Source organism: Mchenga conophoros, linkage group LG14, assembly GCF_057382185.1.
Source record: "Mchenga conophoros isolate Kocher_MC1m ecotype Shallow Benthic linkage group LG14, M_conophoros_male_GT1.1, whole genome shotgun sequence".
In the NCBI taxonomy this organism is placed as follows: domain Eukaryota; kingdom Metazoa; phylum Chordata; class Actinopteri; order Cichliformes; family Cichlidae; genus Mchenga; species Mchenga conophoros.
Window position 1 is genome coordinate 26,304,542 of NC_140539.1, and position 141,669 is coordinate 26,446,210.

A 141,669-nucleotide genomic window follows, 5' to 3' on the forward strand; every position below is an offset into this window, starting at 1 on the left:
ACAGAGTTTCTCAGAACTATAGATGATCAGGGGTATGGCAAACTGCCAAATTCTGCATCTACATTGTTGAACAATTTAAGAATAATATTCTTCAACATTAAGTTTTGTGGAATTTGAATATGTCACCCATAATATATGGTCAATGTATGCAATATAATCAAATGTTTTCTCAGAGAACATAGTTTCCCATATCATCTACAAATGTGAGTTAAAGCTCTATCTTGCAAGAAGAAACTATATGTTAGCATGATTCAAAAAGGCCACTCTCTCCTGTGGGCCAAAGACAAGTTAAAATCCCAGCAACTGGTCTCCTCAGTTCCCAGACCTTTACACATTGCTGTTGGAAGAAGAGGGGATGCTACACAGTGGTAAACATGGGCCTGTCCCAATTTATTTGGGATGGGTTGCTTCCATCAAAAATTAGTTGATATATATAACAGTGCATTTTCTCAATTTAAAAAATTGTTATGTTTTTCTGTGTTATACTGGGAATAAAACAGAGATTGGCAAATTATTGCATTTTGTTTATTTACACTTTACACAAGATCCCAACTTTTTCTGGATTTGGTTTGGATTATTAGATTAGATTATTAGAACAGGGAATATAGTGTAGTAGACTGTAGAAGAAAACAAACACACACACACATATATATATATATATATATATATATATATATATATATATATATATATATATATATATATATATATATATATATTTTTTTTTTTTTTTTTTTTTTTTTTTTTTAAAAAGAAAAGAAAAGAAAATGCTATATTAGCGTTAAAGAAATTTGATAATATGTTGGGGGGAGACAACATTGTCTGTGGGAGGACTTGTAAAAGTAGAGCGTCTCTTCATTGCCCACCTGGCTGGGTCTTCAGAGTTCCTGCCCTGGTCTGTGTGATTCTGGTTCCCGAAACCTGCTGAACATCTTCTACACCAGTGATTCCAAAGTGTTCTTGGTCTTCTGATCAGGCCACTTAATGAAAAAGACGACTGATTCGAAAACTTAATGGTTTTCTTTCTTGGTACTGGCAGAGAGATCTGCCCCCTTTGTAGCACCCCATCACAACCCAGTAAAGCAGGGGTAGCTCCAATCTGGCCACACAAATAGCTATGGAAAACTGTTATTTAATAAATTTTACAACATGTCACGCTGATAAAGACTTCACCCATTCATGCTAGAGTAATAAAGTAATAGATGAATAATTAGATGACTGAAAAGAACAAATTTTTTTTACTTTGTACAATATATATGTACAAAGTAAAATAAATAATAAAAATAGTACATTTTCTATGAATTAACAAAAACATTCTACTTCATAATTACAGGGCAGTCTGGGGAATACACTACCAGAATTGTCTGTCAGTTTTTTCATTTATTTCTTACAGTTTAAGCAAAAAGATTGGTGCTGACAGGTTTCTTTCATTTACTAAAACATTGTTAATTTATTATATAGAAAAACTGAGACCTGCTGTTGAACGTAATCCTCTTTTAGTTATAATGTGATATCTCATTAAATGTGTAGGTACCTGGCCAATGTTCCCTCTAAGCTGCACGCGTGCACAGTTGCGCACTGCTGGCATGGTCTCTGCTCACAGAAAATCTGCATTGCGCACAGAAAAAAATCTAACCTGAATTGAAATTAAAATTAAAACCAACACCAGTGTTTTAGTTAGCAAAGCGGCGTGGCTAATGTGGAGTGAAGCCACGTTAATGACAACGTGCACAACCATTGGAGATGTGAGCAGGACAGACGGAACAATTGACGGAAAAAGTGTGGACTTTATACCAGTTTTTAAATTGTGTTGATGGGCCATGTAAAACCAGAGTTATGTTAACAAAAATCAAAAAAATGATATGGCAACATGGCATTTAGTTGTTTAGGAGGGGGGGGAAGTTTTAGGAGTGAAGGGGGTGCTTTGAGATGTGAGAGATTTGCGACGTTTAGTGCAAATCTTATGTACTTAGTGTGTTGTCTTCTGTAGCTAGTGTGTAGGGTAGTCAATAGTTTTGTTGTGTGTGTCAGAACAATGAGGCGACTGCTGAATGTTACAGGTGTTACAGGAGTGATACATCTCCTGTTGTCAGGGCTGCAGATATCAGGCTTGTGATGTTCTCCTTTATCTCATAGTGGAAAGAAATTATTTTTTGGAGTAAATAATTTATGTGGCATCAAATTTCATGCAGAGCACCTGATTGTTTTGTAAATAGTTTGAAAGGTTTGTTTAAAACAATGCCTTGGCTGCATTTTTTGGTAAACATCTGCAAAAAACTTTGTTGTTTGCATAACTCAACATTGGATATTATATACTGTATTTTGCAGACAGAGAGTTACCGGACTCTCTCCCAAACCACAGACTTATACTCATAATACAAGTCACAGCTTTATAAAAAAGAAAGAAAGAAAGTTGTGTGTATAAATTGGAGTTCAAGTTATTTTTTACTTCCAATAGCGTTAACATACTACACAGGTCATGAACAAGATCTTTTTTTTTAAATTTTCATTGTAAGTGGGCTAAAACAGTTAATTAAAAGTAGTCTAACATAAATGTAAATGCTTGTGATGCCTTAAAGGCATTTATGCCATTTATCTTTAATGTTTGCTTTATAACAATTCATTTGTATGTATTTAAGTTAAAAAGAACAGTAAAAAGAGTTAAAAATGTTAAGAAGATTTAATTTTGAAGGTGAACTTGCTAATAACCTCCCTTACATACACGTAAGTGTATATATGTCATGATGAAGGTGTTAAAAAAAGCATAAATAGAGGTGTTTTTTAAAAACTATATTTTATTTGTCGTTCATGAGGGTTGATATGTATATGTTAAAAAAGGCATTCATTTTGATGATCATTACTGTTGCTCAAGCTAACACAAAGATGTAAAGTCATATTTTGAGTTATTTCGTGATACAATATTTATGTAAACACAATCATTTTTTCTATTCTGTATTTCTTTTCAACCACAGCTTGTCAAATGAAAATTGTGAGTAAAAAGTCAACTCTACTCAGACTCGTGTATTCATTGACAGAGGTTTAGCTTGGTGTTTAATCAGAGTTGCTACACTCTGCAACAGAACACTACAATGCTGTAATTTGATTATTTTAATAAACCATGTGACTTGGATGGATTCGATGCTGGCGTGACCACAGTACACACGTCTGCTGTCGCTCACAGTGGTCCAAGGGACCGCTCAGGGAGTTTGTGTGTTCGCTCAGACACATGAAAAATTAGAGGGAACATTGTAACTGGCCCACTTATTGTATGTAAGCCAGTATGTTATTGTATATATTCATATATATTAATATGCTATCCTTCCAAATCTGAAGACTATGGGACAAAGAAATAAACATGCTCATATGTGTAGGCTAACTATAGTTAGTATCAGCCAGTATCAGTATCAAATATTTTTGTGATGGTAAACTGTGCTTTTTATTAGAGAAGTCATTGGCCTTTATAAACTGTGGTGCAGTTTCAAATGGCAACTAATTGTAGTTTCTTCAGTAGCTGGTCAGTAGCTTACAATACAAGAAGTAAGTTGGGTAATTAAAATATTTTTAAAGATGCACTGTGTAACAACCCTTATTGTGTTATAGCACTACTAGGGGGGAGGTTGTCCTACTATGGTAGTATTTGGGGGGAGTCTCCTAGGGGGTTTCCAAATTCATAGGCTGCATCCTCCTGAGGCTGCATTTGTAAGACGATTACGTCAACGGCAATGTGACGAAGGCTGTCCAAATTCACAGACTCTTCCAAATACAGCCGACAAATGCGTCCTTATTTTCCCCAGATTTGAAGGATGGGTCAGGTGTTCCCTTCGTGGCCCACCATATCCCAGAAGTCATAGCGCAACCCAGCCAATTCCAGTTTCCAACAATGACAGCAGCTACTTAGTTTTAATATTACTCATATTACTCTTTCTGGATCACAAAATAAACTTTTAAGATATTTTCAGGCGAGAATGTAATTGTGTAAACTTCAAATATCAAGACATCACATATTTGCAAAAGTGCTCCGACGTTTTCAGAGACATCTGTTACCCATCAGCCTGATAGCTAACTGGAAAGTTGAGGCTCACTAGAGCCGGCGAGAACACTGGACTCCCAGCACATTGTTTTCAGACCCCGTGTGGTCTTTCGCCAGTCAGGTTAAACATTATATATAAGTCACTTAGAATAAACGTCAAACAGAAAACTTATTAAACAGTAGTGTGAGATGATCGAGAATTTACGCCACTGTCCTGTTATATTTTAGATAGCAAGGAGCAGACGGCTGAGTTTATTAAACTCCAACGAGACAGCTGGTGATGCAAATTTGAAGGCTAGACCGTCCAATTCCTCAGCCACTCACTTCCGGCCTACCTGGCCCTCGGAGGACCCGGCCCGCGTAGACAGGCAGAGTCCTCAGGAGTATGCAGCCTATGAATTTGGATACGGCTCTAGTTTGTGTGTGAGTATAGTGGCAGCTGTTACATGTTGCTCGCGTGGCTGTCCAGAGAGAGACCTCATCATTGTAACGGACTGGCGCTGGCGACTACCGATCCCCACACATCTATGTACAGAAAGAGTAGAGCCGTGGAGACCTGGCTTGTATGGTTTTATGTTGCTAAAAAGGAATAAAGGTCTGTTGTTCGATTTAACTGACTGGCTTCGAGTTATCCGGCTAACCTCCACACCACATGCCCGCTGGACCTGGTAGGCGCTCCTTTGTTGCCAGACTGCCGTTACAACTGTTAAGTGATGTACTAATCCACCTGTGCGTGATAAAAACATAAGCTTAAAAAATAAATCAACAAAACAAAGATCTCTTATTTAGTATTTTGTTTTATTCTCTTTTAACTGAGATGACATAACATGTTTACTCTGAAAAACATATGTTATATAGATGTTCATCTACAACATTTTCTGGTCATACCTTTTTTAATATTTTTCTCAGGGTGCAGTAAAATGATATAGCATTTGGGCACAAAAATACAGAGCAACAACCCATAACTAGATGCTAAGATAGCAAATATTTCCACTGCCACAGAAAAGTTTCCAGGAGAACTGACATAAGCTGGAATGAAAGAAATCCACACAGCCCAGAAAATCAGCATGCTGAAGGTGATGAACTTTGCTTCATTGAACCTGTCTGGTAGTTTGCGTCCAAGGAATGCCAGGAGAAGACAGGCAAAGGCCAGTAGGCCAATGTAGCCAAGCAGCAGGTAAAACCCTGGAGGCCATTGCTCTTTACACTCCACAACGATCTAAAGATGTCCAGAAATGTGTTAGTATGGATTTTGAGAGATGGTACATTTTATGTGATTATACTTATTTTATGATAATGTTCAACATTTTTTAATATTAGTACAGAGAGATAATTTGTGTTATATTTTAACAACTGATTACTCACTTACTACATTGAACTATGTTCTAATCCTGAAGTCCTGAACTATAAGGATTAGAACATTTAAGACTATGGTTATGGCTGATGGTAATATCAAAATAAAGAAATAAAGTACAGTCTTGGTGCTTTACTCACTTTTCCAGTTGAAGCTTGGTAGTTTGGATTTCTGAATGGAAAGGGAGGTGCGCCCAAGACCCAACCAGTACAGAGGCAGATCTGGGGGAAGGATTGGATGATAGAAGAATACAAGAAGTACCAAACATGTGCAATATTCAAAAACCATTACATTTAGACAGTTTCATATTCTTCCAACCTGAGGAGCTGTAGTGCACAAGATCAGAATCCTCTGCTGAGATGTTCCAAACAGCATCTGACCCCTGGAACCTGGTACGTTCGCCCGGAAAGCCAGGAGGACCACAATAGTCTTAACAAGGAGGCAGGACAAACACAGGACAAAGCTGATCCCAAATGCTGCCTGGCGGAGCCTACATGTCCACCAAGAGGGCTGACCAATGAACACCAGAGAACACAGGAAACAGAGCTTGAGTGACAGGAGAAGCAAGAAACTTATTTCTGCATTGTTGGCCTTGACGATGGGTGTAAAGCGGAAACGATGAAAAACAATGGTGATGATGGTGGTCAGTATGAAACCCAGCAAGGTAATTGCTACCAGGATGATTCCCATTTTGTCATAGAAAGACAGGAATTCTTCTACTCCTGCAACACATTTCACTTTTTCTTTGTCTGACCAGAAGTATTCTGGACATTTAATACATTCAGTGGAACCTTTGAAAACACAGAGCACAGAAATATGCATGTAAACAGTCAGAAACTATTCATTACATATCTGTCATTTTAAATAACTTTAATAGCATTTTGAAAAAAACAAAAAACATATATGGGCTACCGGTCTGGTTGCTGATCTCTCCATCTGCACAGGGCAAACAATCAAAGCAGCATTTGGGCTCTCCTTGGCGTGTGGCCTGCCTGCTGCCAGGGGGACATGGAGCACTACATTGAGATAAAGGAACCTGAACAAGGAACAGGAAAATGATATAATAATGTGAATCAAGAGATTGTTTTAGAGAATTTGACACAGTTTATCAAATAATTTTCAACAGCTTAAAAATGTTTAGTTTTAAGTGGCATAGGGAGTTTGGGGTAACAATGACCTACCCGTGACTGTCCTTTTGTCCATACAGTCATGTCCTTCACTATGTGCAGTTGCTGTCTTTGAGGAGCTGAACCATCATAGCTTCCAACTTTGATAAATCTGGCATAAAAAAAATTCCCAATAAATTATTTAAAATTGCAATCAGGCCAAATAATAGCAATAGAGTAAAATGAATATAAATAAAGCTTCTTGTTTATGAATACTCACACTTCAATTGCATCATTAACTATTATGTTTTACCTAATTTCATCTGTGCTGTCCTTCTGCCAATTAATGATATCATAGAGAGGGACTGGCTCCCCATTGGAGTCAAAATATACATTTTCATGAAACTGGTTGGTAAAATTCACAATTTTCAGATGTTGAAGAAACTGCATGAAATAGAATAAAAAAAAATCAACACTGACAAACAAAACAGATGATTTCAAAAGAACGTTCACAAACCTTGTGTAACATATTTTGTCATAATTTCAATTACCTGACCATTTGAAAATGAGCTGTGCTTCTCACATAATCCCCTGCTAGGTCCCACAGAATCACAGTTCAAAAAAGTGTGCAGCGCATGGGCAATAGCATATACAGCTTTATACACATTATAGGATATTCTGACCTTAGTTACATCACTATAACTGCTGTAAACATATGTGAGATCCTCTAAACCTGTGCATAAAGGCTTTTCAACCACACCTGCATAATCTATATAATCCGGCACATTAAATACATATTTTTGTCCCACAATAAGTCCGGCCCTGTAACCTGAACTATTTTGAGGGTCTATTTGATAAGTATTTGGATCTTTAAAGTTATCCTGAGTATCCTGTTCATATTTGTTGGTTCTGTCTCTTTGAAACTCTAGCTTACAACCAAACTGCTCTTCCCAGAACATATTGACAAATTCCATTCCTGGTTTGGGAGAAGGTCGGACATTTAAAAGAAACTCTTTCAAGCCAGGGATGCTGACTCCAGGGAAGGAGAAGCCCAGTGTTCCCTCCAGAAGAGAGTGGAAATTTGGTGAAGCCAGTCGGCTAGCAGTCACCCAGGCTTCACTGGCTATCCACTGTATCCCTGTTACATTTCTCCTGGCAAGCTGTAGAGGCACAAACAAAGGAAAAGCAAACAAACAAAAAATATTTTATGATCAGTTTCATTTGATTTTTGTATTTTATTATGGAAGTACTGCAAAATATTTCATGCTATATGCCTAATCACACACTGGCAGACTTAACAGCTGAGATACTTACTTCTGAGAACAAATCTACCAGCTGGCCTTCTGTGGCAAAGACCACCACAACCCGAGCAGTTGAACTCTGTAATTTGTCTGCTATTTTTTGTATCTCAGCCACTGTGGATGATTTTGAGATAGTGAGATGAAATTCTACACACCCACCTTGTTGTCCAAATAGATCAGAGAATGCTTGGATCCCATAAAGACTATAGTCATCCTGAAATATATATACATAAATGACTTTAAGATAATGTTGTTATTTAAAAGAAACTAATTTTATATTTCCAAAAAGTCTTTATCTCACCGTGGTCCCTATTGTGCCTACCCAGAACCAGCCAAAGAAAGTGACAAGCTGTACAAGGCCTCTAACTTGAAAGAGATCACTTGGCACAGTTCTCAAGAATGATGGGTACAATTGCTTATCAGTAAGACAGGTACAAGTGGCAAAATAACTCACCTATAGAGAGATGGGTTATTTTATAAAACTGACTTAAAACAAACTCTAACCATAAAACATTATTAAATGTGATTAAGCAATTTATTACCAGTGGTATGTTGAAAGGGCCAAGTGTTTGAGCTACAGCTCTTGTAGGGGAAGAGGATGCAAAACCAATCACAGCAGGCACCGGAGAATAATACAGACATGTGGAAGACTCTCTTGTCTTTATTTCTTCTGTTGTGTTTTCCTTTATATATTTTTCTGTATTTTTAAGGCTGTTATGCATTATGGTTTTAACTTTAGTACCTCTATTTTTCATTTGTTTTGTTGTTACTCCTACAGTTGTTAATGTCTTCATTTCAGTACCTCTGTTTTCAGTTTCAAGTATTTCTTTAACCTGACTTTTCACTGCTTCAGAGTGACTGACTAAGGAAAAAAGAACTTTCAGACTGGTGTGGACATGGTCACAACTGTCCATAATCTGGTAGCCTAGTTTAACACCTGGTAATAGACTTGAATTACGGTTAATTTCCTCCACTGCAAACACCATGGTCATCATCCAGCGAAAGGCTCTGAGGTCAAAGCTGTCGAGAAATAAGGTGAGTATTCTTTAGCAATAAAGCAATCACATTAACACAAACACACAATGTAAATTATCTCTCTGAACCATAGACAGTGGGGGAAGAAAAACAAAAATGAAGACTCAAAAGATATAAACTGTACACTTATACTCACCCGCTGCAAGATGTAGTTTCTGGTTTAGTTTTGTAGCTATACTGTGGATCACTGGCAACATAATGCAGAGGGAAAAACCCTCCAATCACAACATCGCCATCCAAGTGCAAGGCTAGAAGCTCACTTCTTTCCAGTTTTACACATTGAGGTAAACTAGAACCACTTCTCACATCCCCTATCTTTAAACCAGGTTCTTTAAACCAGGTCCTTTGGAGCTGTCTTTCAGCTACAGAAGCATCAAAGAACATAATACAAGCAAGTTTAAAGACACAAAAAAGCAGCCAAAGATAATTACAAACGGTTGAATTCATAATGCATAATCCACTGTAGCCCTATAGAAATTGTGCTGACAACAATGCATCTCCAACATAATCTCTAAGAGTCTAATGCAGTGCATTAAAAACTATGATGGTTATGTTATTGCACTTATTCATATGAGTCATCATGAGATCACCCAATCAGAGTGAAATGCAAAAGGAGAGTGAATATTATTGTTCAAAGTTATGAAATGTCTTAAACCATCTTAATAAAATTATAATAATAATGAAAAAGAAAGAAACTGACACATATTTCATTTAAAAAACACAACATAAGTAATGACAATGATTCTATTTGCCGCTGAGTTTGAATTGATTTTCTCAATATAATGTTTGTTTCAATAGCAAAGTTATGTGGAAATATCCATAACCATGTTCCACAAATAGTGATGCTCATACCATATTTCTACCACGTAAATATTAATCTTTTCATTATATTATATTATATTATATTATATTATATTATATTATATTATATTACAGTGGGGCAAAAAAGTATTTAGTCAGCCACCGATTGTGCAAGTTCCCCCACTTAAAATGATGACAGAGGTCAGTAATTTGCACCAGAGGTACACTTCAACTGTGAGAGACAGAATGTGAAAAAAAAATCCATGAATTCACATGGTAGGATTTGTAAAGAATTTATTCGTAAATCAGGGTGGAAAATAAGTATTTGGTCACCTCAAACATGGAAAATCTCTGGCCCTCACAGACCTGTAACGTCTTCTGTAAGAAGCTTTTCTGTCCCCCGCTCGTTACCTGTATGAATGGCACCTGTTTGAACTCATCATCTGTATAAAAGACACCTGTCCACAGCCTCAAACAGTCAGACTCCAAACTCCGCCATGGCCAAGACCAAAGAGCTTTCGAAGGACACCAGGAAAAGTATTGTAGACCTGCACCAGACTGGGAAGAGTGAATCTACAATAGGCAAGCAGCTTGGTGTGAAAAAATCAACTGTGGGAGCAATCATCAGAAAATGGAAGTCATACAAGACCACTGATAATCTCCCTCGATCTGGGGCTCCACGCAAGATCTCATCCCGTGGGGTCAAAATGATCATGAGAACGGTGAGCAAAGATCCCAGAACCACACGGGGGGGACCTGGTGAATGACCTGCAGAGAGCTGGGACCAAAGTAACAAAGGTCACCATCAGTAACACACTACAACGGCAGGGAATCAAATCCCGCAGTGCCAGACGTGTTCCGCTGCTGAAGCCAGTGCATGTCCAGGCCCGTCTGAAGTTTGCCAGAGAGCACATGTGTGATACAGCAGAGGATTGGGAGAATGTCATGTGGTCAGATGAAACCAAAGTAGAACTTTTTGGTATAAACTCAACTCGTCGTGTTTGGAGGAAGAAGAATACTGAGTTGCATCCCAAGAACACCATACCTACTGTGAAGCATGGGGGTGGAAACATCATGCTATGGGGCTGTTTTTCTGCCAAGGGGACAGGACGACAGATCCGCGTTAAGGACAGAATGAATGGGGCCATGTATCGTGAGATTTTGAGCCAAAACCTCCTTCCATCAGTGAGAACTTTGAAGATGAAACGAGGCTGGGTCTTCCAACATGACAATGATCCAAAACACACCGCCCGGGCAACAAAGGAGTGGCTCCGTAAGAAGCATTTGAAAGTCCTGGAGTGGCCTAGCCAGTCTCCAGACCTCAACCCCATAGAAAATCTGTGGCGGGAGTTGAAAGTCCGTGTTGCTCGGCGACAGCCCCAAAACATCACTGCTCTCGAGAAGATCTGCATGGAGGAATGGGCCAAAATACCAGCTACTGTGTGTGCAAACCTAGTAAAGACCTATAGTAAACGTTTGACCTCTGTTATTGCCAACAAAGGTTATGTTACAAAGTATTGAGTTGTATTTTTGTTATTGACCAAATACTTATTTTCCACCCTGATTTACGAATAAATTCTTTACAAATCCTACCATGTGGATTCATGGATTTTTTTTTCACATTCTGTCTCTCACAGTTGAAGTGTACCTCTGGTGCAAATTACTGACCTCTGTCATCATTTTAGGTGGGGGAACTTGCACAATCGGTGGCTGACTAAATACTTTTTTGCCCCACTGTATATTATATTATATTATATTATATTTGTCAGAAAACCCAAGTAAAGTAAATGGACTGGTTCTTATATATCTCTATTCCACTTTTCTAGTGCACTCAAAGCACTTTAAACAACAACTTCAAGAAACACAGTTTTTCTATGCCTAAGTATATCTAACATTCACATAACACATCAGAGAGCAATTTAGGGTTCAGTATCGAGCCCAAGAAGACTCTGGCTTATGGAGGCCAGTGATTAAACCCCCAACATACTGTTTTAGTAGATGACCTTCATGAGCTACAGCCACCCCAAAAAGTCACAGTTGGCAACAACTTGGGTCGTTATTGATACTTGTGGCACAGCTATGGGTGAGTGGGCCACACTAAAGCTGATATGATGAAGTTAGTCTAACACTGACTATATCAAATTTTCTGAGCTCAAATGTGACCCAAATCTCACAGCACAGCTGCCACCTAACTATAAGATTATAAGTTTAGACAGCTCGACTCACTATCAGTGAAGGCCAAATGTGCCCCACGTTAACTGGCTGGCCAAAAACATCTATTGCAGTTTAGAGGTGTGTCAGGCAGATAGTATACTGCAAGTAAACAAAAGAAAATTTTGAAGATTTAGCACCAGTTAAGATGATTCCTCTGAAGATGGGAGAGTCTCAACCAGTAAGATGACAAACTGTATTAGGTTTGTGTCAAGTCTTAATTGCACAGACCTTGCATGTGCCAAGGAAATGAAACAAAAACACATACCTTGATTAACTGTATTCAGCTATAAATTCAGAAAATATATACAAGATAAGAGCAGCAAAATGAAGAAAAATACAAGAATAAAATAAGATAAAATAGAAAAAACATACTATACAAAACAGAATTTAAAAAAAGTACTACGTTGCATCAGAAGAGATGCACTTAGTAATATTGCACATAAGGGCACATAAGTGAAGGTTACCATGGTGTATTGGATGTGTGTGTGTGTGTGTGTGTGTGTGTGTGTGTGTGTGTCTGAACATGTGTGGTCTTGTCACGAGTTGCTACGGCAGGTATCTCCACATGTTTGATTTGCTAGAGGTTTATGCTGGATACCCTTACTGGGATTAATGTCTCCTGCTTGAATTGACCCAACAACCTTTTTCTTTCTACACCCAGACTTAATAATAATAATGAGCATGCCAGATAAGCAATTATTTACTTAACAGCAATTAATCAATTGCTAATTGGGCTACATTTCTGTATTATCAACAGACTTCCCAAATTAAATGATTTCCAAAATGATTTCATGAATGAATTTTCTCATCTGCTTTTAAGTGCTGTTGTTAAATTTGAAAAAAAAAAAAAAACCCAAAAAACCCCCCAAAAAACCCCCAACATTTTGGCAGGTGACTTTAATTTACATACTGATGAACCCTACTGTATTTTTAAATATTTTTTTAACATTGCCAAAGCAAATATGGGCGTAAATTAAACTAAAACCTAAACTGGAAAAACTACACTATGATAACTGTGACAAAAAGGACATGAACAAGATTCAAGACCAGAGCATGCGAGGAATGTGGAAAAAACATGAACATGTAACATGAGCATGACCTGAGCCGAATCATGAAGTACCTGAGCTTGACGTGACATGATGGAAGGAAAACATTGTACCCCTTGAATTAAAGATCCCGTGAGATTCCCAACTGTGTGTGTATTTCATGCCCCTGGAGGATGGACATAATAAATGTGTGCTTTCCACATTTCTGAATAGATGGTTTTATTATCCCTGCATCAACTAGAGCAACCTGCTGTTGTCTTTTCAGGGTAAACCTTGCAGGTTCAGGAGCAGCTCAACTGTTGCAAAAGGCTCAGGACAGTCACTGCTGTGTGCAGGAAATGTCAAGTGTCCTTTCCAGACACACTTCTGGTTCCAAAAGGACCAAGTCATCTGCATCTCAACCAGCAACTAATGTCCCAACATTGGGATTGGGAGACCTCAGCTGGCCTTTTGCCAATAAAGAAGAGGAGGAGGACAAACTTAAGGTTTGGAGGTGCCCAAGCATCCCCCACCTCCTGACTGGTGGTTACCCATTGGTGGCGCTGTCACTTGGTGTTCGCTCGCTCTGTGGTAGAGTATCACTTCCTGTTCCTGCTCAAACACAGTGGTGTTTCTGAGTAGCTTATTTGCTTAGCGATTTAATTAACAACTTTTAAATACATTCTTCTTTCATAGTATAATCTTCACGTGCTTCCTCCGAAGCACACTTTCTGTGTACTCACTACCTAATTTATAGCCAAAGTATTCACTCACTGTCTCTGTACTGTCTCGCTAGCCTAGCTTAGCTCGTAGCCGACTCATTAGCACCATGGCTACTTCACCTGTCCCTCCTGCACTTTCTTGCTCATTGTGTCAGATGTTTAGTTACTCCTCGGCCTCCTTTAGCAGTAATGATATCTGTAACAAATGTAGCATATTTGCAGCGCTGGAGGCCAGGATTACTGAATTGGAGACTCGGCTTCGCACCCTTCATTCACCCGCAGCTAGCCAGGCCCCTGTAGCTGGTGCAGCCGAAAATAGCGTAGGCCCCGCTAGCTGTTCCCCGGCAGGTCCCAAGCAGCTGGGGAATCAGGGCGGCTGGGTCACGGTGAGGAGGAAGCATAGTCCTAAACAGAAGCCCCAGGTACACCACCAACCCGTTCATGTGTCTAACCGTTTTTCCCCACTCGGCGACACACCCGCCGGGGGTCAAACTCTGGTAATTGGCGATTCTGTTCTCAGACATGTGAAGCTAGAGACACCGGCAACCATAGTCAATTGTCTTCCAGGGGCCAGAGCAGGCGACATTGAAGGAAATTTAAAACTGCTGGCTAAGGGTAAACGTAAATTCAGTAAAATCATAATTCACGTCGGCAGTAATGACACCCGGTTACGCCAATCGGAGGTCACTAAAATCAATATTGAATCGGTGTGCAACTTTGCCAAAACAATGTCGGACTCTGTAGTTTTCTCTGGTCCCCTCCCCAATCAGACCAGGAGTGACATGTTTAGCCGCATGTTCTCCTTAAATTGCTGGCTGTCTGAGTGGTGTCCCAGAAACGATGTGGGCTTCATAGATAATTGGCAAACCTTCTGGAGGAAACCTGGTCTTGTTAGGAGAGAGGGCATCCATCCCACTTTGGATGGAGCAGCTCTCATTTCTAGAAATATGGACAAATTTATTAAACCCCCCAAAATATGACTATCCAGAGTTGGGACCAGGAAGCAGAGTTGCAGTCTTACACGCTTCTCTGCAGCTTCTCTCCTCCTGCTACCCCCCCAAAAACCCATCTCCATAGAGACTGTGTCAGCTTCCATAAAGACAAAAAACAAACTAAAAACCAGCAACAAACAACTTAAACATAAACAATCACAAAGAAAGAACAATACAGTATCCACATCTGAACCAAAGAGTAAAACAGTGAAATGTGGATTATTAAATATTAGGTCTCTCTCCTCCAAGTCTCTGTTAGTACATGACTTAATAATTGATCAACAAATTGATTTACTCTGCCTTACAGAAACCTGGTTGCAGCAGGATGATTATGTTAGTTTAAATGAATCAACACCCCCGAGTCATTCTAACTACCAGAAATCTCGAAGCACAGGCCGAGGGGGCGGTGTGGCAGCAATTTTTCACACCAGCCTATTAATTAATGAAAGACCAAGACAGACTTTTAATTCATTTGAAAGCCTGATGCTTAACATTGTCCACCCCAGCTGTGAAACTCAGAAACCAGTCTTACTTGTTATCATCTATCGTCCACCTGGGCCTTACACAGAGTTTCTGTCTGATTTCTCAGACTTTATATCTAATTTAGTTCTGAGCTCAGATAAAATAATTATTGTGGGTGATTTTAACATCCATGTAGATGCTAAAAATGACAGCCTCAACATGGCATTTAATCTGTTATTAGACTCAATTGGTTTCTCTCAAAATGTAAAAGAACCCACCCACCACTTTAATCACACTCTAGATCTTGTTTTAACATATGGCATCGAACCTGAACATTTAACAGTGTTTCCTGAAAACCCTCTCCTGTCTGATCATTTCCTGATAACATTTACTTTTACAATAATTGATTACACAGCGGTGAAGAGTAGACTTTATCAAAGTAGATGTCTTTCTGAAAGCACTGTAACTAAGTTTAAGAATATAATCCACCCACTGTTATCATCTCCAATGCCCTGTACCAACACAGAGCAAAGCAGCTATCTGAACGCTACCCCAACAGAGGTCGATTATCTTGTTAATAATTTCACCTCCTCACTACGTACGACTCTGGATACTGTAGCTCCTGTGAAAACTAAGGCCTCAAATCAGAAGTACCTGACTCCGTGGTATAATTCTGAAACACGTACCCTAAAGCAGATGACTCGTAATCTGGAGAGGAAATGGCGTGTCACAAATCTAGAGGATCATCATTTAGCCTGGAGAAATAGTTTGCTGCTTTATAAGAAAGCCCTCCGCAAAGCCAGAACATCTTACTATTCATCACTGATTGAAGAAAATAAGAACAACCCTAGGTTTCTCTTCAGCACTGTAGCCAGGCTGACAAAAAGTCAGAGCTCTTTTGAGCCAACCATCCCTTTAACGTTAACTAGTAATGACTTCATGAACTTCTTCACAAATAAAATTTTTATCATTAGAGAAAAAATTACCAATAATCATCCCACAGATGTAATATTATCTACAGCTACTCTTAGTACCATTGATATTAAGTTAGACTCTTTTTCTCCAATTGATCTTTCTGAGTTAACTTCAATAATTACTTCCTCCAAACCATCAACGTGTCTTTTAGACCCCATTCCTACAAAACTGCTCAAAGAAGTCCTGCCATTAATTAATTCTTCGATCTTAAATATGATCAACCTATCTCTAATAATCGGCTATGTACCACAGGCCTTCAAGCTGGCTGTAGTTAAACCTTTACTCAAAAAGCCATCTCTAGACCCAGCAGTCTTAGCTAATTATAGGCCAATCTCCAACCTTCCTTTCATATCAAAAATCCTTGAAAGAGTAGTTGTCAAACAGCTAACAGATCATCTGCAGAGGAATGGTTTATTTGAAGAGTTTCAGTCAGGTTTCAGAGCTCAGCACAGCACAGAAACAGCTTTAGTGAAGGTTACAAATGATCTTCTTATGGCCTCTGACAGTGGACTCATCTCTGTGCTTGTCCTGCTAGACCTCAGTGCAGCGTTCGATACTGTTGATCATAATATCCTATTAGAGCGATTAGAACATGCTGTAGGTATTACAAGTACTGCGCTGCAGTGGTTTGTATCATATCTATCTAATAGACTCCAATTCGTGCATGTAAATGGAGAGTCCTCTTCACACACTGAGGTTAATTATGGAGTTCCACAGGGTTCAGTGCTAGGACCAATTCTGTTTACATTATACATGCTTCCCTTAGGCAGTATCATTAGAAGACATAGCATACAGTTTCACTGCTATGCAGATGACACCCAGCTCTATCTGTCCATGAAGCCAGATAACACACACCAATTAGTTAAACTGCAGGAATGTCTTAAAGACATAAAGACCTGGATGGCCGCTAACTTTCTGCTTCTTAATTCAGATAAAACTGAGGTTATTGTACTCGGCCCTGAAAATCTTAGAAATATGGTATCTAATCAGATTCTTACTCTGGATGGCATTACCTTGGCCTCCAGTAACGCGGTGAGGAACCTTGGAGTCATTTTTGACCAGGACATGTCCTTCAACGCACATATTAAACAAATATGTAAGACTGCTTTCTTCCATTTGCGCAACATCTCTAAAATTAGAAATATCCTGTCTCAGAGTGACGCTGAAAAACTAGTTCATGCATTTATTACTTCCAGGCTGGACTACTGTAATTCATTATTATCAGGATGTCCAAAAAACTCACTGAAAAGCCTTCAGCTAATCCAAAATGCTGCAGCAAGAGTCCTGACAGGGACTAGAAAGAGAGAGCATATTTCTCCTGTTTTGGCTTCCCTTCATTGGCTTCCTGTTAAATCCAGAATTGAATTCAAAATCCTGCTCCTCACATACAAGGTCTTAAATAATCAGGCCCCATCTTATCTTAATGACCTTGTAGTACCATATCACCCTATTAGAGCGCTCCGCTCTCGCTCTGCAGGCCTACTTGTTGTTCCTAGAGTATTTAAAAGTAGAATGGGAGGGAGAGCCTTCAGTTTTCAGGCCCCTCTTCTGTGGAACCAGCTTCCAGTTTGGATTCGGGAGACAGACACTATCTCTACTTTTAAGATTAGGCTTAAAACTTTCCTTTTTTCTAAAGCATATAGTTAGGGCTGGACCAGGTGACCCTGAATCCTCCCTTTGTTATGCTGCAATAGATGTAGGCTGCCGGGGGATTCCCATGATGCATTGAGTTTTTCCTTTCCAGTCACCTTTCTCACTCACTATGTATTAATAGACCTCTCTGCATTGAATCATATCTGTTATTAACCTCTGTCTCTCTTCCACAGCATGTCTTTATCCTGTCTTCCTTCTCTCACCCCAACCGGTCGCAGCAGATGGCCGCCCCTCCCTGAGCCTGGTTCTGCCGGAGGTTTCTTCCTGTTAAAAGGGAGTTTTTCCTTCCCACTGTCGCCAAAGTGCTTGCTCATAGGGGGTCATATGATTGTTGGGTTTTTCTCTGTATCTATGAAGCGCCTTGAGGCGACTTTTGTTGTGATTTGGCGCTATATAAATAAAATTGAATTGAATTGAATTGAATTGAATTGACTATTCCTGAACCCAGGTTGGCCAGCCCCCTCATCTGTCAACTCAGCACAGGGCAGCAAAATTGTCAATAGGAGCGGTCCCAAAGGTGCTGTCCACCATGACCCATGGCTACCACCTATTGTTCTCACGCAGAACCCCTGTAACAACTACTCCCACCTTTACTCCACCCTAGCATGCTCAAATACTGCAGGAAGAACTCGCCAACTTCCCAGGCAAAAGTAACATAAAGGATGTGGAGGCCAGACATTTCCAGGCTTCCCGCTATTTTTTTTTTTACATTTATTTTTACATTTTACAATTTATTTATTTTTTGGGTGGTGGATTTTGACCAATTCTGGACCTCAGGGACCTCAACAGTGATCTCTGGCCCTTGAAATGCAAGATATTGATGGTCCCTGAGGTCCAGAATGGGTCTCTCTTTCTAAGAGCATATTTTTCCTGTATTGGTTTTCCTTCACTGGCTCCCTGTTAAATCCAAACCCAAATTTAGAATCCTGCTGCTCAAATATAAGATCTTGAATAATCAGGCCCATCTTATCTCAATGACCTTATACTAGAGTATCACCCCATTAGAGCACTTCACTCTCAGACTGCAGGTTTACTTGTGGTTCCTAAAGTATTTAATAGCAAAATGGGAGGCAGAGGCTTCAGCTTTCAGGCCCCGCTTCTGTGGAACAAAGTTCCAGTTTGGATTCGGAAGACAGAAAGCCTCTCTACTTTTAACATTAGGCTTAAAATGTTCCTTTTTGATAAAGTATATAGTTAGAGTTGGATCCTCCCTTAGTTAAACTGCAATAGATGTAGGCTGCTGGGGGATTTCCATGATGCATTGAGTGTTTCTTCTTTAATCACCTTTCTTTAGTGTATCTACTCTGCCCTAATCTCTACCTGTCTATTTATACTGTTCTGTTCTTTGTTGCATCTTCTTTCTTGCTGTGTGCCCTGTGTTCTCTGCACAGGACACAGACACCTGTTTTAAAACAGTTTTAAAATCCTGTTATTAACATATAAAGGTCTACACGAAGAGGCCTCTGCTTATATATCAGAGCTACTGAAACATTATCATTGCAGCTGACTTCTCAGATTGTCTTAGCAAGATAAATGGTAATTGTCTCACTCTGTTACTTTAAAACCACATGCAGTCAACTTTTGAGGTTGTAGCACACAACCTCTCATACAGTCTTCATCACCCTGTTAGTTTGGCTAAATCTGTGATTTGTTTCAATGGACTGCTAAAATTACATTTTTATAGGTTAGCTTTAACATAATCTTTTCCTCAATATTTTGTGCCTTAGTTTATATCTTTATTGCATATATGAAGTTGTATGTGTTGGAACATGTATACTTATCTTTAATATGTGGCTTTTATTCAAACTGTAAAGACCTATGTTACTCTGTTCTGAAAAGTGATATACAAATAAAGTTATTATTTATGTAGAGTGTTTAATAAATTTTTTGGACCACCACCTAATGTAAGTTTTTGCCACAGCTGTCCTGAATTAACAGGACGGTTTCCTGTGCAAGCTATTAATTAAAATTGTTATCCATGAATCCGTTTCAAATTTACTGTTTAACAAAAAAGCAGACGCAACAGTAAAGCACATAGTTATTTTTTATTATTATTGAGATGCCAAATTATAGTTAATTACTTGCATTCCTGAGCAAAAGGTTGAAGGTTATGATAGATTGATTTCTGACTTCTCAGAGAACTCTAATGTGCTGTCCCAAATTTGGATGTAGAAATGTAGTTAAGTTTGTTATTTGCCTAATAAACAACAATATCATTTTTAGCTTTAAAAAGGTTTTTGACAGATTTCTACAGATTGTATAATTGTGAAATATTTTTAAGCACTGTATGTATGTATTGATTAATTAATTGGCTCCACAGTGTTACATATTCAATTCAATTTAGTTAAGTTCAGTTTTCACAGTGGGTAAAGGTAAAGATCTGACAATGCATTTGCCTAACAAGGAGAAGGTTCTAGACTGGCAGTAGACACAGCAGGAGGGTTGTGTTAGGAACGTGTAAACAAGTCCTGAATCAAATATGTGGCTCCATCCACTGTTGCAACCCAAGGGACCTGAAAGAATCTTCCTTCCTTCCTTCCTTCCTACCTTCCTTCCTTCCTTCCTTCCTTCCTTCCTTCCTTCCTTCCTTCCTTCCTTCCTTCCAGAGGGAGCAAAGCTTCCATACATGGCTGATGGGAGTAAGGCTGTGGAACTTAAAACAAGACACTAGGCAAAGTTTCTCATGTGATAGGGGAATCAGGAAAATTTTGAATGTGAAAGTAATATGAATTTTCAAAACCCATGCACCATCAACTTGAGACATTATTGAATGAAAAAGAGGGAAGATTTGAGGGATATTTACAAGTTTCCTTAATGCTGTTGTTGAGGTTATCGAACATTTATAAAATGCCCCCTAAAGGACAGAGTACATTAAAGTCCACATTACATTACAGAGAAGGTATAAGCTTTTTGCGACTGAAGTCACAAGTAATTGAATAATATAAGTATTGGGGGGGGGGACACATCTCATGTGGTATGGTATGTGGTATCATGTGGCATAATACAATTATAAATTATTAACTCTGAGAAAGAATGCAAAATATAAACGTTCATCTTGGATTTTTTCCAGTCATGCCTTTCTTAATATTCCTTTCAGGGTGCAGTAAAATGATGTAACATTTGGGCACAAAAATACAAAGTAACAACCCAAAACTGGATGCTAAGATAGCAAATATTTCCACTGCTACAGAAAATTTCCCAGGAGAACTGACATAAGCTGGAATGAAAGAAATCCACACAGCCCAGAAAATCAGCATGCTGAAGGAGATGAACTTTGCTTCGTTGAATGTGTCCGGTAGCTTTCGTCCAAAGAATGCCAGGAGAAGACAGGCAAAGGCCAGTAGGCCAATGTAACCAAGGAGCAGGTAAAACCCAGGAGGCCATGGCTCTTTACACTCCACAACAATCTAAAGATGTCCAGAAATTTGTTAGAATGGATTTTGAGAGATGGTACATTTTATGTGATTATAATTATTTACTCTTTTGTGTCTACTTTACCCATTAAAGTCCCCGTGTGTAAGATTTTATTATGTTGATGGTTAACGACAATATGAAAATAAATACAAAACTAATTCCCAAAAAGTTGATTATGTAAAATGTAAATAAGGGTAGATGAAAGAATTTAATTTATGAATCTTATAGATTAAAAAGTACAAACACTTTATTCACAGTAGAACATATAGAATTATTTAGAAAATATATTGAATCTTTAAACTGATCACATGTACCATTTTAGCTTATTTTAAATTTAATGACATAAATGCATTTCACAAAATTTGGGACAGGCCTACTTATAGTGGCTATGACATCGTCAGTGTATTCAGATGTATATCTGAAATTGCAAGAAATGTTGTTCCTCCCATCCCAATGTTTTTCAGATACAAAATTAGCAAAATGTTTTTTTGGTTGTTTTTTCTTTGATTAAAAATATATATTTGAAAAATATTTCCCATGTCCGTTTACAATATTTTGGGCAGGCTGTGTAAGAAAATACAGAAACAGTTTTCTTACTCACTTTTCCAGTTATAACTTGGTAGTTTGAATTCCTAAATGGAAAGGGAGGTGCACCCAACACCCAGCCAGTAGAGAGACAAATCTAAAGGTTGGGGTAAAACAACAGAAGAACACAATCTAACACTATACAATGTAAACAAACTGATGTGAAAGTTGCAGACATTTTTTCTCCCTTTCACCTGAGGAGCTGTAGTGCACAAGATCAAAATCCTCTGCTGGAATGTACCAAACAGCATACGACCCCTGGAAACAGGTACATTAGTCTGGAAAGCCAGGAGGACCACAATAGTCTTAACAAGGAGGCAGGACAAACACAGGACAAAGCTGATCCCAAATGCTGCCTGGCGGAGCCTACATGTCCACCAAGACGGCTGACCAATGAACACCAGACAACACAGGAAACAGAGCTTGAGTGACAGGAGAAGCAAGAAACTTATTTCTGAATTGTTGGCCTTGACGATGGGTGTAAAGCGGAAACTGTGAAACACAATGGTGATGATGGTGGTCAGTATGAAACCCAGCAAGGTAATTGCTACCAGGATGATTCCCATCGTGTCACTGAAAGACAGGAATTCTTCTTCGCCTGCAACACATTTCACTTTTTCTTTGTCTGACCAGAAGTACTCAGGACATTTAATACATTCAGTGGAACCTTTGAAAACACAGAGCACAGAAATATGCATGTAAACAGTCAGAAACTATTCATTACATATCTGTAATTTTAAATAACTTTAATAGCATTTTGGAAAAAAAAATATATGGGCTACCGGTCTGGTTGCTGATCTCTCCATCTGCACAGGGCAAACAATCAAAGCAGCATTTGGGCTCTCCTTGGCGTGTGGCCTGCCTGCTGCCAGGGGGACATGGAGCACTACACTGAGATACAGGAACCTGAACAAGAAACAGAAAAACGATATAATAATGTGAATCAATAGGTTGTTTGACATGGTTACCAAAGACTTTTCACCATTTAAAGTAACATAAATAATAGGTTTGGGATAACTACGACCTGCCTGTGACTGTCTTGTTGTCCATACTATAGTGTTCTTCAGTATCTGCAGCTGTTGTCCTTGCTGAGCTGAACCATCATAATTTCCTACCTTGACAAAACTAGTAGAAAAAAGAAGAGATAATTTCAATGCAATGCAGTCAGTCAAAACAATAAATGTAAAAACATTACATTAAAAAACAATATTGGTATCCTTAAATGTATACAACAAGTGTAGTTCTTGACTTATGATCATCTTCACAAAAAGTTAAAAAGTTAGCTTGAAGTATGGCATTTCACCTAATTTCATTCTTGCTGTCCTTCTGCCAGTTAATGATGTCATAGAGAGGGACTGGCTCTCCATTGGAGTCAAAATATACTTTCTCATCAAACTGGTTGGTGAAATTCACCATTTTCAGATATTGAAGAAACTACATAAAAAAGATTTTTAAAAAAATGTTAATAATAAACCTGATACAAATAAATCATGAAATAAAAAAAAAACCCAAACATGTGAAGCTTGATTAACATATTTAACATTATTTGACATACAAATGAACTTATTCAGCTACCTGACCGTTTGTAAATGAGTTGTGCATCTCACACAATCCCCCGGTAGGTCCTGTTGAGTTACAGTTTAAGAAAGTGTGCAGAGCATGGGCAACGGCATACACAGCTTTATACACATTATAGGATATTCGGGCCTGAGATACATCACTATAACTGCTATCTGTGTAACTCAGATCCTCTAAACCTGTGCATACAGTTTTTTTCAGAGCGCCTTCATTACTTTTATCAACAGACATATTAAATGAACTTTGCCCAACAGTAAGCCCGACCATGAAACCAGAATTGTTTTGAGAGCCTAGTTTGTAGTTTTTCAAAGTATTAGTTTCATATTCTTCACTTTTGTCTCTTTCAAACTCTAGCTTACAACCAAAATATTCTTCCCAGAACACATTGACCAACTCCATTCCTGGTTTGGGAGATGGTCGGACATTCAGAAGAAACTCTTTCAAGCCTGGGATGCTGACTCCAGGGAAGGAGAAACCCAGTGTTCCCTCTAGAAGATTATGGAAGTCAGGAGTGGTCAGCTGAGTAGCGGTCATCCAGGCTTCGCTGACTACCCATTGTATCCCTGTCATATTTCTCTGAGTAAGCTGGATGAAACAGAAAGAAATGATGATTAATGTGAAAACAATTAATTTGAAATACCTATCTTTTCATAATATAGCTTAAAACACTACAAAATGTGTCACAATATAGGGAAAGCCACAGAAAACTGAGATACTTACTTCTGAAAACAAATCTAGCAAATTTACTTCTTTGGCAAATACCACCACAACCCGAGCTGTTGACCTCTGGAGTTTGTCTGCCATTTTTTGTATCTCAGCGACTGTGGGTGATGTCGGGATCGTGAGATGAAATGCCACACACCCACCTTGTTGTCCAAACTGAATAGAGAATGCTTGGATACCATAAAGACTGTAATCATCCTGAAATGTATCCCCAAAAAGAACTTGTAAGTCATGTCTGTGTATATTAACGATTCTTTTTGTGCCCTGTATATGACTGATTAGCTGGAGATTTATTAAAGTCTTTATCTCACCATAGCTCCTATTGTGCCCACCCAGAACCAGCCAAAGAAAGTAACAAGCTTTACGAGACCTCTAACTTGAAAGAGATCACTTGGCACAGTTCTCAAGAATGATGGGTACAAATGCTTGTCAGTAAGACAGCTACAAGTGGCAAAATAACTCACCTATAAGGAGAAAGGTTATTTTATGATATTGAATTAAAACAAACTCTAAACATAAATTATTATTAAACGTGATTAAGCAATTTATTACCAGAGGTATGTTGAAAGGGCCAAGCGTGTGAGCTACAGCTCTTGTAGGGGTAGATGATGCAAGACCAATCACAGCAGGCACCGGAGAATAATTCAGACAGGGGGAATACTCCCTTGTCTTCATTTCTACTGTTAATTTTTCTTTCATGTAATTTTCTGCATCTTTAAGAGTCCTAGGCTTTGACATGTTAACTTCAGCATGTCTTTTTTCTACAGAGAAAAGGATCCCAGGCTTCCTTTTTATCCCTGCCATGTTTAATCCCTCCATTTGAATTCTGCTGTTTTCAGTTTCTGCTGTTTGTTTCACAGTTTTGGAGTAACTGATTAAGGAAAAAAGTCCTTGCAGACTGGTGTGGACATGGTCACAGCTGTCCATAATTCTGTAGCCTAGTTTAACACCTGGTAATAGGCTTGAATTACGATTAATTTCATCCACAGTGAAAACCATGGTCATCATCCAGTGAAACACGGTGTGGTAAAGGCTGATAAACAATAAATTTAAATAAATAAATTATCTAAAGTGATACACAAATCACAGGAATATTATCAAAACCCCAAATCTTGTTTTCTCTTTCTCTTTTGTTTTTAAACATTGAGACATTAAAAGAAAAAAATAAGATAGAAATATTAACACTCACCCACTGCAAGATGTAACTTGAGGTTTACTGTTGTAACTGTACTCTGGCTTAGATGCAACATAATGCAGAGGGAAAAATCCTCCAATCACAACGTCACCATCTGAGTGCAAGGCTACGGGCTTGCTGCTGGCCAGTTTTGTACACTCAGGTAAACTGAAATCCTCACTTTTCACTTCCCCTTTCCGTAAACCACTCAGTGGTTCTCTCACAGCCTCTTCTTTCCTCATAACATCTCCCTCCATCCTTTTTGGTTTTCTTTCAACTACAGTTTGAGGAATATCAGAGAACATGATACAAACAGGATTTAAAAAGAGATAAAAAAGCAGCCAAAGACAATTACTAAAAAGGATTGAATGCATCTTCTGTTGTATAAAAACTTTGTGTGCTGAAAACAGTTTCCTGGCTTTGGTTTTCTAACATACTCCGTAAAAGACTAATGAGGAGAGTTAAAAACTCAATGCATTTGTCAGTACATTTTTTCATATGAGTCATCATGAGATTAACCAATCAGAGTGACACAGACACATGGGAGAGAGGATAGCTCAACATGTACTCAGCAAAAGTTAATGTCTTCATCTCATTATATTTTTTAGAAAACCCAAGTGAAGTCACACTCCACAAGTGCCATAATGTTTTGTTAATGTTTGCTCAGCTATGGTTCTATGGCCAGATGCACAGCAGAAATCATGCAGTGAGCTAAACACTAGGTACAGAAAGTGTTATGGTAGCTAAATGCGGTCCAAATGTTACAGGACACCTGACACCTCATACTATAATGTGGTAATATTATAACTGTAGCAACAGGTGTTTTTTTTTTTTTTATTTATTTTTTCTTTTTGTCCCATTTGGATCTTTAGCCATCAGAATTGTTGTCTTAAGGCCAAGAAAGATGCCAAGTGGATCATCATGGCCTTTCTATATTGGTCCATTTGATTGACCTTTATTATAATTATGTATTTATTTTATTTTATTTTCGGTTGCTACAAACGGGACAGACATGACTGGGGGACAGGACAGGGAGAGAGAATGAAATAAAGAGAGGGAGAGAAAGAAAAACAGAGGGGAGACGAGACGGTGAGAAAGGGGGGAAGAAAGAAAGAAACACAAACAAAACACCTGGATCACCTGTATGGAGAGAGAGAAAAAACAGAAGAGAAAACAAACAAAAAAGAGCAACATAATAAATACAGCACCATCACAATAAACTAGCTAGCAGAAAATAACAGTAGATACTAAATATTAAACGCTATTGTGCAGCACGCAAGATAGACAGCACACAATGTGCTTTGAGGTAGCAGCCACGAAAGGTGTAGTCCGTGTCTGTGAACACCCGTGTGTACACCTGTGTGCACACCTGTGTGGATCAGCATGCTTGTATTCCAAAGGTTTCTGCATGTAACGATCTGCTAGGGAGTGTGGGGAGCCATAGCCCTGTCCACCAGGGTATGAAGCAGGTATGGAGGAGATCCAGGCCCCAGACATCCAGAGGCCCCAGAGTACGAGGACTCGAGGAGGACCACCAAAGGGGGGGAACCGTGCCACCCTCCTGGGAAGAGCTGAGGAGAGCCCCAAAGGAGAGGTCACCCAGCAGCTACGGAGCAGAGGCCAGAGGGGGTTGCCCAGCCAGGCCACAGGCACCAGGCCCTGCCAATCGGCCATCAGGAGTGAGCCGGTACATACGTGAGCACCCAGCCCCAGTCGACAAGAACCACCAACACACCAACGTCTGAGGGCATCAGCCACCGGCAGGGAGTGTGGTGAGGGGAGATAGGCATCCGTACTTTGGAAGGGATGAGATGTACCCAGAGAGGTTGAGTCTAAGACCCAACCTGACATATAGACACAGACGAACAGGCGCACACGGACACAAACGTGCATTCCCACCACCATATACACAACCAAATACTCAGCACTCACCCAACATGTAGACAGACACAAATAGACACTGCACAGACAGTCACACTCCCCAAACATACTCTATATCCCAGGTCAAGGTAAACCCCGCCCCCAGAGGGGGCGGGGTTTACCCGCATCCCAGACTCCAATCTGACGGCCAGCACCTCCTCCTAGCCCCCCAGCCCTGACGGCTAACAGAACCGGGGTGAGTGAAGACCCCAAACCTCCCTCCCCCATATGTAGTGTTGCTGTGTGCAGTTCTAAAGTGCATTTAAAACACAGGAGAGCATGGTTCCTGCTTCCTATCAGAGAGCAGCACGGCTCCTCCCGAAAACCCTCAGTGTCTATATGCATTTAAAAATGAGGGTAGGGCACCAGCGCCAGAGGTGGGTTGGAATACACCTACTATCCTCTGGATGCTGTAAAATGTGCCCACCCCCAAGGCCCTATATGTATGTGTTATGTGAGAGTGTGAGTAATGTGGATGTCTAGGTTGCAGAATAAAATTGAGGCACAGGCGGCCAGAAGGGGACAGAGGGGGAGTGCCTCCCCTGCACCCTGGTGACATACCTGCACCCCAAACCCTGCGTGTGTGGGTGGGTGTGGTAGAGCGGGAATAGGGAGGCAGCTGAGGATGGGGAGGGAAGAAAGGGAGGGGCAAGTGGCCCTAAAATTGTCAGGGCTCTGTGTGCGGGCAGGCGGAGAGGAGGATCCAAGCATAGGACTCGAACACAGAATTGTGAATCAGAACCTTAGCTTTATTGCTGACATGAAAACCAAACGTGAAGTGACCACTGAAACCGGAGACCAGGAACACACAGGCATAATCTGAGGGTACAACACGACACTGAGCACAGGAAAACACAGGGCTAATATACACAGGGTGGCAATCAGGGAATGGGCAACAGGAGGGAGACAGCTGGGAGAGATCAGGGTAACGAGACGGGGGGGGGGGGGGGGGGGAACCAAGCTGCACACACTAACATAAGACAAAGACTTTCACAATAAAACAGGAAACATGAATTACTAAACAAGCACGCAGACTTGACACTGAGAGACAGACAGACAGAATGACACATGGAACGTGAACGTGAACTAAACTAAACGTGAGATATAACCGAGAACAAATCCTTAAGCAGGGATAAACAGAAACAAGAAACTAATAATAATCATCATCATTACTACGAGAATAAGAAAACAATCCATGAAGCAGAATTAAACCGAAATAGAATAAACTCAACATACTGGGTCCAACGGACCCAGAACCGTAACAAAAATATTCTAGAGTCAAATGTGAGGCCATGTGTCCAATAGCTAAAGTTTGATGGAACCTCCTGATCAGGCTTTCCAGTCTGCCTTACCTCTTGGTCAGTCTCTAAAATGCATTTGCTGTCATTAAAATAACTGTCTTTTAATGTTAAGGGTTTCTTCATCAGTTCTAATATATTTTGGATTTGAATGAACTGTGACAGTTGTATACAACTGGTATTATAGTAAGTGTATTAAAGTGTACAACAAAATAAATATGTATAATCAGCTAAAACGTATCCATATTTGGAGGTAACATAGAAATTCAACACTCTGGTTACGTTTTTGAGAAAAGCCTTTCTTTAATTGCTAAATAACCTGCAACCTCGATTTGATGTCAACAACTGTAAAAACTAGACAAAACTCAAAATTTGGGGTAAATATTGACTCATTTATTCAATAAGCTGTATTTGAAAATCCCTCTGTGCTGAATGTTCTAACAGCAGGTAGAGCTGTGTACTGTGAACCAAATTAAACAGCTCATTGCTTACATTTTAAAAATGCTTTTTACAAAGGATCTTTTTTATCCAGTAATAGTTGAAGTAATATATATAGTATATATATATTGAAAAATAAATTGATTGTTACAGCCAATCAGTGCAATGAATAAATGGTCATAAACTGTGGCATTAAAAAAACAATCTTAAGAATTTTAACTTTAACAACATAGTTCCAGGTGTTTAGACATCCTTTTAGACAATCAAACCCAAAATCATTATTTGCAACTCAGAAGAACAACCTAAGAACCAGTCAGGTTGCCTAAAAATCATGTTTTTGACATATATAACAAAGAAACAGTTTTTCCCACACACAGATTTTAAGATTTAGGTATAAATGGCTAGAACTGGAACTTTTTATATCCACTTTTCACAGCTGGCTTGCCTGTATTGTTGCAGTGCTCTAAATCACTCAACCGCTTCCCATGTTACACATTTGGGCTGCAGTTAGAGCTTGTTCCACTCATGAGATCTGAAAGGAGCTGCAGGCTCCCTCTTACCAGAATCTGCAGATATCTCACACACACAAACACACACCGACACAGACACACACAGACACACACATACCAACACCAAGAACAGTCCAACATGCTAACCATGTTAGTGTTTAACACAGTGTTTGCCTCACTAGGCAGGGCTTTTGTTTTATCTAAGACGTGTGTGGACAGTACAGAGACTGTTGGTGGTTTAATCACTTTGGGGCTGACTGAATCCATGTGTAAGCAGGATCGTGTTGCACACAGTTGGGCTGTAGATGAGGTAGAAAATAATAGCTTTTAACAAATAATTTTAGTTAAAACAAGTAACAGAACTAACAAGAGAAGAAAAACATCCAGAATCACTGAAACATGTTTCAGATGATATTTTATTTACTTTCACATTCAAACATTATAAGTGATTACTACAGTATTAAACTTAAACACAACTGGGTTTTCCAACACAATAAACACAAAGTTTTTCTTTTTTTCACATTAAAATATAAGAATTTTTTTTTTTTACTCTGAAATAGAAATAAAAAATTCATCTTGAATATTTTCCAGTCATGCCTTTCTTGATATTTCTCTCAGGTCGTAGTAAAATAATGTAACATTTGGGGATGAAAATACATAGTAACAATCCAAAACTGGATGATAATATAGCAAATATTTCCACTGCCACAGAGAACTTTCCAGGAGAGCTGACATAAGCTGGAATGAAAGAAATCCACACAGCCCAGAAAATTAGCATGCTGAAGGTGATGAGCTTTGCTTCGTTGAACGTGTCTGGTAGTTTTCGTCCAAGAAATGCCAGGAGAAGACAGGCAAAGGCGAGCAGGCCAATGTAACCAAGGAGCAGGTAGAATCCAGGAGGCCATGGCTCTTTACACTCCACCACAATCTAATATAATCTAACAATTAGTATGTATACAGAGAAATGGTTCATTTTATATGATTTATTTGTTTCTGCTCTGATGTCTACACTAATCACTGAAGTCCCCTTCTATAGGATTTGAAGACATCTTACTGTATAACTTAGTGATATTAACGTCCAAGAATAGAAATTGCAACAATTAGTGTTTTAGTACTTCCTACTCACTCTTCCAGTTGAAGCTTGGTAGTTTGGATTCCTGAATGGGAACGGAGGTGCGGCTAGCACCCAGCCAGCACAGAGACAAATCTGGAGCAGCATAAAATAATAGTTACAGAAAGTGGCTACAAAAACTGACATTATAATTTTCTGACAGTTTGATATCTTTCCCACCTGAGGAGCTGTGGTACAGATGATCAGAATCCTCTGCTGAGCTGTACCAAACAGCATCCGACCCCTGGAACCAGGTACATTAGTCCGGAAAGCCAGGAGAACCACAATGGTCTTAAAAAGGACGCAGGACAAACACAGGGCAAAGCTGATCCCAAATGCTGCCTGGCGGAGCCTACATGTCCACCAAGACGGCTGACCAATGAACACCAGAGAACACAGGAAACAGAGCTTGAGTGACAGGAGAAGCAAGAAACTTATTTCTGAATTGTTGGCCTTGACGATGGGTGTAAAGCGGAAACTGTGAAACACAATGGTGATGATGGATGTCAAGATGAATCCCAGCAGGGTGAGTGCAACCAGGATAATACCCATGGCATCATAGAAAGAGAGGAACTCTTCTTCCCCTGCAACACATTTCACCTTGTCTTTGTCTGACAAGTAGTATTCAGGACATTTTATGCAATCAGTGGAACCTTTGGGAGCAGAGAACACAAGACAACAAGACATATGTGGATTAAAATTCAGGAACTAATCAATATTTTTTCAATACTTTTTAACAGTGCAACATTTTCATTCTTTAATATGATATGGGCTACCAGTCTGGTTGCTGATCTCTCCATCTGCACAGGGCAAACAATCAAAGCAGCATTTGGGCTCTCCTCGACGTGTGGCCTGCCTGCTGCCAGGGGGACATGGAGCACTACACTGAGATACAGGAACCTGAACAAGGAACAGAAAAAAGATATAATAATGTGAATCAATAGGTTGTAATATTTTCTTACTGAGTATTTGACATAGTTGATCAAATAATTTTCAACAGCTTAAAAATGTTTAATTTTAAAGTGGCATAAGAAATACATTTACAATAACTATAACCTACCTGCCTCTCTCCTTTTGTCCATACAATAGTGTTCTTCATTATCTGCAACTGTTGGCCATGGGGAGCTGAACCATCATAGTTTCCAACTTTGATAAATCTAGCTTGAAATATTTCAGAATAAAACCAAACCAAAGTTTTGGGTTATAAAGTAAATACCCATAACTTCTTGTTCATGGTTGTTGTAACAGACAGATCTTTCAAAGGGACATAAAAGACTTTGTCCACAGAAACCTATTCTAACAAAGTGTCACAGATTTAAAATTGTCCATGAATTCACAGTACACAGTGCATTAGTTACACCCTTTTGAACACCCTCTACAGTGACAATAACAAATACATTTTAAAGATTAGAGTAAAAATCAATCATATATCTATATATGTATCTATATATGATTTTGATATGATATGATTGATTTTTACTGAAAAATGGCAAAATAGCTTGTGATAATGAAACACCCTGTGAAGTTGAGGCACACAACGATGTGTCCCGCTGGTAAAGTTTCCAGGCTGCCTTTCCTCATAGTAGCCATCCCTCAAGACTTTCTCCATTTGAAGAAATGCATTATCAGGGATTGTAACATCTAGTCCTTTTATTGAATTAAAAGATACAATGAGTGAAAGTGAAATGACAGTCTTTCCATGTTTGTAACATTATATTCGTTGCTGAAGCCTAAAGTGACCTCCCCAAAACTGTTTTTTGGTTTAGTTTCCTTCTTAACATTGAGCTGTTGGTTCTGTCACAAGTTAACCAACATAAACTATCATTGAACTATTAGCAGCAACCAATCTAGTTATGGACATTAAATTCTGTACCCGGAATGATTACACTACCTGCGCTATAAAAACTGTAATTTAAAACACCTATTTATTCACTCCAGCTTAATGGACAGTTAAATCTACGACAATTTTTAGAGTAGGTGTTTATAGTTCAAATTAGGATTAATACATACAGTATTTCACATGTAATGTTCACTTAAAAGTTATACTAAACCTCATTTTGTCTTTGCTGTCCTTCTGCCAGTTAATGATGTCATAGAGAGGGACTGGCTCTCCATTGGAGTCGAAATATACTTTCTCATTGAACTGGTTGGTGAAATTGACCATCTTCAGATGTTGAAGAAACTACATCAGAAGAGAATTATAAAAAATAAAATATTAAACGAAACAAATAAAAAATATATTTTTTAAAAATTACAAAATCGAAAGAAAAAAAATCACATGAATTATGATTTGGATATTTTGTGATTGTTTCAATTACCTGACCATTCGAAAATGATCTGTGTTTCTCACACAACCCCTTATTATGTCCCACAGAGTCACAGTTTAAGAAAGTGTGCAGAGCATGGGCAACAGCATACACAGCTTTATACACATTATAGGATATTCTGACCGGAGATACATCGCTATAACTGCTGTCAGTCTGTCTCAGATCCTCTGAACCTGTGCATACAGGTTTTGCCAAAGAACCTGCATAATTTCTATCAGCTGACATATTAAACAACCTTTTTGGTCCAACGGTAAGCCCAACCATATAGCTAGAATTGTTTTGAGAGCTTAGTTTGTAATTCAAAGTATCCATATAATTCAATCTTTCCAGAGTATTCACTTCATATTCTTTGGCTCTGTCTCTTTCAAACTCCAGCTTACACCCAAACTGCTCTTCCCAGAACATATTGATGAATTCCATTCCTGGTTTGGGAGAGGGTCGGACATTCAAAAGAAACTCTTTCAAGCCAGGAATGCTGACTCCAGGGAAGGAGAAGCCCAGTGTTCCCTCCAGGAGAAAGTGGAAGTCAGGTGAGGCCAGCCGGCTCGAGGTCACCCAGGCTTCACTTGCTATCCACTGTATCCCTGTTACATTCCTTTGAGCTAGCTGGAAAGGCAAACATAAACAACTGTGAAGACTATTCACGTATATACTTAAAAATACCCAAAATAGGATTTGTTACATTATTAATTAAGATGTTATTATTTACAAAATACATCAATCAAGATACTAACTTCTGAGAACAGATGCAATACATCTACTTCTGCAGTAATGACCACGACAACCCGAGCAGTTGAGCTCTCCAGCTTATCTGCCATTTCTAGTATTTCAACCGTTGTGGGTGATGCTGGGATAGAGAGATGAAATGCCACACATCCACCTTGCCTTCTAAACTGATTAGAGAATGCTTGGATGCCATAAAGGCTGTAGTCATCCTGAAATGTATATACAGAAAGCATTTATAAACCATGTTGCTGTCTAAAAGTGTCCCATTGTAGCATTTAAAAATGTTTTGGACTCACCGTAGCTCCTATTGTGCCCACCCAGAACCAGCCGAAGTAAGTGACAAGATTTACGAGACCTCTAACTTGAAAGAGATCACTTGGCACAGTTCTCAAGAATGATGGGTACAAATGCTTATCACTAAGACAGGTACAAGTGGCAAAATAACTCACCTAGAAGGAGAGCAAGTTCTTTCTATATTATTGAGACACAAACCAAACACATAACATTATTAAACAAAGTTGTACAGATAATTACCAGTGGTATATTGAAAGGTCCAAGTGTTTGAGCTACAGCTCTTGTAGGGGACGAGGATGCAAGACCAATCACAGCAGGCACAGGAGAATAATACAGACATGTGGAAGATTGTCTTGCCTTTATCTCTTCTGTTGCATTTACTTTTATGTCATTTTCAGTGTTTCCAAGATTGTGCTGAATTGCTGTCTTAACTTCAGCACTTCTCTCTTTCAGTATGGTTAGTATTTTTGACTTGGCTGTTATTGCCACAGTCTTTGATTGCTTTGTTTCAATACCACTGTTTTCAGTTTCTGCTGTTTTTTCTCCCTCACTGCTAGCTTTTGAGTGAGTGAGCAAAGAATACAGAGCCTGCAGGCTGTTATGGATATAGTTGCAGCTGTCCATAATCCTGTAGCCTAGTTTAACACCTGGTAACAGACTTGAATTATGGTTAATTTCCTCCACTGCAAACACCATTGTCATCATCCATCGAAAGGATCTTTCATGAAAGCTGCAGACATTTTTTTTAAAAAGTATTTAAATTTTTAGTATAAAGAAATTAAATTAATTTTAAAAATTATGATAAAAAATTATGTAATATAAATATAATTTACATTTTTTCATCAGTCACAGTGCCACAATTCCATGTAAACATAGCATAGCAACATAGCAACTGATATAGTTTTTTATAAAATACTGATATTTCATTCATTCATATCTAAGGGAGAAAAAAACCCAAAATGAAGATCCAGCATAGATTAATAATACCCTTACACTCACCCGCTGCAAGGTGGAATTTGGGGTTCACTGTTATAGCTTTGCTGTGGTTTTGGCACAACATAATGCAGAGTGAAAAATCCTCCAATCACAATATCACCGTCAGAGTGCAGGGCTAAGGGCTCACTGCCTGCCAGTTTTACACAATCGGGTAAACTAGATTTAGAACTTCTCACATCCCCAATCTTTAAACTATGCTGTGTCTCTCTCATAACCTCTTCTTTTCTAATCGAGTGTCCCTCCACTCTTAGTGGTTTTCCTTCATCTACAGTGTGAGAAACGTCAGAGAACACAATGTAAACAGGATTACAAAACAGATAAAGCATTAAAAGACATTTACCAGCAAGGGCTGAATACATAATTGACCGTAACCCCATAAAAAACTGTATGCTGAAAACAATGGCCCTCCAACAGCGTCTGTGACAAGCCAATGAAGTGAGTTAAAAGCTCAGATGTTTGTGTCACTGCATTGTTCCAGATGAGTCATTATGACATTACCCAATCAGAGATAGGTTGACATGATTCTCATGAACCTTAAGTTACAAAACTCAAACACTGTCTTCCTAGAGGTGACAAGAATAAAAGACAAAGTCACAAATATTTTATTTTAAAGCTATGGGAAGTTAATAACAAAATATTTATTCTATTCATGGCTTCTGAGTATATATTTACTTTAGAAAATAGGTTGCTATTTAATCAAGTTTAAAGAAATGCTTGGCTCATGTTAGAAGTGAATTTTTATCTTTAATACAGGTGTACATCATTATTTATATATTTCACAAATACCTCAAAATTTTAAACACACATTTTTACACATTCTACTATAGAAATAGGTGTTGTAGAATAAAGCTACGAAAGATAAGGCCACACCCACCCAATACCAAATGGAAATTTGGTTCACTGTGTAAAGAGCAGGGGGTTCTGCTCTTATTACTGAAAGATGACCTGAGGGATGGACCCCGGCACGTTTTGCTGTGATACTGGATTGTTGGTGGGCTCTTTTAAAACTATCTGTGCTCCCAAATGTCTCTCTCCAGAACCCAGAAAGATCACCAACCTCCTACAACCTCAAAGTTTTCAACTTCAGTTATAGAGTCAGCACCAGCTATTGCAGAGTCGGAACAGACTCCATTTCCCCAGTGTCAGTCTGAGCTTTCCCAGTTGGAGAGGAGGACACCTGCCTCTGTTATCAATTTCCAGAAAAGTTTTATTGCCAGTCTCTTGGTAAAATCACCACTTTGCTTTGCCTCCTGGTGATCCTCCGAAATACCGCTGTCAGTCTCCAGTTAGTTATTCAGTGTTGAGTGTTTCTTGACTAATTCAAATACATTATTATATAATAATATTTTAGCTTTGTATTGACTAAGCTGTAGGTAAATTATATTATAATAACTGGAGTACAGTGTACAAGTAGATAAAGTGCATAAATATGTATTATAACAAGAGGCTTATTTTATATTTTGAAGACATATAGCTGTTCCGCAGTGAATGTCTAGAAAAGAATATTAGTGGTATAGACTTAATAACTGGGTTAATTTATTTAAAAATTCGTCTGTGCTGACCGAAAAGAAAAGACACATCATGAGGAAAATCCATCCATCCATTCATCCATTCACGTCCACTTATCCTTTTCAGGGTCGCTGGGGGTGCTGGAACCTATCCCAGCTGTCATAAGGAAAACGTCCAAGGTTATTTAATGTATAACATTTCTTATAATTCTTTATTTGTATATAGGAAAAAACACATTGTGAAAATCTTGAGAGGTGTTGTCAACAGACATCATATTTAGTCTTTTATTTTAGAGAAGTAAATGGTTTCTGTGTTTAAACTTCAATAAATTTTAAAATAGAGCAAAAATGTTTGTGCAGTATCAACATCAATTGGGAGTTCATAATACAATAACTAAATTAGACAATTAACCTGTTTCCAAATGTTTAAAAAAAACAAAAAAAAAAACAAAAAAAAAAAACGCTTCTCTATGGTGGCTTAACCCTCCTGTTCAGATTGTCTAACATTTAAACAATGCTCCCTAAAGGACAGAGTAAATGCTGAAATCAAGGTTACATTGGAAAGTAAAAGCTTTTAACAATAAGGTAATGATCATATGGCATTTTATTTTTTCCACATTAAAATATTATAACTGTACTCTCACAAACACTGAGAATATAAATGTTCATCTTTGATATTTCCCAGTCATGCCTTTCTTAATATTCCTTTCAGGGTGCAGTAAAATGATGTAACATTTGGGCACAAAAATACAAAGTAACAACCCAAAACTGGATGCTAAGATAGCAAATATTTCCACTGCTACAGAAAATTTCCCAGGAGAACTGACATAAGCTGGAATGAAAGAAATCCACACAGCCCAGAAAATCAGCATGCTGAAGGAGATGAACTTTGCTTCGTTGAATGTGTCCGGTAGCTTTCGTCCAAGAAATGCCAGGAGAAGACAGGCAAAGGCGAGCAGGCCAATGTAACCAAGGAGCAGGTAAAACCCAGGAGGCCATGGCTCTTTACACTCCACAACAATCTAAAGATGTCCAGAAATTTGTTAGAATGGATTTTGAGAGATGGTACATTTTAGGTGATTATAATTATTTACTCTTTTGTGTCTACTTTACCCATTAAAGTGCCACTGTATATGATTTTATTATGTTGATGGTTAACGACAATATGAAAAGAAATACAAAACCAATTCCCAAAGAGTTGATTATAAAAAAATGTAAATAAGGGTAGATGAAAGAATTTAATTCATGAATCTTATAGATTAAAACATACTAACACTTTATTCACAGTAGAACATATAGAATTATTTAGAAAATATATTGAATCTTTAAACTGATCACATGTACCATTTTAGCTTATTTTAAATTTAATGACATAAATGCATTTCACAAAATTTGGGACAGGCCTACTTATAGTGGCTATGACATCGTCAGTGTATTCAGATGTATATCTGAAATTGCAAGAAATGTTGTTCCTCCCATCCCAATGTTTTTCAGATACAAAATTAGCAAAATGTTTTTTTGGTTGTTTTTTCTTTGATTAAAAATATATATTTGAAAAATATTTCCCATGTCCGTTTACAATATTTTGGGCAGGCTGTGTAAGAAAATACAGAAACAGTTTTCTTACTCACTTTTCCAGTTATAACTTGGTAGTTTGAATTCCTAAATGGAAAGGGAGGTGCACCCAACACCCAGCCAGTAGAGAGACAAATCTAAAGGTTGGGGTAAAACAACAGAAGAACACAATCTAACACTATACAATGTAAACAAACTGATGTGAAAGTTGCAGACATTTTTTCTCCCTTTCACCTGAGGAGCTGTAGTGCACAAGATCAAAATCCTCTGCTGGAATGTACCAAACAGCATACGACCCCTGGAAACAGGTACATTAGTCTGGAAAGCCAGGAGGACCACAATAGTCTTAACAAGGAGGCAGGACAAACACAGGACAAAGCTGATCCCAAATGCTGCCTGGCGGAGCCTACATGTCCACCAAGACGGCTGACCAATGAACACCAGACAACACAGGAAACAGAGCTTGAGTGACAGGAGAAGCAAGAAACTTATTTCTGAATTGTTGGCCTTGACGATGGGTGTAAAGCGGAAACTGTGAAACACAATGGTGATGATGGTGGTCAGTATGAAACCCAGCAAGGTAATTGCTACCAGGATGATTCCCATCGTGTCACTGAAAGACAGGAATTCTTCTTCACCTGCAACACATTTCACTTTTTCTTTGTCTGACCAGAAGTACTCAGGACATTTAATACATTCAGTGGAACCTTTGAAAACACAAAACACAGAAATATGCATGTAAACAGTCAGAAACTATTCATTACATATCTGTAATTTTAAATAACTTTAATAGCATTTTGGAAAAAAAAAAATTATATGGGCTACCGGTCTGGTTGCTGATCTCTCCATCTGCACAGGGCAAACAATCAAAGCAGCATTTGGGCTCTCCTTGGCGTGTGGCCTGCCTGCTGCCAGGGGGACATGGAGCACTACACTGAGATACAGGAACCTGAACAAGAAACAGAAAAAAGATATAATAATGTGAATCAATAGGTTGTTTGACATGGTTACCAAAGACTTTTCACCATGTAAAGTAACATAAATAATAGGTTTGGGATAACTATGACCTGCCTGTGACTGTCTTGTTGTCCATACTATAGTGTTCTTCAGTATCTGCAGCTGTTGTCCTTGCTGAGCTGAACCATCATAATTTCCTACCTTGACAAAACTAGTAGAAAAAAAAAGAGATAATTTCAATGCAATGCAGTCAGTCAAAACAATAAATGTAAAAACATTACATTAGAAAACAATATTGGTATCCTTAAATGTATACAACAAGTGTAGTTCTTGACTTATGATCATCTTCACAAAAAGTTAAAAAGTTAGCTTGAAGTATGGCATTTCACCTAATTTCATTCTTGCTGTCCTTCTGCCAGTTAATGATGTCATAGAGAGGGACTGGCTCTCCATTGGAGTCAAAATATACTTTCTCATCAAACTGGTTGGTGAAATTCACCATTTTCAGATATTGAAGAAACTACATAAAAAAGATTTTTAAAAAAATGTTAATAAAAACTGACACAAATTCATCATGAAATAAAAAAAAAAAACCCAAACATGTGAAGCTTGATTAACATATTTAACATTATTTGACATACAAATGAACCTATTCAGCTACCTGACCGTTGTGTTGTGAGTTGTGCATCTCACACAATCCCCCGGTAGGTCCTGTTGAGTTACAGTTTAAGAAAGTGTGCAGAGCATGGGCAACGGCATACACAGCTTTATACACATTATAGGATATTCGGGCCTGAGATACATCACTATAACTGCTATCTGTGTAACTCAGATCCTCTAAACCTGTGCATACAGTTTTTTTCAGAGCGCCTTCATTACTTTTATCAACAGACATATTAAATGAACTTTGCCCAACAGTAAGCCCGACCATGAAACCAGAATTGTTTTGAGAGCCTAGTTTGTAGTTTTTCAAAGCATTAGTTTCATATTCTTCACTTTTGTCTCTTTCAAACTCTAGCTTACAACCAAAATATTCTTCCCAGAACACATTGACCAACTCCATTCCTGGTTTGGGAGATGGTCGGACATTCAGAAGAAACTCTTTCAAGCCTGGGATGCTGACTCCAGGGAAGGAGAAACCCAGTGTTCCCTCTAGAAGATTATGGAAGTCAGGAGTGGTCAGCTGAGTAGCGGTCATCCAGGCTTCGCTGACTACCCATTGTATCCCTGTCATATTTCTCTGAGTAAGCTGGATGAAACAGAAAGAAATGATGATTAATGTGAAAACAATTAATTTGAAATACCTATCTTTTCATAATATAGCTTAAAACACTACAAAATGTGTCACAATATAGGGAAAGCCACAGAAAACTGAGATACTTACTTCTGAAAACAAATCTAGCAAATTTACTTCTTTGGCAAATACCACCACAACCCGAGCTGTTGACCTCTGGAGTTTGTCTGCCATTTTTTGTATCTCAGCGACTGTGGGTGATGTCGGGATCGTGAGATGAAATGCCACACACCCACCTTGTTGTCCAAACTGAATAGAGAATGCTTGGATACCATAAAGACTGTAATCATCCTGAAATGTATCCCCAAAAAGAACTTGTAAGTCATGTCTGTGTATATTAACGATTCTTTTTGTGCCCTGTATATGACTGATTAGCTGGAGATTTATCAAAGTCTTTATCTCACCGTAGCTCCTATTGTGCCCACCCAGAACCAGCCAAAGAAAGTAACAAGCTTTACGAGACCTCTAACTTGAAAGAGATCACTTGGCACAGTTCTCAAGAATGATGGGTACAAATGCTTGTCAGTAAGACAGCTACAAGTGGCAAAATAACTCACCTATAAGGAGACAGTTTATTTTATGATATTGAATTAAAACAAACTCTAAACATAAATTATTATTAAACGTGATTAAGCAATTTATTACCAGAGGTATGTTGAAAGGGCCAAGCGTGTGAGCTACAGCTCTTGTAGGGGTAGATGATGCAAGACCAATCACAGCAGGCACCGGAGAATAATTCAGACAGGGGGAATACTCCCTTGTCTTCATTTCTACTGTTAATTTTTCTTTCATGTAATTTTCTGCGTCTTTAAGAGTCCTAGGCTTTGACATGTTAACTTCAGCATGTCTTTTTTCTACAGAGAAAAGGATCCCAGGCTTCCTTTTTATCCCTGCCATGTTTAATCCCTTCATTTGAATTCTGCTGTTTTCAGTTTCTGCTGTTTGTTTCACAGTTTTGGAGTAACTGATTAAGGAAAAAAGTGCTTGCAGACTGGTGTGGACATGGTCACAGCTGTCCATAATTCTGTAGCCTAGTTTAACACCTGGTAATAGGCTTGAATTACGATTAATTTCATCCACAGTGAAAACCATGGTCATCATCCAGCGAAACGCTATATGGTCAAAGCTGACAAAATATAAAGAATTAAAATGAATAAATGATCTAAAGTGATACAGAAATCACAGGAATATTATCAAAAACCCACATCTTTTTTCTCTTTCTTTTTTGTTTCTAAACATTGAAACTTTGAAAGAAAAAAATAAGATAGAAATATTAACACTCACCCACTGCAAGATGTAACTTGAGGTTTACTGTTGTAACTGTACTCTGGCTTAGATGCAACATAATGCAGAGGGAAAAATCCTCCAATCACAACGTCACCATCTGAGTGCAAGGCTACGGGCTTGCTGCTGGCCAGTTTTGTACACTCAGGTAAACTGAAATCCTCACTTTTCACTTCCCCTTCCCGTAAACCACTCAGTGGTTCTCTCACAGCCTCTTCTTTCCTCATAACATCTCCCTCCATCCTTTTTGGTTTTCTTTCAACTACAGTTTGAGGAACATCAGAGAACATGATACAAACAGGATTTAAAAAGAGATAAAAAAGCAGCCAAAGACAATTACTAAAAAGGATTGAATGCATCTTCTGTTGTATAAAAACTTTGTGTGCTGAAAACAGTTTCCTGGCTTTGGTTTTCTAACATACTCCGTAAAAGACTAATGAGGAGAGTTAAAAACTCAATGCATTTGTCAGTACATTTTTTCATATGAGTCATCATGAGATTTAACCAATCAGAGTGACACAGACACATGGGAGAGAGGATAGCTCAACATGTACGCAGCAAAAGTTAATGTCTTCATCTCATTATATTTTTTAGAAAACCCAAGTGAAGTCACACTCCACAAGTGCCATAATGTTTTGTTAATGTTTGCTCAGCTATGGTTCTATGGCCAGATGCACAGCAGAAATCATGCAGTGAGCTAAACACTAGGTACAGAAAGTGTTATGGTAGCTAAATGCGGTCCAAATGTTACAGGACACCTGACACCTCATACTATAATGTGGTAATATTATAACTGTAGCAACAGGTGTTTGTTTTTTTTTGTTTTTTTATTTATTTATTTATTTTTTCTTTTTGTTCCATTTGGATCTTTAGCCATCAGAATTGTTGTCTTAAGGCCAAGAAAGATGTCAAGCGGATTTATTTTACCAAGTGGATCATCATGGCCTTTCTATATTGGTCCATTTGATTGACCTTTATTATAATTATGTATTTATTTTATTTTATTTTCGGTTGCTACAAACGGGACAGACATGACTGGGGGACAGGACAGGGAGAAAGAATGAAATAAAGAGAGGGAGAGAAAGAAAACCAAAGGGGAGAAGAGACGGTGAGAAGGGGGGGGAAGAAAGAAAGAAAAACAAACAAAACACCTGGATCACCTGTATGGAGAGAGAGAAAAAACAGAAGAGAAAACAAACAAAAAAAAGCAACATAATAAATACAGCACCATCACAATAAACTAGCTAGCAGAAAATAACAGTAGATACTAAATATTAAACGCTATTGTGCAGCACGCAAGATAGACAGCGCACAATGTGCTTTGAGGCAGCAGCCACGAAAGGTGTAGTCCGTGTCTGTGAACACCCGTGTGTACACCTGTGTGCACACCTGTGTGGATCAGCATGCTTGTATTCCAAAGGTTTCTGCATGTAACGATCTGCTAGGGAGTGTGGGGAGCCATAGCCCTGTCCCCCAGGGCATGAAGCAGGTATGGAGGAGATCCAGGCTCCAGACATCCAGAGGCCTCAGAGTACGAGGACCCGAGGAGGACCATCAAAGGGGGAGGAACCGTGCCACCCTCCTGGGAAGAGCTGAGTAGAACCCCAAAGGAGAGGTCACCCAGCAGCTACGGAGCAGAGGCCAGAGGGGGTTGCAGTGGCGTGCCTGCGGGCTCTGCCGGCAGCCAGCTGTGCCAGAGAGGACCGAGCTTCAGGCCCAGAGGCCTGAGGGCACCCCACCCCCTGGAAGGGGCCCAGCCAGGCCACAGGCACCAGGCCCTGCCAATCGGCCACCAGGAGTGAGCCGGTACATACGTGAGCACCCAGCCCCAGTCGACAAGAACCACCAACACACCAACGTCTGAGGGCATCAGCCACCGGCAGGGAGTGTGGTGAGGGGAGATAGGCATCCGTACTTTGGAAGGGATGAGATGTACCCAGAGAGGTTGAGTCTAAGACCCAACCTGACATATAGACACAGACGAACAGGCGCACGCGGACACAAACGTGCATTCCCACCACCATATACACAACCAAATACTCAGCACTCACCCAACGTGTAGACAGACACAAATAACATCTTTTAACATCTGCAGGAAGCTCCTGAGGATGTTTTACCAGTCGGTGGTTGCTGGAGTACTTTTGTATGCTGTGGTGTGCTGGGGGAGCAGCACAGCAAAGAGGGACTCATCCAGGCTGGAGAAACTGATCAGGAAGGCTAGCTCTGTGGTCGGCATGAAGCTGGACACTCTGGTGACAGTGGCAGAGAAAAGGACATTAAAGAAACTGATGGACATTATGAACAATGCTGGGTATCCTCTGCACACGGCCATAAACAATCAGAAGAGTCTGTTCAGTGACAGGTTGCTTCTCCCCAAGACAAGAACTAACAGACTTAAAAACTCCTTTGTCCCACACGCCATCAAACTGTTTAACTCCTCTCTGGAGGGGAGAGGGAGGGGAAACAGGAGGACAAAGGAGGGGGGAACAACTAAGCTGTAGTGCCTCTTCACCTCACTGTACAATACCTTGTGCAATACTTTTTGTAAATAGTCAACAGTGCAATAGACTCAATACTTGAAATGTGCAATGCACTTGTATTTTTATTTTTTATTCCTATTTATTCTATTTATCCCCTTTGTATATTTTATTTATATTTGTCTCTGTATTTATATGTGTGTGTGTGTGTGTGTGTGTATATATATATATATATATATATATATATATAACAATTCTGTAACTGTAACTTCGGTCGTTGCTGTGCTTTTTGGAAGTCGAATTTCCCAGAGGAACCCACCCGAGGGATTAATAAAGTTCTATCTTATCTCTTATCTTATCTTAAATAGACACTGCACAGACAGTCACACTCCCCAAACATACTCCCCAAACAGGTCTAGGTACCCCCGCCCTCAGAGGGGCACCTAGACCCAGGAGATGTAACCCTTCTCTCTGGGGTGGAGGCAAGCGGACCACCTCCCTATCTGCAGTAGCAGGGAGGCCCCGCATCCCAGACCCCAGTCTGACGGCTAGCACCTCCTCCCAGCCCCCCAGCCCTGACAGCTAACAGAACCGGGGTGAGTGAAGACCTCAAACCTCCCTACGCCCGCTCATATGTAGTGTTGCTGTGTGCTGTTCTAAAGTGCATTTAAAACTCAGGAGAGCATGGTACTAGCTTCCTCTCAGAGAGCAGCACGGCTCTTCCCGAAAGCCCTTAGTTTCTAAATCCATTTAAAATTGAGGGTAGGGTAGATAGATCGAATTTCACCATTGGGACTGTTCTGATTTACTGTCAGTGATAAATGCTAACTTGATTGGTTAAATGCATCAAATAAGAGAGGTCTGAAATTTGTTTTGACTTTTAATAGTATAAACATCTGTTCATGTTTTAGGTGCTGTTGGAGACATGAATATGTGTAATGGAACTGAAGATATAAAGAATCTCCAAAGCCAATACACTGACACATCTCAGCTCAGAATTACTAACATGGTGTACAAGGCTGTGTATGCAATAGCACATGCCATCCATAATGCAGTGTGCCATGGAAAAAATGTCACAGCTCAGTGTAGAAAACTAACCAAGTTAGAGTCTAAACAGGTCAGTTGAAATGAACAAGTCCGTTTAATGTTTTTTGTTATCTCTAATGTACATTGAATGAACTCAAATGTGAATTAATTTTTGCTGTTGTTCTTTCTTTCTTTCCCCTCCCTTTTTGTGTTTTTACAATTTCACAGGTTTTGACTCAGATGAAGAAAGTAAATTTTCCCGAAACAGATATGATGTGTCATTTAACGCTAATGGGGATCCTGTGGCTATTTATGAGTTAGTTAACTGGCGGAAAAGTGAGACTGGCATAACTGAGATAGTAACTGTAGGGTTGTATGATGCATCACTGCCAGCAGGCCAGGAGTTCCAGATTAACAGAAGCATAAACTGGATGGAGGGTAGCACAAAAGTAACGAGTAAAAGGACAAGAGTTTGGCAAATAAGACTTTGGTTAACATAATGATAGCAAAAATTTGCAGTTATTATGTAGCCTCTATGTCTTGACAGGTGCCAGTGTCAGTGTGCAGTGGCAGTTGTCCTCCAGGAACTCGTAAAGTGCTGCAGAAAGGAAAACCCATCTGCTGCTATGACTGTATACCGTGTCCTGAGGGAGAGATAAATAATATTACAGGTAAAATACAATTTTTGCCCATGCATGTAAAATGTGATAGGGTGGATATCTACAATAATATGAATGATTAAAATATTACAATTCTTATAATTCTTGTTTTTAATTTATGTATTTATTTCAATCAGATTCAGCTGATTGTTTACCATGTCACAAGGAATTCTGACCTAATAGAAAGAGAGACACTTGTATCCCTAAGCCTGTAGAATTTCTTTCATTTCAAGACCTCCTAGGAATTATCCTGGCTACACTCTCAGTTCTGGGTGCCTGTCTGGCCATTATGACTGGGGCTGTATTCTTTCATCACAGGACATCTCCAATTGTCCGAGCCAACAACTCTGAGCTGAGCTTCCTGCTGCTCATCTCACTGACTCTGTGTTTCTTATGTTCATTAACTTTCATTGGAGCACCATCAGAGTGGTCCTGCATGCTGCATCACACTGCATTTGGGATCACCTTTGTACTCTGTATCTCCTGTGTACTTGGGGAAACTATAGTGGTTTTAATGGCTTTTAAAGCGACACTTCCAGGTAGCAATGTCATGAAATGGTTTGGTCCTCCACAACAAAGAATGACCGTTGTGTCTTTCACCTTTATTCAAGTTTTAATATGTACTGTATGGTTGGTACTTAGCCCTCCATTCCCAATTAAAAATCTAACCACATACAAGGAGAAGATCATCCTGGAATGTGCATTAGGCTCCCCTGTTGGCTTCTGGGCTGTTCTCGGCTACATAGGCCTACTGGCTGCCTTTTGTTTTGTTTTAGCTGTCTTAGCCCGCAAATTACCTGACAATTTTAATGAAGCCAAGCTTATCACCTTCAGCATGTTGATATTCTGTGCAGTGTGGATCACCTTTATCCCAGCATATGTCAGTTCTCCTGTGAAATTCACTGTAGTTGTGGAGATTTTTGCCATTCTGGCCTCCAGCTTTGGACTAATGCTGTGTATATTTGCTCCAAACAGAACACCAAGAAATATGTCATGACTAATGAAAGAAATCTCCGTCCCGGATCATCCGTGGATCGGGTTTCCTCCGAGGCGTGGGCACGTCTCTGTGGTATTTTCGACCTTGGGGTACCAGCCTGTGAGTCTTACACATCAATTCTTGGGTCACAGAGAAAGAGAAAAACAACTAGTAAATGGGCCTTATTGAGTAACAGTTTTCCTGTATAATATCACTATAAAACAATATCCTGTAAATGCTACCATGGTATCAAAATATCACAACAACTAAGGATAGGATTTAGAGGTTTCACACTTAAAATGGCAACAGTAGTTTCAAAATATACACCTTCAACACAATCAGCAAATCACTTGATTTTCAGTTTTAAGTGAAATCAAATATTTACGTTAAGATTTTCAAAATGTCAATTTTTGAAACATTTACTATTTTTCAATGCAATTGATTAAGGTCAATTTTTTTTCAAGGCACAAAAATAAAAGTCACATTTCATGATAACAGTATCTTGTTCTGAGTCCTTTTTTTTTAAGTTGTTTGATATTGTTTGAACCATCCCTCTGCAGATGATCAGTTAGCTGTTTTGCAACTACTCTTTTAAGAATTTTTTCGATAAAACGGAGGTTAGCCCATAATTAGCTAAGACAGCTGGATCAAGTGAACATCATATCAAGCAAGCCCTGAGTAAATGTGATTATACCATCTGTACATTTGTCAAATCTGGGAAGGCACCTAAAGAATGCTCCAGGCAATAAAGGAGAGAAGAAGGACAACTGCTACCTAAGTGAAAACCCCTAAGTGCCAGGAGATTTGCCATGATTTATACATCGGGGAAATCAGACATCCTCTGGTTAAGCGGATGGCACAAAATAGAAGAGCTACTTTTAATGATGAGAATTTTCACATCCTGGATAGGGAAGAACGCTGTTGGAGCGAGGAGTCAAGGAGGCCATTTATGCAAAAAGGGAAAGAACATCTCTGAATTGAGGAGGAGGCCCAAGGTTACATTTTTCACCATCTTACAATGCTGCGATTGCAACCATTCCCCAACTCATTAGTGGGGAGTGGTCATTACCATTTGCATATTAATGATCAAGAAACTGATGTCACAGTCCTTAGCTTCGGTAACATCTGCCTCTCTCTCAGGTGGAGGAAGATCTCAGCCTGGGTGTTTATTGTCTTATGTAGTCTGGAAGATGAGTGGATGGTGGGGTGGGTGCAGTTTTCTCTGTGGTGGGGTTGGGTGGACTGTCCCGGGCTCTGTGGGGCCGGGCGGCGCTGCTGCACTGGGCCCCGGCCTGGATGGGCCTGGGCCCCCTTTCCCTGGCGGGTCGCGGAGTGTGGGGGTGCCTACTGGGGTCAGCGGGGGAGCTGGCCCCAGGGAGGGGTCACTTGCCCCTCCCTTCCTTCCCTCCCCATCTCCAGCTGCCTCCCTCTTCCCGCTCCACCACAACCACCCACACATGCAGTTCCTTGGAGTAGGGGTATGTCACCAGGGTGCAGAGGAGGCTACCCCCCCCCCCCCCCTCTGTCCCCCTCTGGCTGCCTCTGCCTCAATTTTATCTCACAACTTAGACATTCACATTACTCACACTCTTATTACACATACATATAGGATTTTGGGGGTGGGCACGATACACGGAGTCCAAAGTACCATCAGGGTGTACACCCCACCCCTGGCATCGTTGCCCACCTCTCAATTTTAAATACACATAGACATTGAGGGCTAGCAGGAGGGACCATGCGCTTACCTGCTGCTCTCTGGCAGGTAGCTCCAAGCCCTCCTGGGTTTTAAATGCACCTTAAAACACACATGCATCAACACTACAATGAGCGAGTGGAGGGAGGTTTGGAGTCTTCTCTCACCCCCGTTCTCTGCGGCCTGCTGGAGCAGGGGGGCTAGGAGGAGGAGTTGGCCGTCCGACTGCGGTCTGGAGTGTGGAGCCTTCCTGCTGCTGCGGAGTCGGGGCGGTCTGCCTCCCCCCACCGCAGGGAAAAGGGAAACACCACCTGGGTCTGGGTGCAGTTCCCCCCTCCAGGGGCGGGGGCACCTAGACCCGGTTTGTAGAGTACGCTTGGGGAGTGTGATCGTGTGTACAACGTCTCTTTATGTCTGTCTCCACGTTGGTTGAGTGTGGAGTAAGTGCATATGAGAGCATGAGGGTGGGAATGGATGTTTGTATCTGTGTGTGCCTGTATGTCTGTGTCTATATGTCAGGTTGGGTGTCAGGCGCCACCTCTCTGGGGACATCTCAGGCCCTCCAAGGTTTGGAGGCCTATCTCCCCCTACCACCACTTCCCCTGCCAGTGGCGGACCCCCTCAGACATCGGTGCGTTGGTGGTTCTTTGTGTCCAGGGATGGGCGTCCAGGTACACACCGGCTCACTCCTTGGCGGCTGCTTATCGGGGCCTGGAGCCTGGGGCTCGCTCGGGCCACTTCGGAGGTGGGGTGCCCCCGGCCTCTCGGCCTGGGGCTCGGTCACTCAGGCGCAGCTGGCTGCCGGCGGAGCTCACGGGCGCGTCACTGCAACTCCCCCTGGCTTCTGCTCCGCGGCTGCTGAGTGAGCCCTCATCTGGGACTCTCCTCAGCTCTTTCCGGGACAGTGGCGCAGCTGCCCCTCTGTTGGTCTTCCTTGGTCTCTTGTGTTCTGGGGGCCTCTGGATGTCTGGAGTTTTGATCTCCTCCACACCTGCTTCATGCCCTGGAGGACGGGGCTGTGGCCCCCCCACACCCTCTAGCAGATTATTACATGAAGGAACCTTTTAAAAAACAAAAAACAAGCGCGTCCATGCTCACAGGTGTACACACGGGTGATCACACCCACAAACTACACCCTTTTTGGCTCCTACCTCAAAGCACACTGTGTTCTGTTGATCTTATGTGCTGCACAATAATGTTTAACATTTAGTATTTACTGTCATATTCCCATATATCATTGTGATGTTGTTTATTCTATTACTCTTGTTCTCTTCTGCTTGCTTTCTTTTTTCTTTCTCAGCAGGTGACCCAGGTGATTGATATATGCATTTTTTTTTCTCTGCCCGTTCTGTTGGTTTTTGTCTTTTGCCCTTCTCCCCCGTCCCTCTTCTCAGCTGTTTTTCTTTCCCTCTTTCTTTCTCCCCTTCTTTCCCCCAGTCAAGTCTGTCCCGTATTCAGTAAGTGAAAATAAAATAAACAATAAAAGGTGAATCAAATGGACCATTACGGCAAGGCTGGGATGGTCAGTTTGGTAAAGTAAATCCGTTGGGCATCTTTCTTTGCCTTTAGACAACAATTCTGAGGGCAAAAGAGCCAAAAGGGACAGGCCAAAAAAACAACAAAAACAAAAAAAAAAAACAACAACATCTGCCTCTCTGACATCAAGTTAAGGGAGTCCAGCTCTATCCCCACAACAGTACTGGCCTTTTGGATCAGTTTATTGAGTCTGTTGGCATCTGCGATTCCTCAACCTGCTGCCCCAGCATGCAACAGCATGGCACTGGCCACAACAAACTCATAAAACATGCTGAGCATTGCCAACACATGTTAAAATTGAGGGTAGGGCACCAGTGCCAGAGGTGGGTTGGAGTACACCGACCATCCTCTGGATGCTGTAAAATGTGCCCACCCCCAAGGCCCTATATGTATGTGTTATGTGAGAGTGTGAGTAATGTGGATGTCTCGGTTGCAGAATAAAATTGAGGCACAGGCGGCCAGAAGGGGACAGAGGAGGAGTGCCTCCCCTGCACCCTGGTGACATACCTGCATCCCAAACCCTGCGTGTGTGGGTGGGTGTGGTAGAGCGGGAATAGGGAGGCAGCTGAGGATGGGGAGGGAAGAAAGGGACGGGCAAGTGGCCCTAAAATTGTCAGGGCTCTGTGTGCGGGCAGGCGGAGAGGAGGATCCAAGCGTAGGACTCGAACACAGAATTGTGAATCAGAACCTTAGCTTTATTGCTGACATGAAAACCAAACGTGAAGTGACCACTGAAACCGGAGACCAGGAACACACAGGCATAATCTGAGGGTACAACACGACACTGAGCACAGGAAAACACAGGGCTAATATACACAGGGTGGCAATCAGGGAATGGGCAACAGGAGGGAGACACAGCTGGGAGAGATCAGGGTAACGAGACGGGGGGGGGGGGGGGGGGGGGGGGGGGGAACAAAGCTGCACACACTAACATAAGACAAAGACTTTCACAATAAAACAGGAAACATGAATTACTAAACAAGCACGCAGACTTGACACTGTGAGACAGACAGAAAATATTCTAGAGTCAAATGTGAGGCCAAATAGCTAAAGTTTGATCTAACCTCCTGATCAGGCTTTCCAGTCTGCCTTACCTCTTGGTCAATCTCTAAAATGCATTTGCTGTCATTAAAATAACTAGACAGTTATTTTAATGTTAAGGGTTTCTTCATCAGTTCTAATATATTTTGGATTTGAATGAACTGTGACAGTTGTATACAACTGATATTATAGTAAGTGTATTAAAGTGTACAACAAAATAAATATGTATAATCAGCTAAAAGGTATCCATATTTGGAGGTAATATAGAAATTCAACACTAAATATTCCTTTTAATTTCTCTGGTTACGTTTTTGAGAAAAGCCTTTCTTTAATTGCTAAATAACCTGCAACCTCGATTTGATGTCAACAACTGTAAAAACTAGACAAAACTCAACATTTGGGGTAAATATTGACTCATTTATTCAATAAGCTGTATTTGAAAATACCTCTGTGCTGAATGTTCTAACAGCAGGTAGAGCTGTGTACTGTGAACCAAATTAAACAGCTCATTGCTTACATTTTAAAAATGCTTTTTATAAAGCATCTTTTTTTATCCAGTAATAGTTGAAGTAATATATATAGTATATTGCCTGTATTGTTGCAGTGCTCTAAATCACTCAACTGCTTCCCATGTTACACATTTGGGCTGCAGTTAGAGCTCTTTCCACTCATGAGATCTGAAAGGAGCTGCAGGCTCCCTCTTACCAGAATCTGCAGATATCTCACACACACAAACACACACCGACACAGACACACACAGACACACACATACCAACACCAAGAACAGTCCAACATGCTAACCATGTTAGTGTTTAACACAGTGTTTGCCTCACTAGGCAGGGCTTTTGTTTTATCTAAGACGTGTGTGGAAAGTACAGAGACTGTTGGTGGTTTAATCACTTTGGGGCTGACTGAATCCATGTGTAAGCAGGATCGTGTTGCACACAGTTGGGCTGTAGATGAGGTAGAAAATAATAGCTTTTAACAAATAATTTTAGTTAAAACAAGTAACAGAACTAACAAGAGAAGAAAAACATCCAGAATCACTGAAACATGTTTCAGATGATATTTTATTTACTTTCACATTCAAACATTATAAGTGATTACTACAGTATTAAACTTAAACACAACTGGGTTTTCCAACACAATAAACACAAAGTTTTTCTTTTTTTCACATTAAAATATAAGAATTTTTTTTTTTTACTCTGAAATAGAAATAAAAAATTCATCTTGAATATTTTCCAGTCATGCCTTTCTTGATATTTCTCTCAGGTCGTAGTAAAATAATGTAACATTTGGGGATGAAAATACATAGTAACAATCCAAAACTGGATGATAATATAGCAAATATTTCCACTGCCACAGAGAACTTTCCAGGAGAGCTGACATAAGCTGGAATGAAAGAAATCCACACAGCCCAGAAAATTAGCATGCTGAAGGTGATGAGCTTTGCTTCGTTGAACGTGTCTGGTAGTTTTCGTCCAAGAAATGCCAGGAGAAGACAGGCAAAGGCGAGCAGGCCAATGTAACCAAGGAGCAGGTAGAATCCAGGAGGCCATGGCTCTTTACACTCCACCACAATCTAATATAATCTAACAATTAGTATGTATACAGAGAAATGGTTCATTTTATATGATTTATTTGTTTCTGCTCTGATGTCTACACTAATCACTGAAGTCCCCTTCTATAGGATTGGAAGACATCTTACTGTATAACTTAGTGATATTAACGTCCAAGAATAGAAATTGCAACAATTAGTGTTTTAGTACTTCCTACTCACTCTTCCAGTTGAAGCTTGGTAGTTTGGATTCCTGAATGGGAACGGAGGTGCGGCTAGCACCCAGCCAGCACAGAGACAAATCTGGAGCAGCATAAAATAATAGTTACAGAAAGTGGCTACAAAAACTGACATTATAATTTTCTGACAGTTTGATATCTTTCCCACCTGAGGAGCTGTGGTACAGATGATCAGAATCCTCTGCTGAGCTGTACCAAACAGCATCCGACCCCTGGAACCAGGTACATTAGTCCGGAAAGCCAGGAGAACCACAATGGTCTTAAAAAGGACGCAGGACAAACACAGGGCAAAGCTGATCCCAAATGCTGCCTGGCGGAGCCTACATGTCCACCAAGACGGCTGACCAATGAACACCAGAGAACACAGGAAACAGAGCTTGAGTGACAGGAGAAGCAAGAAACTTATTTCTGAATTGTTGGCCTTGACAATGGGTGTAAAGCGGAAACTGTGAAACACAATGGTGATGATGGATGTCAAGATGAATCCCAGCAGGGTGAGTGCAACCAGGATAATACCCATGGCATCATAGAAAGAGAGGAACTCTTCTTCCCCTGCAACACATTTCACCTTGTATTTGTCTGACAAGTAGTATTCAGGACATTTTATGCAATCAGTGGAACCTTTGGGAGCAGAGAACACAAGACAACAAGACATATGTGGATTAAAATTCAGGAACTAATCAATATTTTTTCAATACTTTTTAACAGTGCAACATTTTCATTCTTTAATATGATATGGGCTACCAGTCTGGTTTCTGATCTCTCCATCTGCACAGGGCAAACAATCAAAGCAGCATTTGGGCTCTCCTCGGCGTGTGGCCTGCCTGCTGCCAGGGGGACATGGAGCACTACACTGAGATACAGGAACCTGAACAAGGAACAGAAAAAAGATATAATAATGTGAATCAATAGGTTGTAATATTTTCTTACTGAGTATTTGACATAGTTGATCAAATAATTTTCAACAGCTTAAAAATGTTTAATTTTAAAGTGGCATAAGAAATACATTTACAATAATTATAACCTACCTGCCTCTCTCCTTTTGTCCATACAATAGTGTTCTTCATTATCTGCAACTGTTGGCCATGGGGAGCTGAACCATCATAGCTTCCAACTTCTATAAATCTAGCTTAAAATATTTCAGAATAAAACCAAACCAAAGTTTTGGGTTATTAAGTAAATACCCATAACTTCTTGTTCATGGTTGTTGTAACAGACAGATCTTTCAAAGGGACATAAAAGACTTTGTCCACAGAAACCTATTCTAACAAAGTGTCACAGATTTAAAATTGTCCATGAATTCACAGTACACAGTGCATTAGTTACACCCTTTTGAACACCCTCTACAGTGACAATAACAAATACATTTTAAAGATTAGAGTAAAAATCAATCATATATCTATATATGTATCTATATATGATTTTGATATGATATGATTGATTTTTATTGAAAAATGGCAAAATAGCTTGTGATAATGAAACACCCTGTGAAGTTGAGGCACACAACGATGTGTCCCGCTGGTAAAGTTTCCAGGCTGCCTTTCCTCATAGTAGCCATCCCTCAAGACTTTCTCCATTTGAAGAAATGCATTATCAGGGATTGTAACATCTAGTCCTTTTATTGAATTAAAAGATACAATGAGTGAAAGTGAAATGACAGTCTTTCCATGTTTGTAACATTATATTCGTTGCTGAAGCCTAAAGTGACCTCCCCAAAACTGTTTTTTGGTTTAGTTTCCTTCTTAACATTGAGCTGTTGGTTCGGTCACAAGTTAACCAACATAAACTATCATTGAACTATTAGTGTCAGGGTCCTGGGACTGGGCGACCCAGGACCCCGGGGCAGTCATGGACCTGTGTTATTATTATGTATTGTTGGTGTTGCTTCCCCTTCTCTGTGCTTGTACATATGTGTGTGTGTGGGTGGCTGTGTGTCTAAGTACTTGTTTATAGGCGCCGTCAGGCCTGGGGGGTGTGGCCCTGCTAGGGGACTGGCCACACCCGAAGCCACACACCTGCTGCTGATCAGGCCTCGTCGGGGGAGCTACTTAAGAGAGTCTTGGAGCTCCCACCGACGCGGGATCATTGCATGAGACTCCACGTTAGTCACCCTGTCTAAGTTTAGTCAGAAAGTGTATGCCTGCCATTTCTGAGTGTCCTGACAGCTGCGCTATTGTTTCCCGCAGGAAGAGCGTGGAAGGCACGGAGAGCAGCGAGCACCGGGGGGTGCTGACACGGGAGCAGAGAGCACACGGACTATTCACGGGAGACACGACACGGGAGTCTGGGAGAACACGGGGATTTATTGTTACGTTGTTTTCACTCTGTAAATAAACACTGTTTGTACATAGAGCACCGCGCCTGGGTCCTCCTTCCCCACTCCTTCCACGGTGTGCCATGCCATACCGTGACAATTAGCAGCAACCAATCTAGTTATGGACATTAAATTCTGTACCCGGAATGATTACACTACCTGCGCTATAAAAACTGTAATTTAAAACACCTATTTATTCACTCCAGCTTAATGGACAGTTAAATCTACGACAATTTTTAGAGTAGGTGTTTATAGTTCAAATTAGGATTAATACATACAGTATTTCACATGTAATGTTCACTTAAAAGTTATACTAAACCTCATTTTGTCTTTGCTGTCCTTCTGCCAGTTAATGATGTCATAGAGAGGGACTGGCTCTCCATTGGAGTCGAAATATACTTTCTCATTGAACTGGTTGGTGAAATTGACCATCTTCAGATGTTGAAGAAACTACATCAGAAGAGAATTATAAAAAATAAAATATTAAACGAAACAAACAAAAAATATTTTTTTTAAAAATTACAAAATCGAAAGAAAAAAAAATCACATGAATTATGATTTGGATATTTTGTGATTGTTTCAATTACCTGACCATTCGAAAATGATCTGTGTTTCTCACACAACCCCTTATTATGTCCCACAGAGTCACAGTTTAAGAAAGTGTGCAGAGCATGGGCAACAGCGTACACAGCTTTATACACATTATAGGATATTCTGACCGGAGATACATCGCTATAACTGCTGTCAGTCTGTCTCAGATCCTCTGAACCTGTGCATACAGGTTTTGCCAAAGAACCTGCATAATTTCTATCAGCTGACATATTAAACAATCTTTTTGGTCCAACGGTAAGCCCAACCATATAGCTAGAATTGTTTTGAGAGCTTAGTTTGTAATTCAAAGTATCCATATAATTCAATCTTTCCAGAGTATTCACTTCATATTCTTTGGCTCTGTCTCTTTCAAACTCCAGCTTACACCCAAACTGCTCTTCCCAGAACATATTGATGAATTCCATTCCTGGTTTGGGAGAGGGTCGGACATTCAAAGGAAACTCTTTCAAGCCAGGAATGCTGACTCCAGGGAAGGAGAAGCCCAGTGTTCCCTCCAGGAGAAAGTGGAAGTCAGGTGAGGCCAGCCGGCTCGAGGTCACCCAGGCTTCACTTGCTATCCACTGTATCCCTGTTACATTCCTTTGAGCTAGCTGGAAAGGCAAACATAAACAACTGTGAAGACTATTCACGTATATACTTAAAAATACCCAAAATAGGATTTGTTACATTATTAATTAAGATGTTATTATTTACAAAATACATCAATCAAGATACTAACTTCTGAGAACAGATGCAATACATCTACTTCTGCAGTAATGACCACGACAACCCGAGCAGTTGAGCTCTCCAGCTTATCTGCCATTTCTAGTATTTCAGCCGTTGTGGGTGATGCTGGGATAGAGAGATGAAATGCCACACATCCACCTTGCCTTCTAAACTGATTAGAGAATGCTTGGATGCCATAAAGGCTGTAGTCATCCTGAAATGTATATACAGAAAGCATTTATAAACCATGTTGCTGTCTAAAAGTGTCCCATTGTAGCATTTAAAAATGTTTTGGACTCACCGTAGCTCCTATTGTGCCCACCCAGAACCAGCCGAAGTAAGTGACAAGATTTACGAGACCTCTAACTTGAAAGAGATCACTTGGCACAGTTCTCAAGAATGATGGGTACTGTTAAGGTTCAAAATTGAGGAGGGAGAGTACAAACCACCCTTGGTCCAGAAGCTCTTGGTCCAACAATGATTTTAATGAACACACGTGTGGGAAGACACTCTGTACGCAGACAGCCAGTAGTCCTCGACTTAATCAAAGCATAAACAGATATTTTATAGCATCAGGGTTTGATTTACTGACGCCCCTTCATGCGTCACAGATACATTTTATACATAGATCAGATCAACACCACAATGACTTTTCACCCAGAAAATCATCTTCTATTTTCATGGCTGGTACTTTCCGTTCTTGTCTTAAAGTGAATTGTTCCTCTTTCTTGTCGAGACATAACTAATCTCTCCTCTAAATAAATCTAACTAATGTGTGTGTATGTGTTGACCTCACATGCTCTTTGTGTCACCTCTTCACCTACAACCTGCTGTGTCTCGTCCTCAAATGCTCTTTCTCAATTCACCTGTTGCACTTCTGACCTTTCACTATACCAGAAGCTTACTGAGACTATGTGTATGTCTTCTACTAAATAAATGTTTTAACCAAGAACCTCTACTAAAACCTTAATATAAAATGATCTGATATATAAGTGTTTTGTAAGCATGTACTGCAATTCCTTCTATGCTCCAAGTCACTTGCACAATAGATTGTCCGAACATCGCGCCAAACAAAGCTTCCGACCCCCAATTAATTGACCGAGCTCCAACTCTTTAATAAGCACAGATATGCATTGTGTATAAAATAGTCATAACTGCTTAAGGCCTTCTTAAAGCTATCTGTTACATTGTTAAAGCCTCGTCTTAGCCTGCTGCTCAAAATAACTTCCACTTCTGCAAAACTCTCCAAGCCTGTTTCCTGTCCTGTTACTTTTAGCCTTTCTGAAAGACACACTGTTTAACCCCTGAATGCAATATAAACTCCAGATTATATTTATTATTTAACAATAGCAGTAAAATAATTTCCCTGCTCCACAGTACAAATGCTTATCACTAAGACAGGTACAAGTAGCAAAATAACTCACCTAGAAGGAGAGCAAGTTCTTTCTATATTATTGAGACACAAACCAAACACATAACATTATTAAACAAAGTTGTACAGATAATTACCAGTGGTATATTGAAAGGTCCAAGTGTTTGAGCTACAGCTCTTGTAGGGGACGAGGATGCAAGACCAATCACAGCAGGCACAGGAGAATAATACAGACATGTGGAAGATTGTCTTGCCTTTATCTCTTCTGTTGCATTTACTTTTATGTCATTTTCAGTGTTTCCAAGATTGTGCTGAATTGCTGTCTTAACTTCAGCACTTCTCTCTTTCAGTATGGTTAGTATTTTTGACTTGGCTGTTATTGCCACAGTCTTTGATTGCTTAGTTTCAATACCACTGTTTTCAATTTCTGCTGTTTTTTCTCCCTCACTGCTAACAGCTTTTGAGTGAGTGAGCAAAGAATACAGAGCCTGCAGGCTGTTATGGATGTAGTTGCAGCTGTCCATAATCCTGTAGCCTAGTTTAACACCCGGTAACAGACTTGTTAGGGGGCAGGGTTTAATAAGAATATTTTCTTCTTCCTGCTCCTTTTCACACATGGTTGTTGTGTTTTGTTGACAGAAGATGTGGTTGTTTTGTTTGATTTGTAGTACCAAGTGTGAAATAAATAAAAATGAAATGAAATGAAATGAATTATGGTTAATTTCCTCCACTGCAAACACCATTGTCATCATCCATCGAAAGGGTCTTTCATGAAAGCTGCAGACATTTTTTTTTAAAAAAGTATTTAAATTTCTAGGCGCAGCCAAGTGGCGGAGGGCTTTCGCTTTGGTGGCCTCAGAATCTCATCTCTGATTTTTGCAGATTATGTGGTTCTGTTGGCTTCATCGGGTGAAGGCCTCCAGCTTGCACTGGAACGGTTCGCAGCCGAGTGTGAAGCAGCGGGAATGAGGATCAGCACCTCCAAATCTGAGGCCATGGTTCTCAGCCGGAAAAGCTTGGAGTGCCCACTCCGGGTCGGGGATGAGTTCCTGCCACAAGTGGAGGAGTTCAAGTATCTCGGGGTCTTGTTCGCGAGTGATGGGAGAAGGGAGCCGGAGATCGACAGACGGATTGGGGCTGCAGCTGCAGTAATGCAGACGCTGCACCGGTCCGTCGTGGTGAAGAGGGAGCTGAGTGTAAAAGCGAAGCTCTCAATTTACCGGTCGATCTACGTCCCTACCCTCACCTATGGCCACGAGCTGTGGGTAGTGACCGAAAGAACGAGATCGCGGATACATGCGGCAGAAATGAGCTTCCTCCGAAGGGTGGCTGGCCTCTCCCTTAGAGATAGGGTGAGAAGTTCGGCCATCCGGGAGGGGCTCAGAGTAGAGCAGCTGCTGCTCCACATCGAAAGGAGCCAGCTGAGGTGGTTCGGTATCTGACAAGGATGCCCCCTGGGCGCCTCCTGGGTGAGGTGTTCCAGGCATGTCCCACCGGGAGGAGGCCCCGGGGCAGACCCAGGACACGCTGGAGAGATTATATCTCTCGGCTGGCCAGGGAACGCCTTGGTATTCCCCCGGATAAGCTGGAGGAGGTGGCTGGGGAGAGGGAGGTCTGGGCCTCTTTGCTTAGGCTGCTGCCCCCGCGACCCGGCCCCGGACAAAGCGGATGAAGATGAATGGAAGTATTTAAATTTTTAGTATAAAGAAATTAAATTAATTAAAAAAATTATGATAAAAAAATATGTAATATAAATATAATTTACATTTGTTCATCAGTCACAGTGCCACAATTCCATGTAAACATAGCATAGCAGCATAGCAACTGATATAGTTTTTTATAAAATACTGATATTTCATTCATTCATATCTAAGGGAGAAAAAAACCAAAATGAAGATCCAGCATAGATTAATAATACCCTTACACTCACCCGCTGCAAGGTGGAATTTGGGGTTCACTGTTATAGCTTTGCTGTGGTTTTGGCACAACATAATGCAGAGGGAAAAATCCTCCAATCACAATATCACCGTCAGAGTGCAGGGCTAAGGGCTCACTGCCTGCCAGTTTTACACAATCGGGTAAACTAGATTTAGAACTTCTCACATCCCCAATCTTTAAACTATGCTGTGTCTCTCTCATAACCTCTTCTTTTCTAATCGAGTGTCCCTCCACTCTTAGTGGTTTTCCTTCATCTACAGTGTGAGAAACGTCAGAGAACACAATGTAAACAGGATTACAAAACAGATAAAGCATTAAAAGACATTTACCAGCAAGGGCTGAATACATAATTGACCGTAACCCCATAAAAAACTGTATGCTGAAAACAATGGCCCTCCAACAGCGTCTGTGACAAGCCAATGAAGTGAGTTAAAAGCTCAGATGTTTGAGTCACTGCATTGTTCCAGATGAGTCATTATGACATTACCCAATCAGAGATAGGTTGACATGATTCTCATGAACCTTAAGTTACAAAACTCAAACACTGTCTTCCTAGAGGTGACAAGAATAAAAGACAAAGTCACAAATATTTTATTTTAAAGCTATGGGAAGTTAATAACAAAATATTTATTCTATTCATGGCTTCTGAGTATATATTTACTTCATTTAACTGTAACAAAAATAGTAAATTAATATGTAACTGCATATTCACACAGTAATGAACAATTCTGCTCACACATGTGCAGTAAATGTTAATATATTGATTATGTCATATTTTTCAGAAAGGCAAAGACACAGAGCAAGTCCCAAAAAGTCTGGATTATTTTTTGCTTATTTTATTGTTGTGTGGGCGAGACATAGAGCAGAGTTCCATAAGTCAGCTTGACACTGGCTACAAGTGCTGTGTGATTTAAATGAGACCCAAATGTTGCATCGCATAGCTGACTAACTTATACGACAAGTTGTATCTGTAGCTGAATTGATCTATACTGTCAGTGAAAACTAAACTCCTGATATGAGGCACATTTGCTGCAATTATTTTTCTTTTGTGTGGCATGTGTTAAGTAGTCAGCATTAGCTTTTATTTGTTGGATGGATGGCTTGCTTCCTGTATTACTTGCTCTTAATAGTAACCATTAATGCTGTTCATTAATGCATTAAAAAGACAAACATAACAAAAATGAAGGGGGGGAAATCACAATTGACTGACAAAGACAAAAATAAAAGTTAGAGCATTAAAAAAATTTACTTTAGAAAATAGGTTGCTATTTAATCAAGTTTAAAGAAATGCTTGGCTCATGTTAGAAGTGAATTTTTATCTTTAATACAGGTGTACATCATTATTTATATATTTCACAAATACCTCATAATTTTAAACACACATTTTTACACATTCTACTATAGAAATAGGTGTTGTAGAATAAAGCTACGGAAGATAAGGCCACACCCACCCAATACCAAATGGAAATTTGGTTCACTGTGTAAAGAGCAGGGGGTTCTGCTCTTATTACTGAAAGATGACCTGAGGGATGGACCCCGGCATGTTTATTACACGTTTTGCTGTGATACTGGATTGTTGGTGGGCTCTTTTAAAACTATCTATGCTCCCAAATGTCTCTCTCCAGAACCCAGAAAGATCACCAACCTCCTACAACCTCAAAGTTTTCAACTTCAGTTATAGAGTCAGCACCAGCTATTGCAGAGTCTGAACAGACTCCATTTCCCCAGTGTCAGTCTGAGCTTTCCCAGTTGGAGAGGAGGACACCTACCTCTGTTATCAATTTCCAGAAAAGTTTTATTGCCAGTCTCCTGGTAAGATCACCACTTTGCTTTGCCTCCTGGTGATCCTCCGAAACACCGCTGTCAGTCTCCAGTTAGTTATTCAGTGTTGAGTGTTTCTTGACTAATTCAAATACATTATTATATAATAATATTTTAGCTTTGTATTGACTAAGCTGTAGGTAAATTATGTTATAATAACTGGAGTACAGTGTACAAGTAGATAAAGTGCATAAATATGTATTATAACAAGAAGCTTATTTTATATTTTGAAGACATATAGCTGTTCCGCAGTGAATGTCTAGAAAAGAATATTAGTGGTATAGACTTAATAACTGGGTTAATTTATTTAAAAATTCGTCTGTGCTGACCGAAAAGAAAAGACACATCATGAGGAAAATCCATCCATCCATTCATCCATTCACGTCCACTTATCCTTTTCAGGGTCGCTGGGGGTGCTGGAACCTATCCCAGCTGTCATAAGGAAAACGTCCAAGGTTATTTAATGTATAACATTTCTTATAATTCTTTATTTGTATATAGGAAAAAACACATTGTGAAAATCTTGAGAGGTGTTGTCAACAGACATCATATCTAGTCTTTTATTTTAGAGAAGTAAATGGTTTCTGTGTTTGAAAGACTTCAGTAAATTTTAAAATAGTTAAAGAAAAATGTTTGTGCAGTATCAATACCAGTTGTGAGTTCATATAACAATAACTAAATTAGAAAATTGGCCTGGTTTCAAATGTTTTTTTTTTTTTTAAAAAGGTTTCTCTATGGTGGCTTAACCCCCCTTTTCATTATGTCTAACATTTAAACAATGCTCCCTGAAGGACAGAGTAAATGCTGAAATCAAGGTTGGAAAGTAAAAGCTTTTAACAATAGTGTAATGCTAATATGACATTTAATTTTTTTTCACATTAAAATATGATAACTGTATAAATTGTTTACTCTCACAAACACTGAGAATATAAATGTTCATCTTTGATATTTCCCAGTCATGCCTTTCTTAATATTCCTTTCAGGGTGCAGTAAAATAATGTAACATTTGGGGACAAATATACATAGTAACAATCCAAAACTGGATGCTAAGATAGCAAATATTTCCACTGCCACAGAAAATTTCCCAGGAGAGCTGACATAAGCTGGAATAAAAGAAATCCACACAGCCCAGAAAATCAGCATGCTGAAGGAGATGAACTTTGCTTCGTTGAATGTGTCCGGTAGCTTTCGTCCAAAGAATGCCAGGAGAAGACAGACAAAGGCCAGTAGGCCAATGTAACCGAGGACCAGATAGAACCCAGGAGGCCATGGCTCTTTACACTCCACCACAATCTAAAGATGTTAAACAAGTATAAAAACAGGGATATTTTTATGAATATTTTTTATTTGTCTCTTACCACATATATAAATATAGATACAGATATGGATAATTCCGTCTTTTTGGATGGTTCATGGCAATATCAACTAAATCAAGAAAATAAATTACAAGACTAAGGATTTCAAACAAGAATGAATACACTGAGATTTTAAATCATTATGTTTGGTTCCTCTATGTTACTGTGTGTTACTGGCTTTTGTGATGGTTGATGGCAATATGAAAACATAAATTACAGAATTCAGATTTTCAGTTCTTCATACTCACTTTTCCAGTTAAAGCTTGGTAGTTTGGGTTCCTGAATGGAAAGGGAGGTGCTCCCAACACCCAGCCAGAACAGAGACAAATCTGAGGGGAGGATAGGATGATAGAAGAATACCAGAAACACACAAACTGATCTTTAAATGACAGTGACTGTTCGTCCTACCTGAGGAGCTGTCGCACAGATGATCAGAATCCTCTGCTGGGATGTACCAAACAGCTTCCGACCCCTGGAACCAGGTACATTAGTCCGGAAAGCCAGGAGGACCACAATGGTCTTAACAAGGAGGCAGGACAAACACAGGACAAAGCTGATCCCAAATGCTGCCTGGCGGAGCCTACATGTCCACCAAGACGGCTGACCAATGAACACCAGAGAACACAGGAAACAGAGCTTGAGTGACAGGAGAAGCAAGAAACTTATTTCTGAGTTATTGGCCTTGACAATGGGTGTAAAGCGGAAACTGTGAAAGACAATGGTGATGATGGTAGTCAGTAAGAATCCCAACAGGGTGAGTGCAACCAGGATGATTCCCATGGTGTCACTGAAAGACAGGAATTCTTCTTCCCCTGCAACACATTTCACTTTTTCTTTGTCTGACCAGAAGTACTCAGGACATTTTGTGCACTCACTGGAACCTTTGGGAACAAATAAAACAGATATATGATCACGTTTTCATAATTTTTCCACTCTGCAACATTTCTGTTACTGTAATGACCTTCTTGATTGCACTACATAATGCTAAAGGAGGATATTGTTTGTTTGTGTGTTTGAACTTATATAGGCTACCAGTCTGGTTGCTGATCTCTCCATCTGCACAGGGCAAACAATCAAAGCAGCATTTGGGCTCTCCTTGGCGCGTGGCCTGCCTGCTGCCAGGGGGACATGGAGCACTACACTGAGATACAGGAACCTGAACAAGGAACACAGAAAGGTTTAATAACGGGCATTGATATGCAGTTTCTAACAAACTGACATGGTGTATCAAAGACTTTTCCCCATTTAAAGTAGAAAAAAAAAAACAAATGAAGAAATGAGTATTGTTTTTGTTTTTTTTGTTTTGTTTTGTCTGTTTTGTCCTTAAGAGTTGACATAATGAAATATCTTGATGTATGCTCAATCATCCAGGTATGTAAATTCCAAAAAGTTGACATGGATGTAACGTTTTCAGTGGGAGAAAAGTTTTGTCACTCAGTCTCAGCTGACTGCAGGGTTCCTTACCTTGTAAACAGTACCTTTGCACAATGACTGAAACTAGCCCACTGAATGAACAACGGGCTGTGAGGTCAGTTTCTTGATCATCAATATGTGGTTGTTCACAATTGATCAACAACCACTGATCAAATAATTGTCTATCATTGATCAATGGCCATGAATACTATTCGCAGAGTTGGGGAATGGCTGCAATCACAGCATTGTAAAATGGTGAAAGATGTAAGGAAACCTGCAGTCAGGTGGGACTGAAGAAGTCAGTTGGATGAGTGATGAAACATTTCTCCCACTAAAAACACTATGTCCAGATTAACAGAACCAACTTTTTGGCATGATTGGAAATCCTAGATTGGATTGGAAACTTCATTATTTCACATAGTGGAATTATGAGATTGTTGTCCAGAGTAAAAGAAAAATAATTTAAAGGCACAAAAATAAATATTTTGAGGTTAACTCTGACGTACCTGAGATTGCTTTTTTGTCCAAACAATAGTGTTTTTCACTATCTTCAACTGCTGTCCTTGTGGAACTGAACCATCATAGCTTCCAACTTTGATAAAGCTATGATAAAAAACGGTAAATTATTTCAAAATGCATTCTAACCAAATAATACATGCAATAGAACTGCATCATGAAATAGAAATATTGCATATTTTTGGTGATTACGTTCACTGTTCAATTATATGCGGAAGTATTACATTCCACCTGATTTTATCCTTGCTGCTCTCCTGCCAGTTAACAATGTCATAAAGCGGGACTGGCTCTCCATTCGAGTCAAAGTATATTTTCTCATCAAACTGGTTAGTGAAATTCACCATTTTCAGATCTTGAAGAAACTACAAGAAAAGATCATTAGAAAATATTTTAAAAACCTACAAAAACACATGAGATCACATTAACACTGCTTCCCTGAGTGAATGTGTTAAATGCAGAGAGGAATTTCCCTACGGGGATCAATAAAGTATAAAGTATACATTATCCTCATGGTATATTTTGTTATAATTTCACTTACCTGACCATTTGCAAATGAGTTGTGCATCTCACATAATCCCTCATTTAGTCCTGTTGAGTCACACTTCAAAAATTTGTGAAGAGCATGAGCAATGGTGTACACAGCTTTATACACATTATAGGAAATTCTAACCTGAGATACATCACTATAACTGCTGTCAGTGTATCGCAAATCCTCTGAACCTGTGCACACGGGTTTTTCCTCCACTCTCCCATTAAATAAACAATCATCTCCGTTCCTGTTGTAGTGAAAACTATACATATCAGTGAAGTTATCAACAATATTTGCTTCATAGTCTTTGGGTCTTTGGCTTTCAAATTCTAGCTTGCAACCAAAATGTTCTTCCCAGAACATATTGAAAAATTCCATTCCTGGTTTGGGAGAGGGTCGGACAGTCAAAAGAAACTCTTGAAAGCCTGGGATGTTGACTCCGGGGAAAGAGAACCCCAGTGTTCCCACTAGGAGAGGGTGGAATTCAGGTGAGGCTAGCCGGCTAGAGGTAACCCAAGCTTCACTTGCTATCCACTGTATCCCAGTCACATTCCTCCTAGCAAGCTGGATAATATTATGTAATCATGAAAACAGACACAATTTATGTTGCAGTTTCTGTCTTATAATCGTTTTATAAAATCAAAAATGTGAAAAAAATGTGAGTATAAAGTTTTATTTTAAATCACATAATAAATCAACAAACATACTTACTTCTAAAAGCAGATCTAGCAGTTCCACTTCTGTAGCAAACACCACCACAACCCGAGCAGTTGAACTCTGCAGCTTGTCTGCTATTTCTTTTATCTCAGCCACTGTGGGTGATGTTGGGATAGTGCGGTGATATGCCACACACCCACCTTCTTTTCTAAATTGAATAGAGAATGCTTGTATGCCATAAAGGCTGTAGTCATCCTGAAAAAATAAATAAATAAATAAATACACACACACACACACACACACACACACACACACACATATATATATATATATATATATATATATATATATGAAAGATTTATAAGTCATGTCATAGCACTTAAAAAAGATTTTGATCTCACCGTTGTGCCTAGTGTGCCCACCCAGAACCAACCAAAGTAAGTGACAAGATTTACAAGACCTCTAACTTGAAAGACATCACTTGGCACAGTTCTCAAGAATGATGGATACAAGCGCTTGTCAGTAAGACAGGTACAAGTGGCAAAATAACTCACCTAGATGGAAAGTGAGTTCATTTTTATCATTGAGAGAAAACACAAATCAAGTATATAACATTAAAAAACAAAGCTGTGTGGTGTATTACCAGTGGTATGTTAAAAGGTCCAAGTGTTTGAGCTATAGCTCTTGTGGGGGAAGAGGATGCAAGACCAATCACAGCAGGCACAGGAGAATAATACAGACATGTGGATGACTGGTTTGCTTTTGTCTCTTCTGTTGCATTTACTTTTATGTCATTTACAGTTTTTTTAAGACTATTCAGCATTGTGGTATTAGCTTTAATACAGCCCTTTTTTTGTGTTAGCATTCTTTCCTTTTGTGTTGTTTCACCAGTCTTTAATGCTTCCATTTCAATACCACTGTCAGTTTCTGCTGTGTTTTCTACCACACTGCTGATAGCTTTAGAGTGACCGAGTAAGGACAGAAGAGCCTGCAGGCTGTTATGGATGTGGTTACAGCTGTCCATAATCCAGTAGCCTAGTTTAACACCTGGTAACAGACTTGAATTACAGTTAATTTCCTCCACTGCAAATATCATAGCCATCATCCAACGAAAGCCCCGTTGATAAAAGCTTTAAAAAAATGAATGAATTAATTAAAAGTGGAAAAAGTATTTATTTTATCATACAGAAATCAACCTCATAGGAACATGGAAATAGTATCAAAATCAGCAGATATTAACAGTACCTTTGCACTCACCGGCTGCAAGGTGTAGTTTGGGGTTTGCTGTTGTAGCTGTACTGTGGATTAGATGCAACATGCAGTGGAAAAAAACCCCCAATGACAACATCGCCATCAGAGTGCAAGGCTAAGAGCTCGCTGCCTCCCAGCTTTACACACTGAGGTAAATTAGAACTAACGTTTCTCACTTCTCTGATCCTTAAACCAGGCTGTGTCACAGCATCTCCCTCCACACTCAGTAGTTTTCTTTCACCTACAGTCTGAGGAACATCAGCGCAAACAATACAAAGACAAGTAAAGATACAAAAAAGCAGCCAAACACAATTATCAAAAAGGGTGCAATGCATAATCCACTGTAACCCCATAAAAACTATGTGTGCTGAGAAAAATACTCCTCCAACAGAGTCTGTGACAGGCTCATGAGGTGCATTAAAAACTGCCATGTTTTTTGACATTACATCATTTCGTGTGAGTCATCACAAGATGACCCAATCACAGCAAACTGCATGCAACACAGTTCACCTGAACCTTGAGTTATTAAACTGAAACACTGTCATCCTAGGGGTAACAAAAATAAAATATGTCATACATATTAAAACAAAAACACAGGAAATTAATAAGAATGATTCCGTTTGTTCTATCCATTTCTCTGAGTTTTACAATCATCATGGTAAGATGAAGCAATTTAGAGCAATTAAAGAATAGTTTATTGGTAGTGGTAAAATGATTAAAAGAAGAAATATACATGTTTGTTGTTAAGAATTTATGCTTAAGTAGTCGGGGAGTCGGATAAGCTAGAAGCAACACAGTTTTTTGACCGTGTGTTGCCATTTTAATCTTTTCTGGAACAAAAGTACCTGGTCTTGTATGGGCAGAAATCTGTGCCATCAGAAACTGAATTTGAATAAGTTAAATTTGAATTTGAATTGCTCAGACTGAATCTGAATTGTAACTTGAATAAATGCTTTTGAAAACTGAATTTGAATTAGTCTAATTTGAAATTCAATTTATGGTTTGAAAGTGATCATTACTAAATTGAAATTGAATTTTATATTTTGAAAATGAATTAATTTGCTTTGAAACTGCATTTTATCCTTTAAAAATTCAGCTCTCGAATAATTTCAGTTTCACTTCTCACCATTCAGTTTCAGTTCTACAATTCAATTTCAGTTCCAAAATTCAGTTTTTTTGGAACTTACATCCGGTTCCGGTTCAAGCGCAGATTAATAGAACTACGTTTTACTAGCGGGAATCTACAGCGTCTTGAGCTGAATTAAGACTTCAGAAGTCATTAGTCATGTCGAATGACCAGCAGATAAACTCTCAGGTTGGTAATAAATGTATTACATGTATAAGAACAAGCGTCATGTTAACAAATGATAGCCGTACAGTAACTTTTATGCTTATTCTAATTTTTGCCTCATAACTTTTGCACTGTCCACTTCCTGCTGTGACAAAACAAATTTCCCACGTGTGGGACTAATAAAGGTTATCTTATCTTATTGTAGCTGTTAGCTAAAAACGCTAATTTAGCGTAGTTTGCCCTGGATTCAGCTTTGACAAACAAATATGATCGACTGTTTCTAGCAGAATTCCAAAGTTGTCATCTTCTACCCTCTCAGAGTACCCCCTCTGTATGCTTGCAGATAAACTGGGTGTTTTGCATGTTTCCCTACTGTAGGGAAACATGCAAAACGGTGTCCAAACCTTTGTGTTTTAGCTTTATTTATGTCTTACACAGCATCCCAACTCTTTAGCTAACTTAATAACTTTAGCTAAAGTGTAATTCATTAGTGCAGCATTACTGGATCACCTCTGTTTGAAGTGATATAATATGATATACAACTATAACTGAAACAGTAAACTTTGTAAATAAGCAAACAACACTTCTCATTCTCTAAACGTTTGGCCACAGCTATAGATTACACTGTCAGCGCTTGTTCACTCTTGACAATAATTACATTTCTAAATTCTCTTTGTGCATTTACAGGTAAACAATATCTAATATTTTATCTAAATGACTGCTTTGTCTTTGAAAAGGGTGAAGAGCCTGAGGCCGGTGACAGTCCAGTTCTACTCTAAGAACATCCTTACAGTGGCTCACAGGACAAGGCCACATTACTGTCCTGCCAGAAGAGAACAGAAACTTCAGAGTCTTCATGCAGCTCAACCACACCTGTCATATTCCATATGACAGGGGTCTCAAACTCCAGTCCTCAAGGGCCAGTGTCATGCAACTTTTCCATGCCCTCGAGGACTGGAGTTTGAGACCCCTGCCGTATGGTGTTCATGCTGTTTTCTACCACACAGTTACAGCATGTCTGACTGCCTGTTCAGCATATGCAAAAATATATGATGAGTTTAAGCATGTGATGACTAAGGCCTTCCATTATGGTGTTTGTCATCACATGTCACAGACATCTGGATGATCATTTGGAATAAACAAGAAACTAAAAACTTGTTACTTCATCTTTTATCTTTATTATTATTATTATTATTATTATTGTTGTTGTTCTTATTTTACATTTTTCATTGTTAGGCATTAGGTTTATTTGTTGTAGTCCTTTCCAACTTCTTTCCCTCTTCCATGTTACTGTGGCAGCTTGTCAGCATCTATTTGGGTTTGGAAGTGGAACAGAAAGTAAGGAAATCCAAAGTGCCATTAAAACCAGAAGAGGTTCTTATATTTAAGAAGAAGGGATTAATTCAAAAGAAATGGCTTCAATGCCATATTTTATTTAGGAACCCTAGAGAGCACTTTGCAAAATAACACATTCTTATAATTTCACCCTCAGATGAGCCAAGCTACAACTGTCAGGGAAGGTGATGTAGGTACAGAGCATATGACAGTGGTTAAGTTAATGTCTCTTGTCTAGATGAAGGCACAAGAGGGATCAATGGCAAGGCGTAGAGATTCAGTATCTTCAGTCTTCAGTGGACACTCCATTTCTGGCACAAAACACCTGTAAAAGATGGTCGATTTAGGAGGTGACCCGACAACTTCAGCCTGTCAAACATAGTAATGGAGCAGTATGCTTTAAAAAAAAAAAAATCTAATTAAGCATGCACTCAGTACTCTAAGAATTATTATGGTAGTTAAACAGTGATAGTTGTATATCATATTATATCACTTCAAACAGAGGTGATCCAGTAATGCTGCACTAATGAATTATACTAACTATTCACTTTAGCTAATGTTATTAAGTTAGCTAAAGAGTTGGGATGCTGTGTAAGACATAAATAAAGCTAAAACACAAAGGTTTGGACACCGTTTTGCATGTTTCCCTACTTTAGGGGTCTCTGCAAGCATACAGAGGGGGTACTCTGAGAGGGTAGAAGATGACAACTTTGGAATTCTACTAGAAACAGTCGATCATATTTGTTTGTCAAAGCTGAATCCAGGGCAAACTACGCTAAATTAGCGTTTTTAGCTAACAGCTACAATAAGCATAAAAGTTACTGTACGGCTATCATTTGTTAACATGACGCTTGTTCTTATACATGTAATACATTTATTACCAACCTGAGTGAAAGAAATCTCCGTCCCGGGTTTCTCCATGGATCGGGTTTCCTCCAAGGCGTGAGCACCGATAAGCAGAGTTCTGTATAAAATTAATTATTCAAAGTAAGCTCAGGTATGCCGTTCAGCAGGTTAGTTACAGCGCCGGGAGTAGCTTGGGAGAACAAAATGACACAGAAACTGCTTCAGGTTGCTCTTCCAAAATCAACTCAAAGGTTTATTCAGTATACAACAGTTTATATAGAGGAAAAAAAAGGTTCGTGTGTCAGCAGATTCTCAGTTCAAACCGGTACAGACCAAATAAGGAAACGTCTTCCTGCCTTCTGAGCAAAGAAGTATCCTTTGTGTAGTTTATCAGTTCAGCTACAATTTATGATCATTCCAGCAAAATACACTCCTAGACATAGAATACAGAGTTCTTTCATTAGTGAATTCTGAAACAAACCACCTGGCCTTTAACAAGCTCTTTTCTAGGAGATAAAGAAGGGAGGATGGGAGTAAGGAAGTGGTCTCGTCTCTGTGGTATTTTCGACCTTGGGGTACCAGCCTGTGAGTCTTACACATCAATTCTTGGGTCACAGAGAAAGAGAAAAACAACTAGTAAATGGGCCTTATTGAGTAACAGTTTTCCTGTATAATATCACTATAAAACAATATCCATTTGTTAACATGACGCTTGTTCTTATACATGTAATACATTTATTACCAACCTGAGAGTTTATCCGCTGGTCATTCGACATGACGAATGACTTCTGAAGTCTTAATTCTGCTCAAGACGCTATAGATTCCCGTCAGTAACACTTTCGGTCCGCTAGTAAAACGTAGTTCTATTAATCTGCGCTTGAACCGGAACCGGATGTAAGTTCCAAAAAACTGAATTTTGGAACTGAAATTGAATTGTAGAACTGAAACTGAATGGTGAGAAGTGAAACTGAAATTATTCGAGAGCTGAATTTTTAAAGGATAAAATGCCGTTTCAAAGCAAATGAATTCATTTTTCAAAATATAAAATTGAATTTCAATTTAGTAATGATCATTTTCAAACCATAAATTGAATTTCAAATTAGACTAATTCAAATTCAGTTTTCAAAAGCATTTATTCAAGTTACAATTCAGATTCAGTCTGAGCAATTCAAATTCAAATTTAACTTATTCAAATTCAGTTTCTGATGGCACAGATTTCTGCCCATAGTCTTGCTCGCGTTTCAAATACCTGTTTCTGGACTGACTCCTAAAGGTGGTACAGAAGAGTGAAACAGAGCCAGAGTGCCGCAATTACAATGATCATAGTGTATGAACGTGTATGTATGTATAAAATACCTTCCATAACGGGTGGGCCATCTGATCCAAACTTTGCATAAACGTGGTTACACATAAAGCATTTGTTAACATCTATAAGTTAAAAAAATATATAAATCTCAATTCATCTGATTTTCATATATATAATGTTCATTTCATCATCATCATCCGCAAATGTGACCTTATGTTCTCTGTTTGTTTTATTCACATCTCAACTACAATGCACATTGTTCATTTGTAACTTAATTTGCATCTGTGAAGTCACCCACTTTGTTAGAGTCAACCTTAAATATGGAATGAAGACTTTGAAAAAGCACTGCAGCACTGGCAAAAACTGCCTGTAGGCTGAGGTTTTGCTAGTCAATATAATGGTAGCAGTCATGGTAGCAGTCATAGTAAAGTTAAATAAAAATTTAGAAACTACATATTCACACAACAATAAACAATGCTGCCCACACATGTACGTTTATTCTATTTTCTTGGCAGCAGTGGAGTGAATCTGCGGAATCTTCGGCCAGTAACACAGGTTCCTTGGGTGGCTGTCACCAGCCTGATGGACCCTGCTTGGATTGCCCTGGTTAACACAAATAAAACTTTCATACTGAAGGATTTTTTCACTTATCATAATCTGGATTTCCTCTGTGTGACAGAAACCTGACTAGGTGACGTTGAGTTTAGCTATTTCTCAGAACTGTTACCGCCAGACCATTCATATTTTAACTCACAGAGGACTACGGGCCAAGGTGGAGGAGTGGTCGCAGTTTATAAAAATACTTTTCTCTCTCGTCAGCTCTCACCTTTCACTTTCTCCAGTTTTCAACTGAATATGTTTTAGCTTGAAGTCATCCTGAATCCTCCCCTAGTTATGCTGCAATAGACGTAGGCTGCCGGGGGATTCCCATGATGCATTGAGTTTTTCCTTTCCAGTCACCTATCTCACTCACTATGTATTAATAGAGCTCTCTGCATTGAATCATATCTGTTATTAACCTCTGTCTCTCTTCCACAGCATGTCTTTTATCCTGTATTCCTTCTCTCACCCCAACCGGTCGCAGCAGATGGCCGCCCCTCCCTGAGCCTGGTTCTGCCGGAGGTTTCTTCCTGTTAAAAGGGAGTTTTTCGTTCCCACTGTCGCTAAAGTGCTTGCTCATAGGGGGTCATATGATTGTTGGGTTTTTCTCTGTATCTATGAAGCGCCTTGAGGCGACTTTTGTTGTGATTTGGTGCTACATAAATAAAATAAAATTGAATTGAATTGAATCGTGTCACTTCTTTAACCTATCCTTTTTGTTTACGGTTCAAAGGAGGACTCAAGCGCAGGACTCCGGGCTCGGATGCACACAAGAAAGGTTTATTTACAATTCACCAGGTGTATATACAAGAAGGTGCGGGAGGAGTGCTATGTACAGCTGAGTGGGGGAAAAGGGGTTCCAGGGAAGTCCAGGGGAACAGCACACGTTCTTCAGATAATCCATACACACGATCACATGCTCTCACTCCAACACTCGCCACTTGGGAATCACATGGGGAGAAATCCAGGGAACTCTGCAGACAGGGAGACATGATTAAATACGATGCACCAAAAACACACTTAGCTGAACTTGCTGTAGCTTGGCTTTCACTAGCGCGTGGTCGACAACGATCCAGGACGAACAGCAGTCACTTCAAGGCTTAAATACTGATCATCTTGATGAGACCCAGGTGTCTCATTTCCCGAAGGCGTGGGCCGAGGGCGTGGGCCGAGGGCGTGAACCCACAGTGAGTTCCGCCCCGGCGAGAGAGAAGGGGGGAGAGAGAGTGTTAGAGAGAGAGAAACAGATAGAAAGTGCTGATCAGCGTGCAGCTGACACTTTTTAAAACACATCTTCATCTTGCATTCCAAATAAACTGACATGAGTGCACCTGTGATTGGGAGAAAAATCTCACTCTCAGCACAAGTTCTTAAATCCTTTCAGTGCTTCCTCTGTGCAGAAATACAGTAGCTGCCATTGTATTAAGCGTAAAAAAACTCCAGCATGCTTTATTTCACATTAAATATTGGCAAGATTAGGAGTAAATTGCATATGCCAAACGTTAGTAAATATTGCCCTCCCTATATTTTAGGTCTCAAGAAAGAAACTCCCAGAAATGTGTTTGTGAGATGGTCAGTTGCAAAAATCTCAGAGTTCCTACCGCTTTTCAATGTGCTCTCTTTTTCAGTAGCCAGAGTAGTTTCTTTTCTTTTTTTTCTTTTACACCAAAACTCAGTTTGTATTGGTGCAAAACATCAGTGAATCTGTCTCTTAGTTTCCAACTTTACAATCCCTGAGGCCCTCAGAACCAGATCTGGTCTGGTCCATTGCTGACTCTATGGCTATTTCATTGCGGTGATGTTTTCTATACAGTGCGGTGTTCATATATATAATTGATATAGTTTTAGTCTTCCTGTCTCTGTTTTTAATTATTTCTCTTTTCATCATTTCCTGTTTGATTGTGATATTTGGTTTCACGTATCTTGGTTGTTGCTGTCTTTGTCTTCTCTCCTCTTTTTATGATAGTACTCAGCTCTAATTGTATATTTATATTTGCGTTATCCTTGACCCATCACTGATATTCAATAACAGCAGTGCACTGTCATTTTATTTTATGATAACCTATTTCATGTTATTTTTCATAATTTCTAGACATGTCCTTTTTTATACTTGTACTCATACTGTAAATATTTCTTTTAAAAAAGGCCTAAAAGGAAAATACTATTCAGAAACACAAAAAAGACATCTCTCATATGGTATTTTATTTAGCTTCAAATTCAAATGTGAGTACTTTATTAATTACTCTGAAAAACACTGAAAATACAAAATGCTCATCTTGGATATTTCCCAGTCATGCCTTTCTTAATATTCCTTTCAGGGTGCAGTAAAATAATGTAACATTTGGGGACAAATATACATAGTAACAATCCAAAACTGGATGCTAATATAGCAAATATTTCCACTGCCACAGAAAATTTCCCAGGAGAGCTGACATAAGCTGGAATAAAAGAAATCCACACAGCCCAGAAAATCAGCATGCTGAAGGAGATGAACTTTGCTTCGTTGAATGTGTCCGGTAGCTTTCGTCCAAAGAATGCCAGGAGAAGACAGACAAAGGCCAGTAGGCCAATGTAACCGAGGACCAGATAGAATCCAGGAGGCCATGGCTCTTTACACTCCACAACAATCTAATGATGTTAAAAAGTATGAATACAGAGAGATTTTGTATGAATATTTTTCATTCCTCTCTTTATACATATATCCCTACATATAGATATACACAGTGGCTTGCAAAAATATTCAGCCCCCTTGAACTTTTCCACACTTTGTCACATTACAGGTACAAACATGAATGAATTTTATTGGAATTCTACATGAAATACCAGTACAAAGTGGTGTACACGTGAGAAGTGGAAGGAAAATCATACATGATTCCAAACATTTTTTTACAAATAAATAACTGCAAAGTCGGGTGTGCATGATTATTCAGCCCCCTTTGGTCTGAGTGCAGTCAGTTGCCCATAGACATTGCCTGATGAGTGCTAATGACTAAATAGAGTGCACCTGTGTGTAATCTAATGTCAGTACAAATACAGCTGCTCTTTGACGGCCTCAGAGGTTGTCTAAGAGAATATTGGGAGCAACAACACCATAAAGTCCAAAGAACACACAAGACAGGTCAGGGATAGAGTTACTGAGAAATTTAAAGCAGGCTTAGGCTACAAATAGATTTCCCAAGCCTTGAACATCCCACGGAGCACTGGTCAAGCGATCACTCAGAAATGGAAGGAGTATGGCACAACTGTAAACCTACCAAGACAAGGCCGTCCACCTAAACTCACAGGCCGAACAAGGAGAGCGCTGATCCGAAATGCAGCCAAGAGGCCCATGGTGATTCTGGACGAGCTGCAGAGATCTACAGCTCAGGTGGGGGAATCTGTCCACAGGACAGCTATTAGTCATGCACTGCACAAAGTTGGCCTTTATGGAAGAATGGCAAGAAGAAAGCCATCGTTAACAGAAAACCATAAGAAGTCCCATTTGCAGTTTGCCAAAAGCCATGTGGGGGACACAGCAAACATGTGGAAGAAGGTGCTCTGGTCAGATGAAACCAAAATGGAACTTTTTGGCCAAAATGCAAAACACTATATGTGGCGGAAAACCAACACTGCACATCACTCTGAACACACCATCCCCACTGTCAAATATGGTGGTGGCAGCATCATGCTCTGGCGATGCTTCTCTTCAGCAGGGACAGGGAAGCTGGTCAGAGTTGATGGGAAGATGGATGGAGCCAAATACAGGGCAATCTTGGAAGAAAACCTCTTGGAGTCTGCAAAAGACTTGAGACTGGGGTGAAGGTTCACCTTCCAGCGGGACAACGACCCTAAACATAAATCCAGGGCAACAATGGAATGGTTTAAAACAAAACATATCCATGTGTTAGAATGGCCCAGTCAAAGTCCAGATCTAAATCCAATCGAGAATCTGTGGCAAGATCTGAAAACTGCTGTTCACAAACGCGGTCCATCTAATCTGACTGAGCTGGAGCTGTTTTGCAAAGAAGAATGGGCAAGGATTTCAGTCTCTAGATGTGCAAAGCTGGTAGAGACATACCCTAAAAGACTGGCAGCTGTAATTGCAGCAAAAGGTGGTTCTACAAAGTATTGACTCAGGGGGCTGAATAATTACGCACACCCCACTTTGCAGTTATTTATTTGTAAATAATGTTTGGAATCATGTATGATTTTCCTTCCACTTCTCACGTGTACACCACTTTGTATTGGTCTTTCACGTGGAATTCCAATAAAATTGATTCATGTTTGTGGCTGTAATGTGACAAAATGTGGAAAAGTTCAAGGAGGCCGAATACATTTGCAAGACATTTTCATCTTTTCTGATGGTTTATGGCAACTAAATCAAGAAAAGAAATTACAGAAGTCATATTTTCAGTATTTAATACTCACTTTTCCAGTTAAAGCTTGGTAGTTTGGGTTCCTGAATGGAAAGGGAGGTGCTCCCAACACCCAGCCAGAACAGAGACAAATCTGAGGGGAGGATAGGATGATAGAAGAATACCAGAAACACACAAACTGATCTTTAAATGACAGTGACTGTTCGTCCTACCTGAGGAGCTGTCGCACAGATGATCAGAATCCTCTGCTGGGATGTACCAAACAGCTTCCGACCCCTGGAACCAGGTACATTAGTCCGGAAAGCCAGGAGGACCACAATGGTCTTAACAAGGAGGCAGGACAAACACAGGACAAAGCTGATCCCAAATGCTGCCTGGCGGAGCCTACATGTCCACCAAGATGGCTGACCAATGAACACCAGAGAACACAGGAAACAGAGCTTGAGTGACAGGAGAAGCAAGAAACTTATTTCTGAATTGTTGGCCTTGACGATGGGTGTAAAGCGGAAACTGTGAAACACAATGGTGATGATGGTGGTCAGTAAGAATCCCAACAGGGTGAGTGCAACCAGGATGATTCCCATGGTGTCATAGAAAGAGAGGAATTCTTCTTCCCCCGCAACACATTTCACTTTTTCTTTGTCTGACCAGAAGTACTCAGGACATTTTGTGCACTCAGTGGAACCTTTGGGAACACAAAACGTAACTATATGTGTGTAAACATTATGGAAGTTTTCCTTGCATATCAACATATCTTGATGGTTCTCCAAGTGTCCATCTTTAAATTCAATGACCTTCTTCATTGCACTACATAATAATTTATTTATTTATCTTCTTTAAAAAAATAATAATAAATAACATATATGGGCTACCAGTCTGGTTGCTGATCTCTCCATCTGCACAGGGCAAACAATCAAAGCAGCATTTGGGCTCTCCTTGGCGTGTGGCCTGCCTGCTGCCAGGGGGACATGGAGCACTACACTGAGATACAGGAACCTGAACAAGGAACAGAGAAAAGTAAAATAGCCATCAATATGTTGTTTCTGCTATTTAAGATAGTGTATCAAGTTAATTTGAACAGTTTCATAACAAATACGTGGAGGATAACTATGACCTACCTGTAACTGTCCTTTTGTCCATACAATGGTGTTCTTTTTTATTTGCAACTGCTCTCTCTGTGGTGCTGAACCATCATATGTTCCAACTTTGATAAATCTAGCACAAAGTAGCATAAAATATTTCAAAAGGCCAAAGAATTTATGTATTGTAGCATTTTATCAAAAATTGCAGTTATCCTAAAATAAATGTAACTATAGTTTATTGTTCATGATTACTTCAACATGCAGTTCATTTGCACTTTAAAGTATTATATCCCACCTGATTTTATCCCTGCTGTCCTTCTGCCAGTTAATAATGTCATAAAGCGGGACTGGCTCTCCATTGGAGTCAAAGTATACTTTATCATCAAACTGGTTGGTGAAATTGACCATCTTCAGATATTGAAGAAACTACAAAAAAAAGAGAATTAGAAAAACAAAAGAATGGCAAAAAAACCCCTACACATGAATCCCATGAATGTTGATTTAAATATTTTATAATATTTTCAATTACCTGACCATTTGAAAATGAGCTGTGTTTCTCACACAATCCCCCGCTAGGTCCTGCTGAATCGCAGTTCAAAAAAGTGTGCAGAGCATGGGCAACGGCATACACAGCTTTATACACATTGTAGGATATTCGAACCTGAGATACATCACTATAACTGCTGTCAGTGTTTCTCAAATCCTCTGACCCTGTGCATACAGGCTTTTCAAAAGCATATTCACCATCTTTATAAGCTGACATGTTAAATAAACTTTTTTGTCCCACATTAAATCCGACCATATAAAGAGAATTGTTTTGGAAACCTGAGTTGTAACGAAAACTATCATTAACATTGAAATCATCTGCTTCATAGTCTTTGGCTCTTTGGCTTTCAAACTCCAGCTTACAACCAAAATGTTCTTCCCAGAACATATTGAAAAATTCCATTCCTGGTTTGGGAGAGGGTCGGACATTCAAAAGAAACTCTTGAAAGCCTGGGATGCTGACTCCAGGGAAAGTGAAGCCCAGTGTTCCCTGTAGAATGTGGAGAAACTGGGGTGAGGCCAGTCGGCTCGAGGTCACCCAGGCTTCACTGGCTATCCATTGTATCCCTGTCACATTCCTTTGAGCTAGCTGGGAAATCATAGATAAAATAATGCAGCAATTTTCATGAAAACAATTATGAGCATAATGACACTATATATCACTACTTACTTCTGAGAACAGATTTAGGAGCTTCCCTTCTGTAGCAAACACCACCACAACCCGAGCAGTTGAACTCTCCAGCGTATCTGTCATTTCTTGTATTTCAGCCATTGTGGGCGATGTCGGGATGGTGAGATGAAATGCCACACATCCACCTTGCCTTCCAAACTGATTAGAGAATGCCTGGATGCCATAAAGGCTGTAGTCATCCTGAAATGTATATACAGAAAGCATTTATAAACCATGTTGCTGTCTAAAGCTGTCTTATTGTAGCATTTAAAAAAGTTTTTATCTCACCATAGTTCCTATTGTGCCCACCCAGAACCAGCCTAAAAATGTGACAAGCTTTACGAGACCTCTAACTTGAAAGAGATCACTTGGCACAGTTCTTAAGAATGATGGGTACAAATGCTTATCAGTAAGACAGGTACAGGTGGAAAAATAACTCACCTAGAGAGAAAGTGATTTCTTTCTGTATTATTGAGCTAAAACACAAATCAAATACACAACACTATTAAATAAAGTTGTATAGTATATTACCAGTGGTATGTTGAAAGGGCCAAGTGTGTGAGCGACAGCTCTTGTAGACGAAGAGGGTGCAAGACCAATCACAGCAGGAACCGGAGAATAATACAGACATGTGGAAGACTCTTTCGTCTTTATTTCTTCTCTTGTATTTTCATTTAGGTAATATCCAGTGTTTTTAACACTATTTGAAATTTCATTTCTATTTTTCAATGAGGTCATTATTTCTTTTGTAGTTAGTCTTACAGTCTTTAACCCTTCCCCGTTGATACCATTGTATTCAGTATCTTCTGATCTTTCAACTTTACTGTCGACAGTTTTAGAGTGTCTGAGTAACGAAAAAAGAGCCTGAAGGCCGGTGGGGATATGGTCACAGCAGTCTATGATATGGTAGCCTAGTTTAACACCTGGTAACAGACTTGAATTATGGTTAATTTCCTCCACTGCAAACACCATAGTCATCATCCAGCGAAAGGCTCTTTGATAAAAGCTGTAGATAAGAAAAACTCCATAACATATTTATTCATTTAATAAAATAATATCATTTAAACAGTCTTATAGAAACATGGCAATATGGTCAAAGCTTATGCTTTTTTGACTTTGTGTTACAAGGAAGAAGAAAAAAAAAGCACTATACTACACTCACCTGCTGCATGATGTAATTTGAGGTTTACTGTTGTAGCTGTGCTGTGGCTCAGTGACAACATAATGCAGAGGGAAAAACCCTCCAATCACAACATCCCCATCAGAGTGCAAGGCTGGGAGGTCACTGCCTCCCAGTTTTACACACTGAGATAAACTAGAATCAACACTTCTCGTTCCCCTGATCTTTAAACCATGCATTGGCTCTGTCATCGCAGCTTCTTCTTTTTCCACAACACCTCCCTCCACACTTAGTGACTTAGAAGTGTTAACATCAACGAAGACAATACAAATCGTATTAAAGAAGACATTAAAAAACACCCAAAGAAAATAACCAACAAGAGTTGAATGCATTATTCACGGTAAACTCATAAAAACGTTGTGCTTAAACCAGTGGTCCTCTAGCATAGTGTATGACACCACAGTGAAGTGTTTTAATATATCTGGTGCTTGTGTCATTTTATTGTTTCTTATGAGTCATCATTAGATCACCCAATCACAGCAAAGTGCAACAGGAGAGAGGATAACACTGCTTGAACAAATCGTTAATTTCTTAAGTTGAACCACTGCTTTAAATTCAAGTTTGTTAAGCTGTTTTCCTAGAGTCACACACTTTTCATTACAAAACACAGAAAAGAATAATATTTTTTCATTTCCTCTGATATATTATTATTCTCCTGTGTCTGGTGCTAAAAACCACACAAAACAATGTTGTTGTTCTATAAGCATTAATATTTAAATGTAGTGCTCTGCTGTATAGATAATCATTTCATATTTTCCCTATAGTACGTATTTGTCCTACAGTATAGCCTCACTAGTTCATGCACTGGGTATGTTTAATTTCTATTCGCAGCACAGGCCTCTGCTCACAAAATGTTAAATCCTTCATTATTATATATTTGTCAGAAAACTCATGTGTCATGTCATAGTAAAATATCAATTATTAATGCCTAAATGCTACCCATGCATAGAGTTTTATTTTTTTCTTTCTAGCATTTAAAGCTTTGGTACAGCACTGACCAGTACTGTGTAGGCTCGACAGGAACCAACAGTCTTAAAGTAAGCCTGGCACAGACTGCTGCATGTTTTGCATAGGAGAAATTTGGCTCAAAGGTTTGACAACACCTTGCATTCAGGGGCGATTCTAGGATCAGAGCTTTGGGGGTGCTGAGCACCCAGAGAGCTGCCCAGCCGGCCAAGATACACTTTACTCGTCACAATGAGACTTCTTCCTTGTCTCTGTCAGTCCCTGCATCCTCCCTGTCCTCGTCGTCTGTTGTCTTCGTCTCCGTTATCAGTCATCATAATTTTACCATCTCTGTGCAAGTCTGCAAATTTCTTTATTAAATCATAAGATTCTTAAATTCATCAAGTCTCTCTGTGCCTGGGTCCTCGTCTCAAAACATGACATCACTGTTTTGTGCATTTTAACGCAATTTAATCCCCACATTTGTGAAAGAAATGCAAAACACTTTTTTGAAAAGTCTGTAACAAAACCATCAAATCTGATAAAGGTTATTTAAATGCTGCAAAAGAAGAATGGATTGGAATAAGAAAAGAAAATACATATAGTTCCTTAATTACTGGGGGAAAATTATGAATGATGCTCATAGTGAGTCAAAAGTAAACTGAGTGGATTTTTGGACAGAGATTCAATTTTAATGTGTATGTATAATATAATACAGATGCACAAAAAAACACTTCCAAAACAGAATAAATTATTACAAATAAATTATTACAAAATATTTAAAAAATATATATAAAAATGGAGGCAACTTTGCCTGTGGTAGAATGTATACCATGCATGAAAAAAATCTTTACTGCAGATACTAGTTTTACTAATTTAATAATACTAATTTTGCATTGTAAGATTTATGATTTTCATTTTTTCATAGTGGTACTTAGGAGAGCTTGACATTTTTTATCAGGTGGTACACACTGTAAAAAGTTTGAGAAACACTGATAAGTGTATGTGTGCTTTTGGAAAACATTTAAAGCTGCTGTACAGAATCTTTGAAACAAGCTTAAAACATTTTTAGAATATAAACAGAGCACTCTGCTTCTCTTTACAGCTCCTCACTCCACCAGGGCACCGTTTGGCACTTTCTGATAGTGTGCAAATGTGATCTACGTACTGTGTCAGTCATACAGACAACTGGACAGTCCAAAAGTTGGCCTACCTAAAACTGGCTGAGGTTTTAGTAGAGTTGTGGCTGAACCACATAAAAATATATCATTAATTTTAATCTCCCCAATCAATTATAATGTTATGTTGGAATGTTATGTTAAAAAGGGTCAAAAATGTTTCAACCCAGTTTGTTTAGCAGATTCTGTATAGCAGCTTTAATATAGGGAGGACACAACCTCCAGATTGTGTGAGTAAAATCATTTTTTTTCTCTTTGTCAGTTTAACAGTTTCTGTTTTGCCTGTCACTGTTCCCTGTCTGTTTTCTTACCTGGTTTTTCCTGATCTTGCCCTTTCTCCTCACGTTCCCCTCTTTCCTCTCTCCCTCTTTGGACTGACAATCATACACAAATAGATTCAATTAGATGAAAAATTACATTAATATGAAAAAAAATACTATTAAGATCACTAACAAAAAGTCCTCTCTCAGTCTACTTTCAACCAAAAGGCAAATAACCAAACCACACGAACATCTAATAAAAGATATAAACATTGAAACACTGATTTTACACTTTTACCTGAATGTGGCTCCTTTTTTTGAAAAAACTTCCTTATATCCATTATGAACCTGGCTGTCTCTCTGTACACAAACACACACACACACACACACACACACACACAACAGGAGTTATAAGGTTAATGGGCTGAAGCACCCCCAAAAATGGGCTAAAGTCGCCCCTGCTTGCATCTAAATCACATAAGGTTGGCCTGTGGGTGAGTTGAGGAGGTGTTGGCTCGCCCTGAGTTAAAACATTCAGTGATGGCCAAATATGGAAATATGGAAAACTGATGTAGACCATTTCACTGTCTACATAATTTATACATGCCATGCAATAGCTTTGAGTTGTTGTATAGATGTATAATATCTTAAATGACGGTATTTGTTAATGTTTCTTTGAGTAGTGAAATTGTCAGATTCCATTCACAAGTGTCAGTGTTTGGGCAACAAATTGAGAGAATTGAGTCAAATATAAGATGACCTAAGGGTAACGGTTATTGAGAGAACCCAAAAGCAGCAAACAGATTCCAGAGAATGAATCAGATAGATTGAATGCTTTATTACTAACAATAAGAATTGGGCTTGGTGTCCAGGGGGGTTTGGGGAAAGGGAAAACTCTGTTGTTAAGCAGAGACTAACTAACAGTTAGTAATTATTTCCTGAACATTCGTGAAAAGAAAAAAAACCACATTGGTCCCAGCCATGATTGCAGCATTGTTAGTAAGAAAGAGCTGAGGCCTGTGCTACAGAATTTTGTCTTATTCAGGTAACTTCAGGGTGAACCTTGGTGGAAGGTGGTTTACTTATTACCAGGGTACATGACCATGGTAACTCATACTGCAAATGTGATCCAGATTAGAGATCAACTCTACTTACTGACAAACCAGTTCTCTGAAAAATAGAATCACAAACCTTGAAGGTCCCTCAGACCGCTCTCTAATGACAGTCTGAGAGATTTTCCAGTAGTGTTTAATGTCTTTGCATTTAGAAGCAGCTTTATCACTTGCTTTTTCTTCTATTGGCTGGGAACTGTCATGGATCGCTGTGTGGCAAGCAGGATGAGGACCCAAAATGCAAACTCACGGACTCAGGGGATAAACTCAAAATCACAGCTGTAATGCTGGAAGGCAGATCACAAGAAATACAAAACTTAAACCGGGAACAATAACTAACACTTGCAGAGAGACACAGGGAAATCCACGCAGCTATGAGGGAGAACGCGACGCCGAACAGAGGGAGACGCAGACAGAAATACACAGAGGGTTAACGAGGAAAGTGGGAACACACGGGGAACACAGCTGACACAGATAACCATAACGAGACAGGGCGGGGTGAACATAACACTGACGGGAGACGGGCAGAGTCAAACAGGAAGTACACAGAGGTTCAGACAGGAGGAGAGAGCACGGGGAGAACAGACATAACAGGCTGGGGAAAACATGGAATAAAACAAGAAAGGGGACAAGGGCTCATGAATACATAGAGGGGCACACAGGGGGTGAGAGTCACAAAGGGAAAGCACACAGGGAACAACATAACAGGGCAACTCAGGAAACAGAACCTAAACAGAGAACTGAATACAAAAATGCAAGAGAACTAAGAATACTGGGCCAACACGGCCCAGGACCATGACAGGAACAATTTACAACAATTTTATTGTTATCTTAATCCATATATATAAAGTCTTAATTCTTAATATATGAGCCTAAAACAGAGCATCCCTTTGAAGTTGCTGATTTTAAATTCAATTTGCATGTAAACACATTTTGAAATCAGTTTTTGTATTTATTTTTTAATTAATCTCAGAATGTTAAAGGCAGTGGCTGTAATAATAAAACTGTCTTTTCAATGGTTGATCTGATATCCTCGTGTTGGTGTTGTTCCCAGATCATCATACTAAATGTTGTTCCAGGATCAACATTGCAAGTGACCAATCAGAATGTTGTGACGTCATACTTTTGCGACTTCGGGAAAAACCGGCGTAAAACAAAAAACTGTACTAAAGCTGCGTGAAACCGCCTCTGTCCGCCGATCAACGGGCCCTGACCCTAACCCTAACCCTAACCGTAACCCTTTAATAAACAGTAAGCAGAATTGATATTGTCCTTGCAACATTGGAATTTCATAAATGCACGAATGGCTTGGCGCGCAAAAGAATAACGTCACAACAATGTGATTGGTCACTTGCAATGTTGAACCTGGAACAACATTTTCATGATGGTCTGGGAACAACACCAACACGAGGATATCAGATCATCCCTTTTCAATATTCATTTTTTAAATAGAAACTTTTTTCCAGTCTTACGGGTCGAAGAACATTCATTTAGTGCTGTTAATACTAAATTAGAAAACAGTGAATTCGCACTTTGGACTTATTTGGAACAGCTGTGTTACTTTCTTTCTGTATTTTGTGCATCCTTTTCATATTTTTCTAATATTAGAATTTTTTCAGTATTGCTACATTACTACACCCTTTCATGTGAAGTGGTCATGAAGATCATTAACCCTCTCAGGCTCAAATTAAACTTTTTGTTGCTAATGCACAACCAAGTCCTGCAGTGGTACTTCTGAAAAAAACTCATAAAATATGTATGTGGGGTAATCAGGTTGTTAATTTTTAACTGTTGCAAATCGGCAACGCCTGCCTCAAGAGGGTTAAAACAAACTTTACCTGAAACATTAGCAAAGACAAGTGAAAACTGCAAAATTCAATGGGCAGCAACAGCCCATATTCAATTAGAATTTCATTATAAGGTGATGTAAACCAGTCACTTATCGGGCTGTAAATTTTGTTTCACTCTTACATTTACCTTTTGGTGTCAGCAGAAACATTGAAAGAAGAGGATAGATAGGGAGAGAAGTAGAGAGAGAGGATGAAGACAGCAAAAGGAGAGAAAGCAAGAAGAAACAGGTAAGAGTGGCCATGTAGTAAAAGTAAACCAAGCCGAGGTAACTTCTGTTTTACCCACATTCTCTGATGATATCACATTCCAAATAGAAAATATTCATTGATGTGAATGGTAGCATTTAACAGGAATCTTATATCTAAACATGGCTGTATAGGATGTCTGCCACTACATTCGAGTAACAGATCAGACAGATGTCTACTCTTTGATTTTTTTTTTTTTCCTGTGTTGATTCTGCACAATACTTACATTCTGGTCAACATTATTGTACCTTTGACTCTGGTTTGATATATATATATATATATATATATATATATATATACAGTTACAAGTACCTGGGGATCCCGCAGGCAAATGGGAACCATGAAGAGGCCGCTAGAAAGGCTGCAACCACCAAGTACCTGCAGAGGGTCAGGCAAGTCCTGAGGAGTCAGCTGAACGGTAAGAACAATATCCGGGCCATCAACACCTACGCCCTGCCCGTGATCAGGTACCCTGCTGGGGTAACAGGCTGGCCAAAGGAGGAGATAAAAGCCACTGACATAAAGACAAGAAAGCTCCTTACCATGCATGGAGGGTTTCACCCCAAGTCCAGCACCCTGAGGCTGTACGCTAAGTGGAAGGAAGGGGGCCGGGGACTGGTGAGTGTCAGCACCACAGTCCAGGATGAGACAACGAACATCCAAGAATACATTGGGAAGATGGCCCCAACTGACTGAGTGCTCAGTGAATACCTCAGGCAGCAGAAACCCAAGAAAGAGGAGGGAGACGAGGAACCATCATGGAAGGACAGGGCCCTGCACGGTATGTACCACCGGCAGATAGAGGAGGTGGCTGATATCCAGAAATCCTACCAGTGGCTGGACAAAGCTGGACTGAAAGACAGCACAGAAGCACTAATCATGGCAGCACAAGAACAAGCTCTGAGTACAAGATCCATAGAGGCTGGGGTCTATCACACCAGGCAAGACCCCAGGTTCAGGCTGTGTAAAGATGCCCCAGAGACAATCCAGCACATAACAGCAGGGTGCAAGAACGCCATAACCAAGTGGCCGGCATAGTGTACAGGAACATCTGTGCCGAGTATAACCTGGAAGTCCCAAGGTCAAAATGGGAGATGCCCCCAAGGGTGGTGGAGAATGACCGAGCTAAGATCCTGTGGGACTTCCAGATACAGACGGACAAAATGGTGGTGGCTAACCAACCGGACATAGTGGTGGTAGACAAGCAGAAGAAGACGGCCGTAGTGATCGATGTAGCGGTTCCGAATGACAGCAATATCAGGAAGAAGGAACACGAGAAGCTGGAGAAATACCAAGGGCTCAGAGAAGAGCTCGAGAGGATGTGGAGGGTGAAGGTAACAGTGGTCGCTGTGGTAATCGGAGCACTAGGTGCGGTGACTCCCAAGCTAGGCGAGTGGCTCCAGCAGATCCCGGGAACAACATCGGAGTTCTCTGTCCAGAAGAGCGCAGTCCTGGGAACAGCTAAGATACTGCGCAGGACCCTCAAGCTCCCAGGCCTCTGGTAGAGGACCCGAGCTTGAAGGATAAACCGCCCGCAGGGGCGTGCTGGGTGTTTATATTAGAGATGGACCGATCCGATATTACGTATCGGTATCGGTCCGATACTGACCTAAATTACTGGATCGGATATCGGAGAAAAATAAAAAATGTAATCCGATCCATTAAATATCACGAAAGCACCTCGCAAAACTTGCAACACGCCGTAACTCACCTCAGAACGTTAGCAGTCGGAGCAGTATGCATCACGTGATAGAGCAGCTGTGGCATGCCGGACCTGTCGGTGGTCTGGATAGCATGTGGAGCTTCGCTAGCAACCTGGCATTTCATCTCCGACAAAGTTATCCCAGAGAGAAGTAAAGCAAGTGTGTAAGTCCATCTCTGAATGTTTGTAAAGCATTCCCACGTTAAGCTTAACAAGCGACTGCCTCTCGCTCTCCGGCTGCTACTTCAATCGTGAAACTGCTTAAATGATCAGCTGATCGGCTTTTCTGTCGCGAGTCCGTCTCTCTTGTTTGTTTTTGGCCCACTTTGCACCAGAAAGAGGAAACCAGCGGCTGAACAACAGCAGAACGTTTAAGCTTGATAAGCTGTTGTTAGAATTTATTTAATATTACTTTCTACACCAGGATCTTTTTCTACGTAGCTGACGCTGGTAACTGTGCAGGGGCGGATCTAGCAAAGTTTAGCCAGGGGGGCCGACAGGGCATGAACAGGGAAAAGGGGGCACAAAGACATACTTTTCTTTCTTATTCTCATTTAAAATGTCTAGCTTTTAATAAATAATTATCTGATACCCAAAGTTTTAATTTGATGTAAAATGAATAGAAGTCAATTACTGTATATAGTGACTATTAAGTCTAATATATACCCTAGTAAGCTATAGTACTTTTTACTTTGGGAAGGTACCATCTGTGCAGTCTGCAATTTTGTTGAAGAAAGATGTTGAATCTATTTAATATTTCTTGAAAAATAATTGATTTCTGTGCATTTTTTTTCACACTGCATCAAATTAAGGTTGATTACGTCGATTAAGCATCATGAGGTGGTGCGTGAGGGGTGGTTCCTTATTTTTTATTTATTTATTTTTGTTGTTGCTGGGAGTTGGAACCCTATTAGTTAGGTTGCTTAATATTTATGCTAAGTACTCTTTAAAATACCAGAATAGGGAGGATGGTGTAGGTCTAAGTTTATTAGATTGATCAGTATTGCTGAACTATGAAATATTTTTTTGTATACAGGTATAACAGAATAGCTTTAGTGTAGTTGTTGTTTTAAACTTGAGTATGAACTTGCAGACTTGCAAAATGCAGCAAGATATTTTAAAAAACAGTTTTGTTGATTAAAAAACACTATATCGGATTCATATCGGTATCGGCAGATATCCAAATTTATGATATCGGTATCGGTATCGGACATAAAAAAGTGGTATCGTGCCATCTCTAGTTTATATATATATATATATATATATATATATATATATATATATATATATATATATATAGAGAGAGAGAGAGAGAGAGAGAGAGAGAGAGAGAGAGAAAAGAAATAGATAAATATAATACAAAACTTTAATATTAGATAAAAATATTTAGGAAAAACAAAATGCAGTTTTTCAATAATGATTTTATTTATTAATGGAAAAAAGTTATGTCTTAATATCATCTGGGGCTGCTTTATGCTTCAGGACCAGGACAATTTCCTGTAATTGTTACTGTAGTTGATGGAACTGTGAATTCTGCTCTCTACCAGAAAATCGGTAGAATGTCTGGCCACGAGTTTATGACCTAAAGCCCAAAAGCTCACTTAGGCTATACCAAAGAACAATGATCATGAACACAACACCAAGTCTACCCCCGAGTGACTCAAAAGACCAAACAAAAGCAAAACATATCTAAAAAATTTGAGTGGCCTAGTCAAAGTCTTGATATAAATTTGAATAAGATGCTTGACATGACATTAAACAGGTTTATGATTTTCATTAAATTTAATTAATCATTTACAAACTAAATTTTGCATTTATTTGGATTATCTTTATCTTATAGCAAAATGTATTTAATGATCTGAAACATTTAAGTGTGACAAATGTGAAAAAACTATGAATTGGAAAAGGGAGAAATATTTTTTCACCACCCTGTATATGTATAGGCATAGATTCAAAAACTGAGAAATAAATGAGTAAGTAATAAGGTAAAGTTATAAATAATTCATTGTGTCTAATATTTGATCTTCCTGTTATAATATTAAAAATTACAAACCTAAGTTGGATTTTTGTTCATTAAATATTTCTTGGTGTTCTTCTCGGGGTTAAACAAAATTATAAAACATTTTGGAGCAAATATACACATTATTAGTCCAAAGCTGGAGGACAGAATGGCAAAAATCTCAACAGCCACAGTGAATTTCCCAGGAGAGCTGACATATGCTGGGATAAAGGTGATCCACACTGTACAGAATATCAGCATGCTGATGGTGATAAATTTAGCTTCATTGAAATTGTCAGGTAATTTGCGGGCTAAAAAAGCTAAAACAAAGCAAAAGGCAGCAAGTAGGCCTATGTAACTGAGCACAGCCCAGAAGCCAACAGCAGAGCCTAATGCACATTCCAGTATGATTTTCTCCTTGTATGCGGTTAGATTTTTAATTGGGAATGGAGGGCTAAGTACCAACCATACAGTACATATTAAAACTTGAATAAAGGTGAAAGACACAACAGTCATTCTTTGTTGTGGAGGACCAAACCATTTCATCACATTGCTACCTGGAAGTGTTGCTTTAAAAGCCATTAAAACCACTATAGTTTTCCCAAGTACACAGGAGATACAGAGTACAAAGGTGATGCCAAACGCAGTGTGACGCAGCATGCAGGACCACTCAGATGGTGCTCCAATGAAAGTTAATGAACATAAGAAACACAGAGTCAGTGAGATGAGCAGCAGGAAGCTCAGCTCAGAGTTGTTGGCTCGGACAATTGGAGATGTCCCGTGATGAAAAAATATAGCTACAGTGGTAATGGCCAGACAAGCACCCAGAACAGAGAGTGTAGCCAAGATGATTCCAAGGATGTCTTCAAATGAAAGAAACTCTACAGGCTTAGGGATACAAGTGTCTCTCTTTGCATTAGGCCAGAATTCCTTGTGGCAGGGTAAACAATCAGCAGAATCTGAATGTAAAGAAAAAGAAGAGAGACATAAAGAAGGCTTCAACAATTAATTTGTTAATTTTTTTGTTATGCATCCATCCATCCATCCATCTTCTTCTGCTATATCCGGGCCCGGGTCGCGGGGGCAGCAGTCTAAGCAGAGAAACCCAGACCTCCCTCTCCCCAGCCATCTCCTCTAGCTTATCCGGGGGAACAAAAAGGCATTCCCAGGCAAGACGAGGGATATAATCTCTCCAGCGTGTCCTGGGTTTGCCCCGGGGACATGCCTGGAACACCTCACCCAGGAGACACCCAGGAGGCATCCTTGTCAGATACCGAACCACCTCAACTCTCTTTTCAATGTGGAGGAGCAGCGGCTCTACTCTGAGGCCATCCCGGATGGCTGAACTTCTCACCCCATCTCTAAGGGTGGGTCCAGCCACCCTTCGGAGGAAGCTCATTTCTGCCGCTTTTGTCCGCGATCTCGTTCTTCCGGTCACTACCCACAGCTCGTGGCCATAGGTGAGGGTAGGGACGTAGATCGACCGGTAAATTGAGAGCTTCGCTTTTAAGCTCAGCACGCTTTACGCTTCACCACGACGGACCGGTGCAGTGTCCGCATGACTGCGGCCGCAACACCAATCCGTCTGTCGATCTCCGGCTCCCTTCCCCCGAACACTCGCAAACAAGACTCCGAGATACTTGAACTCCTCCACTTGGGGCAGGAACTCATCCCCGAGTGGGCACTCCACCCTTTTCCGGCTGACAACCATGGCCTCAGATTTGGAGGTGCTGATCTTCATTCCCGCTGCTACTGTTATGCACACTAAAATAATTTTGAATATATGTAAAATCATTTTATTTTACCTGTTGTATTACTAGTCTCTCCTTCAGGACACAGTATACAGTCATAGCAGCAGATGGGTTTTCCTTTCTGCAGCACTTTACGAGTTCCTGGAGGACAACTGGCACTGCACACTGACACTGGCACCTGTGAGAGATAAAGCCAAAACAAAAGACATATATATATATTAGGGGTGCAACGATACACAAAATTCACGGTTCGGTTCGGTTCGATACTTTGGTGTCACGGTTCGATATTTTTTCGATACAAAAAAATGTTCATGCATTTTTAATTTGTCATTTATTAAAATTATAAATATATATTTTAACTCAAAAGTACAGTTTTTAAATTTAACCCTAACCCTTGTGCGTGTTTTTTATTTTGACAGCGAATGCGCACCTGCGGACCACTTATGTGCAGCCCTGGTTATTTAGCTCGTCATATTGCAGCCACAGAAATTATTTTGTCCATGAAACCATAAAGCTGCACTTTCTTTTTGCCTTATAGTCTGATTTGTCATAACTTCTCCGTTTTGTGGTAAGCTTTTCTTTGGCTGTCACTTCTTCACCCTGACCTGTCTTATTTGGCTCAGCAGAACTGAAATGCTTTTACACGCGCACTCACATAAGCTCAGCGATTCTCTGCGCGATCAACCTCTCACATGTTTAAGCTTGCTGCGGGAGATTTCACTTGTCATGTTTGCATAGTAAGCTAACGATTAATAAGACGATGTCAGAGGAATTGGTGCACAAATTATCATCACTCACAGATCAGTGCTGTCGCTCTCTATACACAGTTCGCACGATTGCAAAGTGAAAGCAAAAAAACAAGCGCAAATTCAAACGCGACTTCAATATGTCACATATTGACAGTGGCTCACCGATGCCAATGACATAATTACCCAGCTACATTTCTGAAAGAATGCAAAAGCATTGACATATATTTTTCCTACAATAGCCCGACGGGCAGGGAAGAGATAGATTTTGGTAGCCCGACTGAAAAAAATCGCTAGCTCCAGGACGTCGGGCTAGCGATATTGCAAGCCCTGTATCTGATTGAGGAATCACTCATCTTTGGAAAAGAGAGTTTATTACAGAGAAATGGCTCTTTCCAAAATAAAAGCTATACTATCCGCTTCTTCTGGGCTATATTCTCAGCAGCATAAGGAGAATCAAGTGCTAACAGCTGTCTAAATGACTCGGCTAACGTTAGTAGCATGCTTGCTTTTTTTTGTCTGCTTCCACTTGTCTTTGCACTAGGATGATGTCGGTGTAAATGTGCAGTCATATTCGTCGTGTTCCCACTAGTGCTTTCAGGTTAATCTCGTTGAAATGACCTTAACGCCACAACACGGCAAATCTCCGTTAACGAGCTACCGCCGATCGCTCCGTGCATGGGGCTAGACGGCCAACACGTTAACGAGCTAACTGCGCTAGCACACTAGTTCACACCAATGTAATTGAGCATTGCATGGCACATCCAACATACTCTTTTACCTTAGTCCATGACTCGCTTACCTTCAGGGTCATACGTCACATGAAAACCAAAATAATTCCAAACGCCAGATCTGAATGAGGGTGGGGGAGGTGCCCTGCGCTCTTCCTTCTGACTATGCTGTCTGTGTTGAGCGCTCAGTGGATCTGCGCTCGACAGTGCAGCCTAGGCGGAGTAGTCGAACGCAGATTCACTGAGCGCTCAACACAGACAGCATCGTCAGAAGGAAAGTTGATAAAATAAATTACAAATGTTGTATTGTTCGATACATATGCGTACCGAACCGAAAGCACTGTATCGAACGGTTCAATATCGATACGAATATCGTTGCACCCCTAATATATATATATATAAATCCTTAATCCTCCAAAGTGCAGTGTGGTTCTTGTCTTTTGATTCATTACTTGGGTGCCATCCTCCATCCAGGTTATGCTCTGGTTAATCTGGAACTCTTGGCCAATTGGCAGTGACGCATCATAAAGTCCTACTGTTACCAACTCTGTTTTTCCAGTTTCACTCTTCTGCCAGTTAACCAACTCGTAAATCGCCACAGGATCCCCATTAGCATTAAATGACACATCATAACCATTTTGGGAAAAATTTACTTTCTTCAGCTCTGCTAAGATCTGTATGTTAGAAAGGAATGGAAGGCAGAGAAAAGATATGCCAAAATATTAGGCCTTACACTAATATTTGATTTCATGAAGAATACATTAGGGGTAACAAAAGAAACTATATTAGCATAAACATTTGAGCTGACCTGTTTGGACTCTAACTTGTTTAGTTTGTCACACTTAGCTATGCCATTGGTTCTCTGACACACTGTATTATGGATGGCATGTGCTATTGCATACACAGCCTTGTACACCATGTTAGTAATTCTGAGCTGAGATGTGTCAGTATACGGGATTTGAAGATTCTGTATGTCTTCAGTTCCATCACATATCTTCTTGTCTACAACAGGACCTAAACAATAGACGACACAGGGACTGTTTCATCACTGCAAGATTTTAAATTTCATTAATGCATTTTCATTTGTCATGTATTTACCAAATCATATTAATATAAAATTCCTTAATAGACAACAAATCACATTTTTAAAATGGGACAAAATCACTACATTAACTGAGTGCCTAAACCTCACACCAGAGATCAGAACATAAAGAATTAATAAAAAAAATATTTAACCTTATATTTGAGCAAAACAAAAGTTGCTAAAGATCAAAAGGATTTTCTCACTTTTTTTCATTTTGCAGTTGAACGATTCCTCCCAGAACTCAGTAAGCATAGGGGATGTAGCTACTTGAGAGGAAGACAAATTAAGCAGGAAATCTCTGAAACCGGGGATTACAGACTTCTGAATCCCAAATCCAATGGCCCCAGCACAGAAATTAAACCTTCTAAATTCTGAATCAGTTATCCATGACTCACTGCCTATCCACTGGCGAGGTGGGGAAGGCTCACGTGAAAGCTCCTCCAACAGAATTTTCATGTCACCAGAAGCAACAAATGCCACAATAACCACTGCTGTAGACCTTAAGAAAGAATGCAATACATTAAGAAATTTCTTGTAACTTTTGTTAATCCAGTATTAATTTAACTTTCTTAATCTAATAGACAGCAGTAAATAAAACACAAAACAATAAGCAGAACTAATTCAATGGATGGATGGATTTCTTTAAGCAAATCTCAATCTAAGCAAAACCTGTCATGTAGAGACCTGCGGATAACACTTGCTACTTCTTGGATCCTGCTATGTGGGTGAGTCCGATAGAAAGATACAGAATATTCCACACAGATTCCCTCTTTTTGTGCTGCTTCTAGAAAAGATGCCATGCCACTATTTCCATAATCTGAATCCGAACGAACAGCACCTATCCAAGTCCAGCCAAAGTGCTTTACCAGCTTGGCTAGCGCTTCAGCTTGGAAACGATCACTGGGGATTGTTCTGAAAAAATTCGGGTACTGCTGCTTGTCAGACAAACATGCGCAAGTGGCATAATGGCTCACCTAAAGCAAAAAAAGGAAACAAAACTCTTTTAAGGATGGCACAATAAAAACTCATTTGCATGCTTATTAGAAATACAAAGATTGCCATTTACTTGAGGAATATTAAAAGACCCAAGGATGCGTGACATGCTGATGGATGGTGTAGACCCAGACTCACCAACAATAGTCATCACCATACCAGATAGTGAGCAGTTGCCACCTGTGTAAAACACAGTGTCCAAGCTATTTAACAACTGAAATGCCACATGCACTGCCACAGGCACTGATGAACATGAGTCATAGATCTGATACCCAAGCCTTATCCCGGGCAGAAGCTCTGTGCTGTTGTTAATCTCTTCAATGGCAAAAACCATTGCTCGTGAGAAGCGCAGCTCACGGGTATTAATGCTGCAAAAAGAACATCAACTCAATATTCGATTTTAAACTACATAGATTTCAGATATTTTAAGCTTCAATAGAAAAAAAGACAGTAAGGAAAATGTTTAGTTGGGCCACAAACAACTAATAACTGCAAATCATCTGAGGATAAAATATAAGGCTTAAATTCACCATACAAGAATAGTAACTGATATCAAAGCAAAATGACATATTATTAATATATAATAACAGTGATAATAATATAGGCATTTATCTCATGTTAAAAATTCATAAGAAAGTTTACAAAGTGTAATTTCACTCTTGAAGAAAATAAAGTATCAGTATCACTAATATTAAAAAATTATTGATTCTTTACAAATTATTAGACAACATACAGGTCAGGTCATACTATTCCAGCACAACCAAACATGTTTTGTAAACCAATCCTTTTACTTACTGACCTCCCACTGCATCTCACTGGCTCAGGCATGGTAGTGTAGTCATGGTTTACTGTTTGCATGTAGTAGTGGATTGAGAAAACACCACCAATAACATAGTCCCCATCCATTGAGAATGCAGGGATACGAGTGCTACCCTGCAGCTTACATTTCACAGAAGAAGCCACAGATCTATCCTGAGCCTCTGTAGGCATTTGATCCAGACCATCTAGAGATAGATCTAGGGCAAGAGCTGATTTCAGCTCAACCAAATACAGATATAATTTCAGACAAATAAACACAGCTGACAGCTCCATCCCTGCCTGATGTCAGGCATCTGTTATGGGTGTGTTTTCACTGATTTATATAGTTGTTCAAAGGCAGTGCTACGTCTTTATTATGACATGCTCTTACGCAGCAGTCTTTGAGAAAGTCATTATGTTCTATAATCTGTATTTTACAATATCTTGAAATGTGTTCAAAAATTATTTACAAGCAATACATTTTATTATTAGCCTATGAGAAAAAATAATCGGTAATAATGCTCAATAATTTGAGCAATGCCTATGAGGTTAAAAAAAATAGTAATAGCATAGTATTTTGCATAATACAGTATACTGGAAATGAAAGGCTGTTTTCAAATTTTTATATTTGAGCTCTGTGAGTTCCTAAAGGGATAACCTTGTCAGACCATCACTTACTCACCACCAAACCTGTCATGTTGAATGACATTACAGGCAGCAAAACATTCCCCATAGCACATGTGCTCATGGTGAACCGACCTCATCTGTGAAAACCACAGGGCACCAATGGTGGACATACCAATTCTGGTACTATATGGGAAATGCCCAACAGACTCCACGATGCTGGGCAGTGACCACACAGGCCACTAAAGAACGTTGGGCCTTCAAGTAGTGATGTGCGATACCACTGATTTCCTTTCCGATTCGATACCAAGTAAAATTCAGGGTGGTATCGACGATACTGAGTTGATACCGATACTTTGTACAAAAACTTACAAAACACCTTGCCTGCCTGCAGCACTAAAGGACTCCGTGAGAGACGTCTGTCTCGCCCTAGCAGCAGCTGTCCCTTTCCACTGCTCCTCTTCAGTTCGCCTCAACATACACTCGTCATATTCTGTGATATGATTTACTCTAAGGTGTTTGACAAGGTTAGTGGTGTTGCCACAACACCTAACTTTCTTGTCACATGTATCGCAAACCATGTCTCAGCTGTTTGTGGATGTAAAATACATCTGCACATGACTCCATTTACGCTCAGCCATTGTTGTGAGTGCACACGCCAAGGGGCTGCCATATATTTATACAGCCGTATTTTGCACGTGACTATGAAAGGCAGAAGAGGAAGTAGTTCCTTCCAATGTAGACAATCCAAATAATATAGTTTCTTTCCACTCTGTTCCTGTTAATGATAAACTACAAATTTACCCTAAATTACTAAAATATCGATATTTTAATGTGAGAATCAATTCTACAACATAAATGACTGGTATCGGAGAAATCGATATTTCAGTATCGATCCGCACATCCCTACCCTCAAGCCACCCTCATAAAGTCCAATTGTTTTGGTCAGAGACATTCACACCAATGACCCGGAGGTCATTTGGTAGGGCTCTGGCAGTGGTCCTCCTTCCACAAAGGAGCAAATATCCAGAGCCAAATGGAAATACAGAAATGTCTTCAATGTTTCTTTTTTTCTCACGGCAAATTAGATTGCAGAGTTCACCAAAAACTCGTTGCAATTTTGTGGGAAATCACAAATTTTGTCTCGAGTGCACCAACCCTGAATGCTGGTCTTGGTAAGAAGACCTTGTTGCTTTTGCTGCTCTGCATGATTAATCTCATAATGGTGATTTGAACTGTGGTCCTTAAACACAGCAATCTCCAATCTCTAATATGAGCATCTATCAGTGCTAGCACTCACATGTCTCATAAAGGTGTCAGTGAAGCTGATATAGGACCCAAACGCTGGACTTTCTGAATGAAGACAGTGCGTTTATTTATAGCAAAAATGACAACAAGGTGCAGAATATTTTCGGTGCATGCTCCAAGTGAGTGTGAGTGTGTCCTCCGATTGCCGTGTATTGTCCCCTTCCCATGACAGTGGTCCGTGTTCCGCTCTTCTGTTTAATGTTCATGGTGCACCCACTCCGTTCCTCTGTTTCTGTAATCCAACAGGAAACCAGAGACAGATTAGCAGGATTAACCCATGACAACAAACACTTTCAATAATTAGCTTCTGAGCTAAACTAAAGATTCTCTCACAACAAAGCTCCTGAGATGAGACTAATCAGCTGCAGTTATGTGTTTGCGCTCCAGGTGCGGCGAGACCCCATGGCAGGTACACTATTATTCGGTCCCAGACTCACAGAGAAACCAGAACATCCAACACACACACACACACACACACACACACAAACCGGGAAAATGGGGAACACGAGAACACAAAGCATAAACACTGCGGTCACACTGTGAGGACCACCAGCCCAAGACAGACCAGCAAATATACAGAAGTCCATGAAGCACATGAGCCCTGGGTCCCCAGAGCCAAGCCCATGAAAAAAGATCTGTTTCAATGCATTTACAATGAACCTGCATTCCCTTGTGTGCGATATTAAGTACCTGCTCCTTAAAAAAATATCATAAAATTTTTCTAATTCATTTAAATTATATGGGAAATGTGTTTGGAAGGTTTTGAATCCTGGGTCGATTTGACTGCAAACATAAAAGATACCGGAAGGTGTGCTAAAACTACAGGGGGATCACACTACAGAGCCTTCTTGGGAAAGTCTATGCCAGGGTGCTGGAAAGGAGAGTTTGTCTGCTAGTCGAACCTCAGATACAGGAAGAACAATGCGGTTCCCGTCCTGATTGCGGAACACTGGACCAGCTCTTTATCCTCTCAAGGATACTTGAGGGCAAATGGGAGTTTGCCCAACCAGTCTACATGTGTTTTGTGGTCTTGGAGAAGGCATTCGACCGTGTCCCTCGGGGTGTCCTGTGGCAGGTGCTACGGGAGTTCTGAGGTGGTTCGGGTATCTGACAAGGATGGGTGAAGCGTTCCAGGCATGTCCCACCGGGAGGAGGCCCCGGAGCAGACCCAGGACACGCTGGTGAGATTATATCTCTCGGCTGGCCTGGGAACGCCTTTTTGTTCCCCCGGATAAGCTAGAGGAGGTGGCTGGGGAGAGGGAGGTCTGGGCTTTTCTGCTTAGGCTGCTGCCCCCGCGACCCGGGCCCAGATAAAGCGGAAGAAGATGGATGGATGGATGGTTGGATGGGTCTATTTGACCACAAACATAAAAGACATGTGTTTATAAATCAATCAATCAATCAATCAATCAATCTTTATTTATAAAGCACTTTTCATACAAAAAAAAATGTAGCACAAAGTGCTTTACATGGTTAAAAGCTGTCCACCCCACCCCACCCTCCAACTCACTCCCCACACTTTCATTAACATAAACAATGTGAATACACACATATCCCCCCCACACACACACACACTTAAAGAGTAAAATTGGGCTGAGTACGCATGAGCCAAGTGAGGAAACACTATAACAGGGAGCCGTCTGCACCGGGAGCCGGTCACAGACCGCAGCCTCCAGGCTGGGCACACAGCAGGAGGGAGGCAAAGAAGCCCCCCAGCCAGGCTGAGAGGACCCCGAGAGCCCCAGCAGCCACGGTCGATCACAGCCCCGGTGCAGAGAGCGCCCTCCGAGGAAACACTGGAGATATGACACAATAGGATATATACAGGGTAAAACGATAAAACAAATAAGAACGGGATACAACATGAATATAAATATAAATAGAATAAGAAGATTAAAAAATGAATAAGAATAAAATCAATAAATATTAGGTGAAGCCTAAATTAATAATAGAATAACAGGATAGAATAAATAAGCATAAAATGCATAAAGGTTAAGTCAAACCTAAATTAAAAAGGTGGGTCTTGAGCCTGTTCTTAAAAACATGTACGTTCTCTGCAGCCCTGAGCTCCTCCGGCAGGCTGTTCCACAGATGAGGACCATACCACTGAAAAGCTGCCTCTCCGTGAGTATGTGTCCTGACTTTAGGGACAATCAAAAGGCCAGTACCAGAGGACCTCAGGGTTAATATGGTAAAAGCAGATCTGAGAGATAAGAAGGCCCAAGACCATTAAGACATTTAAAAACCAATAAAAGAACTTTAAAATCGATCCTGAAACACACGGGCTGCCAATGCAGCGATTCTAAAACCAGTGTAATGTGGCCCGCCCTCTGGTCTTCGTCAGTACATGATCTGCCGAGTTTTGTAAAAGTTGTAAAGTTGAAATATTCTTTTTAGGAGTGTTTATTGTGATATAATAGGTTAAGAAGAGAGTGGAGTAGTTTTTTGTTGTTGTTGTTGTTGTTGTTGCTAACGGCTTCAAAAAATTGAATCTACTGCAGCGAATTTATTGGGACATTTAAAATACAGTGGGGCAAAAAAGTATTTAGTCAGCCACCGATTGTGCAAGTTCCCCCACTTAAAATGATGACAGAGGTCAGTAATTTGCACCAGAGGTACACTGTGAGAGACAGAATGTGAAAAAAAAAATCCATGAATTCACATGGTAGGATTTGTAAAGAATTTATTCGTAAATTAGGGTGGAAAATAAGTATTTGGTCACCTCAAACAAGGAAAGTCTCTGGCTCTCACAGACCTGTAACGTCTTCTGTAAGAAGCTTTTCTGTCCCCCACTCGTTACCTGTATGAATGGCACCTGTTTGAACTCATCATCTGTATAAAAGACACCTGTCCACAGCCTCAAACAGTCAGACTCCAAACTCCGCCATGGCCAAGACCAAAGAGCTTTCGAAGGACACCAGGAAAAGTATTGTAGACCTGCACCAGACTGGGAAGAGTGAATCTACAATAGGCAAGCAGCTTGGTGTGAAAAAATCAACTGTGGGAGCAATCATCAGAAAATGGAAGACATACAAGACCACTGATAATCTCCCTCGATCTGGGGCTCCACGCAAGATCTCATCCCGTGGGGTCAAAATGATCATGAGAACGGTGAGCAAAGATCCCAGAACCACACGGGGGGACCTGGTGAATGACCTGCAGAGAGCTGGGACCAAAGTAACAAAGGTCACCATCAGTAACACACTACAACGGCAGGGAATCAAATCCCGCAGTGCCAGACGTGTTCTGCTGCTGAAGCCAGTGCATGTCCAGGCCCGTCTGAAGTTTGCCAGAGAGCACATGGATGATACAGCAGAGGATTGGGAGAATGTCATGTGGTCAGATGAAACCAAAGTAGAACTTTTTGGTATAAACTCAACTCGTCGTGTTTGGAGGAAGAAGAATACTGAGTTGCATCCCAAGAACACCATACCTACTGTGAAGCATGGGGGTGGAAACATCATGCTATGGGGCTGTTTTTCTGCCAAGGGGACAGGACAACTGATCCGCGTTAAGGACAGAATGAATGGGGCCATATATCGTGAGATTTTGAGCCAAAACCTCCTTCCATCAGTGAGAACTTTGAAGATGAAACGAGGCTGGGTCTTCCAACATGACAATGATCCAAAACACAGCGCCCGGGCAACAAAGGAGTGGCTCCGTAAGAAGCATTTGAAAGTCCTGGAGTGGCCTAACCAGTCTCCAGACCTCAACCCCATAGAAAATCTGTGGCGGGAGTTGAAAGTCCGTGTTGCTCGGCGACAGCCCCAAAACATCACTGCTCTCGAGAAGATCTGCATGGAGGAATGGGCCAAAATACCAGCTACTGTGTGTGCAAACCTGGTAAAGACCTATAGTAAACGTTTGACCTCTGTTATTGCCAACAAAGGTTATGTTACAAAGTATTGAGTTGTATTTTTGTTATTGACCAAATACTTATTTTCCACCCTACTTTACGAATAAATTCTTTACAAATCCTACCATGTGGATTCATGGATTTTTTTTTCACATTCTGTATCTCACAGTTGAAGTGTACCTCTGGTGCAAATTACTGACCTCTGTCATCATTTTAGGTGGGGGAACTTGCACAATCGGTGGCTGGCTAAATACTTTTTTGCCCCACTGTATCTGCATCAACTGCAAGCTTTAAAAGCAGTCAACTGACCTTTTTATTTAGATTTTTTTTTCTTCTAATGAAGAATTTACTGTATGGAGGTTCACCAACTTGTCTACAGTTGTTTGATTTTGAAATGGGAGTGGGTGCAATTCAGAACTCATTGAAAAACCAGAAACACCAGCCATAATGTGGCTCTGTATTCTAGTGATGGGAATTATGACAAAGCATTCAGAAAGTTTATTCGTGCAGTGAATCCTATATGTGCAATTCCAAGCAGGAAAACACTCTCCCAAAACATCATCCCAGGCCTTTTATGACAAAAAATGTGCGTCTTCTTTTTGTTTTGCATATTTTAATTTATATTTTGTTGTGTTGTGGTTTGCAGTGTTTTGTGTTGTTTCACTTTAAATTTATTTAAAGGAAAAATCTGAAAATTTAAATATTTAAGAAGGGCTGCTCTGAGATCCTTCCCTTGATAGCATGTGAAAAACCGGTTGGATGTTTCTCTGTGCCCTCTGTTCTGTGTTTAGTCTTCTCTGCCCATATGTTCCCCCTGTGTTGTTACCTTCTGTGTCCCTCTGTGTGACTGTCTATATAGTGATGTGAGTTATTGTGCTTTGCTCCCACTCCTTGTGTTCTGTGTTTTCCTGTTCCCTTCGTGTATTTCTTCATGTTCTCTCCCTCTCTCTCCAGGCCTTTTCTCTGTACTTCCTGTGTTACTTTTAAGGTCCACATCTTGGTGTCAGGGTTTCCACTTTCGTGTCCTCCCCGTCCTGTCAAGTGTAATTGTCCTCAGCTGTGTTGCCTGTGTGCTTCCACTTCCCTCATTACCTTCTGTGTATTTATGTCAGAGTCTCCCTCTGTTCCGTGTCGCGTCATCCCTCATGGCTTTGTTTCCCTGTGTTTCCTTGCGGCTCAGTTTATCATTTCCCAGTTTAGTTTAGTTCTCTGTTTTCCCTGTACTCAGGCAATATAGCAGTGCTTTTGAGTTTAGGTCCAATCCCTGCCTGCACACAGCCGGATCATGACATTTATGCCAACTTATTCCTATGGGAATCATAAATGAAAACTTTTAGTTCATCTGAGCAGACACGTATCACATGCGGAGTTCCCCAAGGTTCCATCTTGGGACCCCTTCTGTTTAACATTTACATGCTCCCACTGGCACAGATTATAAAGAACAACAAAATAAACTATCACATTTATGCAGATGACACACAAATATATATCACAATGTCACCAGGAGACCGAGGCCCCGTACAGGCTCTTGGTAAATCCATTGAGGAAATTAATGACTGGTTGTGCCACAATTTTCTCCAGCTAAACAAAAACAAAACTGAAGTAATAGTCTTTGGTGCCAAAGAAAAACGATTACAGGTCACCAGAGAACTTCAATCTATACACCTAAAAACTAGGGGTGCAACAATACTCGTATCGATATTGAACCGTTCGATACAGTACTTTCGGTTCGGTACGCATATGTATCGAACAATACAACATTTTTTATTTATTTTATCAACTTTTCTTCTGACAATGCTGTCTGTGTTGAGCGCTCAGTGGATCAGCGTTCGACTACTCCGCCTAGGCTGCACTGTCGAGCACAGATCCACTGAGCGCAGCGCAAGCTAGCAAGACAGAAGCTAAGCTCGTTGCAACATGGCGACTGCCTCAACGCTACCCGAAAATGAACCTCCCCCACCCTCATTCAGATCTGGCCTTTGGAACTATCTTGGTTTTCATGTGAAGCATCACCCTGATTGTAAGCGCGTCATGGACAAAAGTAAAACAGTATGTCGGATGTGCCACGCAATGCTCAATTGGTGGGAACTAGTGCGTTTGCGCAATTAGCTTTTTAACGTGTTGACGCCGTCCAGCCCCACGCACGGAGCGATCCGCGGTAACTCATTTACGAAGATTTGCTGCGTTATTTTAACGAGATTAACGCTGACAGCACTAGTGGGAACACAATGAATATGACTGCACATTTACGCCGACATCATCCTAGTGCAAAGACAAGTGGAAGCAGACAAAAACAACAAGCACGCTTGCTACAAACTTTACCCGAGTAGTTAGACAGCCGTTAGCACATGATTCTCCTTATGGGGACCTGATGTGTTTAATATGCTGCTGTGAATATACCCCAGAAGAAGCGTATAGTATAGCTTTTATTTTGGAAAGAGCCATTTCTCTGTAGTAAACTCTCTTTTGAGTGATTTCTCGATGAGGTTTTTTTTTCATTATTTTGTTGTTTCAGCAACATTAAATTTAAAAAATGTACTTCTGAGTTAAAATATATATTTATAATTGTAATAAATGACAAATTAAAAAGGCATGAACATTTTTTTGTTTCGAAAAATATTGAACCGTGACACCAAAGTATCAAACCGAACCGTGAATTTTGTGTTTTGTTGCACCCCTACTAAAAACCACAAACCAGGCGAAAAATTTGGGTGTAGTGATGGATGCAGACCTAAACTAAGAAAAACACATTAAGACAATAACAAAATGAGATTACTATCACCTCAAGAATATTTCAAGGATAAAAGATCTGATGTCTCAACAAGACCTGGAAAAACTAGTCCATGCATCTTTAGTAGGCTTGATTACTGTAACAGCATCTTTACAGGTCTACCTAAAAAAAATCAGTCAGACAACTACAGTTCATTCAGAACTCTGCTGCTCAAGTCCTCACTAAGACCAAAAAAGTGGACCACATCAGTCCAGCTCTGAGGTCTTTACACTGGCTGCCTGTCCGTCAGAGGATACACTTTAAAGTTCTGATGCTGGTCTATAAAGCTCTGAATGGTTTAGGACCAAAATACATCAGTGACCTCCTGACCCAGTATGAACCTTCATACTGAACCCTCATATGAACCCTCAGGTCATCTGGATCTGTTTTTTTATGAGTTCCCAGAGTCAGAACCAGACACGGAGAAGCTGCATTCAGCTTTTATGCTCCATATATCTGGAACAAACTCCCAGAAAGCCTCAGATCAGCTGAAACACTCAGTTTATGCTCATTGGTTTCAGTTTCACTTCCTTCACATCTCGCTATATGTGATTATTTCCTGCTGTGCGCTCCTGTTTCTCATTCCCTTCTCCCTGGTGTATTTAAGCCCTGTGTTTTCCTCTGTCCATTGTTGCATTGTACCATCTCAGTACTGTGTGTTTCCTCTGTGCTCCTGGTTCCTATATTTTATTCATCAGCTCCAAGTTTCTAGCTTCTTTGTTTCTAGTTTTCTGGTTTCCTGAGTTCCTAGTTTCCTAGCTTCTAGCTGTTATGTTTTGTTTCTTGTAACTAGTATTCAAGTTTTCACAGCACAATAAAAGCTGCCTCTTTTAGTTTATTTCCCTCTGTTTCTCTTGTCCTGCATTTGGATCCTACATCCTGCATATCAGTATGTTTCACATGAGCACTCTGTTTTTATACCTTTCTTAGCACAACTAATGCCACGCATTATCCAAAATTCATTAAAAAATTTTTTTACAATGTCCTTCTTCAGTAATAATTACATTTAGAAATGTTTGTTATTTTGTGTTATTTGTAATACCTTTTATTCGTTTATTCTAGTGTGTTTGCGATTTGTAATGATATGATGTAAATGATGTATAAAGCTAAGAACAACTGTACAAATAAACCTTAAATACTTGTTTTGAAAAATTAAAATTGGAAAAAAAGGAAGTGAAAAACATTTTTTCTTTCATTATTTCACCCAAATATAGATTCAGTGCTAATATTTCTGATATTCCTGCGGTTCATCAATCACTGAAAATATATTTTTCTGACTTCCGAGAATTCGAAACTGTGAATGTTGTGTGAATTCAGTTGATAGCATTATAATTCAATATTTACACACCTTTTCTATTGCCATACCCGCTAACCAAGCAAATTGGAATGCTGGAATTATGGAGGATAGGTAAAAAAATTTATTCTGTTTTTCAAAACGCTTCTGAACAGTTTTCTGGTGGGATGGTTTCATTGTTCTGCAATGAGAAATCACTGCCGTGTGCTTACCTATGTAACATTCACGTGTCTGGCACATTTCAGGGTAACATTCAGACGAATGCATGAATCCTAATATCATTTGGAATTTGTACTAGACATATGCACACACAGGATATTAAATTTACATTTGGAACTTTTTAATTACCATTGGTTGTATTGAACAACTCAAAAACAGGACTCAGAATAAGATATTGTTATAATGAAATGTGAATTTTATTTTTGTGCCTTGAAAAAAATAAATCTCACACAAATACATTGAAAGATACTAAATCATTCGAAAATTATTACTAAAAAAGCACATATTAAGTGTTTGATTTGAGCTGAAACTGAAATTCAAGAGCTTGTGTTGAAGAAGTATGTTTTGAAATTCTTATCGCCATATTAAGTATGAAACCTCTAAATCCTATGATACATTTTTATTCATGACATATTTTTTGGTGTTCTTCTCGGGCTTAAACAGTATGATGAAACACTTTGGAGCAAATATACACATTATTAGTCCAAAGCTGGAGGCCAAAATGGCAAAAATCTCCACAACTACAGTGAATTTCCCAGGAGAGCTGACATATGCTGGGATAAAGGTGATCCACACTGCACAGAATATCAACATGCTGAAGGTGATAAACTTGGCTTCATTAAAATTATCAGGTAATTTGCGGGCTAAGACAGCTAAAACAAAACAAAAAGCAGCAAGTAGGCCTATGTAACTGAGCACAGCCCAGAAACCTACAGCAGAGCCTAAATCACATTCCAGTATGATTTTCTCCTTGTATGCGGTTAGATTTTTAATTGGGAATGGAGGGCTAAGTACCAACCAAATAGTACATATTAAAACTTGAATGAAGGTGAAAGACACAACAGTTATTCTTTGCTGTGGAGGACCAAACCATTTCATCACATTGCTACCTGGAAGTGTAGCTTTAAAAGCCATTAAAACCACTATAGTTTTCCCAAGTACACAGGAGATACAGAGTACAAAGGTGATCCCAAATGCAGTGTGACGCAGCATGCAGGACCACTCTGATGGTGCTCCAATGAAAGTTAATGAACATAAGAAACACAGAGTCAGTGAGATGAGCAGCAGGAAGCTCAGCTCAGAGTTGTTGGCTCGGACAATTGGAGTTTTCCTGTTATGAAAGAATACAGCCCCAGTCATAATGGCCAGACAAGCACCCAGAACTGAAAATGCAGCGAGGATGATTCCAAGGATGTCTTGAAAGGAAAGAAATTCTACAGGCTTAGGGATACAAGTGTCTCTCTTTGCATTAGGCCAGAATTCCTTGTGGCAGGGTATACAATCAGTTGAATCTGAATTAAAAAACGTAAATAAATAAAGAGAGATGGAAAGATGACTTCTACCAATAATTCCTTCGATGTCTCTCCTATGCACAGTAAAATAATTTTGAATATATGTTAAATCATTTTATTTTACCTGTTGTATTACTAGTCTCTCCTTCAGGACACAGTATACAGTCATAGCAGCAGATGGGTTTTCCTTTCTGCAGCACTTTACGAGTTCCTGGAGGACAACTGGCACTGCACACTGACACTGGCACCTGTGAGAGATAAAGCCAAAACACTAGACGGAAATATAAATGTGCAATCCTCCAAAGTGCAGTGTGGTTCTTGTCTTTTGATTCATTACTTGGGTGCCATCCTCCATCCAGGTTATGTTCCGGTTAATCTGGAAATCATGGCCCTCTGGCAGTGATGCATCATAAAGTCCTACTGTTACCAACTCTGTTTTTCCAGTTTCACTCTTCTGCCAGTTAACCAACTCGTAAATCGCCACAGGATCCCCATTAGCATTAAATGACACACCATAACCATTTCGGGAAAAATTTACTTTCTTCAGTTCTGCTAAAATCTTTAAGATAGAAAGCAAGAGAAAAGAAAGAAGAAAAAAATGGAAATATTTTAGAACTACTAGTATTTGATTTCATGAAGAATACCTTAGTGGTAAAAAACAAACAAAAAGAAACTGGCATTATTATTTAATTTGAGCTGACCTGTTTGGACTCTAACTTGGTTAGTTTGTCACACTTAGCTATGCCATTGGTTCTCTGACACACTGTATTATGGATGGCATGTGCTATTGCATACACAGCCTTGTACACCATGTTAGTAATTCTGAGCTGAGATGTGTCAGTATACGGGATTTGAAGATTCTGTATGTCTTCAGTTCCATCACATATCTTCTTGTCAACAACAGGACCTAAACAATAGAGGACACAGGGAATGTTTCATCACTGCAAGATTTAAAATTTCATTAACACATTTTCATTTCCATTTTTAAAATGGGACAAAATCACTACATTAACTGAGTGCCTAAACCTCACCCCAGAGATCAGAACATAAAGTTTCAATATTATTTAACCTTATACTTGAGCAAAACAACAGTTTCTAAAGATCAGAAGGATTTTCTCACTTTTTTTCATTTTGCAGTTGAACGATTCCTCCCAGAACTCAGTAAGCATAGGGGATGTAGCTACTTGAGAGGGAGACAAATTAAGCAGGAAATCTCTGAAACCGGGGATTACAGACTTCTGAATCCCAAATCCAATGGCCCCAGCACAGAAACTGTACCTCATTAATTCTGTGTTCGTTACCCATGCCTCGCTGCCTATCCACTGGCGAGGTAGAAAAGGCTCATGTGAAAGCTCCTCCAACAGGACCCTCATGTCCCCAGGAGCTGCAAATGCCACAATAACCACTGCTGTAGACCTTAAGAAAGAATGCAATACATTTAGAAATGTCTTCTTTTTTACAAGAATTAATCTAATTGTTTCAGTTTGCTATATGACAGTAGTAAATAAATACATAAAACAATAAGCAGAATTAATGGATGGATGGATTTCTTTAAGCAAATCTCAATCTAAGCAAAATCTGTCATATAGAGACCTGCGGATAACACTTGCTACTTCTTGGATCCTGCTATGTGGGTGAGTCCGATAGAAAGATACAGAATATTCCACACAGATTCCCTCTTTTTGTGCTGCTTCTAGAAAAGATGCCATGCCACTATTTCCATAATCTGAATCCGAACGAACAGCACCTATCCAAGTCCAGCCAAAGTGCTTTACCAGCTTGGCTAGCGCTTCAGCTTGGAAATGATCACTGGGGATTGTTCTGAAAAAATTCGGGTACTGCTGCTTGTCAGACAAACATGCGCAAGTGGCATAATGGCTCACCTAAAGCAAAAGAGGAAACAAAACTATTTTTAGGACAGCACAATCAAAACTTATTTGCATGCTTATTAGAAATACAAAGATTGCCATTTACTTGAGGAATATTAAAAGACCCAAGGATGCGTGACATGCTGATGGATGGTGTAGACCCAGACTCACCAACAATAGTCATCACCATACCAGATTGTAAGCAGTTACCACCTGTGTAAAACACAGTGTCCAAGCTATTTAGCAACTGAAATGCCACATGCACTGCCACGGGCACTGATGAACATGAGTCAAAGATCTGATACCCGAGCCTTATCCCGGGCAGAAGCTCTGTGCTGTTGTTAATCTCTTCAATGGCAAAAACCATTGCTCGTGAGAAGCGCAGCTCACGGGTATCAATGCTGTAAAAAGAACATCAACTCCCTGTTAGAATCTACACAACATAGATTTAGGATAGTTTAGCTTTAACATAAAAAAGACAGTAGGGAACTATTAACTGCAATTCATTTGAGGATAAAATATAAGGGTTAAATTCATCACACGAGAGCAGTAACTGAATTCAAAGCAAGGCAACAAGGCATTCATAAAAGAGTTAACACAGTATAATTTTTGTTTTGAAGAAAATAAAGTGTCAGTATCTGTATTTTTAAAACTGTGGATTTAGCATACATTGCAAAATGAATTTTTTTTTTTTTTTTTTACCTAGCACTACACAAAAGGACCACAACACTATTGAACATCATACAGGTTTGTCATTCAGTTCTTCCACTTACTGACCTCCCACTGCATCTTACTGGCTCAGGCATGGTAGTGTAGTTATGGTTTACTGTTTGCATGAAGTAGTGAATAGAGAAAACACCACCAATAACATAGTCCCCATCCATTGAGAATGCAGGGATACGAGTGCTACCCTGCAGCTTACATTTCACAGAAGAAGCCACAGATCTATCCTGAGCCTCTGTAGGCATTTGATCCAGACCATCTAGAGATAGATCTAGGGCAAGAGCTGATTTCAGCTCAACTAAATACAGATATAATTTCAGACAAATAAATACAGCTGACAGCTCCATCCCGCCTGATGTCAGGCATCTGTTATGGGTGTGTTTTCACTCATTTATATAGTTATTCAAAGGCTATGCTACGTGTTCATCATGACATGGTGTTACAGTGGTCTTTGAGAAAGTCATAATATTCTATGATCTATATTTTACAACATCTAAGGTGTTGAAAATATCATGTAAACTTAAGGTATTGTAGAAACAAATATGAAATTACTATGTGAGAACAAGTAATGTCAATGTAATTACCAAAAGTAATAATAATAATAGACAACCAATGGATTTGATTATTGTGCTTACATTACTAGCTATTACTATTACTGTTAGATTATAATTATGTGATAGTATTTTTATATTAAGTATTTAGTTTTTTTTATCTTAAAGTATAACCTTAACTATTTTAAATAAACCTCAAATATATTAAATGAATCTCAAATATAGAAAAGAGACTGTGAATGTATTGAATGAAACTTGAATGAAAGTCTGAATACATTATTTATTAACCTTTATTTAACGAGGAAAATCCCATTGAGATTAAAAACCTCTTTTTCAAGGGAGACCTGGCCAAGATAGGCAGCAGCAGGTGTCTCACAGTTACAGAAATTAATATATTAATAAAAATATGAATATATTGAACAAACTTGAATATATCAGTTTCAGTTCAGTTTCAGTTTTATTTGCAAGTCATATGTTAGTTAGACGAGCAGAAGACTCAGATGTCACTCAGCAGTATAATACAGTAAGAAATATTACATATGTACAGTGGGGCAAAAAAGTATTTAGTCAGCCACCGATTGTGCAAGTTCCCCCACTAAAATGATGACAGAGGTCAGTAATTTGCACCAGAGGTACACTTCAACTGTGAGAGACAGAATGTGAAAAAAAAATCCATGAATTCACATGGTAGGATTTGTAAAGAATTTATTCGTAAATTAGGGTGGAAAATAAGTATTTGGTCACCTCAAACAAGGAAAATCTCTGGCTATCACAGACCTGTAACGTCTTCTGTAAGAATGTCATGTGGTCAGATGAAACCAAAGTAGAACTTTTTGGTATAAACTCAACTCGTCGTGTTTGGAGGAAGAAGAATACTGAGTTGCATCCCAAGAACACCATACCTACTGTGAAGCATGGGGGTGGAAACATCATGCTATGGGGCTGTTTTTCTGCCAAGGGGACAGGACGACTGATCCGTGTTAAGGACAGAATGAATGGGGCCATGTATCGTGAGATTTTGAGCCAAAACCTCCTTCCATCAGTGAGAACTTTGAAGATGAAACGAGGCTGGGTCTTCCAACATGACAATGATCCAAAACACACCGCCCGGGCAACAAAGGAGTGGCTCCGTAAGAAGCATTTGAAAGTCCTGGAGTGGCCTAGCCAGTCTCCAGACCTCAACCCCATAGAAAATCTGTGGCGGGAGTTGAAAGTCCGTGTTGCTCAGCGACAGCCCCAAAACATCACTGCTCTCGAGAAGATCTGCATGGAGGAATGGGCCAAAATACCAGCTACTGTGTGTGCAAACCTGGTAAAGACCTATAGTAAACGTTTGACCTCTGTTATTGCCAACAAAGGTTACGTTACAAAGTATTGAGTTGTATTTTTGTTATTGACCAAATACTTATTTTCCACCTTGATTTACGAATAAATTCTTTACAAATCCTACCATGTGGATTCATGGATTTTTTTTTTCACATTCTGTCTCTCACAGTTGCAGTGTACCTCTGGTGCAAATTACTGACCTCTGTCATCATTTTAGGTGGGGGAACTTGCACAATCGGTGGCTGGCTAAATACTTTTTTGCCCCACTGTATATACATATGGTAGTTAGTATACTGTTGCACAGAGTAAGAGTTTTTATTTTTATTTAAAAACTATTAAAAATGGAGTGACCAATGCAAAGTGCAGTATGAACTTGTGAAATTGTAGCACAGCTTCTGTGTGCATCCTGTGAAGTGTGATGTGTGTGTGTTTAAGTGTTGTAATTGAGGTTTCGAATGGCTTGATGGTAAAAGCTGTTGTTGGGTCTTGTAGTCCGAGCAGACAGACTCCTGTAACGTCTGCCAGACGGTAACAAGGAGAACAGCTGATGTGCTGGGTGGCTGTGGTCCTTGATGATGCTGTGTGCTTTACCGAGGCACTGTTGAAGATAAATGTCCTGAATGGCAGGAAAGCCTCATGCCAGTTATGTGCTCTGCAGCTTTCACCACCCTCTGTAGTAATTTATGGCTGCTGGCAGAGCAGCTTCCATACCAAACTGTAATGCAGCTCGTTAGCAAGCTCTCGATCGCACACCTGTAGAAATTTGAGGTGATGTTGGCATTCAGGCCAAACTGCCTCCTCAGAAAGTAGAATCGCTGGCAAGCTTTCCTGATTGCAGTGTCTGTGTGAAGGGTCCAGGAGAGATCCTCGGTGATGTTGACTCCAAGAAATTTGAAGTTGCTTATCCTTTCGACCATGACACCGTTGATGTGGATGGGCTCGTGTTCCCCGACTGATCGTTTCTGGTAGTCCACTATCATTTCTCTTGTTTTGCTGACTTCGAGAGACAGGTCATTGTCTGTGATGAGGCCTATGATGGTTGTGTCATCCGCACACTTAATAATGGTGTTGGACTTATGTTTAGCAACACAGTCATGCGTGAACAAGGAATATAGGAGGGGGCTAAGCACACATCCATATGGCATTCCTGTGTTTAGGATGAGTGATGAGGTGGTGTGCTTACCAACTCTCACAACCTGGGGCCTGTTTGTGTGGAAGTTCAGAATCCATCTGCAGACTGGTGTTCCCAGCCCAAGGTCGATGAGCTTCAAGGCAAGTTTTGATGGGATGATGGCGTTAAATGCTGAACTGTAGTCGATGAAGAGCATTCTTGCATATGTATTCCCTTTTTCCAGGTGAGTGAGGGCAGTGTGCATTGTCAGGGAGATGGAATCCTCAGTGGCTCTGTTTGTTCGATAGGCAGATCCCTGAAGAGGGTCCAGATGTCAGGGAGGGAGGAGCAGATGTGACCTATGACTAGCCACTCAAGGCACTTCGTGATGACGGATGTCAGTGCAATAGGACCGTGGTCATTCAGACAGGGGACCACTGACTGCCTCAGGGAGAGGTTGAAGATATTGGTGAACAGCTTGTTGGTGCACACTCTGAGAACCTGGTCTGGGATGTCGTCTGCTCCCAGAGCTTTGTGAGGATTGACCTTTTTGAAAGACCATCTCACATCTTCTGTTTTGAGTGTTAGAGTTACAGCCTCACTGTCTTCCTGAGGGTAGAGGATGTGTTCTTTGTTGCCTCATCAGCAAGAGACGGGGTGGGCTAAACACTGCCTGCTTTCCTTCTTGTAGTCAGTGATGCAGCGCAGTCCATTCCATAGTCACCTGGTGTCAAAGCTGTGGTAACTGGACTCCACTTTGTCCCTGTAGTCCTTTCTGGCCTTTTTTTATGGACTTTTGAAGGTCATACCCGGCTGCTTTATATGCATCAGCATCCCCTGAGTTAAAGACAGAGGTCGGCACATTGAGCTTAACACGGATGTCTTTATTTACCCAGGGTTTCTAATTTGGATATTTGCAGACTTTGGTTTTGGTGATGATATCGTCCATGCATTTTTCAATATATCCAGTGACAGAGTCTGTGAGTTCACTGATGTTGCCATCAGCTGCCATCAACTTTCTTTATGTTGGCTCTGTTGAAGTCTCCCAGCACAATAAAAACAGCTTCAGAATTTTTGTTCTCAAGTCCAATAATGACGTCATACAGTTCATCCATAGCTGTAGCTTTATCAGCATTTGGAGGGATGTAAACAACTGAAAGGAGAACTGAACTGAACTCCCTCGGAAGGTAAAAAGCTCTAACTTTGATGGCCAGCAGCTTGAGGGTCTGGTTCGGCTTCTCTGTCTGGTTCGGCTCAAAACTGTGGTGCGTTTACCCCCCTTTGTTTTATAGATTGTACCTTGAATATATTGAATGAAACTGAAATATATGAAATTAACCACAAATATACTGAATGAAAGTCTTCATATATAGAATGAAAATGTTACAGAGGCTCTTGTATCAGCTTGTGTTTCAGATGTGTAATATTATAATGTGTAATATTATAGAATGTGACATTGCTACAAGAAGTAGGACTACGAATAAATGAGCAGGGGTGCAGCATTCCTAAATTAGCAAATTAGCAAATCTAAATATAGTTTTAGTTGAACATGAGAAAATATTTTTTGTGATGTTATGTTCTAAGTTGAAGGCATTGTATACGTTTTTGTTGATCAAATTCAAATTCAAATTCAAATTCAAATTCAAATTTTATTTGTCACGTACACAGTCATACACAGTACGATATGCAGTGAAATGCTTGGACAACTGCTCGTGACCTAAAGAAAACAAAAAAGGAAAAGGCTATGAATAAGACAGGAAATAAATATGAAAAATTAAAAAGGGAAATAAATATGAAAATTTAAAAAGGGTAAATTTTACTAGGAAGGAATAAAATATAAATTAAGGTTAAAAATGAAATAACTGTACAACACAAATTAGAATGAAGGGTAAATTTAACTGGGAGAATAAGATAAAATATATAAATTGAAGTTGAAAATAAAATAACTGTACAACAAAATACACAATACACAATATAGAACTATATAAGAATGTATGAAGAAATATAAATAAATATATACACAATAACAGCAGCTGTACAAATATTAACTGGAAATGAAGAATATAGTGTCCAGTGTTGTGCAATCCACATTATGTCTTCTGCAGTGCAAATATGCTTAAAGTGATTTAAGTGATGAAGTGAAAACAATGTCCAGAATGTCCAGTGTGTGTGTAAGAACTGTATGTGTGGGTCAGTATTGTGTGGTGGTGTGATTGAGAGACCGTATCGCCTGCGGGAAGAAGCTCCTCCTCAGTCTCTCTGTGTTGGTCTTCAGGGAGTGGAATCGCTTTCCTGACCTCAACAGAGAGAACAGTCTGTTGTTGGAATGGCTGAGGTCCTTCACGATCTTCCTGGCCTTGGTCCAGCACCGCCTGCTGTAGATTGAGTGCAGGTCAGGGAGCTCGGAGCGGATGGTGCGCTCAGCTGATCGCACAACCCTCTGTAGAGCTCGTCTGTCCTGCATGGTGCTGTTCCCAAACCAGGTTAAGATGTTTCCCGTCAGGATGCTCTCTATGGTGCACGAGTAAAAGTTCCTGAGCACCTTGGAGGGCAGTTGGAAGTCTCTCAAGCGTCTGAGGTGGTAGAGACGCTGACGGGCCTTTTTCACCACGGTGTTGATGTGACAGGACCATGACAGGTCCTGCGTGATGTGAACTCCGAGGTATTTGAAGCTGTCCACTCTCTCCACTGGGCACTCGTTGATGACAGGGGTCTGGTAGTTCCTCTCCTGCTTAGTGCTGAAGTCCACTATCAACTCCTTTGTCTTACTGACGTTTAGAAGGAGGTTGTCCTCCAGTTCTCCAGATTCCTAATCTCCTTCAGGTAGGCCGTCTCGTTGTTATCAGAGATCAGGCCCACCACGACGGTGTCGTCAGCAAACTTGATGATGGTGGTGGAGCTGGTAGTGGCCACACAGTCATATGTGTACAAAGAGTACAGCAGGGGGCTCAGAACACACCCCTGGGGGGCTCCAGTGCTGAGAGTGGTGGAGGCTGAGACATGTCCGCCCATCCTTACTGCCTGTGGTCTGCCAGTTAGGAAGTTGGAGATCCACTGACACATAGATAAGCTGAGTCCCAGATGCTCCAGCTTGGTGGTGAGTGTGGAGGGAATTATGGTGTTAAATGCAGAGCTGTAGTCTATGAAGAGCATTTTAACATAATTCCCCCTTCTAGTGTCCAAGTGAGTGAGTGATGTGTGGAGGAGATGAGAGATGACATCGTCTGTGGAACGATTTGGACGGTAAGCGAACTGTAGTGGGTCCAGTGTGTCTGGTAGTGAAGAAATGATGAAGTCTCTGACCAGGCGTTCAAAACACTTCATCACTACTGAGGTGAGGGCTACAGGGCGATAGTCATTGAGAGAAGCAGGGTGGGGTTTCTTCGGGACAGGAACAATGATGGACTCTTTGAAGCATGTGGGGATCACCGACTGAGATAAAGAGATGTTGAATATCTCAGTGAACACAGGAGCTAGCTGGTATGCGCAGTCTCTTAGGATATTAGAGATATTAGATATTAGATATTAGATATTAAATTTAGATGATGAGGCTGTAAACCTGAGGGGGTAGGGCTAAATAAGTATATACTTCTGCCTACTCCTTTTCAAACAACTCCATGGAAAGATTTTATAAAATGTTGGTGAATGTATATGTTTGAAATAAAAATTAACTGAACTGAATAGTTGTAGGCTTGTACTGTATAAACTAATACTTATGACCAGGTTCAGTATTGTACTAAAGATACTTTTACATCACCTAAGTCTGTATGTACTGAACGTGTAACTGACCTTTAGCAGTGCTAAAAGAGAAATATGTGTAATGAAATTCAAATTTCCGTTTTCTTCAGCAACACAGGGTTATCACAAGGGATTGACAATAAACTAGACTGGGTTAAAAACTACCACTACATGCTACAGGAGGGCCAGAGTCGTCTCTATTTTCTGAGGTGGCTAAGGTCTTTTAACATGTGTTGGCAATGCTCAGGATGCTTTATGAGTTTGTTGTGGCCAGTGCCATGCTGTTGCATGCTGGGGCAGCAGGTTGAGGAATCGCAGATGCCAACAGACTCAGTAAACTGATCCAAAAGGCCAGTACTGTTGTGGGGATAGAGCTGGACTCCCTTAACTTGATGTCAGAGAGGCAGATGTTACCGAAGCTAAGGACTGTGACATCAGTTTCTTGATCATTAATATGCAAATGGTAATGACCACTCCCCACTAATGAGTTGGGGAATGGTTGCAATTGCAGCATTGTAAGATGGTGAAAAATGTAAACTTGGGCCTTCTCCTCAATTCAGAGATGCTCTTTCCCTTTTTGCATAAATGGCCTCCTTGACTCCTCGCTCCAACAGCGTTCTTCCCTATCCAGGATGTGAAAATTCTCATCATTAAAAGTAGCTCTTCAGTGTTGTGCCATCCGCTTAACCAGAGGATGTCTGATTTCCCCGATGTATAAATCATGGCAAATCTCCTGGCACTTAGGGGTTTTCACTTAGGTAGCAGTTGTCCTTCATCTCTCCTGTTTTGCCTGGAGCATTCTTTAGGTGCCTTCCCAGATTTGACAAATGTACAGATGGTATAATCACATTTACTCAGGGCTTGCTTGATATGATGTTCACTTGATCCAGCTGTCTTAGCTAATTATGGGCTAACCTCCGTTTTATCGAAAAAATTCTTAAAAGAGTAGTTGCAAAACAGCTAACTGATCATCTGCAGAGGGATGGTTCAAACAATATCAAACAACTTAAAAAAAAGGACTCAGAACAAGATACTGTTATCATGAAATGTGACTTTTATTTTTGTGCCTTGAAAAAAAATTGACCTTAATCAATTGCATTGAAAAATAGTAAATGTTTCAAAAATTGACATTTTGAAAATCTTAACGTAAATATTTGATTTCACTTAAAACTGAAAATCAAGTGATTTGCTGATTGTGTTGAAGGTGTATATTTTGAAACTACTGTTGCCATTTTAAGTGCAAAACCTCTAAATCCTATCCTTAGTCATGACATATTTCTTGGTGTTCTTCTCAGGCTTAAAAATTATGATGAAACACTTTGGAGCAAATATACACAGCATTAGTCCAAAGCTGGAGGCCAGAATGGCAAAAATCTCCACAACTACAGTGAATTTCCCAGGAGAACTGACATATGCTGGGATAAAGGTGATCCACACTGCACAGAATATCAACATGCTGAAGGTGATAAGCTTGGCTTCATTAAAATTGTCAGGTAATTTGCGGGCTAAGACAGCTAAAACAAAACAAAAGGCAGCAAGTAGGCCTATGTAACCGAGAACAGCCCAGAAGCCTACAGCAGAGCCTAATGCACATTCCAGGATTATTTTCTCCTTGTATGTGGTTAGATTTTTAATTGGGAATGGAGGGCTAAGTACCAACCATACAGTACATATTAAAACTTGAATAAAGGTGAAAGACACAACAGTCATTCTTTGTTGTGGAGGACCAAACCATTTCATCACATTGCTACCTGGAAGTGTAGCTTTAAAAGCCATTAAAACCACTATAGTTTTCCCAAGTACACAGGAGATACAGAGTACAAAGGTGATCCCAAATGCAGTGTGACGCAGCATGCAGGACCACTCTGATGGTGCTCCAATGAAAGTTAATGAACATAAGAAACACAGAGTCAGTGAAATGAGCAGCAGGAAGCTCAGCTCAGAGTTGTTGGCTCGGACAATTGGAGATGTCCTGTGATGAAAGAATACAGCCCCAGTCATAATGGCCAGACAGGCACCCAGAACTGAGAGTGTAGCCAGGATAATTCCTAGGAGGTCTTGAAATGAAAGAAATTCTACAGGCTTAGGGATACAAGTGTCTCTCTTTCTATTAGGCCAGAATTCCTTGTGACATGGTAAACAATCAGCCGAATCTGATTGAAATAAATACATAAATTAAAAACAAGAATTATAAGAATTGTAATATTTTAATCATTCATATTATTGTAGATATCCACCCTATCACATTTTACATGCATGGGCAAAAATTGTATTTTACCTGTAATATTATTTATCTCTCCCTCAGGACACGGTATACAGTCATAGCAGCAGATGGGTTTTCCTTTCTGCAGCACTTTACGAGTTCCTGGAGGACAACTGGCACTGCACACTGACACCGGCACCTGTCAAGACATAGAGGCTACATAATAACTGCAAATTTTTGCTATCATTATGTTAACCAAAGTCTTATTTGCCAAACTCTTGTCCTTTTACTCGTTACTTTTGTGCTACCCTCCATCCAGTTTATGCTTCTGTTAATCTGGAACTCCTGGCCTGCTGGCTGTGATGCATCATACAACCCTACAGTTACTATCTCAGTTATGCCAGTCTCACTTTTCCGCCAGTTAACCAACTCATAAATAGCCACAGGATCCCCATTAGCGTTAAATGACACATCATATCTGTTTTGGGAAAAATTTACTTTCTTCATCTGAGTCAAAACCTGTGAAATTGTAAAAGCACAAAAAGGGAGGGGAAAGAAAGAAAGAACAACAGCAAAAAATTAATTCATATTTGATTTCATTCAATGTACATTAGAGATAACAAAAAACATTAACACGGACTTGTTCATTTCAACTGACCTGTTTAGACTCTAACTTGGTTAGTTTTCTACACTGAGCTGTGACATTTTTTCCATGGCACACTGCATTATGGATGGCATGTGCTATTGCATACACAGCCTTGTACACCATGTTAGTAATTCTGAGCTGAGATGTGTCAGTGTATTGGCTTTGGAGATTCTTTATATCTTCAGTTCCATTACACATATTCATGTCTCCAACAGCACCTAAAACATGAACAGATGTTTATACTATTAAAAGTCAAAACAAATTTCAGACCTCTCTTATTTGATGCATTTAACCAATCAAGTTAGCATTTATCACTGACAGTAAATCAGAACAGTTCCAATGGTGAAATTCTATGAGTAACCAAATTTGTTGAATTAAAGTTACTTTTTTTCATTTTGCAGTTGAATTCATTCTCCCAGAACTCAGTAAGCACTGCAGAGGCAGCAACTTGAGAGGGTGAGAGATTGAGTAGAAACTCTCTGAGACCTGGGATTACAGATTTCTGAATCCCAAATCCAATGGCCCCAGCACAGAAACTGAATTTTGTTAATTCTGGACTGGTTACCCATGACTCACTGCCTATCCACTGGCGAGGTGGAAAAGGCTCACGTGATAGTTCCTTCAACAGGATCCTCATGTCTCCTAAAGCTGCAAATGCCACAATAACCATAGCTGTGGACCTTGAGAGACAACATAATATATTAGAAAGATTTTCAACTATATTGATAAATGGTAAATTGATGGGTTCATATATAGCACTTTTCTACTATACCTGACTAGTCAAAAAACTTTATACAACATATTATTGTGGTATTTGACAGCATAAAATATTTATCTTTAGGATAATAAATTAATTGCCACACAAGTCATTTCTGTCATGTAGAAACCTGCGGATAACATCTGCTACTCTCTGGATCCTGTTCTGTGGGTGGGACCGATAGAAGGATACGGAGTATTCCACACAGATCCCCTCTTTCTGTGCTGCTTGTAGAAAAGATGCCATGCCATTATTTCCATAATCTGAATCTGACCGGACAGCACCTATCCAAATCCAGCCAAACTGTTTTACCAGCTTTGCTAGTGCACCAGCTTGAAACTGGTCACTGGGGATTGTCCTGAAAAAATTCGGGTACTGCTGCTTGTCAGACAAGCATGCACATGTGGCAAAGTAGCTCACCTAAAGTGATAAAACAAAACAAAAATCGAATAAATTGATTAATTAATATAGCAGGGTAACAATGTACTCCAGTGTTAAAGTCATGCACAGGCATATTTTAAAGTCAAACTTTATCCAGAAATTCATATATTTACTTGAGGAACGTTAAAAGAACTGATGACTCGTGACAAGCTGATGGATGGTGTAGACCCAGACTCACCAACAACAGCCATCACCATACCAGATTGGGAGCAGTTGTTGCCAATGTAAAACACAGGGTCCAAGCTATTTAAAAACTGAAATGCCACATGCACCGTCACAAGCACTGATGCACATGAATCATAGATCTGATACCCCAGTTTGATTCCAGGCAACAGCTCTGTGTTGTTGTTAATCTGTTCGATGGCAAAGACCATTGCACGTGAAAAGCGCAGCTCACGTGTATTAATGCTGGAGACAGATAATTATGTCACTGTTATAATTTGAATCAGGTTAAATTACAACAGAACAGAACAGAATATACAGTCTAGGAAGATTTGCAGTTTGCAGCTATTTAACATTTATTCATTGTAATTTTTTTAATCAAAGGTTACATTAGAAATTATTTTCAGCGCACAGTTATGGAAAATCAGTAGAAAATAGGCACTAATAGATCTTGAGCATAACGTTAGAGTATTTTTTTCCTCACACAGAAACAACATACTTCTCTCTCTTACTGACCTCCCTTTGCATCTTACTGGCTCGGGCATGGTGGTGTAGTTACTGTCAACTGTGTGAATGTAGGAGTGAATGGAAAAAATACCACCAATAATGTAGTCTCCATCCATTGAGAATGCAGGTGGACGAGTGCTATTCTGCAGCTTGCATTTTACAGGTGAATCCGCAGTATCAACCTGATCATCTATAAGTGTAATCTTTTGATTGAAAGGATCTAAGGACACACCCAAGGCAAGAGCTGTGGTCAGGTGAAACAAACAAAAAGTCATAATCAAACTAACAAAATGAGCTGCTATCTCCATCCCTGCTTGATGTCAGGTGTCTGTATATGGGTGTAAGTGTGTTTACACTGGTTTTTATAAGTCTTAAGACAAAAGTCTTTTGTTCTACCCCTAAAGAGGACATGCCCATTACCGAGATGCCTTTGATTAAATCTTTATGTTCTATGATCTATGCATAAATAATTTCTACTGGTCATATCCAGTGTTGGGTAAGTTTCTTTAAATTAGTAACTTAGTTACATTACTAGTTACTTCTATCAAAAGTAACTCAGTTACTTCAAGTTACTCGTTACTTTCAGAGTAACTAGTTACTAGGGGAAGTAACTTTGGTTTTACTCAGAATTCTCTTGTTAATGTGTTGCTTCCGTAACTGGATACCCAGCAAGATTGCCAGTCTTCTAGTTTGCTTACTTGCCACAAGTGCACTGTGCCACCTACCAATAGAAAGGAAAAAATAATGTGCACATTTCCACGAGAGAAATCCCACGCCTGATTCTATCCTAGCCTGCTTTTTACATCCAACACAAAAACTGCAGTCGTGGTGCTTTCGATTGTACTCAGAACTCGGAAATTCTGCCTTCTGAATAGGAAGATGTAGGTAACACCAGACTGCAGATGAGCTGCATACAGAGCTGGACTGGGACAAAAAAAATCATCCCGGGCATTTTGACTAGACCATTATAGGGAAAATCATAAAGCCTTTGAATGAAAATAAACACTGTGATGTACAGTGATGTGACAGTGATGTACACTGTTCTGATGGTATATATGTATCAATCTATCAATTGTTTGTTGTAAGACTCGGATAATTATTTTTTTTAAAAGTGAGACATTTTAAATGAGAATAAGAAAGTATTTCCTTGTGCCCCCCTTTCCCTTTTAATTCCGTACATGGACCCCTGGCAACACTTTGCTAGACCCACCCCTGCACAGTTACCAGCTGTCAGTTACTTAGAAAAGGATCCTGGTGTTATTTGGACTAACTTCCGGCTTGAGTGAACGCTGGCGCGTCTGGCTGCCGCTACTCACCGGTTCATTTTTCGATTATTTGGATTTATTTGGATTAATTGGATTATTTGGATTCAGATTTGAATGAACAGGGACATTCACACTCAGGACCAGATCGATCTCTGCCTGGGATTGAATTGCAACGCTTGTCCTCAACTTCTGTTATTTCAGCTGAATGTGTTCTCACGTCTTCTTCTCAGTGAGCGGCACTAGCTTAACTGTTTGAGCTATTTTAGCCTACCTGTTCGTTGCTCCGGCCGGCTCGGCTCCTTTTCCTCCACACAATCGAAGATGCGGACCAAGATGTTCCTGAGCTGGTCGGCACTATTTTGGATTCTCCTGACGCTCGTCTACCATCCTACGGCTGGACTGCTCTGCTATACAGCCGCTGAGCTCCTGCGCCTTCGCGGGCAGCTATCGCTCCCGTCGCCGGCAGAGCTTCACTACCACCCGGGCATCACTTTCCAGCCTCGCCAGAGATACATCCATCGCGGGTCCCGCAGGATTTTCCATAACTCCAATGGAACTAAATCGTTCTGGTCTGCTACTCGCCGCCCTCGCAGGAACCCTGATCGGGCTGTCAACCATCGATCTCTAACCCACCTGGCCAGGGCGCCCACCGCGATTAGCAAAAAAGAAGATACTCAAGATACTCCACTCAACTTCGGTCTTCTAAACATTCGTTCATTGACAAGTAAGGGACCTCTCATCCAAGACCTCCTATCTGACCGTAAGTTTGACTTTTTCTGCTTAACTGAAACCTGGCAACAACCTGATGACTTTTCTCAGCTAAACGAATCTGCTCCTCTGGGGTTTGTTTACTTTTCTAAACCCCGCTGCTCAGGTCGTGGGGGTGGTCTCGCGATCCTTTTTCGCCAGCACTTGAAAGTCCTGCCGGTTAATGTTGATACCTTTAGTTCTCTAGAGGTCCTTGCATGTGAGCTGACTGGACCCATTCCCACTATCATAGCTACTGTATACCGCCCCCCCAAACCTAACCCTGTCTTTCTCAGTGACTTTGCTAATTTACTAACCCATCTTTCATCTCTCTCCCCAAATGTGATCTTGGTGGGAGATTTCAACATTCACATGGACAATAATGACCTTCTGCTCACCAGAGACTTTTCCTCCTGTCTCGAAGGCTCTGAATTTAAACAATTTATCGACTTCCCCACTCACTCTAAAGGACACACCCTGGACTTGGTCTGCTGTTCTGGTCTTACTCCCTCGAATCTTTCTGCTACTGAAATCCCCATAACTGACCACTTCCTCCTTTCATTTAACCTCACTCTCTGCTGCTCTTCTACCAAGCCAACCCGTCTCATCTCGTTCCGCAACATCAAGAACATTGATATGGACATTCTCACTACCAGTTTGGACAATGTTCAGATTCCGGACTTCTATTCTACTCCTGATGATTTGTTGTTATATTATAATAATTGTCTACGCACTGTCCTTGATTCTCTGGCTCCTGTAAAAACCCACTCTGTTTCCTTCACTCGCTCTGCTCCCTGGTTTACCTCTGACCTTCGAGCTCTGAAGGCCAAAGCTCGGCAGCTAGAGCGTCAATATAAGAAATCTGCTTTAACTGTTGATTCAGAAATCTATAAATACCATGTACTTCAGTATAAAGACTCCATTAACAAGGCCAAACAAAGCTTCTACTCTGGTATTATCAGTTCTTATGAGGGTAATGCTAGGACTCTGTTTTCAGTTTTCAACAAACTAATTCAACCCCCCAACGCTTTACCACCGCACTTCTATTCCTCTGAAACATGCAACTCCTTGATGCTGTTCTGGACTACGACAATCGATAACATCCACCAGCAACTCAGATCAAATGTTGTGTCTACGCCCTCTCCAGAACCTTTTCTCCTTTTTGAGCCGTTTTCCACTTTTCATCTTCCTGATTTATCTGATATTTCCGAGTTAATATGTAAATCAAAACCTGCCACATGTCATCTTGACCCCATGCCCACGGGGCTTGTGAAATCCTGCCTCTCTTCTTTACTCCCACTCATCTGTGCTATCATTCACTCTTCTCTCACCACCGGTATCGTTCCCTCCTTATTGAAGACTGCTCTAGTCACTCCTATACTGAAAAAACCTTCTTTAGATCCTAACAACTTTAACAACCTCCGTCCGATTTCCAATCTACCCTTCATTTCTAAGATACTCGAAAAAGTGGTTGCAGCTCAACTACATTTACACCTGGTTAATAATAACATCTATGAGAGATTTCAATCTGGTTTTCGCTCATGTCACAGTACCGAAACTGCTCTACTTAAAGTCACTAACGATCTCTTAATCGGAGCTGACTCTGGTCTTCTCACCATTCTCGTCCTTTTAGATCTGAGCTCAGCCTTTGACACCATTTCTCACTCTGTCCTTCTAAGCAGACTTTCCTCTCTCGGCATCTCTGACACACCCCTCGCCTGGTTTCAATCATATCTCCTCGACCGTTCCCAGTTTATTCAACTAAGATCATTCCGCTCTCGTCTATTCCCTGTCACCTCTGGTGTACCCCAAGGCTCAGTTTTAGGCCCTCTTCTCTTTATAATATACATCCTCCCTCTAGGTACCATCTTCCGCAAATTTGATCTTCAGTTTCACTGTTTTGCTGATGACACCCAGTTATATCTCTCTTGCAAACCTGATTCCTCCCTCCCACCTTCTTCCCTTACAGAATGTCTATCCGAGTTAAAATCCTGGTTTACCTCTAATTTTCTAAAGCTCAATGAGGATAAAACTGAGATCCTCCTTATTGGCACCAAATCCAACCTTTTGAAGGCAAACCATTTCTCACTCACCATTGATAACTCCACGTTCTCCCTTCTCCTCAGGTTAAGAGCCTTGGTGTCATCCTAGACAGTACACTTTCTTATAAATCACACATCAATAACCTCACCCGTTCTGCCTACTTCCATCTACGTAACATTAACAGATTGCTTCCTTCTCTTTCCACCCAGTCTACGTCCATTCTTGTACATAGTCTTGTTACCTCCCGTATTGACTACTGCAATTCTCTTCTGCATGGTCTCCCCCAAAAATCCCTCCATAAGCTTCAACTGGTTCAGAACTCTGCTGCTCGCATTATCACCAGAACCCCCTCCTACCAGCACATCACCCCTGTTCTTCAGGAACTTCACTGGCTCCCTGTGAAATTCCGGATAATTTTCAAACTTCTTCTGCTCACCTTCAAGGCCCTTCATAACCTCGCTCCTTCTTACCTTTCTGACCTGTTAACCACCACTTGTTCTGCCCGTTCACTTCGTTCTTCTTCTTCTGTCCAGCTTACTGTACCTCCCTTCCGCCTCACCACCATGGGAAGCAGAGCTTTCAGCTGCTCTGCTCCCAGGCTGTGGAATTCTCTGCCCCCTGAAATAAGAAATATTGGTTCTCTCCCCCAGTTTAAATCCCAACTCAAAACTCATCTGTTCAAATCTGCATATTCACTGTGAATACACTGTTTGTTCATTTTATCTTGTGCTTTATTTTATTGTTCTTATTCTGCCATTGTTTTACTAATTGTTTTATCCTATTGTAAAGTGTCCTTGGGTGACTTGAAAGGCGCTCATAAATAAAATTTATTATTATTATTATTATTATTATTTGTCTCTCAGAAACAGTTCATACCTTCTCTTCAACTCATTCATGTCACCTAAAAGGTAAACCTCTTTCTCCATCACAGCTCTGATGATTCAGTAAGGACATCTCCTGGTTTCATCTTCATGTTTCCCACTCACCACATATTCAAACCGATATCATGACCAGCAGGTTTACAGCTGTGGCTCCAGCAAACATCAGCTGATACTAGAAATTAATATTAAATAAATTCTAACAACAGCTGATCAAGCTTAAACGTGCTGCTGTTATTTACCGCAACATCCGCTGGTTTCCTCTTTCTGGCGCAAAGTGGGCGATAAATAAACAAGAGAGAAAAGCCGATCAGCTGATCATTGATCAGTTTCATGATTAAAGTAGAAACAGGAGAGGGAGGGGAGAGAATGAGAGAAGAAGAGGCAGCTGTGCAGCAAAGACACAGAATAACTCCAGCTTTGTGTCTTTTTTATTGTAGCTGAAGTCCGGGACAAACTGTGTTCCTTTTCACCTCAATACGAAACGCGTAATATTTTCTCTGAATACGAGACGATTCCGTTTTTTACGGAACGGTTGGCAACTCTAATAATTAACCCTATGAACAAAATAAAGTTCATTTCTTTGTTTGTAATATGCAAAAAAAAACATGTTTTAAATTCTCGATGATACAATATACATTTAATATTAATTTAATGTGATCCTGGCTATAGTCTCAGTTCTGGTTATAGTAAAGTGAACAAAACCATGTCCCCCATCAAACCCCCAAATATGTTAGTATGTCTGTGAAGGTTCTCTGTCCAGGTCATTGTAGTCTAGGAGCTTGGAAAGAAAAGCGTCTGGACTTCTTTAAGTTGCTTTAAGACATTTCACTTCTCATCCAAGAAGCTTCTTCAGGTCTAAGGGGACGTGCCCTATGGGAGTGTCCCCAAAGATGGACATGAACCCCATGTTGATCCTCTACATAATCACATGAGCCAAGGTGTGAAAATGGGTGTGGATCACAATCAGCCAAGGTTTCGGGTGAACCCACTGTGAAACCTAGCCCCACCCTACCATGTGATTTCCTGATGTCCAAAGGACGTTAAGGCGTCTGGGAGGGAATCTCGAAAATGGATTAAAGATGGCAAACAGTGCATGCCGTAAACCACTGCCTCTGTTCAAAGATAGTCGTTTACAGTAGACATAGATGGCTTCTTTCACTCCTCTTTCAAACCATCTGTCTTCTCTGTCCAAAATGTGAAGATTGGCATCCTCGAAAGAGTGACCTTTGTCTTTAAGATGCAGATGACATCCCAGTCTTGTCCTGTTGACGTGGCTCTTCTATGTTGTGCCATGCATTTAATGTAGAGGGCTGAGCATTCCTTGCTACACTGTACAACATATGCTCCGTTGCTAAGTTTGTGTTTAGGACTTCTGTCTTCTCAAGCTTCTTGTGCTGCTTCTTCCTGATGTTGCTACACAGCAAATTCAAAAGTGTTAAATGTTTTGGTGTTAATAGTCTTCTTGCAAAAGTAGAGTTAATTTTACTCTAAGCAGAGTCACATTCTTTTAATGTAACTCTGAGGTGTAAAATGATAGTAGTTAAAATAGAGTGTTAAAAATGAGTGCTTCTATGTCAAATCTGGAGGTGTTACAATGGAAACATTAACTCTTGACCTCTTAACTCTGAACTCCTACAGGGGCTATGACACCAACAGAGTAAATTCACAGACTCCGGCCCCAGCACGGCTCCAATCGAAGCTGAAGTGAAGCCGTTTCAGAACATTTTGCTCTACATATTTGAGTTGTTTGCCATGCTTGGTAAGTCATTTTTTCAAAGATTGTTTCAATTATTATTATGAGCTTTTACTTCTGTGGCTCTTTGGAGTTGAGACAAAGCTGTGTGAAAGGCATTAGCCATGTTGCTCGCTGATAGCATAATATTCTGTTTTAGCTAGCTGAAAGGTATTGTTTGCGGGCAAATACCACAGCCTTGAAAAAAAGCTTGCATGTGAATTTTCAGTCAAACTTTTGGTCAAATACACCTAAAACAATGTGTAGAATGTGAAATGTTGGTATAATGGTGCTACTTGAAGCCTGAAAATGATCTCCCATAAAAAAAAAAAACACGAGCAAACAGCAGTAGCAGGCGTCCTGACTGGGTTCTACATTAGCATAGATCCCTCCAGAGTTTTGTGCACACGGTTTAGGTAAAAATTAAAAAGGTTGAGGTTTTACATTTAGTTCAGTATTACCTGTTGCCTGTGTCTTTGTCTTTTGGGAAAATACTTTACACAAGTAATGGCTCAAAAAGGATTCCTTTTTTTTTTTTTACTGTGCTGCAATTGTTTACTGGATTATTTGTGCCATTAATTAGTGTCAACTAATTTTTATTCAATCTCCGCACAGGATATGCTTGTGAAGATGGAATATGGGGGAGAGCAGAAGTGCGTTGAAGTTCCACAAAGGGATGAATGAAGGACATGGATATTGTATTGAAGAAATAAGTGATGAGAATGCTGTTATTTGCATTTACCATGTCAGACCTTTTGATAAACAAAATTCTAATGAAAGTGAGAACATGTACACTGTTACATCTTTCAGAAAATGTTTTGAAATTGTGGTGCACAGTTCAGAATAAATGTTTTTCAAAAACCATTGCATCTTTTTAGTAAATGTTCATTTCCAAAAGAAATTTCTAGAAGTTCAGAACAGTAAAATTCCCGCTTTTTAGAATGAATTAGAAGATAACTCTTACGTAGTTAAACTAAAATACTCTTTGAGAGTTAATATATAAACTCTTAACACCAAGTGTTAAATTATCAACTCCAGACAGATTTGGTGTTTAACACTAAATCAGAGTTAACGTACCAACTCTCCAAAAAGAGTTAAATTAACACTCTCTGGTGTGGACCCATATAGACACTTTAATAGTGTTGAAATCAAATCCAACAGTGTTAATTTGGACATGCTGGATTTGCTGTGTATCATTCAGAACTGGTACATCTATCACTACGACCGTTTTCTTCTGTTTGTATACCACCTCTACGTCCAGTTGCTTAGTCACCACCATTTTGTTCATCTGTATCTGGAAGTCCCACAGGACTTCTTACAGGACCCTTAGCATTGTCATTTTCCACCACCCTAGGGGGTGTCTTGCTTGGTAGTTTCCAAGTCCATACCTGGACAAGCAAGCTGTCCATACCTGGACAGCTTGCTGTACTTCTTAGGCACCTTCTTTGTCGCACCTTTCTGCAGCTCCAATAGCTGGCTAACCTCTCTCCATGCTACCTTGATCTTAGACTCTAATCTCCTTCTCCATTGAGGGTACTGCTCCTTGTAGCTGTTCAACTTATAACTCATTGATCACTGCTGCCGTGACGTAATGGTAATGGTGACGGTAGGTATTGTCCGTAGTGCTGCATTCAAATGAGACACGCCCATAAGATCTTGTGGGATTTCAAGATACAGACATTAACCCTTTAAGACCTACCATAGAACCAAGTCCGCCAGAGCTTACTTTATATTTTTACATGCTGTGGAGCCATTTTTGGGAGCATTTCAAGTTGCTATACAACCATTATAGCCCAAATTTTAATAATATGTATGCATTAAATCCATAGTAACTACATAAATTGCAAAAAAGTGCAATAAACTACAAAAAATTTGAAAATCGTCTTTGTTTTTTTCTACATATGTTTCTACTTACAGAAATTTAAGAGGTTTATCCCTCAAAACTTTAAATACAAAAAAGTTGCAAAAAACAGTTTACAACAACAGGAAATTTATTTTGAGTGTCTTTATAGTTTTATTTTTGAGATACACCAATTTTTATATACTGCAGAAAAAACAATCCTATAATGTAAATTTGCAGAGAAAACAGCATCGGCATAAAAATAAACTATTTCCAGCAGTGCAATTTGAGTTCTAAGCATCCCAGAAACTATTCAGAAAAGCATAAAATCAAACATGACTTTTAAAAACACCAGTAAAGGCTTATAAGGCCTACAAGTAAAAAACGACATTTTCCACAAAAATGACGTCACCTCCGGTTTCAGGGAGGTAATGGCGGACATGCGATAGTTCACACTGATGTCTATTTCAATGTAGGAAGTGTTCCGAACAGCTGATTGGATCAGCAAAGTGTGTTTCTGGAATATTATGTTTTTGTTCCTGCAAGAGCTTTTTATGCAATTTTTGCAAAGCTTTATGTGGAAGGAAACCATGAACTAGGACAAGCTGATGGCATAAGATGTAAGTACAACTCATTTGGTTTCATATGCAAAAAAAATTATTGCACTAGCTTATGTGGTTCCGGTTCTACCAGGATTTAAAAATAGTTCCGCAAAACAGAGCGTGCCGCTTCAACCGGCTTTAAAGGGTTAATGCATGAAGGAGCATTTCCACAGGTCCTTCCACCCTGCAGCTGTCAGACTGTACAATCAAAACTGCTCCCAACAAACATGTTTACATCAGCGCTGTACTTTGCACTAATCAATCGAACAACTACAACTGTTAGAACTTGCAAATTACTTTTCTCAGTTTATATATACTAACTTATTGGAAGTGAAATGTCTACTTTTTAACGCACAGGGACAATACACAATCTGTACTTTTCTAATTATTCTTAAGTATTTAAACATCTTTCAGTATCCTACTCTGTTTGCACACTACAACCTGGGTTTACCACTTATCTGTACTTTAATTTTAATAACTGTACAGTACTGTTTTGGTAACTATTGTCCATGATGTAAATATGTTTACTTTGTGTGTTTTCGTTCTATGTTCTGTGTCCTATTCTGTTTCTAGATGTGGTTTTTTGTGATGTTACAACCAAACTTCCCCCGTTGGACAAGGACTATTCTATTCTATACTAAATTATTAGTATAATAATTTATACTAATAAATAATTTCTTAATTATAAAATAATTAAGAAATCTAAAACAAGTATTATTTGACATAAAACAATTTCCCTGTTTTTGTTAAAAATGTCCCTTTTTTGTTCACATTTCAATTAAATTCCTGTCATATTTCATTGAATGCAAACAAAGAAACAAACCAAAAACAATGAAACAAACAAACAAAAGCAAACAAACAGTGATGGGTCAGTATTTGCTATATAATGGTACTACAAAATGTTTCTGTTGTTTGACACACAGCACAGATAAACAGTAACAAAGATTTCATGTTTATATGAAATACTTTGAAATAAACCAACCCTTTTCTGTATCTATACAGCAGAGGACTGAACTGTACTTCGACCTTACCACAGTGACAAATTCAAACGCAGTCTAACTTTCGATCACTTTTCCTCATTTATGTTTAAATGACATATGTACACCTACCACTGTGGTTAAGTAGCCTTAGAAACAAATAACTTCAACATATACATGCATTTTGGGTTTGTGCATGACCAATGTACTCCAGCACTTAAACAAACATAGCTATACCTCTGCCTCTGGAACTCACTATATTTTAAACCCTGGTTAATACCCTAACTATATGCTGTGCTTGAGTGAACACTGATTTAGAGATTGGTTTAATGCCATGGCAGTCTTTTGTTTTGTAAATGTTGCTATGCAATTTTCTGGTAGGTGAATTTGTGGTAGGTACTGCTTTGCTTTGGGAAGCTACAGCCGTGCGCTTGCTTGTGCAACATTTAGATGTGTGGTAAATTTCAAAGTAGCATCCACATGCAAACACAGGGTTTCCCAGTGGCAACCAATGAATTCATTTTAATTAAATTCCAAGCATAAACATATAACATGGCAAACTTTACTCATTTCAAATTACATTTATGCTGGTAATTTTTCCCTTAGCTTTTGATACAAATGGAAATATTGTAAGCAATGGTATCTAACCACTGAGAAAAAACTCTGGACAAAATCATGTTTACATGGGATCATGAATTTATTTAGATTCTTAACTTTGGAATAATTATTTTTACATTAAGAAATACAGGTATAAATAATGTATAATTGAATAACATTATATGTATATTAAGAAATTATTCACAGAAAGAATTATAATTATTTAATTTAAATAACAACTAAAACTAAAGAATTTTATTATGTACTATTATGTAAACTGTGAAATGTCTGCTTGCAATAGTAACCATTTTTGAAACAAGGATATACTATGATTGGTTTTTGTTCATCAAATTTTTCTTGGTGTTCTTCTCAGGCTTAAACAAAATGATAAAACACTTGGGAGCAAATATACACATTATTAGTCCAAAGCTAGAGGCCAGAATGGCAAAAATCTCCACAACTACAGTGAATTTCCCAGGAGAGCTGACATATGCTGGGATAAAGGTGATCCACACTGCACAGAATATCAGCATGCTGAAAGTGATGAATTTGGCTTCATTGAAATTATCAGGTAATTTGCGGGCTAAGACAGCTAAAACAAAACAAAAGGAGGCAAGTAGGCCTATGTAGCCGAGAACAGCCCAGAAGCCAACAGGGGAGCCTAAATCGCATTCCAGTATGATTTTCTCCTTGTATGTAGTTAGATTTTTAATTGGGAATGGAGGGCTAAGTACCAACCAAATAGTACATATTAAAACTTGAATAAAGGTGAAAGACACAACAGTCATTCTTTGTTGTGGAGGACCAAACCATTTCATCACATTGCTACCTGGAAGTGTAGCTTTAAAAGCCATTAAAACCACTATAGTTTTCCCAAGTACGCAGGAGATACAGAGTACAAAGGTGATGCCAAACGCAGTGTGACGCAGCATGCAGGACCAATCAGATGGTGCTCCAATGAAAGTTAATGAACATAAGAAACACAGAGTCAGTGAGATGAGCAGCAGGAAGCTCAGCTCAGAGTTGTTGGCCCTGACAATTGGAGATGTCCTGTGATAAAAGAATACAGCCCCAGTTATGATGGCCAGACAAGCACCAAGAACTGAAAATGTAGCCAGGATAATCCCTAGGATGTCTTGAAATGAAAGAAATTCTACAGGCTTAGGGATACAAGTGTCTCTCTTTGCATTAGGCCAGAACTCTTTGTGACATGGTAAACAATCAGAAGAATCTAAATGGAAAGAATAAAGAAAATCAGAGAGGGCTTCTTGCAAAATATTCAGTGTTACAGACATTTGCCATAAAGGCATTTTAGGAAATATGGAAATAATTCTTTTCTACCTGTAGTATTACTAATCTCGCCCTCAGGACATGGTATACAATCATAGCAGCAGATGGGTTTTCCTTTCTGCAGCATTTTACGAGTTCCTGGAGGACAACTGGCACTGCACACTGACACCGGCACCTGTCAAGACATAGAGGCTACATAATAACTGCAAATTTTTGCTATCATTATGTTAACCAAAGTCTTATTTGCAGCAGAATAGATGTAATTATTACAGAGCTGTAATAATTCCATTCTTTAAAGTTTCATTCAGATTGTCATTACTTTTGTGGTACCCTCCATCCAGGTTATGTTTCTATTGATCCGGAACTCTTGGCCCACTGGCAGTGATGCATCGTACAGCCCTACAGATACCATTTTAACATCTCCACTTTTACTTTTTTGCCAGTTAACCAGCTCATAAATTGCTACAGGATCCCCATTATCATTAAATGACATGTCATTCCCGTTTTGAGAAAAATGCACTATTTTCAGCTGATTTAAAACCTGAAAGGATCAGTTAAGACAGGATGAGAGGGGAGAGGGAAAAAAGAAAACAATACTCTGTAATAATTTTTACTTTTACTATTAATAATTAATTTACATTAGCATTTTACTATGGGTAATGAAGTCACCGGAACTGATTTTTGACTGACCTGTTTGGACTCTAACCTGGTCAGTTTGTCACACTGAGATGTGACGTTTTTTCTCTGACACACTGCATTATGAATGGCATGTGCTATTGCATACACGGCCTTGTACACCATGTTAGTAATTCTAAGCTGAGACGTGTCAGTATATGGGCTTTGGAGATTCAGTATGTCTTCTTTTCCATCACACACGTTATTCTTTGTAGCAGCAGCACCTACAGATACAGAAAGACAGGGCAGATGATTTCACCATTGAATGAAAAATATTAGATGCCTTCTCTCTGATACATTTAACCAATTATCTTAACATTCACAATCAGATTTGACAAAGGGTTAAAAAAAACATTGGAACTAAAATACTTGAACTTGACCTAAAAGTCTTTATATCAAGTGAGATTATTTTCACTGATGCATCCTTTTTCAAATTCATATTTCATTATTTTGTGGAAATGGATTTGCTCATGAAGCAGCAGCAGACTTTATAACACCATGAGTTTGTCAGAGTAATTTTAAAACTAAGAACACTTTATTACTTTTTTTCAGTGTGCAGTTGAATGCATCCTCCCAGAACTCTGTAAGCAATGCAGATGCTGCTACTTGAGAGGGAGACAGATTTAGCAGGAAATCTCTGAGACCTGGGATTAAAGACTTCTGAATCCCAAATCCAATGGCCCCAGCACAGAAACTGTACCTCATTAATTCTGGGCTGGTTACCCATGCCTCACTGCCTATCCACTGGCGCGGTGGGGAAGGATTATGTGAAAGCTCCTCCAACAGGATTGCCATATCCCCTATAGCTGCAAATGCCACAATAACCATAGCTGTAGACCTTGAGAGACAACATAACACATTAGAAGCTTTTTTGTTTTTAACTGTGTAAAATGCAAAGTATCAATCTCAATAACTTACTGTGGAATATGTCACCACAAAACATTTATTTATAAGAATGTAAACTAATCTCCACACAGTTAATATTAATGTGGAAACCTGCGAATAACATCTGCTACTCTCTGGATCCTGCTATGTGGGTGAGTCCGATAGAAAGATACAGAGTATTCCACACAGATCCCCTCTTTCTGTGCTGCTTGTAGAAAAGATGCCATGCCATTATTTCCATAATCCGAATCTGATCGAACAGCACCTATCCAAGTCCAGCCAAAGTGTTTTACCATCTTGGCTAGTGCACCAGCTTGGAACTTATCACTGGGAATTGTTCTGAAAAAATTCGGGTACTGCTGCTTGTCAGACAAGCATGCACATGTGGCAAAGTGGCTAACCTAAAGCAAAAGAGGAAACAAAACTCTTTCAATGACAGCACAATCAAAAATAATTCACATCCATATTTCCAATCTAAAGTTTCCAGAAATTCAAATATTTACCTGAGGAACCTTAAAGGAACTGATGACTCGTGACAAGCTGATGGATGGTGTAGACCCAGACTCACCAACAACAGCCATCACCATACCAGATTGGGAGCAGTTATTGCCAATGTAAAACACAGGGTCCAAGCTATTCAAAAACTGAAATGCCACATGCACCGCCACAAGCACAGATGCACATGAATCATAGATCTGATACCCGAGTTTGATTCCAGGTAGCAGGTCTGTGCTGTTGTTAATCTGTTCAATGGCAAAGATCATTGCACGTGAGAATCGCAGCTCTCGAGATTCCATGCTGGAGACACACAATTATGTTACTGTTAGAATTTAGCCTACAAAAACTTAGATCAGGTTAAATTTCAAGAAATCACCCTAACAAACAGGCTTTTTTGGACTATGGTCAGATGATCACTGTAATATATCTTTTGATTAAAGGCATGACAGGGTAACCCTGAGCCATTTATTATGAGAAACTAATGTAAAATACAAAGAGGAAGTCAAATTATTTTTTATATAAAAATATTAAGTAACACATTTATAAAGCAATTGCTTAACACACTATATAATTTCAGTTTTTAAAACAATAAGCAGAATGTCTATGGATTACTCAGTATTTTTACATATACTAAAATAAAAGCAAAGAATTTTCAGCCCAGTACAAAAGCAATGCAGCATCCTTTTAGCACCAATTTCTCTCTCTTACTGACCTCCCACTGCATCTTACTGGCTCAGGCATGGTGGTGTAGTTATTGTTAACTGTGTGCACATAGTTGTGAATAGAAAAAATACCACCAATAGTGAAGTCTCCATCCATTGAGAATACAGGTAGACGAGTGCTACCCTGCGGCTTACAATTCACAGATGAAACCACAGTACCAGCTAGAGCCCCTGTAAGTGGAGTCCTCTGATACAAATCATTTAGAGAAACACCCAAGGCAGCAGCTGAGTTCAGGTGAAACAAACATACAGCCAATACCAGACCAATGAAAGCCACCGCTTTCTCCATCCCTGCTTGATGTCAGGTGTTTCTATATAGCAAGCTTGTGTTCTCACTCATTTTTATAGCTTATCACACCCACTAGTTTTGGTATAACTTTTCAAAAGATCACGCCCTTACCTAGTAGCCTTTAATTAAGTCTATATGTTCTATGAACTATGGATATAGCAATATGATCATATCTCTGTTTTCCTCTTGTGAACCATTACCCAATTTGAATATCTTTTCTAATTTAAATTTAGATACACATCTAATTGATTGATTTTAACAATAAGATATTCTATGATTTATTGTTTCACTACAAATATTTAAAAAAATATTCAGGAAATATATCATTCTAAAACTTGGCTCTAAGTTCAATTTAAAGTTCACTGCTATGTAATTTATATTCACAATTGTCATTGGCTGGGTCTCTCACATGCAGTGCCAGCATTTTGAATTTATTTCTCTATTATTGAGTTTCTTATGTTAGGTTTGTGATTATTAGTTCATGTTTTATTCGTATTTAGGGTTAAGCTGAGCTTTAGGTTAGCCATCATTTATCATCTGTCTCCTTGGTTTTTGTGTTTGGTTTCTTGTCTAGTCTAGTCTGTCAAACTTGTGTTGTCATGTCTATATCTCCATGTTTCCTCGTTTATTTTGAAGGAGTCTTGTCTTCTTTGTCATTGTGTTTAGTTTCACTTAACCTGTGACTGTCACGGCGAGTGAGATGAGCCGTGTGGAAGTAATTTCCTCTTGTACTTACCCACTGTAGTGTATATTTCAGTGTTTTTTCTGTAACGCTACCGATCTCCGACTTGTATCCCCATGTAATGTCTGTGTTGTGTGTGTAAGGTCGGGGGTCCCATTTCACTGCAGGGCAACCTGCATGTAGCGAATAAAGCTTTGATTGATTGATTGATTGATTGATTGATTGATTGATTGATTGATTAATTGATAAAGGAGGATCCAAATGCAGGCACTTGTAAAGGTGTGAAGGTGGTTTATTAACCCTTTACAGCTGATCGGAGTGGGCACGCTCTGTTTTGCGTAACTATTTTTAAATCCCAGTAGCACTGCAACCACGTAAGCTAGCGCAAAAAATTTTTTTGCATATGAAACCGGAGGAGTTGTACTTACATCTTATGCCATCAGCTTGTCCTAGGTCACGGTTTCCTTCCACATAAAGCTTTGCAAAAACTGCATAAAAAGCGCTTGCAGGAACAAAAACATAATATTCCAGAAACACGCTTTACCGATCCAATCAGCTGGTCATAACACTTCCTACGTTGGAATAGACGTCAGCGCGAACTTTTGCATTTCCGCCATTACCTCCCCGAAACCGGAAGTGACGTCATTTTCGCGGAAATGTAGTCTTTTTTACTATCAGGGCCTCAGGGCCTATACCCGTCTTTTTAAAAGTTATCTTTGACTTTATGACTTTCTGTGTCGTTTCTGGGATGCTTAGGACTCATATTGCACTGCTGGAAATAGTTTATTTTGATGCATATGCTGCTTTTTTGCAAATTTGCAGTATAATATTTATTTTCGTTTTTCCTGCAGTGTATAAAAATTGGTGTATTTCAAAAATAAAACTATGAAGACACTCAAAATAAATTTCCTGTGGTGGGAAACTATTTTGTGCAACTTTTTTGTATTTACAGTTTTGAGGGATACGCCTCTTAAATTTCTCTAACTACAAATATATGTTAAAAAAGCAAAAACGATTTTCAATTTTTTTGTAGTTTATTGCACTTTTTTGCAATTTATGTAATTACTATGCACTTAATGAATACATATTATTAAAATCTGGGCTATAATGGTTGTATTGATGTATAGCAACTTGAAATGCTCCCAAAAATGGCTCCACAGCATGTAAAAATATAATATAAGCTCTGGCGGACTTGGTTCTATGGTAGGTCTTAAAGGGTTAAACACAAAATAAAACTGGACAAATGGCAAACGGAGGAAGGACTAAACTATACTGGGAACAAACTAACTACTGGACACGAACCTGAACAAGAATGAGAGCAAGCTGAGGCAGACGATGGTTGACAGCAGGGAAAACACACGAGTGAGACATGGTGGATACACAGACGGACAAGCAACTACAATGACAGAAGACTTAAATACACTCAGAGAAACACAGGAAGATTACACACAGGTGGGGGACACAGTTGGGAGTAATTAACGAGACGAGACAAAAAAAAATCTAATAAGTAAATTTTAAGAGCGGACATTTATTGATATATAGTTGCATTTTCGAAACATGGGTTAAAAAATGGACACAGAGCATGTCTATGAGAATGGACAGATCATGTATAGCAGTATAGATGGGTTTGATTTGATTATACTGATGATAGTAAAGTCAAATCTAAAGCCAAAAAACCCTATATCTGATGCAGCTCCAGAGACGTGTCAAAATTTTCTAAATATTCTTCTATTGTGTTCTCGAGATTTTAAAAAAAATATTTTGTTTTCCTTGATTTGGTTTTAAGTGTATATTTTGAGATTTTCATGCCATAATCTAATTGGCTACACATTTCCAAACACAGGGTCAGAAGAAAAGAAAAGAAAAAAAAAGTCTTCGCTCCAAAAAATGGTAATAAACACATTAAAAAGATTATTTAATTTTTTTTTACTGTTTTTTTATGTTTAAAACTATATGATGATGACATAGAACAAGAATTTATGAACATGGGATGGGATATGAGAATTCCAATTGACAGCTGCTATAAATAGATTAGTGTATGATATGACTGACTGGACCATAATGCTGGAAATTTAAAGGCTTTAAAGACCCAGGCCATGGCCCTGGGTCTTTGACCCAGAGTTTTGGGTTTTGCACTAGTTTGTTTATTGGTTACTTTTGTTCCTTGCTGATTTTTCCCCATTATTGTAAATCTTCTGTGTTTAGGGTTTTGTTTTCGCTACCATTGTAATCTGATTTTCTTTTAGTGTTTCTTGTCCATATTTTGAATTCCTTGGGTTTAAGTCTAGCCTTCCTATCCTCTTGTATCTTGTCAAGTCTTTGTTAATGCATCTCTATTATTATTTTTTTTTTTTTTTGTTTTTTGTTTTTTTTTTTTTGGGGGGGGGGGGTTATGTGGTCTTTTACATTTTGTGTCTTGTATTTAGTATTACTTCCTTTATTGTGCCTTCATTACTTTTGTCCGTCTTTTTGCCATGGCGTGTCTAGCCTTCCTGTCATGTTCAAATCTGACCAGTTTACAACTTAAAACACTCATAAATATTGTGTTTTACATCTCATTGCCTCAAGGCCTCATTATATTCTCCACACATGCACTTGAACATATAAAAGTGATGATCACCTCTTCCATTGAATTGAGTGTTTTAATACTACTACTACTCTACACTCAGAAAAATTATGGTTCTTAAATGGTTCTTCAGATGTCTTCATGGTTCTTTAAAGAACCATCATACAGTGGGGCAAAAAAGTATTTAGTCAGCCACCAATTGTGCAAGTTCCCCCACCTAAAATGATGACAGAGGTCAGTAATTTGCACCAGAGGTACACTTCAACTGTGAGAGACAGAATGTGAAAAAAAATCCATGAATCCACATGGTAGGATTTGTAAAGAATTTATTCGTAACTCAGGGTGGAAAATAACTATTTGGTCAATAACAAAAATACAACTCAATACTTTGTAACATAACCTTTGTTGGCAATAACAGAGGTCAAACGTTTACTATAGGTCTTTACCAGGTTTGCACACACAGTAGCTGGTATTTTGGCCCATTCCTCCATGCAGATCTTCTCGAGAGCAGTGATGTTTTGGGGCTGTCGCCGAGCAACACGGACTTTCAACTCCCGCCACAGATTTTCTATGGGGTTGAGGTCTGGAGACTGGCTAGGCCACTCCAGGACTTTCAAATGCTTCTTACGGAGCCACTCCTTTGTTGCCCGGGCGGTGTGTTTTGGATCATTGTCATGTTGGAAGACCCAGCCTCGTTTCATCTTCAAAGTTCTCACTGATGGAAGGAGGTTTTGGCTCAAAATCTCACGATACATGGCCCCATTCATTCTGTCCTTAACACGGATCAGTCGTCCTGTCCCCTTGGCAGAAAAACAGCCCCATAGCATGATGTTTCCACCCCCATGCTTCACAGCAGGTATGGTGTTCTTGGGATGCAACTCAGTATTCTTCTTCCTCCAAACACGACGAGTTGAGTTTATACCAAAAAGTTCTACTTTGGTTTCATCTGACCACATGACATTCTCCCAATCCTCTGCTGTATCATCCATGTGCTCTCTGGCAAACTTCAGACGGGCCTGGACATGCACTGGCTTCAGCTGCGGAACACGTCTGGCACTGTGGGATTTGATTCCCTGCCGTTGTAGTGTGTTACTGATGGTGACCTTTGTTACTTTGGTCCCAGCTCTCTGCAGGTCATTCACCAGGTCCCCCCGTGTGGTTCTGGGATCTTTGCTCACCGTTCTCATGATCATTTTGACCCCACGGGATCAGATCTTGCGTGGAGCCCCAGATCAAGGGAGATTATCAGTGGTCTTGTATGTCTTCCATTTTCTGATGGTTGCTCCCACAGTTGATTTTTTCACACCAAGCTGCTTGCCTATTGTAGATTCACTCTTCCCAGTCTGGGGCAGGTCTACAATACTTTTCCTGGTGTCCTTCAAAAGCTCTTTGGTCTTGGCCATGGCGGAGTTTGGAGTCTGACTGTTTGAGGCTGTGGACAGGTGTCTTTTATACAGATGATGAGTTCAAACAGGTGCCATTCATACAGGTAACGAGTGGGGGACAGAAAAGCTTCTTACAGAAGATGTTACAGGTCTGTGAGAGCCAGAGATTTTCCTTGTTTGAGGTGACCAAATACTTATTTTCCACCCTAATTTACGAATAAATTCTTTACAAATCCTACCATGTGAATGAACAAAAGTATTTTACCAGAACAATATAATCTGCAGTACAATCATTGCTTTAACAATGTAACCGATAGTTTTAAGATTGCCTTAAGAGGCTTATGCATACTGTTATCATATTAACATTGTATTCCAGATGAAGTTATAACTATTTCATACATATTGCATATCTGTGCTTATTTTGAGTTGATGTTCGGTTCATTAAGGGTCTTAAGCTTCACTGGCGTGACTGTCCAGGTGATACATGCTGAGGGAAACTAGAACATAGAAGGAATTGCAATACATGCTTACAAAACACTTATATCAGGTCATTTTTATTATCGTTTATAAGTTCATATTCTTGTATTATGCCTTTAGTAGAGGTTCTTGATTAAAACATTTATTTAGTAGATGACATATACATAGTTTCAGTTCGGTTATTACATATATGAGAGTGGCTTCTGTCTCTCTGTCTGGTGAGAGGTCAGGAGCTAGTCGGCGAGGTGAAATAGGGTGCAATTGTGGTTAGCACACAGACACACACACACACGTAGACACACACACACGTACACACACACACACTCAGTTAGAGAGAATCATTTATAGGTGAAAGTTTAATAATGTTTTGCTCGGGGTTGCAAAAAGAGCAGTTTGTATATCTAAAGAGGTAAGACACTACCTGTTGAATTATTTCCAAAGTGTG

General features: G+C 39.7%; 12 protein-coding genes and 2 pseudogenes across 12 annotated transcripts; 1 reads left to right on the plus strand and 13 right to left on the minus strand.

Moving 5' to 3' along the window:
• Positions 1-4,892: 4,892 nt before the first annotated feature.
• LOC146559877 (extracellular calcium-sensing receptor-like) lies at positions 4,893-9,045 on the minus strand. The gene is made up of 14 exons (XM_085243661.1): positions 8,963-9,045; positions 8,637-8,811; positions 8,334-8,474; positions 8,093-8,245; positions 7,805-8,005; positions 7,404-7,551; positions 7,300-7,325; positions 7,042-7,236; positions 6,804-6,934; positions 6,566-6,662; positions 6,297-6,420; positions 5,703-6,175; positions 5,525-5,605; positions 4,893-5,249 (listed from the first exon to the last, which is right to left on the minus strand). Exons 2-14 carry the CDS (start codon positions 8,784-8,786, stop codon positions 4,893-4,895), a joined length of 2,277 nt encoding a protein of 758 aa, XP_085099787.1. The 5' UTR covers positions 8,787-8,811; positions 8,963-9,045.
• An 11,675-nt stretch (positions 9,046-20,720) lies between these two features.
• LOC146559878 (extracellular calcium-sensing receptor-like) lies at positions 20,721-24,978 on the minus strand. Its single transcript, XM_085243660.1, has 12 exons — positions 24,801-24,978; positions 24,523-24,650; positions 24,282-24,434; positions 23,968-24,168; positions 23,597-23,733; positions 23,245-23,488; positions 22,973-23,103; positions 22,698-22,794; positions 22,452-22,575; positions 21,864-22,336; positions 21,686-21,766; positions 20,721-21,077 (listed from the first exon to the last, which is right to left on the minus strand). Exons 1-12 carry the CDS (start codon positions 24,976-24,978, stop codon positions 20,721-20,723), a joined length of 2,304 nt encoding a protein of 767 aa, XP_085099786.1.
• A 4,836-nt stretch (positions 24,979-29,814) lies between these two features.
• LOC146559879 (extracellular calcium-sensing receptor-like) lies at positions 29,815-34,472 on the minus strand. Its single transcript, XM_085243655.1, has 12 exons — positions 34,286-34,472; positions 34,008-34,135; positions 33,770-33,922; positions 33,482-33,682; positions 33,118-33,254; positions 32,739-32,958; positions 32,472-32,602; positions 31,481-31,577; positions 31,197-31,320; positions 30,601-31,073; positions 30,436-30,516; positions 29,815-30,237 (listed from the first exon to the last, which is right to left on the minus strand). Exons 1-12 carry the CDS (start codon positions 34,470-34,472, stop codon positions 29,881-29,883), a joined length of 2,289 nt encoding a protein of 762 aa, XP_085099781.1. The 3' UTR covers positions 29,815-29,880.
• Positions 34,473-36,936: 2,464 nt separating this feature from the next.
• Positions 36,937-41,198, minus strand: LOC146559880 (extracellular calcium-sensing receptor-like). Its single transcript, XM_085243659.1, has 12 exons — positions 41,021-41,198; positions 40,743-40,870; positions 40,502-40,654; positions 40,188-40,388; positions 39,817-39,953; positions 39,465-39,708; positions 39,193-39,323; positions 38,918-39,014; positions 38,672-38,795; positions 38,081-38,553; positions 37,903-37,983; positions 36,937-37,293 (listed from the first exon to the last, which is right to left on the minus strand). Exons 1-12 carry the CDS (start codon positions 41,196-41,198, stop codon positions 36,937-36,939), a joined length of 2,304 nt encoding a protein of 767 aa, XP_085099785.1.
• A 3,585-nt stretch (positions 41,199-44,783) lies between these two features.
• LOC146559881 (extracellular calcium-sensing receptor-like) lies at positions 44,784-46,540 on the plus strand (annotated as a pseudogene).
• A 5,408-nt stretch (positions 46,541-51,948) lies between these two features.
• LOC146559882 (extracellular calcium-sensing receptor-like) lies at positions 51,949-58,341 on the minus strand. The gene is made up of 15 exons (XM_085243662.1): positions 58,298-58,341; positions 58,005-58,150; positions 57,727-57,854; positions 57,604-57,641; positions 57,488-57,494; positions 56,519-56,626; positions 56,231-56,431; positions 55,867-56,003; positions 55,488-55,707; positions 55,220-55,350; positions 53,615-53,711; positions 53,331-53,454; positions 52,735-53,207; positions 52,570-52,650; positions 51,949-52,371 (listed from the first exon to the last, which is right to left on the minus strand). The coding sequence occupies exons 1-15, from the start codon at positions 58,339-58,341 to the stop codon at positions 52,015-52,017; spliced, it is 2,292 nt and encodes a 763-aa protein (XP_085099788.1). The 3' UTR covers positions 51,949-52,014.
• A 3,766-nt stretch (positions 58,342-62,107) lies between these two features.
• Positions 62,108-67,136, minus strand: LOC146559883 (extracellular calcium-sensing receptor-like). The gene is made up of 7 exons (XM_085243669.1): positions 67,059-67,136; positions 64,864-64,994; positions 64,623-64,719; positions 63,736-63,859; positions 63,112-63,584; positions 62,952-63,032; positions 62,108-62,641 (listed from the first exon to the last, which is right to left on the minus strand). The coding sequence occupies exons 1-7, from the start codon at positions 67,134-67,136 to the stop codon at positions 62,285-62,287; spliced, it is 1,341 nt and encodes a 446-aa protein (XP_085099795.1). The 3' UTR covers positions 62,108-62,284.
• On the minus strand, positions 65,049-66,842 carry LOC146559884 (extracellular calcium-sensing receptor-like). Its single transcript, XM_085245171.1, has 4 exons — positions 66,734-66,842; positions 65,873-65,973; positions 65,171-65,725; positions 65,049-65,102 (listed from the first exon to the last, which is right to left on the minus strand). The coding sequence occupies exons 1-4, from the start codon at positions 66,840-66,842 to the stop codon at positions 65,049-65,051; spliced, it is 819 nt and encodes a 272-aa protein (XP_085101297.1).
• Positions 67,137-74,718: 7,582 nt separating the features above from the next.
• On the minus strand, positions 74,719-80,081 carry LOC146559885 (extracellular calcium-sensing receptor-like). The gene is made up of 13 exons (XM_085243663.1): positions 79,954-80,081; positions 79,632-79,800; positions 79,389-79,541; positions 79,101-79,301; positions 78,784-78,920; positions 78,684-78,726; positions 78,414-78,608; positions 78,180-78,310; positions 77,921-78,017; positions 77,675-77,798; positions 77,015-77,487; positions 76,855-76,935; positions 74,719-75,075 (listed from the first exon to the last, which is right to left on the minus strand). The coding sequence occupies exons 1-13, from the start codon at positions 80,079-80,081 to the stop codon at positions 74,719-74,721; spliced, it is 2,289 nt and encodes a 762-aa protein (XP_085099789.1).
• A 9,545-nt stretch (positions 80,082-89,626) lies between these two features.
• Positions 89,627-95,825, minus strand: LOC146559886 (extracellular calcium-sensing receptor-like). Its single transcript, XM_085243667.1, has 8 exons — positions 95,677-95,825; positions 94,951-95,245; positions 94,569-94,858; positions 94,088-94,383; positions 93,609-93,814; positions 93,253-93,474; positions 91,378-91,501; positions 89,627-90,531 (listed from the first exon to the last, which is right to left on the minus strand). The coding sequence occupies exons 1-8, from the start codon at positions 95,781-95,783 to the stop codon at positions 89,627-89,629; spliced, it is 2,445 nt and encodes an 814-aa protein (XP_085099793.1). The 5' UTR covers positions 95,784-95,825.
• A 10,308-nt stretch (positions 95,826-106,133) lies between these two features.
• On the minus strand, positions 106,134-109,832 carry LOC146559887 (extracellular calcium-sensing receptor-like). Its single transcript, XM_085244356.1, has 8 exons — positions 109,684-109,832; positions 109,013-109,307; positions 108,632-108,921; positions 108,159-108,454; positions 107,740-107,945; positions 107,376-107,597; positions 107,163-107,286; positions 106,134-107,038 (listed from the first exon to the last, which is right to left on the minus strand). The coding sequence occupies exons 1-8, from the start codon at positions 109,788-109,790 to the stop codon at positions 106,134-106,136; spliced, it is 2,445 nt and encodes an 814-aa protein (XP_085100482.1). The 5' UTR covers positions 109,791-109,832.
• Positions 109,833-117,603: 7,771 nt separating this feature from the next.
• LOC146559888 (extracellular calcium-sensing receptor-like) lies at positions 117,604-121,226 on the minus strand. The gene is made up of 8 exons (XM_085244357.1): positions 121,081-121,226; positions 120,516-120,810; positions 120,092-120,381; positions 119,589-119,884; positions 119,217-119,422; positions 118,856-119,077; positions 118,634-118,757; positions 117,604-118,508 (listed from the first exon to the last, which is right to left on the minus strand). The coding sequence occupies exons 1-8, from the start codon at positions 121,185-121,187 to the stop codon at positions 117,604-117,606; spliced, it is 2,445 nt and encodes an 814-aa protein (XP_085100483.1). The 5' UTR covers positions 121,188-121,226.
• A 10,855-nt stretch (positions 121,227-132,081) lies between these two features.
• LOC146559889 (vomeronasal type-2 receptor 26-like) lies at positions 132,082-133,065 on the minus strand (annotated as a pseudogene).
• Positions 133,066-133,173: 108 nt separating this feature from the next.
• On the minus strand, positions 133,174-135,369 carry LOC146559890 (vomeronasal type-2 receptor 1-like). Its single transcript, XM_085243670.1, has 4 exons — positions 135,109-135,369; positions 134,717-135,006; positions 134,263-134,558; positions 133,174-133,220 (listed from the first exon to the last, which is right to left on the minus strand). The coding sequence occupies exons 1-4, from the start codon at positions 135,367-135,369 to the stop codon at positions 133,174-133,176; spliced, it is 894 nt and encodes a 297-aa protein (XP_085099796.1).
• Between the last annotated feature and the right edge of the window lie 6,300 nt (positions 135,370-141,669).

Bases quoted from the DNA above. Each gene is read 5' to 3' on its own strand.
- LOC146559887 (XM_085244356.1), bottom strand. From the start codon at position 109,790: ATGGATGGGGACTATGTTATTGGTGGTGTTTTCTCTATTCACTACTTC. The intron at 109,308-109,683 runs GTCAGTAAGTGG...TTCTTTTTACAG, and splicing joins CCAGTAAGATGCAGTGGGAG to CATTGATACCCGTGAGCTGC. The intron at 107,039-107,162 runs GTAAAATAAAAT...TTTTTAATTCAG, and splicing joins AGAGACTAGTAATACAACAG to ATTCAACTGATTGTATACCC.
- LOC146559880 (XM_085243659.1), bottom strand. From the start codon at position 41,198: ATGATGACCATGGTTTTCACTGTGGATGAAATTAATCGTAATTCAAGC. The intron at 37,984-38,080 runs GTGAAAGGGAGA...CCCAACCTTTAG, and splicing joins TGTGCACTACAGCTCCTCAG to ATTTGTCTCTCTACTGGCTG. The intron at 37,294-37,902 runs GTGAGTAAGAAA...GGACATCTTTAG, and splicing joins ACCAAGTTATAACTGGAAAA to ATTGTTGTGGAGTGTAAAGA.
- LOC146559886 (XM_085243667.1), bottom strand. From the start codon at position 95,783: ATGGATGGGGACTATGTTATTGGTGGTGTTTTCTCAATCCACTACTAC. The intron at 95,246-95,676 runs GTCAGTAAGTAA...TTCTTTTTGCAG, and splicing joins CCAGTGAGATGCAGTGGGAG to CATTAATACCCGTGAGCTGC. The intron at 91,502-93,252 runs GTAATGAATCAA...TATCTCTCACAG, and splicing joins GGATGGAGGATGGCACCCAA to GTGCCAGTGTCAGTGTGCAG.
- LOC146559878 (XM_085243660.1), bottom strand. From the start codon at position 24,978: ATGATGACCATGGTTTTCACTGTGGATGAAATTAATCGTAATTCAAGC. The intron at 24,651-24,800 runs GCAGAATTCAAA...AAAAATTAACAG, and splicing joins AACAGCAGAAACTGAAAACA to TAGAAATGAAGACAAGGGAG. The intron at 24,435-24,522 runs GTAATAAATTGC...TTCTCCTTATAG, and splicing joins GCCCTTTCAACATACCTCTG to GTGAGTTATTTTGCCACTTG.
- LOC146559885 (XM_085243663.1), bottom strand. From the start codon at position 80,081: ATGATGACTATGGTGTTTGCAGTGGAGGAAATTAACCATAATTCAAGT. The intron at 79,801-79,953 runs GTTACTCAGACA...AATTTCAAATAG, and splicing joins GGCCTTCAGGCTCTTTTTTC to TGTTAAAAACACTGGATATT. The intron at 79,542-79,631 runs GTAATATACTAT...CTTTCTCTCTAG, and splicing joins GCCCTTTCAACATACCACTG to GTGAGTTATTTTTCCACCTG.
- LOC146559888 (XM_085244357.1), bottom strand. From the start codon at position 121,187: ATGGATGGAGACTACATTATTGGTGGTATTTTTTCCATTCACTCCTAC. The intron at 119,885-120,091 runs GTTTCTACATGA...TTGTCTCTCAAG, and splicing joins GTAGCAGATGTTATCCGCAG to GTCCACAGCTATGGTTATTG. The intron at 118,758-118,855 runs GTAACGAGTAAA...ATGTCTTGACAG, and splicing joins GGATGGAGGGTAGCACAAAA to GTGCCGGTGTCAGTGTGCAG.
- LOC146559877 (XM_085243661.1), bottom strand. From the start codon at position 8,786: ATGATGACCATGGTGTTTGCAGTGGAGGAAATTAACCGTAATTCAAGT. The intron at 6,176-6,296 runs GTAGCCCATATA...GTGTTTTCAAAG, and splicing joins AGAGATCAGCAACCAGACCG to GTTCCACTGAATGTATTAAA. The intron at 5,606-5,702 runs GTTGGAAGAATA...TCCTTCCCCCAG, and splicing joins TGTGCACTACAGCTCCTCAG to ATCTGCCTCTGTACTGGTTG.
- LOC146559883 (XM_085243669.1), bottom strand. From the start codon at position 67,136: ATGTTGCATCTAATCCACAGTACAGCTACAACAGCAAACCCCAAACTA. The intron at 63,860-64,622 runs GTACGTCAGAGT...TTCCTTGTTCAG, and splicing joins GGACAAAAAAGCAATCTCAG to GTTCCTGTATCTCAGTGTAG. The intron at 63,585-63,735 runs GTAGCCTATATA...TTGTTCCCAAAG, and splicing joins AGAGATCAGCAACCAGACTG to GTTCCAGTGAGTGCACAAAA.
- LOC146559884 (XM_085245171.1), bottom strand. From the start codon at position 66,842: ATGGACAGCTGTAACCACATCCATAACAGCCTGCAGGCTCTTCTGTCC. The intron at 65,974-66,733 runs GTATTGAAATGG...CATCACCCACAG, and splicing joins CACAGCAGAAACTGACAGTG to TGGCTGAGATAAAAGAAATA. The intron at 65,726-65,872 runs GTAAGTATGTTT...AATATTATCCAG, and splicing joins TGCTAGATCTGCTTTTAGAA to CTTGCTAGGAGGAATGTGAC.
- LOC146559882 (XM_085243662.1), bottom strand. From the start codon at position 58,341: ATGATGACAATGGTGTTTGCAGTGGAGGAAATTAACCATAATTC. The intron at 56,004-56,230 runs GTTAGTATCTTG...TTTCTCCTGGAG, and splicing joins TATTGCATCTGTTCTCAGAA to GGAACACTGGGCTTCTCCTT. The intron at 52,651-52,734 runs GTGGGAAAGATA...ATGCTGCTCCAG, and splicing joins TCTGTACCACAGCTCCTCAG to ATTTGTCTCTGTGCTGGCTG.
- LOC146559890 (XM_085243670.1), bottom strand. From the start codon at position 135,369: ATGATCTTTGCCATTGAACAGATTAACAACAGCACAGACCTGCTACCT. The intron at 134,559-134,716 runs GTTTCCACATTA...TTGTCTCTCAAG, and splicing joins GTAGCAGATGTTATTCGCAG to GTCTACAGCTATGGTTATTG. The intron at 133,221-134,262 runs GTAATAAAGTGT...ATGTCTTGACAG, and splicing joins CAACTGCACACTGAAAAAAA to GTGCCGGTGTCAGTGTGCAG.
- LOC146559879 (XM_085243655.1), bottom strand. From the start codon at position 34,472: ATGATGACAATGGTGTTTGCAGTGGAGGAAATTAACCATAATTCAAGT. The intron at 32,603-32,738 runs GTAATTGAAACA...CTTCTGATGTAG, and splicing joins GATCATTTTCGAATGGTCAG to TTTCTTCAACATCTGAAGAT. The intron at 31,321-31,480 runs GTAGGTTATAGT...TTCCTTGTTCAG, and splicing joins GGACAAAAGGAGAGAGGCAG to GTTCCTGTATCTCAGTGTAG.